The sequence below is a fragment of the Rhinoderma darwinii genome, chromosome 6 (genome assembly GCF_050947455.1).
Source record: "Rhinoderma darwinii isolate aRhiDar2 chromosome 6, aRhiDar2.hap1, whole genome shotgun sequence".
Lineage (NCBI taxonomy): Eukaryota > Metazoa > Chordata > Amphibia > Anura > Rhinodermatidae > Rhinoderma > Rhinoderma darwinii.
In genome coordinates, this window is record NC_134692.1 from 27628723 (window position 1) to 27772901 (window position 144179).

The 144179-nt window shown below is 37.7% G+C and overlaps 1 protein-coding gene across 1 annotated transcript; it reads right to left on the reverse strand.

Annotated features, from left to right (window-relative positions):
- Positions 1-901: 901 nt before the first annotated feature.
- Positions 902-119141, reverse strand: FIGN (fidgetin, microtubule severing factor). The gene is made up of 3 exons (XM_075829372.1): positions 118693-119141; positions 117890-118061; positions 902-5545 (listed from the first exon to the last, which is right to left on the reverse strand). The coding sequence occupies exons 2-3, from the start codon at positions 117912-117914 to the stop codon at positions 3318-3320; spliced, it is 2253 nt and encodes a 750-aa protein (XP_075685487.1). The 5' UTR covers positions 117915-118061; positions 118693-119141; the 3' UTR covers positions 902-3317.
- Positions 119142-144179: the final 25038 nt, after the last annotated feature.

Here is a 144179-nt window from a genome sequence, read left to right on the forward strand (position 1 = left end):
CTATACCTGTAAAATAAGTAGCAGTACCTGTGGAAGAAAACATAAGAACCACAATTGATTCATAGAAGGGTGCCAAAGTGAGAGTAATCTGGAACTTTAAGTTAAAGATGTTATCCAGGATGACTGTTTTTTTTTTTTTTTTTGCCATGACGATAAGTGTCCATTTTACTAAAAATGAAATATGTTTTGTAATAGATATTTATAAAAATGATGACCCCTTTATTACTTCTTACATCAATCCAACTGAGTGTGGCATCACGTAAGCATTGTGGCCGTAGCTTAGGTAGTTCATGGTTTGCCAACCTTCTCCCCGTATCTAGTAATGAGTGGAGCTCTGGTACAGTGGCCACATGACCTCATCATGTGGCCAGAGCAGAGCTCCGGTACAGTGGCCATGTGACATCATATACCAACTTCCGCAAACAGCATTAGATCTATTGGATGAAACTGCCAAAGCAATTACAAACTTTAATTTCAAGTAAAACGACCAATTTCAGACAACCCCTTTAAACATTATATACATTTCACCAAATACTTTACAGTACGACTATAGAAACTAAAATAATTTGAAGTCTAAAGTATGAAAAAATGTTTTAGTTCATCTCTATAAAGGCAGAACTAATATTTAAAAAAAAATAATAATGTATATATCAGTAGAAAAGAGACATTTTTATTTGGAAATGGAATCCAGAAGTTAATAGTAATAATAGGAGATTAAATTATATCTTTTAGTATTTAGAGTATTTTTTATTAAAATATAACACAATTACTTTAATAGTTACTTTGAACCACAAAGAAATCTTAAATTTTTTGTTCACAGCAAGATAACTTACTAATAATATACTTCCTGAAAGATGAAGATAGGATTTTTAAGTTTAAAGAAGAAAAGACATGCAATTACAATTTTTATTGTTGGCACCCATTTATTTTTGGAAAATAGGTTTGATTCTCAATGCGTATATTTGTCTTTGGAAGTGCAAATTCATTTTTTCCTCAATTTTAACATCAAATTTTCCTAAAAATTAATAAAACACAAAATTTGTTTCTGAGAAATAACAAAAACAAAAAAATGAAGAAGCAATATGTAATGGAATATCTTCTGTACGACGTTCAGTGCATTTATTTAATGTCTAAAATGTACATCAATTGCCAGTGCCTTTAAACAGCTTTTCAACTGTCTCCACTTAAAGTAAACAAAACAATACATTCAAAAAAGCCAAGCTGTCCTGTTCACGAGTTGACAGGCGTAAGACAGCTAGAATCTGTACACAACTTCTCAATCAAATATATCCCCCACAGCATCAATTAGTTGTCATTATATGATGTAAATAAAAAAAAACTAAAAAAAAAAAAAAACACAATGATTGATGGTACAAGTTAAAAAAAAAAAAAAGATAAATGTCACATATCTTAGTATTAGACAGCTGTTTAAAAAAAAAACCCATAGTAAACATACAGGAGGAAAAAGCCTTTAGGGGAAAAAAACAAAACAAAAGGACAGACTAGTGGCAACCATAAAATATTAATAACTCATGGAAAAAATTCACATATCGATCAACAATAACAGACATGTTAAATATTTGTAAAATTAAAAATTATGCAATAAAGCTTAATTTTCCAGTTTGGAAAAGAGTGTCAACAAAATAGTTTTTCAGAAATGGAAGGGCATGTGGTTTATTTAAAACCTTCTTGAGTTACCTCACATGTAGGTCGATAATGTTGTATCACAAAGATGTAGAAATGTATGTTTTCTGGACCAAAGCACAGCTACGAGAACCCCACAGTAAAAAAATGTTCAAAGAAAAAAAAACGTTATAAATACATATCACGTTTGCATGTATTTTGGTTGCAATGCTAATACTGACTGTATTCAGCCCATATATCAACTTGACTTTGGAAGGCTGAAACTTCTTCTGTGTACCAGTTATAAGCCCCAGTAATTAAAAATTACAAGGTTAAACTTTTTTGGACCCTTCAAAAAAAAAAAAAAAAGTTAAGCCTGGTCTGCAAAGTTGTGACCGCAAAGGTTTCTTGTAGCAAAAAAAAATCAAGAATGACTTTGCGACAGTCTTACGACTGGAAACCATTATGCTCACATCACAGTAGTCCCATGACTACACGAGCACAAGGTATTGGGTAGGCCAGGTCTAAATTTAAGATATCTGTAACGGTCATCTTGTCCCCTTTTTTGTTTTTACCCAACTATAACCATTTTGCAGGTCTTCTTGACCCATCTTTAAACTGCAAAACTGTACAACAACATATGATGTTGAAGCTAATGTATAGCCAGGAAATATAATGGCTACCTACAGTGTCAACGCTTACAAGTTAATACAAAGATTTTGTTTTAATAGAACAGTTGAAATTACTAAAATGTTTTTGCAGTTGGTCTGATGTTGGATTTATTTAGGCCATAAAATTTGTGTCTATGTAAATATATATATAAAGAATACTTGCACTTTCTGAACTTATTTAAAAAAAAAGCCTTTGATTTAATATCGTAAATGGTCATTCTGAATAATGTGTCATTTACATAGGGAGAAGTCAGTTACAAATTAATATGGCAAGACATTAGCCATTTTCTTTAGAATCAACCAAATACATTCAAAGTAATTTTCCATGCCACTTTTCAATTTTTGAGGTAAACATACATTTGTAATATAAAGCAACAATGACGCCAACCATCTCTCTCAGCAGTAAATAGTGCTTTCAACACATTCCTTTGAGGTACTGTACAAATCAACTTTCCTGAGGTTTTTTTGTTTGTATGTCATTTTTGCAGACAGAACATTAAAAGAAATAAACTACAGAAATGAAGTTCCAGATTAATTTTCTTATCCCTTCTGGAGTACAGACAGGATTGAGGAATACTGTTGCTTATAACATGGCAAGAAAATCTGTCTCTGTCTTTCAACTTATGTGTTCATCTATAGTCCATTAATGTTTGAAGTTAAAGCTCTTTATATTAGCACATGCCACCAATGTAATTGTGAGGCAAACAAAAAAAAAAGCACCACTTGAGGCACTTGACAGCAACTAAATCTCAAGAACAGCAGAATGGAATCAATACATGGGATTCATGTCCTTCCAATGTCAACCTATGTCCACCCTGCTTCTTTTTGAGTGTTGGTTTCTTTAAGCACGTGATTCAATTCAGAACATTGGCTGTTTGATGCACATTAAAGTCTACCATCACTCTAAGGATACAAGTTTATTGTGGCTGCCTTGGTACCTTTAACATTTAGGCCACTGCCAAAAGGGACTGTTACCCTTGGTCACCTAGATTTGTGTGCCAGCATTCATTGCAATGTTTATTATCACTGACTGCAACCAAACATTTTGTTCCATTCAATATATGTATCAAGTTCTTTCTGTGATATGCTAGGTTGAATCTTGCAGAACACATTTTCAAAGTCTTGGTATGTTACAGGTCTCAGTTGACTCGGCATAATGGCTGAGAGATCTGAGGGTGGAATGGCATGGAGAGGGCCAACCGCAGCTTCCTGACACAAGCGAGCCACATCCAGTCCAGAAAAACCTTCTGTGCGCTGGACTAGGAGTGCAACTTCTTTGTCATTGAGACAGTAATTGTGCTGTGAGAGCAATTGTATTATTATTTGATGTCTGGCTGTGCTGTCTGGAAGTGGGATAAGAAGTCTCTTCATGAAATATCTCCTTAGAGATTCATCTATTTCTTCCGGTTTGCTTGTGGCACAAATTACAACTATTTGGTCCTCAGCTGATGAAAGAACAGAATCTAACTGCATAAGAAACTCTGTTCTCATTCGGCTTATTGGATTGTGTTCTTCACCCACTTGGGAAGAAAGTAGCATGTCTATGTCACTTACAAAAATCACAGAGGGCTGTCTACACCTTGCCACAAGAAACGATGCATGGACAATTTTTTCTCCTTCATTTATCCACTTTGTAACAAGATTAGATCCAGAAATTTTAAAGAATGTGGCACCCAGCTGACTAGCTATACATCTGCCCAATAGTGTTTTGCCTGTTCCTCTAGGTCCAAATAAAAGTAGGCTACGGGGCAAAGCCGTAAGTCCACTGAATGCATCAGATCGAATCACAGGCCATAATACTTCTTCTTTTATAAATGCCTTTATCAAATCAAGACCAGCAATTTCATCCCAGTCAACTGGATGTCCCTGGTTGATAATCTCATTAGTTACAAGATCAATGAGGTGAGTATCAGTGTTCTTCAGTTGTTCGTCCATAGAGTGGTTGGATGAGGTAGATGTATGAAGTCCAGGGCCTTGCAGAGTATGTGGGAGAAGCGGTCTATGCTCTTCATTGTGTTCATTGATTGCAGATGAGTTGTATTTTCCAAAACCTTCACTTGATCTTGAATTCTTTCCAGTGCTATATGAAGGTGGAGTGAGCGCTCTTGTTGACTGATTGCTAAATTTTCTTTGATGGTCAGTAGGCACTAGCTGCTTTGTGGGCTTGAATGCCAAGGATGAAGATTCAGAACTTCGGTCATAGCCATTTCCTCTATTTGAGTTTGAAATAGTTGTGTCGGGCATTCTGTACATGGGGCTATGTGAGGTTCTTTGTTGCCCATAACTATAATTCCCATAACTAGATTCTAAATCCCCCTGTCCTGCCATATAGAAAGCTTTTCTTTTGAGGGAACTAGCTGAGCTTGGAGTTATTGGGGTCAAACCATGTGTTTGATAACTGTAGCCTGGAACAGTTGTTGGAGGAAGAGGAGTAGGAGCAGGGATACCAGAAGGAAGGTAAGCAGAAGGAGGAGGTGCACTTCCAGGGCTGTACCCTGACCCAACACTTGATTGTGGAGGATAACCAGCAGGTGGATAGTTGTAGCTTGAAAGATTGGAGGCCCCATTGTAGCCTGATACAAGACCTGGTGGGGGTGGGGGTGGCGGAGGAGGCTGTAGGAGTCCAGAGCTATGAAGTGGAGATGGATGAGGTGATGGCAGTGCAGATGCCGATTGACTACCGTAGCTTGAATGCAGGTAGGAGCCATTATATCCTGTTCCATATTCCTGAGACGGTAGCCCTGAATGTAGACTAGGAACTGAGTGACTTCCACATGTACTACTGGAATAACTTGTTTCTGTCAAGTTACTGCCCACCCCAGGAGAACTGCCTATGCTAGCAGAGACATCTGATGGAGGTATAGCGGCTCCTACTCCAGCTTTACTTGCCGCAATTACATCAGAAACACAGTTCATAGTATAGACGTTATCTGAATTCAAAGAACTTTGCCAAGGCTCACCATCATTTTTTCGAACGTTCACAAGGCCTGACTGAACTTCAGTGTAATTACTGAGAAGAGGTCTTTCCATAGATCCTTCCAAAATTCCAGAATATTTCTCAGCATACTTTTTAAGAAGATTTGATGCAGTTAAAGCGGATATATCATCATTGGCCCAGGCATACTGATACGTGCGTTGCAAATGACCACGATATGCTTCCACTTTGTGAGCCGGTGACCTTGTGGTTGACGATATATCGAAGTGCTGTTCTGGCCATTGAGCATGCTCTGGCGTCCACTGCATCTTCAAGCCTATATAAAAGAGAAAGAAAACAGTCAATACAATAAAAACTATATATAATATATATATGTTGTATTAATAATAAGCAGATATTCTTAACTCTTGCGCATTCTGATGGTTGATTTTGAAAAACACAAACATGCAAGTTTCCAGATTCACTCAAAATGCTGTGTGTGCAGCAGTGATGTCTGCACAATATCAGTTTCAGATTTCTTTTTTTTTTTTAACCAATCTAAAAATATGAGACACAGCTGACAGATCACATCTAGGATACCTCTCTTATTTGGTGCTGAACACCTAGTTAGCACAGTATAATGCACCCTGTGCTGAACAATATGACACAGACATTGCAGGTCATTCCATAATCCAACTCTCATCTAAAGTGGTCCACGACAGTTTCAAATCTGCTTCGTGGAGTGCAGCAAAGCAATCTCCCAGGCAGCGGTCCATCGCTTTCATCACACAAAGCCTACAACTCGGTATGAATTACAACTGCTTTTTTTCTGCTTCTGAGCCCTGTTGTTGAACCCCTAAAGAAAAAAACAAGCAACGCTTGTCTGCTGGTCTGTTTCTCCTGCAAGTCTCCAAGGCGCAAGGAATGAAACCTTCATTGACTAACCCTAAAAAATTTTTTTCAGTTTTACCCTCTAAATGCTGCAGCTGGGATCTATCATATAGACACTGCATTTGCTACAAGTCACATTTAAACAGATCTGTTTGTGAACACACTAAAAATACTTAGTACAAATATAGAACCTCCCATATCATATATTATAAATGTAATTATCTTATACAGTATTTCAGTCTGGGGTTAATTGAAGATCACTTTGGACAATGGATTTAAGTTACGAGGTAATCAAATGATTTCATGGGATCTTGTAGTCATTTGATTTTTTTTTTTTGCAGGGTTAGAAACATTAAATATGCTTCATTGTTTTACTAAAACAATGATGCAATTTTAAAATTCAAATGTAAAAAATGTCTGCAATCCTGTATTTTTTATACAGATATGTCAACTTCAAGCTTCATTTCTTACACAATTCCTGTCTAAATTATTTACAAATATACAGTAAATTTTCTTTAATTAGACATAACTGGGACCTCATAGGGGCTGATAAATGATCAGATATATTTTTTATTACCAGATAGTCACAAAAAAATTATATAAAACCTACTTTTAAAGTTTACAGAACTCTCCAGGGAGAAAGCCTAAAAATAAATCAGCACAAAACCTTGTACTCTAAGGGTATGTGCACACACACTAATTACGTCCGTAATTGACGGACGTATTTCGGCCGCAAGTACCGGACCGAAAACAGTGCAGGGAGCCGGGCTCCTAGCATCATACTTATGTACGATGCTAGGAGTCCCTGCCTCTCTGCAGGACAACTGTCCCGTACTGTAATCGTGTTTTCAGTACGGGACAGTAGTTCCACGGAGAGGCAGGGACTCCTAGCATCGTACATAAGTATGATGCTAGGAGCCCGGCTCCCTGCACTGAGTTCGGTCCACTACTTGCGGCCGAAATACGTCCGTCAATTACGGACGTAATTAGTGTGTGTGCACATACCCTAACTTGTTATTTTAATAAGGCCTCATGCACATGGCAGTATTAAGGCTCCTCGTTGTACAGAGCTGTAATGGGGCACCCATTGAGGTGCAAAGGGCCATACTGTACCTCTGTACGCCTCAGATTTCGGAGGCATACAGAGATTTATTTTTTTCTATTGGATTCTGTGCGAAGCTTAAAAGAAAAAAGTGCCCTGCTGGGGATACCCCTCTATGAGCCAAAGTAAGTCGTTGCTAGATAAGAGCGAGTCACGCTTTGGCGGACTTGCCTTGTCCATGCATTACATAGTCGGTCATTCATTTGAATAAAAGGCATGTAATACTGCATTTACAATATTGCACCGCCACTGGGAGAAAACGTATGGTAAGTCGAAGCTTCATGAGAAAACTCTACAATGGAGTCAGTCACCTAGAGGGACAGCACACAATGTGTATCAGAACAATATGGTAGGAAGAATACAGGCTAAGAGATCACCTAAGGTCAAAGTAACTTATGTAGTGGTATTAAAATATTTGTCTAGAAATGATCAATGTTGTAGCATATTATATGCACAGGATATGGCGATAATAACTGTATATAAATTCCTTGTTTCCTATCTCCAAGGAGAGTCCTTGGTGTTTAAGTTGTGTCCCTGGAAGCTTTTCTCCTTTTATTTTTCTTATTTTTTTTTAAACCAGCTCGAAACGGCCATGACTCCCGCTCTCTCCACTTGCTTATTTTTTTTACGGTCTACTCTAAAAGATAGCATAGTACCATTGCACTGTTTCTATGGGATTCATGCAAATATCAGTGCCTCAATATTAGCCTCAATGTTAGTTACTGGATAATAAAGAGAAAGCTGATTATTAAAGTAAAGACAAAGGACATTTTATTTCATTGTTATGTGGACATTCTGTATATACAAACCGTACATCCAAAAATGTACAACCTACCTAGAATAGATGAACCTATTGTAAAACACACAAAATACTCTATTGTCAATAGACCTCAATGGACCAAAATCAGATTAATAGCAATAAGTAGCATGTTGGATATACATTTCATACCCAAGAGGCCATAACTTATGGATCTTTTGGATTATACAAAAATAATGAATACATGAAAACTTCACTATACCAACTTCAGCTATTTAAAACACATCTGAAGGTTATTGGTGTGGACCTTGTATTTGGGAACCCTTTAATGCTTCATACTCGGTATACCCATTGGCATTGACTTTCGATTTTTGTAAATCTGAACTTATGTTCAGTAGGTGACAAGAAGTAGGGGACAGATAGAAGGAAGTATAGCTGCAGGATACGAAGTGTTTGTTTGTAGTCTGTTACCATCAAAATCTATAGGTCAGAAAATAAACTGTAGACAAATCAATAAGACACTTTTTTTAAATTAAAGTCTATTTGCAAGATTGGAGCAATTGAAAAAACTTTGTTGCTAAGGTAAACATCGCCTTAAAATGAGGATGTCACATTGCTTAATCCTCGAGCAACCAGCTATAATCTGTCAGGGAACTTGAACGCAAGTGTTCAATTCCCTTGCAGCACCACCGCAGGGGGAATAAAGCATTACACAATTCCCATTGAAATTAATAGAGACATTCCGTGTGGTCTTTCTGGGTCCTCCAGAGAGAGGGATGCTCTTTGTAGCCATTCTCTGCTATGGCTAATAAAGGAGGGTCCTAAATGGGGGACTTTTTCTCTAATCTTTGTTCTAAACCAGACATCCTCTTAAAATTCATTTCAAAGTTGACATGTAGTGAATCTGCATAAAACCCAACTAATTTACATTCACTTATCCGTATACTATTGTATGAAATGTATGCGTCTGAAGAGCAGACATGTTTGGGCCCCATACATAATATGTATACCCCTGGCGCACAGCTTGTGTAGGGTAAACATATTTATTGCTGATGTCAAACACTAGTAACAACCCCATTTTTGATGAATCCCTGAACACTATTACATATTTAGAGTAATTGATTGCCTGCTGTAGATTGATCTATATCTGATGGACTAAATGACAACCCAGGTTCCCTCAGCTCCTTCCATATGAAATCTGTTAAAATTTTCCCTATGATTTTTAGCACAGAATTTACAAAATGTTCAGAATTTTAGCTGTTTAATAGCAAACCCCTCTTCTCTTGACATAGAGCCCATTCAGATGATCTCTGGCAAGAACAACGTTTACTAACACAGTAGCAAGCCAATTCCCCGCTGACGGGATATGAAATATGAAAGTTAATTAGCAGGATGATACATTATTAATTGTGCTAATTTACAAGAATCCAGTAAAAGAGGATCGCACCAAACCTGGCACCGCAGTCATGTTTTAGGCGTTATTTACTATATTTATATTATTATACTCAATGTATTACCCCTTATCATTTATGTTATTATTTGGACATTGTGACAGACTTAATGGACTTTGTCAGTTGGATTTCTGCCTTTTTTTTTTTATATCAACCAGGAAAAAGTGTGCGATATGAAATTTCATTATTCACCTTAGCCATCTACATTACCAGTTTACTAACGCCTCATGCCCACGAGCGTGTGTGCCGTCTGAGTCACGTCAGTGATCCGAGAAAAGATAGGACATGTTCTATCTTTCCTCGGATCGGAGACTCGCACCATTTTTCACGGACCCGATTCATCCGCTAAAGTGAATGGGTCCGTGAAGACTATCGGGTGGCACTCGGATGCCGTAAAAAATGGCCCGAGTGGCACAACGGTCATGTGCAAGAGACCTTGGTCCACGGTTGAATGGTGGTGTCCCTCTGTTATCGAACATCCCAAGCTTTGGTGCTGTCACAGAGATTACTGTATACACTGTAGCATTATGTATGTTGCTACTTAGTATAAAAAATATTAGTCCTTTTCAGTAGTAGAGTCCTATCTAGTCTAACAAGTTATTCACTTGTTAGAACAACAGTTTCCGTGACAGGAAGTTGTAACCACAGTCGGATATTTTTAACTTCTAGAGCGGTCTTCTGGTCACCCAGTCAAAAAGCCAAATACAAGGACATGCCTCGTGTGTCTATTTTGTACGCAAGGGGAAGGCACTCCTATACGGAGATAGGGGCACCCATATTGTAGACCTAATGGACCCGGAAAAGCTAGAAATACCTATTCCTGATCTAATGTTTTACATTTATCTCTCGAGGACACATGAGAAATTTGAGTTACCAGCTAAGCACCTTGGGAGGAGGGAAGACCTAGGTGAACAATTAGGCACGATGTGGAAAGAAAATGACAAAACAGGTAAGTAAACAATAAGTACAAACATCAACAATCAACACCTCTGGTAACCAGGCTGATCATTAAGTTACAGTCTTTTCAAGAACAATATTAGGAAATCACATATAATTATTACAATCAATACAATATCAAAAATATGTGTGTAGACTGACTCTGAGTGGGTTTAATGGAAAATTGAGTCCTAATCTGTTAAAGTGGAGAACTGCATCCAATCATCCCAAATCTTCAAATAAATGTCGTATTGATGGTTTGCTGTCCACCTAGTCTTTTCAAATGAGTTAATAATATGAATTTCTCTCAACCATTCTGGAACATTTGCACCTTGGGATTTTTAAGCCCTTAATGACCGGGCCTGAAAAGTACTTAATGACCAGCTACATGATTCTGTTTTTGCCTCTCTGCATTTCAGCAGCCATAACGTTTTTATTTTTCATTGACGTGGCCATATGAGGCCTTGTTTTATGTGGAAGAAATAGGATGTATTTTTTTCGCAGTTTGGGGGTAGAAAAATAATATTTTTTACGGCATCTATACAGGAAAAAGCAATTCACGGCATCGTTTTTCTAGTTTATTTTTTATCCCGTTCACGTTTTACACTAAATAATCTGTTAAATTAGTTCTTCAGGTCATTACGGTGGTGTAGATACTGAATATGTATAGGTTTTTTTGTTTTTATGTAATGTAGGGACAATAAAATATATTTTATGCAAAATAATGACACATTTTTTGGGACATTTTTTTATTTATTTATTTTTGTTACTTTTATTAAATCCCATTAAGGGATAACTTTATTTATAACTTTTTTTACTTATAATGTATTAGCATACTCCTGTATGCGAATACATTATACTATGTCACTATGACACAGGCTGCTGTTATAGAGGCTCATAGTGTGCCCTAACAGCAGGCAAACAGCCCTGGGGTCCTTTCTAGGTCCCCAGGGCTGCCTGCAGAAGCATTACCTGGTCTTTGATCACGTCACCGGGTTTACCAAAGAGTGGAGCTTTGAGAGTAGAAGGCTATTAAATAGTCACATTATTTCTATTGTGTCTTAGACATTCATGAAGCCGCACTGTGGCAGCATTTTTGCGTCTGTATTATCGGCACAGGTCCCCGTCTCCTGCGATTCTAGTGGACTAAACTTAGATCATCATAGGGTTCTACCGCGGGGAGCCCAGGTCTTGTGGCCTTAATAAAGAGGATAAAATGCGTCCACATAGCCCTCTAAATGGAGCCTTATTGTGCCAACATACAAAAGAAGAAAACAATCCCATTACCTAATTCACATATCTATCTATCTATCTATCTATCTATCTATCTATCTATCTATCTATCTATCTATCTATCTATCTATCTATCTCATATCTATCTCATATCTATCTATCTCATATCTATCTCATATCTATCTATCTATCTCATATCTATCTCATATCTATCTATCTATCTATCTATCTATCTATCTATCTATCTATCTATCTATCTATCTATCTATCTATCTATCTATCTATCTATCTATCTATCTATCTATCTCATATCTATCTATCTATCTATCTATCTCATATCTATCTATCTATCTATCTCATATCTATCTCATATCTATCTATCTATCTCATATCTATCTATCTATCTATCTATCTATCTATCTATCTATCTATCTATCTATCTATCTATCTATCTATCTATCTATCTATCTATCTATCTATCTATCTATCTATCTATCTATCTATCTATCTCATATCTATCTATCTATCTATCTCATATCTATCTATCTATCTATCTCATATCTATCTATCTATCTATCTCATATCTATCTATCTATCTATCTATCTATCTATCTATCTATCTATCTATCTATCTATCTATCTATCTATCTATCTATCTATCTATCTATCTATCTATAAATCTATCAATAAATCTATCAATAAATCTATCTACAGTATCTCATATCTATCGATCTATCTCATATATACAGATGCAGACATCTTTATCAGGACTTTTAAACACATTAAATACACAGTGGCAGAAAACTTTACATTTACTTATTCAATGGCTTTTGTTGTGGGATATCACTCAGCACCTACTTATCAGTCAAAAGAAACTTGGCTACGTCTGTATCTATCTCATATCTATCTTTCTATCAACACACACACACAATCAATATGTATAATTATTTTTCTATGACAATATGACTGACTTAATTATAATGAACTCCTATTTAAGTAAACAATGGCTAGCATTTTATTTCACTCCATTATTCTCTCTGATTTGGTCGATCTCAAGCTTAAGACGTTAGGCTGGGAGAACTGAAAGGAACCACAGCATGACAGGAAAAAAAAATTTGATTTCCACAACGAAACTGCAACAATCAATTTGCACAGTATAACCGTTGGCCAGTCTCAGCCATCATGCATGCGGCTTCACTCTGCAATCTTTAAACAAGGCCCCACAGGGCCTCTGCTGTCAAGTCATATGTGCCAACATCACCAAGCTGCGCTCCACTCGAGGCTCAGGAGAAAAGCAAAAGCAAGTAATCCTGCTATAAGCAGATCCAGGAAATAAATAGCTAGTCAACAGATATGAGCAACATATAGTCAACTCTATTTTACTCCCCGCACAGGTAGTACTGCTTTTCTAATACAATTATTTATGGGAAATTAACGACACGTATCAATCTTCAGTTTCCAAAACGCAAATTTATAACACCCACAGCTCTGTAATTCTGGTTCCAATCATTGAGGCCACAGGATTAATAATTTTTAATTGCCCAATACCGCAATGTATATGTAATGAGTTATAAAAATCGTATCTTCGAGTGTAGTACAGTCAGAAAGAATAATTGAAACAGAGGCATAGCAAGACATTATTTCTCGATTATTTCTGACCCCTCACATAGGATTGTCCGCCTCCTGGCTTTGATGGCTTTTTAGTGGTGCCCCCTCCACCATCTGGCAATGGGGCACATGGGGATGAACTGAAATACCAGACACAGGCCCTGGACAAGAGAGTGTTGTTGTTTCTAGGGAAAAAAATCGAATACATTTCCCTCATCTTATGCGACCCCTTTAGGCCAGGTTCACATATGCGTTCAGTATTTTTGTTGCTCTGCTCTGTCAAAGAAGCAGAACAATGAATATACCGGAGTTCCGGATCCATTGCATGACAGAAACCAACGGCGCCATGAGTTTCGTCAGGTCTCAGTCATGGTTTCCGTCATTTTGCCGGACATAAGACCACAGCATGCTGCTCTATTTTGTCCGACAAAAACAGAATCTGCGATGGAGTCTCCTAATGGAACCTCCAACGCAGATGCAAACAGCCCCTTAAATCTACAGAAGGTAATAGTCTCAGGACTGATAAGCATAGGCTTTAGACATCCAGGGGAATTGTCAATAGTTATGACAATTAATAGGACCTGTAGTTTCATCAGAACTACAAAAGGGTTTAAACTAGGCCGGGTTCACACATAGCAGAAAAATCTGCAGCAGACTTTACTGAGAATCCGCAAATGATTCTGCAGCAAAATCCACATGCTAACTATGGATGGCGCTGCGGCTTTACTAGGGATAGATTGCATAACTAGTGCAGAGAAAAAAAAAAAAAAAAAAAGAGTATAGTTTATGCAATATGTTCCACTAATATACCATGGTCAAAACTCTGTTGATATGAAAAGACGTAAAAAGAATTTAGGTCTTGTTGCAAAGTAAGATTATTAATATGTATAAGAATAGTACATATAGTAGTAGGTATAATAGATTTATTATGTGCATGAAAACGCATTAACAGACACATAGCTTCTATTATATTTCATGTATTTTCTATAGGAGAATTCTAAAAAAATTGTCTATTTCAGAAAAACGTTCTTGGGCAGTAGCTATCAGCATTGTACTAAAATTACAGGATGCTGCCTATAAAAGAAGACGACTGCTATAGGCAATATATGCAAAAAAAAAGCCAAAAGCAGTATTTATCTTGTGCTGTGAATTACCAGATTTAGGATATGCTATTCACAAATGATTATCTATAAACACACAATAACACTGTACACTATATTTATAGGAACGGCAGCAACACATTATACATACTGCATTATCACCAAATTACTACAAGCTCCTTATCCGTTCCTATATAGGCTAAATACAAGCCACACATGTATACAAACACAAGGATTCACAGATATAGCGTCAGTTTTAGTATTCCATCAAGGAAAAGATCAATTTGAGTACATTTGAAAGAAGCTGTACTCAATTTTGACCCAATAGACTGAGCTAACAGGGGTCAAAAAACAAATTTATAGGTCTAATAACTGCGGGCCTTAGTCTTGAATGAACAAGGCATCCCTGCTCTTAAATGACTTTCTAAGCGTTTAACTTCACAAGTAAAAAAGGAGTACAAGACGGAATTTAAAGACAAGGATTTGGTGATCAGTTTTATTCTTTGTGCGGAAAAAAATTTATCTTAAAGCTTTATTGGCCGTAAATTGTGAAAATGGGTTATTTTGCAGAAGAATAGCCAATGCTATGGATGGTTAAAGACTACGTGATTAATGTACCAATAAAAGTATCTTACAATAAAAATAAAATAAAAAAATCAGTTGATAGGACAGGGTGACATAGAGCATTAATTCTGTGTCCTTCACTCCAAAGACCTCTGTATAATTTAGTCTCCATCTGATGTCTGTGGAAGAAACTACATAGAAAATTCATTTGTGTGGGCTGAATGTTGTATTCTCTCACAGAATGCTCTATATGAAGATAAACTACCTTCCTGCACCGCATGTGGAACTCCGTTAAAAAGAAGACCTTCCTAGTACAGTAGGGCAGATTTATTCTCCACTTCTACAGTGCTCAAGGATTAGAAAGCTTGTCTCCAGAAAATCCCCTGGATCTTGATGAATACCACGACACAGACATATTCTGATATGTAATACAGACACCATGAGCCTTAGGGGGGATTCACACGAACGTGTATTGGGTCCGTGCGGGCCGCGAGGTTTTCACGCGCCACGCACAGACCAATACAAGTCTATGGGGCAGTACAGACAGTCCGTGCTTTTTGCGCAGCGTTTGTCCGCTGCGCAAAAAGCGCGACATGCTCAATATCTCCGCGTATTTCGCGCATCACGCACCCATTGAAGTCAATGGGTGCGTGAAAACCACGCAGGTCGCACAGAAGCACTTCCGTGCGAACCGACTGAAACAGCGCACCAGCTGTCAAAAGGATGAATGTAAACAGAAAAGAACCACGTGCTTTTCTGTTTCCAAACATCCAAACGGAGTGTCTTTGAGATGAGCGAACCCGGACAACCGAACTTCACTGGGTTCGGCCGAACCCGGCAAAAAATTTTCCGGTACGCGACGTCAGGAGATAGTCACTGTCCAGGGTGCTGAAAGAGTTAAACTGTTTCAGCACCCTGGACAGTGACTTCCGATACCAATATACATGTACGTGTAAAAAAAAAAAGAAATTCTGACTTACCGATAACTCCCGGCTTCTTCCTCCAGTCTGAATCAGCGCTTAGGCTGGGTTCACACTACCTATTTTTAGACGTAAACGAGGCGTATTATGCCTCGTTTTACGTCTGAAAATAAGGCTACAATACGTCGGCAAACATCTGCCCATTCATTTGAATGGGTTTGCCGACGTACTGTGCAGACAACCTGTCATTTACGCGTCGTCGTTTGACAGCTGTCAAACGACGACTCGTAAAAATACAGCATCGTCAAAAGAAGTGCAGGACACTTCTTTCAGACGTAATTTGAGCCGTTCTTCATTGAACTCAATGAAGAGCAGCTCAAAATTTACGGCTGTCAGAGAAGCCTCGCAAAATGCGAGGAGGAGCAATTACGGCTGAAACGAGGCAGCTGTTTTCTCCTGAAAACAGTCTGTCATTTCAGACGTAAAAGCCAGCTAGCGTGTGAACATACCCATAGGGTATGTTCATATGGTTAACAAAATACGGCTGAAAATACGGAGCTGTTTTCCAGGGTAAACCGCTTCTGATTTTCGGCCATTTTTAAATCAAACTAGCGTTTTTCTATAGAGTCAATGAAAAACGGCTCCAAAAACAGCTCAAGAAGTGACAAGCACTTTTTTTTTACGGGGCATCTTTTTTGGCGCCGTTTTTTTAAATTGATGTGTAAAACACCACCCTGTCGGAACAGAACGCCGTATTTCCCATTGAAATCAATGGGAAGATGATTGTAGGCGTTCTGCTTCCGATTTTTCAGACGTCTTTCGGGACATTTCCGGCCCGAAAAATGGCTTAAAATAGCTAGTGTGAACATACCCTTAGTCTACAATGCTATGTAATGGTAAAGAAGGTGGTTTACAGTATATGGTTCATTATACCAGAAAATTGGAAAGGTCCATTAGGGTATACAGACCGGAATAGTGGGCATTAAAATACTAAATTCTCTGCATACTTGCATACATAGAAAAAAAGCATAGAAATATGAACCGCACTGATCTTGTACAATAGACATAAATTACACATTTTTAGCCTACATTACATTCTCTCCTGTGAAGAAGGTCTATAAAATATTGTTGAGATTGACTTGCCATGGACAACTGTGCACCACTCTAAGGGTATATTCACACTGGACAGATACGCTGCGTAAAAGTACACAGCGTACCCGACCTAGAACCAATGGGAAACTCTGGCCAAAAAAACGTACCAAATTCTGTTATCACCACTGCGGAAAACAAAGCTGAAAAAAAACAAAAAAAGCCAATACTTACCTTTAATGGTATTGTCAAAGTGACACGTCTTTCTGCGCAACCCGGCCTCCTGTGGTAAAGCTGCAGTCCACGTGACAATCACAGACTGTAGTGGACTATAGAAATCACACGGGATAAACCGTCATTCCAGGGGCCGGACTGCACGGAGAACAGCCGGGGAAATAAGGAGCCGTTGCTTTGACAATGCCAGGGGGTAAGTATAGGCTTTTTTTTAATTAAACTTAAAAAAGTGTTGTTGTTTTTTTTTAAATTTTCAATTTTTGCAGCGAAATCGCAGCTTTTCTGCCACAAAAAATCTCAACATTTGCTACTTGATGCAGCTTTTACGTGGCCATTGAATACAATGGTGAAACCCGCAACGAAAGTGCAACGACTCTGCAGCATAAATTGACAAACTGCGGATTAAAAAAAACGCACTGCAGGTCAATTTATGGACGTTTACTCACGGATTTTTTTCTGCCGCGTGTGAATGAGATTTGTTCAAACTTCATCCATTTTAATACTACTTTAATAGGCTGTGGATTTTCCGCAATGAAAACATTTATGTAAAATCCGCACAATCTGAACATACCCTGATAGTACTAAGAGTAAATATTTATTATGACAATATAAACAAATGTTTTAATTTCAAAATTATAGTGTCATTTTTTTTTTTTTCTAAATATATGAAATATTCTAAAATTGTTTTTGACATTTACAGCAATTACCACCAGGGGACATGCTCTCTAAATACTTTACTTAAATGAATTTTCCATGAGGGTAATTAGTGGTGGACAGCCCCGTGGTCCCCACCAATCTGCAGAACAAAGGGGCTGAGCTGTAAAGCCACATGTATGGATCCACCACTGTGCCAGGAGAATCACTGAAGGTGCCCTGACACCCCAATAAGCTCATTCTTTCGGCTGATTAGTAGAGTTCAACCCCCAGGACCCCCACAGATATCTATCTTAGGTATAGGCCATTAATTTGTATTCCTGGAAGTTCCCTTTAACGTAGCCTCGCCACATCATAGGTGAAATGCTTTCACCAAGCTTGTGTATGTGTGTGTTCTTCAAAAATTGTGGCACCCTATGTAGTATAAACCATTCTTAAACATTACATTTCATATGTCTAGATATTTTTAAATGTGGAATAGTTTTAGTTTTAATTTCTGGTTGCCCAAAGCTGCTGCATTTTCTGTTAGATTGACTTCTAGATATATATTGCACTGTTCAAAACTCTGAAACCTGGTGCTTCAACTTTACTGCCACTTCTAAATAACACTTAACATCGGAGATACTGCTCCCCATAAATGCGGACTGAAAGTTCTTACTAAGCAAAAAGAACCATGAAGAGCAACCATTTTGGCAGTTCTGCAATTTCCATACAACAATAAGCTTTAAAAATATACACAAGATCAAAATATTTGATAAAGGTTTACTATGCCATTTATGATGCTTAATAATTATAAATGCAAGAACCTTCTAGGCTGCTAGAGTTGAGGTGAGAAAGTGGTTTCAAAGGGAAGAATATACAAGATACGTTATACCCTTTATGTAGTAGTCCCTGCATTGATCAAGGGACAAACTTTACAAGTATGACAAGACAAATGAAACGACACTTCAACGGAGGGTTATGGGTAATATGTGGCTTGGTCTATGTGGAGCTAAAAATCGTGCTTAGTTTGAGAAAACATTCGAGTGCGAAACAAATACATAAGTGCAGCGCATGCATTAGTTTATGTTCGGAACCCACCTCAAACATTTAGCTGGATTGTAAAAGGGCTACACTTAAAAGGTGTTGTTGGATGAACCCCTGTCCATATGCCCTATTCGAGCATATGGATGTCATCCCCCGCAGAGGCCCACCGAGTAAGATAGATTCAGCTACGTATTACATGGTCTTCCAGCCACTTCAATGAGTGCCATGTAATACTATAATTTCCTTGCAGCGGCCGCAGTTTTCGGCTGGACAAGACTTCCCCAGGGGACTACCGGGGGTATATTTTTACACAAGGTGTTATCTTGAGGAATAAGTCCCTTTCAAGACCATATAGAATGCACAATAGTAATTTGGGATAGAGGACCAATGTAAAATAAAATACAGTACAATATAATCTACCTGTATTCAATGTGAGCTCACCCATAAATAAGATGTTAATGGAGTATTCCCATCTTAGGCAATTATGGAATATCCATACGACAGTCAATAGTCGCTATTCCCGATTAAATTTTATTGGGGAAATGCCAATGTTTGCGTGTGGCTCTCTCCTTTCAAGTCTATGGAAGTTTTTCATAGAGCCAAGCAAGCACACCACACTTATCCCGGCATTTATGGCATATACTGTGGATGTGTAATAAATGCTTAAGGTGGGAATCCCCCTTTAATTGAAAAGGCTTTAAGGATAATTGATAATGTCGATTATAGTCTCCGTAATAAAAATAAATCTTACCGAAGGAGGAGTAAGAACTCAAGACATTCTAAAAGTAAGAACCCTGCTTTACCTAATACAGCCAAACAACTTTTTACAAGTGCATCTACTTTTTGTAAAACACAAAAACATTTTTTCAAGCACAATACAACCCATCAACTAGGAAATTGACAGGAGCTTTTTAAAAGATGAACAAACTACTTTATTCCGGTGCAAACTAATTTTTATTAATTAACGGAGCACACTTCCCTATTGGTACAGACAAATATAAAAAAGAGGGTCCAGTCCACCTCTTACAATAAAAAAAAAACAACAGCGTAACTGCAGTATAGGGCCGGCTTCTTCCAGGCATATCATCTTCCAAGGCATGCCCTGGAAGAAGCCAAAATGGTAAAACCCAGGGTTGGGTGAGAGAATGGAGCGTTGCATGTTTTTATTCCGATATGCTCGTTGACATTTTATATCTTTGTGAGTACAATTAAAGCATTTTTATGAATACACTAACTGTACAGTGCTACTCTATGTCGAACAATCTTTTAAGGTAGTCAGTGCACATTGGGACCATAGTCAATGTTTTGGTTGATTGTGGACCTACAGAGCCCAGCTGAACCTTGTTGGGGTAGTGCTTGCAGTGATTATTGACTAACACATGGTGTGAAGAGGAGGAACATCTACTAGAGAAAAACTACTCTATGCCGGTCTCTCCTTCCAATATTTACTAGTAGCATTCCCTTACGATACAATAAAAGGTGCACTTCTTAAAACAGATTGACACTATATTGGAAAAATGATTTTTTTTTCCAAGTGCTGGAGCTACACCTTCCCTGCTAACAATTCGGCACACGTCCTATTTATCATGATGATTCTAAAGTCGAAGGCTGGGTTCACACGACCTATTTTCAGGCGTAAACGAGGCGTATTATGCCTCGTTTTACGCCTGAAAATAGGGCTACAATACGTTGGCAAACATCTGCCCATTCATTTGAATGGGTTTGCCGACGTACTGTGCAGATGACCTGTCATTTACGCGTCATCGTTTGACAGCTGTCAAACGACGACGCGTAAATTGACTGCCTCGGCAAAGAAGTGCAGGACACTTCCTTGCAACGTAATTTGAGCCGTTCTTCATTGAACTCAATGAAGAGCAGCTCAAGATTTACGAGCGTCACAGACGCCTCGTATATTACGAGGAGGAGCATTTACGTGTGAAACGAGGCAGCTGTTTTCTCTTGAAAACGGTCTGTCTTTTCACACGTAAATGCCTGATATCGTGTGCACATACCCTTACAGTTATGCTGGTGAAAAGCTAAAGCAGCAGGGGACATGGCCGGCACACTTTCCCTTCCATTATAGAAGGGGTGGGGACTGGAGTTATACATGAGCTAGCGGCCTTTTAATGTATAAACTCTTCTCAGTTACTTGGACTTACTATGCCTCCATACAAATGACTATAGAACATATTCTATATGGCCATCAAAATTGAGGCTAATAGATTATCAGTAGAATTACATTGAAAGCGTTTTTTTTCATATTTCTACGTTTTTTTTTCCTTTATTCTTGCCATCATTTTTCTTTCACATTTTCAGAAATTTGTGCATTTTTTTCTTATTGATTCTGATACTAAAAAAAAACAAGCCATCTACACACTGTGTAAAAAGAACATGTTTTTTTTTACTACTCTTGACTATACTCTCTGCAATGAAATGCCTATCATCCACATTGCTGCTACTCAGCACATATTGGTATGCATTCTTTTATCATGTCTTTTTTGTCACACTCATTTTATTACCCTACACTACTTTAGAAATTCTTTTATCTAGTTCAATGTCAAATGGTATTATCAGAAGGCATATGCTGAACATGGCACAAAACACTGACTCGTCAGTGGTGTCCGCGGAACTCACAAAAGCATTAAAATGTTAGTAAAGTAACCAATTGATGAAAAATGACAGCTTAATCACCATAAAGCATTTCACATTAGCCAATTTTTTTCCACTATGAGAAGCAATGCCTGAGAATAATTTAATGGAGGTTAGACATTTAATGTTACTAAATAGCCTACATTTTGCACCTAAATTGAGAGTAATATCTATTAAATAATAACTTACAAATTCTAAAGCGCAGGGATATGTCTCTAAGAAGCAAAAGTGTAACAAAAATGATAAATTATTTTACAGGTTGCTTTATTGTGAAAGAAGAATGTAAAAGAACAAGGAGATATCTAAATTATATAGTCCCACCGGTCCCTCTCGCAGCATCCAGTAATCCCACTGGTCCCTCTCCCCAGCATCCAGTAATGCCATACCACACTCCTGTTTCCTCCTGAAATTCATGGACTTTTCTACTTAAGCTGCCATTTATGCTTTCGATGACTTGAAAGGGCATGTATCACCTATATATATTATTTATTTATTTTACTTATTACAGCCAGACAGTGAAACATGTTTTTCTAATCTATTTTTATTTATTGATTATAGATTTTTTTAATTCTATTTTCTGTACATGATTATGAGGGCGCCATATTGCCTGACCTGCGGTTAACAGCATTGAGAGATATGCCTCACAGCAGCCACATGAACCATAGGAAACTGTGAACAGGAGCGGATCCATTGACTTCTATAAGAAAGTTTTTTCAGCATTCTCTGTGACCTGTGCAGAGGTCATTGTGCAGGACAGGGGAAGAGGGGAGCTGTGTCCATCACTTATTGTCAATGGTGGATCCTGTGTTATCTATAGTGAGGTGTTACCGGTCATTGTAATTCTGCCTGTGATGATAATGAGATGATGCTGAGAAGTGATCTCTACAGAACAGGAAGGGTCAGCCCATTATAAATGGTGGATCCTGTGTTATCTATATAGAGGTATAACCTGTCAGTGTAATCCTGCCTGTGATAATAATGAGGTGACTGCTGAGAAGTGATCTCTGCAGAACAGGAAGGGTCAGTCTATTGTGAGTCTCAGTGACCAGAGTGAGAACTGAGAGATTTCAGGATTTATTTTTTTATATAGATAATGACATTGAAATAGAAATAAAAATTCTTTAAAAAATATATATTTAACATAAAAATGTATTTAAATAACAGGTCATTTTCTAAAGACATTCTCTTTAAGGAGCAAACAACATGGCCTGGTAGTATCATTGACTGCCTGTCTCTAGATATGTGGCCAAGGATATTGTTCCAGTGTGACCAAACGGATACTTGGGTTCCTGACTAAAAAGGTGTAATAGTAGTTTTGGACAATCCCATCTGTTTATAACTTTATGTTCGGTCTATTTTCTGCCAGTCATGTCCATGCTTGTTTCCTGACCTGACTGAATGTAATAAACCCCAATCTAAGCTTCTTTCTCAACCTGAATGATTTCTGCCATTACTACTATTACATTTGGGTATGACTTTACCAATTATCAACTATTCCCAACTGGAAAATCCATACATCCTAAGGGCTAAGACCTCATTCACATTGTCCTTTAATAGTAACACAACCTGCTATGGGTCCATACTATAATCTACAGATGTGTCCACTCTTAACCTTTCTTGAATTGTGTTATGTAAGGCCTCATGCACCCAAACTTATTTTTGTCCTCCCGTAAATACGGGCGTAAATACGGGTCCTTGTTCACACGTATTCGACCCGTATTGCACCAGTATTTACGGACCCGTGCCCGTAAATACGGGACCGGTGTCACCAGTATTCCACCCGTATTTACGGGCACGTATTCGCTGCAAAATTGCACTGCTCTCATCGGCAGCCCTTCTCTCTATCAGTGCAGGATAGAGAGAAGGGACAGCCCTTTCCGCAGTAAAAGTAAAAGAAATTCATACTTACCCGGCCGTTGTCTTGGTGACGCGTCCCTCTCTTGACATCCAGGCTGACCTCCCTGGATGACGCGGCAGTCCATGTGACCGCTGCAGCCAGTGATTGACCTGTGATTGGCTGCAGCGGTCACATGGGATGAAACGTCACCCCGGGAGGCCGGACTGGAGGAAGAAGAAGAGTTCTGGGTAAGTTAACTTTTAATACTATTAACTCCAGCGGTAGTCACTGTCCCGGGTGCTGAGAGTTACTGCCGATCAATTAAGTCTTTCAGCACCCTGGACAGTGACTATCCCCTGACGTCACCTAGCAAAGCTCCCGTAATTACGGGTGCACACACGTAGCCACCCATAATTACGGGAGCCCCATAGACTTCTATGGGCCTGCCCGTGCTGTTATTACGGCCTGAAATAGGACTTGTTCTATATTTTTCAACGGCACGGGCACCTTCCCGTAAGCATACGGGGAGGTATCCGTGGCCAATAGAAGTCTATGGGCCCGTAATTACGGGCCATAATTACGGCTCGTAATTACAGGCGTTTATACGTTCGTGTGCATGAGGCCTTATACAGTTTGTCATGATAACAATTCAATACAATCTCGCAGCATCCAGTAAAAAAAAAAAAAAAAAGAAGTATACGCTAAACATATATGTTTCTTTATCATCGGAGTCCATGGACGACGGATGGCATCCATCAGAGGCATTTATCAAAGTCAACCAGTAAATAAATGTATACATTAAACGTATACTTATTTAATATAGGAGTCAATGGGGGAAGGATGTCTGAATGATGTCTCTTTCCTGTTTTTTTACATGTTTACTTAACATCTCAGGATATGATGGGTTAAGAGATAAGTTCAAGAAGGACACATCTGTATGTGAGCCTTTGATTTTATATGAAGGCACGCTGAGGTAGTGTCAAATGAATCCGTGAAATGACAAGCTCCAAGCATGGTCATGGAGGCATCATACGGTGGGGTGAAGAGGCTTCTTTTATTAATCTTCAGGGTCCATGCACACAACATTATGTTGCTCAGGCAACATACTACAACATATGGGGTGCCAATGCTTCTGTAATACAGGGTCTGTGCATGAGGCAATTTCCATGTGAACAGTAGGTATTCTAATTAAATATATAATAAAGCAATCAAGCTATATATTTATATTCTATTTGTAATCTAAAAGACAAAAAACAAACAAACAACATAAATTTATTTTACAAAACAAACAAAAAAACCCCACTATGTTTCAGCCTCTCTGTGCAATTTACTAGCGCATAAATTGGTGAAGGCAATTGTATGCTCATTATAACACGGAGGAAGAAGCACAAAGATAGCCTTTTCCTCCTTTAGTCTCTCGCTCAGCGCTAAAACACAAGGTGGCCAAATTCAGTCAAATCTAGGAGGGTTGTTTTTTTCTTGCTTGACAAGTCGTTGTAATTGAAATGAAGTCTAATCAGACTCATTACTGTTTTCAACAATTTGCACCACCGAAGATGCTTATTAGGTAACTGTGTTTAATAAACCACTCTCTAGAAAAATAACAGTAATGAGCCCTTAACAGTCAACCCACAGTGTGAATGTAATTTGAAAAGTGTTACTGGTGCTGAATTGATTTTCACATTTAGTAGTGTCATAATAAAGTCTTAGAAATTGGAAAAGAAGGGGCCATAAAGAGGTAAGTTGCACAAACAGACTGACTCAAAAGAGAAGGGCAGCTCTGAATTAGAGAAAGTAAACTACTGGTGCACAACATCGGTTTCCTTGAAAAGCTTATTTGCTTCATTCAAGGACAAAGGAGGCAAGTTTCTGCTCACCCTGTAAAATATATATGTATATTATTTATTTAAGTATTTTCACTACAGAAAAATATTTAGAGAAGTTCTTCATGCCTAAACAGGAGCTATAAACATGGCAGGTATCACTCATCTTGAAGTTTGTTAAGATGCTCTGTAATATTCGATATGCATATCCAGGTTTAATCTGAAATATCTTATTAGAAACCCTAAAGAGGTTGTCCAGGATTTTAGAAAAAAAAACAGCCCCTTTTTTTTTTTATAAACAGTGCCACACCTGTCCACAAATTGTAGGTGGTATTGCTCAGCCCCATTCACTTCAATGTAAAGGCGTTTTTCTAAATTAAGATTATATTTATATATTGTATATTTATATATTGCATATTTATATATTGTATATTTATATATTGCAAAACAGTAATCCATTTAATAAATAAAACGTTTGATAGACAAACGTATCAGCTAAATAAATAATTCAATATCTGTGAGTTAATACAAAAATTGAGCAGTAGGTAACTGTAGCCATGTGAGATGTTAGATTAGTGCACTTTTTTGAAAACAAAGAGTAGATCAAGAAAAGAACAATAAAACCCTAAAGCTTCTTGTATGACAGATATCCATAGAAGCATATATTAGTATAATTAAGCCAACATACACAACATACAGAGGTCCCTAGGATTATGCACATGTAGCGGAACTGAATTTTTTAGCTAAAAAATTGCAGTACCCATAGATAACGTGATACAAAATATGTAAAAAAAAAACAAAACAACAAAACCTTACCTTTGATGTATACAGAGTTTTGTCCATCTCTGAAGTACTGTATATTAGTATTTTGATTTTAAGCATTTTAAGACTTTTGTGTAAAGACAAATAGAAACCAAAAGATGACGAAAACAGCGCCACTCTTGTTTATGGATTGTGTCTGGTATTGCAGATTATTTGTGTGAATGGGGCTGAGCTAAAGTACCAGGCACTGAGTATTGACAAAAGGGGGGCTATTTAAAAAAAAAACATAAAAAAAAGACACACCCTTCTGTGTATATTCCCACACAACCATGTTAAATAACCAATAATATCAAATGATATCAAAAGTGAAATTTAACCCAGAGGCAATCATAGTATTAAGTAGGGCAGAATTCCAAGAGGCAAAAGGTGTTGAGACAGAAAGCCAATGAGATGAGTAGAGAAGACATCATACAAGTTTATAGGTTAAATGTAGACTGGATAGAGGATTTAAGAAGTAGGACAGGTCAAGGCTTGCTTTTTAAGCATAGGTGTGAACTGTGGAAGCCTCAAGTATCAGGGAGTAATGAAAGTAGAATTACAGATGTAGATTAACAGAAAGATCAGGTCAGGGGCTAAAGGTTTGAGTAGCTGGGAAGGGTTGGGGGTCAAGAGAGTAAAACTGAATGAAGTTCAGTTTTAACCACATGTATTGCAATTGAAAGTAGATGTTATGGTGAAGATGAGAGGAGTCGAGGTTAAGAATTTTGATTAAAAATTTGATTATAAAAAGAGATAACCTACCTGGCCTATAATGTCCTAAAGGCTATTTACACCTCTAAATCAAAATTGTAAAACAAAAATTGAATAAAATGTTTGAGGAAATTAAAAAAATGTAAAAAAAAAATGAATTCTAAAATTGAGTTATATAAAAAATTTGCCATCAAAGTCGATTCCGTCAGGACAGGCAGGATCCAGCTAATAACGATCACATCTAAGGTCATGAACTTAGATGTGATCGTTATTAGCTGGATCCTCTGTGCCAGAGACACATAGGACCAGCTTTCACCCGAGTGGCTAGTGCAGCAGTCCTGACAAAATCTGCTTTGACAGAAGGATACAGCTTCTATGTATACAGTACAGGATACATAAAAGCTGTATATTAAAAAGTAAAACATTTTTTTCGTAAAAGGGAATTTAAAAGTTGTTTTAAATCCCCACAAACATTGATTTATGAAAAAAAAAAAAAATTTAAAAAAGGTATTCATAGCCTTTAATAGTTAAACAGCGCAATGAGCAACAGACATATGTACAGGATTTTACATATTATTTTACTTAACCTAAAAAAAAGTCCCAGTAACTATTTTCTTTTCTTTTCTTTTATGGGCCCATTGTTTATTTTTACATACAATTTGTCTGGCTTTTAGGCCCAGTCCCATTAACTTTAATATGGCTGAGATGCAATACCAGGCACTGGCAAAGAACAAGAGTGGCACTGTTTCTGGAAGAAAGTAGACCCTTTTTTTTACTTTATACAATCCCTTTAAATTCAACCAGGACAACATCTGCATCTAAATGTGATTTCTCGCTCACTCTAAAAAGGTTTGGGACAAGGAAATCAGATTCTGAGCCCCACTGGGAACAGAGACAGATGTGAGCATCAGAGTATCTTTAGTGCACCATCCTAGAATATGTAAGTGATAAATAAGTAATGGGAAGTAAGGCTGTGTTCACACCTGCTTTGGAGGGTCCATTTGGATCCTCCATCACAGATTCTCTCACATTTAACAAAATGAATAGCGCAGCACTATTTTTTTTTCAGCAAAACAACGGAAACCATGACAGAATTCTACGGACCCCAATTATAAGTCAGTGCGTTCCATCAGGTGCCTTTGATGTTCGTTGAATTAGAATTATGATTTAGAATTAAAAGAACATTTTACAGATGTCTCTATGTAACATAGTCTCTTCTGATCATAGATTTCTTTTAAAGTGTAGCTAAACATTTGACAAACTTCTGACATGTCATAGTGACATGTCAGAAGTTTGGATTGGTGGGGGTCCGAGCACGGAGACCCCCACCAATCACTAGAACGAAGCAGCTGAAGCACTCGTGTGAGCGCTCAGCCGCTTCGTGTCTGTTCGGCTTTTTCCGGAAATAAATGCATCGATGTACGGACTCAATAGAAAGTCTATGAGCCCGTACTCCGATACATCGGCTTTCCGGAAAAATCCGAACAGAGACGAAGCAGCTGAGCGCTCACACGAGCATTTCAGCTGCTTTGTTCTAGCGATTGGTGGCGGTCTCAGTGCTCGGACCCCCACCAATCCAATCTTCTGACATGTCACTATGACATGTCAGAGGTTTGTCAAACGTTTAGCTACACTTTAAGGGAATTTATTATGAACTGTGTATGCCAATTTGTGATGAAATTGCCGTGCTTCTTTTTCCATTAATAATTTACAGTATTGGGAAAAATGGTCTGCTCTTTTTTCCAGTAACAGTAAAACTCTTGTCTATGGGATGTCTCTGGTTTTTGCTCCTCAGACCCATTCGCTTGAATGAACAGAAGCTGCAGTACCAGACACAGTCGATGGACAAGAGTGGTGCAGTTTCTGGAGAAAAAAAAATACTGGACTGTACCTTAATGTACTAATCTAATTTCTACAATAATACAACAAATGCCAACACGGTATTTGAGCATGGCTACTAAGTGACATGTTTTTCAATTCTTAAATCTACCATCTAAGTGGAGAAGATTGACTTTAATATCCTATTTTCTGCTTCCCGTCTTTCCTTCTTTTAAACCCGCACTTGCTCTCCCTTATTGCACTTTCTACAGCTCTAGTGAGTAAGGAAAAGATCAAAGATAAAGCAAGAAGGCCTACAGATTGCTCCAAGAACAGAAAAAGATGATACTCTGTAACACAGCCAGTATGCCTGTTATTGGCTTTATAAAAACTATGAAGAAGGAACCAGATCAGTGCTATTCGCTGCCTGCTGAAGTTGGCCTCATGAGGCCGTTTGCTCCCCGTGGAGAGAGAATAGCCTTCATACGCAAGAGGCCTCTATTAGCAGAATACAAAGCACAGCCTCCCATTATGGAGCGCCATTATCTCATTAAAGAGACAGCAGGGACAATGAAGACTTTTTTTCTCTCGTTTAAGACTATTGACATTTTTTATCCCCTGTGAGAATGTTTTTATATTGTATCTTTCTCATGTTAACCACCAAAAACAAAATTATAGCAATGGAGAGATAGCTGCAAGACATATTGAGATGGAAATAAAGAAATTAATTTTCAGATCCCTCAAGAAAACAATTAGTCTTTATTTTCTTTTTGGATTAGGAAATTAATAAATTATTTTTATTTAAGGAATATCCTATCTTCTAGGTTATTTACACTCATGGACATCAAATAAAATGTAGTTGAACAAATTGCTCCTCACGTCTACCCTTGCAAGTCTTGAATCATTGCCTGAAACTCTTAAGTTTATATTCTCAGCATTATTGGGTATTCATCGAAATTAGAAAAAAGGATCCCCCCCCCCCAGAAACAGCGCCACTGTTGTCCCGATGCTGTGTCTGGTATTGCAGCTCATTCCTATTCAAGTGGATGGGGCGAGGCTGCAGTACCAGACAGAACCTTTGGACAAGAGTGCCGCTATTTCTGGAGTAAAAGCAAACCTTTACTTCTAATTTTGAACAATCTCTTTAAAGGGCATTTCTATCTTCTAATTTTATGACTTAGGACTAGGGTATACCATACCATTATGATCTGTGGTAGACTGACCTCTGGGATCCCCACCAATTAAAATAATAAAAGGGACTGAGGTCCCTCTGGCTTGTCTCCTGCACAGCGGCAATCCCACCCACCCGCTGTGCGTCGGTACTGCAACACAATGAATGAGATTGTACCATAGCTCCCTGCACAGCCGGTGGCCTGAGCGTTGCTCTACAAGTTAAATCGGTGAAGGAGCCGCTGAGCTCAGTAGGGGGGGCCTGGCAGTTGAACCCCCTCATTACTTCCTATAGTGGTAAAACACTTCTAAGAGTAAAACAGATTTTGTTATATAAAATATCTCTCTCTCTAATATATATATATATCCAGTGTGAAAAGTAATTGCCACCTTAGCTACTATATCAACCAGTTAGCTAAATTAAATTGAAAATTGGGTTCAATTTCCCTAGCCACACCCAGGTAGGATGAATGGTGTGCAGTAGTTGGAGCCGAAAGCAGATGGCTCCGACCACTGCATAGCAGCCTTCAGCAGAACTGCAGCTCTGCTTCTATTCACTTCAATAGGAGCAGAGCTGCAGTACATTGACCGAAGCCATCTGCTTCCGGCTCCAACTACTGCACACCATTCAAAATATCCAGCGCCCAGAGGCAGCCGTAGCAGCTAATCTGTGCAGGGTCTGGGTGTCGGACCCCCACCGATCATATACTGATGACCTATCTGGTGGTTAGGTCATCAGTTGTCCTTTCGTAGACAACCCCTTTAAATAGAAGCGGACTGGCAATGTGAAGCCAGGTAGAAGACTCTGGGACTCCAATGAAAGCCATTATCCACAAACAGAGAAAACTTGGAACGGGGGTGAACATTCCCAGGAGCGGCTGGAGTACCAAAATTTAACCTAAAGCTCATCGACGACTCAAAGAGGTCACAACATAATTTAGACGAACATCTAAGGAACTGCAGTCCTCACTTGCCTCAGTTAAGGTCAATGTACTCAGTTCCACAATAAGAAAAACACTGGGCAAAAATGTCACACATATATACATATATTTGTATAGCCATTTCAAACTTTAAGAAAAATTATTTTAGAATTGTTGAGACTGATTTCCTCCATAAGATAAAATTGTAAAATTAGCTAAAAAAAATATATATATGAAAAAGGGAGAAGTTCTGTATAATGAAATGACATTTCCAGATGCCCATCATAATATATAGTTCTATTATGAAAAGATGATTATGAAAAAACTATCAATAAATATTCCATTTTGCTCTAGCGGACTGTAAATCAAATGAACTTTTACTGAGGTAGACAAAATATTAAAAGTACAACCGCATCCAGCTTTTAACATAAAATTACTCATCTGGATCAGGGAATTCTGAGATAAGAAATGTGAAACACAAACATCCACCTGTTTATTGAGATTTAGGTTTCTCAGAAATCAATCTTAAGGATACAATTGTGTTAATTTAAATCACATGGTTGATAGCAAATTGATAGTTTATACATGGAGAACTGCTGCATAGTTCTAAAATTGAGATTGTATATTTTATTGTCTTGTCACAAAAGCATATTTGGATTAGAGAAGAGAACTTCCTTCCTTGATCTATACTAAGAATATCAAGTTCTTTGGAAGCAGAACGTTCACCAGTGTCACAGATTACACACATTATTTGTAAGCAAGGTCTATCTGATCCATTATTTCTAGACAGGTTCAACCACATCCAATATTCAACAGCTTCTTCCCATGGTTAACTTTTTCTAGTATTCTCCAGTGAATCTCCACTCACTAGTAGTCAACATGTAGTCTCCCACCATTAAAAAATATATCCAACATCTGTACAGACACCACTTACTCACTCTAGTGTTATCCTGAGACCCTCTCCCGACTCTCATAATCTCCAGATATAGTCCTTCCTTTATAGTATTCTCCAGAGATCCACCACCCACTCTAGTATTCCTCAAAGATTATTCTTGGACATTAGATTTCTTCTAGCCTCTGCCCATTTTAATGTGCACCATGGTTTCTCCTTTCTCCTGAGATTCCACCCATGCTAGTATTCCTGTATTTCGACAAATATTTTCCTATTTGAATCCTCCATAGATCCTCCAACCCCTTTACTATTTTCTCCGCAGCGGCTCCACCCTCTCTAGTATTCTCCATAGTTCTTCTATTTACATGGGTATCCTCCCATTGACCCTACATCCAGTCTAGTATTGTCCCTAGAGCTTCCACCCACTGAAATAATCTCCAGAGATCTTTCACTTACATAAGTGCTTTCCAAACTAAATATTACCATTAAACATTTTGTAGCATGTGTATTTAAGTATGTAAGGTAATGCAAACTCCTACTGAAGATCACATTCTTCTTTCAGAAAAAAAGTCTATGCGATGTGGTAGTAACCTTAAAAGACTGACATAAGAAGTTGGTCACTTGGCAATTTGGCGGGAGGTATTCCTTAGAAATTGCAGACCTCTCTTTTTAATTATTAAAAAGAAAAAAGGACATTTTATGATGTTTTTAGGCACATATTTTTTGTAAAATATAAATATGTTTATTCACTGTTTAAATAACTTTATTTGCATAGTTAAAATAATTTTGATTATTAGCAATTAAACAAAATTTTACTAAAAGATTGAACTTTTTTTTTATTTGACTCTATTTTTATTATACAAAAATATTAGTGCTGCAATTTAAAAAATATATTTGACTTTCGACCATGCATGGTTGTAAGGAATATACTGATATTTAATAAGTAACTTACACTAAAGTAGGTTTGATTTGATGCCATTTTAAATTCAGCAAAACCAGATATGACATTTTCTTTAAAGGTCTACATGACTAAAAAAAAAATGTCCTAAATGGTTCACTTAAAAATGGCTGTTGAGCTTGACTGCCTTTCTAATATATGTAATGTTTTTAAGAGAAAGACAGTAATACTGGACATGTTTTTCTAATATAAATCTCTGGTGAGAACTGGGTATTTTCAAGATCAGTTACATAGCATACTCTAGGAATGATTAAAGTGTCTCTCACAGTACTTTCAATGATATACTATTTGAGAGAAGACTCTAGCGCTCTGTGTTAGAAGAATTCATGCTGTGATTAATAGGTTAGAATCTGTTCTGGGATGATGTTTTAGAATACACAGCACACTTATTATAGGGCGCTCTATAACTTTTTCTGTCAATCTCTTTCTAGCTTGAACAGAAAGACTCGTCCAGTGCATAATGCAGACCAAAAACACCAAGAACAACCTCTCAGGTGTCAGGTAAGTGTATTAACACAAAAATTCAAACACACTTATCTGTAGTGTATAACTAGAAACGTGCTTTCTGTGATTAGAAGTGCAAAGAACACGTTTCATAGATACTTTTAAGGGTAATCTCTCCAAAATTGAAAAATGAAGTTTTGGTGGAAAATTAGACCTTAAAACCTGCTCTAAAAGGTTGAATTTTGCAAATATGACTCTGTACCTAACCAAAGAGAGTTGATCTGTGTGAAAAAAAAATTGGCCCTGTTGAAAAAGGAGAGTATAGCAGAATTTGTCACCTCAGTATCAACTTTGTAGCAACCAGAATGGGGTACACCCTCAGCATGTTGCCACCATACTCCATCCTGGATTTTCGGAAACAGCTGTAATAGTACTGAAGCTCATAATGCCATTACCAGAATTGTCCCGTTGTTATGCTGCCAGTTTTGTCCCTGAAGAGCCAGTAAAAAAGGCTGGTGAAACATGTTGGAGCAGTGAAATTAATACAGGGACAATCTGCCAGAAACGTATAGAAGCTCTGTAAGAGCAAGCCAGCAGCCTCCAACATATAGAGAGGACTTCAATTCCAACACAAACAAGAGGACGTGTGATCAGGGTCCAGGATAGTGTGGGAATTGTGTAGATGTTAGTCGGTCCCTAGTCCACACAAAAAGGAAGTGACACTAGTGGATACAGTCCTGAGATTCTAACTCGGGTCAGAATTGTATTTGAAACACTTTCCCACCAGGAAATATTATTATTTTATATTATTTTTTGTATAATTTTAAATTAAATCCAATAAAGGTTACATTTTAGATTACAGGTCACGTCCTGCCACTATTGTATATAATGAAGCTCATAATGGCGGAAGAGTTTGCTGGCTTTCATATTTCGATATGCCATTGAAACATGCCAAAATAATTTTGGCGGAAGGCTGGAAACATGAAAGTTGTGATCGAAGTTCCTAATGCCTTGTATTCACATTGTCTGGACTCATTATTAACCACTTCATTACCAGAGGGTTTACCCCCCACCCCTTCATTACCGAGCCTATTTTGGCAGAATTTTTTAGTTTTTACATCGCCACATTCAGAGAGCCATAACTTTTTTATTTTTCCATCAATTAATTGTTTTTTGTGGGAGGAGTTATATTTTTTAACCTAACCATTTTCGGGTGGATATAAATTATTGATTACATTTTCTAACTTTTTTTTAAAATAAGGAATGGGGAAAAAAAGCAATTTTGGCATAGTTTATTTATTTTTTACGTTGTTCACCATGCGGTTTAAACAACAACTTTATTACATGGGTGGTTACGATTGCAGTGATACCATGTATATGTGTAATCTATTAGGCCATGTCTCTGATATCGTCTAATAGGCATATAGCTATGGCAGCCTGGGGGCCTTTGTTTAGCCCCCGGCTACTTTTTCAACCCATCGGCACCCCTCCCTCTGTCTAACTCCCTAGAAGCCACGGCCGCTATTGACCGAGGCATCTAAGGAGGTTAATAGAGTAGCAGTCCTCCAGGGTCAGTCCAGTGACCGTTGCTGTATAGTAACAGCGCAGTCACAGGGATCTGCAGACTGGCAGACAGTTAATGTGGCCACCATTTAAAAATGGTGGCTGTTAGTTTAGTGCCTACCACTGCACTGTATAAAGTCGTTCAGCGGTAGGCAAGTGGTTAAATGGCATTGGCGAGACCCCACTACCAGATCTCCACCAATAGTAATATAAAAAGGAGAGAACCCCCACCACAACGTTATATCTAACAGTTGCACTGCCCCACAATGTTGATCCAACAGAAAGCTATGAAAATGCTGCCATTTTTGTGGTATCGGCACATGTTTCTGATCCAGCAAGAATTTCAGGTGGGGCTGTTCACAATGAATGTTCCTGTGTACCCATAGTCTTAAAGATTCCAAAAGCCATACAAAATATAACAACATTTATAGATTGCTTTATAATATAGGTCTCTAGTGTGTGCCTCAAGCCTTAGTACACTCATCTTAAAACGGTGTCTCTGCAGCTGTTGCAGAACTAGAACTCTTTGCATGCCCTGGCAACCTGCGTCTGTCCGGACATGCTAGGGATTAGAGTTTTTCAAAAGCTGGTGAGCCACAGGTGGAGACCACTGCATTGGAGAAACTAAAAGCCACCCAAAAAAAATAATCTTGCACACCTGTTTCAGTAAAATACACAATGATATTTATAAATGGCCAAACAAAGCTAGGGTGCAACATTTCTAGTTTAGGGAGCTACCATTCACATTATCCAATCTATCAACAATTGATAAGTGTTGTAGAGTAGACCATGTGTTTATGTGAGAAAATTACAAACAAACATGTATATAGTTGAGGTCTTATGGACACTAACGTTTATTTGCGTCCGCAATTCATCCTTGGCTGAATTGCGGAACAATTCATTGCTATGGGCCCATACACATGATCGTGGTTTACACATACCGTGTGAGGGCTGCAATTATGGTATCAAAAACGGTCCGCAATTGGGGTCCAGTCCCACTGAAATAAATGCACATCTTTTATGTGCATGGTCCGTGAATGCGGACGGCCCGCGTGTGACACTCCTCGGGCCGTCCGTGCCGTAGTCACGGACGTTGCAACTGGCTACAGCCACGTGCATGAGGCCTTACTATGAAAACTATTCCATAAGCAAAATATTTTCTTCTAAAAAATTTAATTTCACACAATGTCACAGCTTGCAAATTATTCATACATTTGTATCATTTACTCCAAACAACTAGATGCTAAAAAGAACAGATCATTATTGCAATTATTGTCAACACTTTTTGTCAAAATGTAAGTGTATTGTATACAGAACGTTCTAAGTGTAAAGGGGCTTATTCATGAATCATTTTACTAAGAGACAAATGTTAGATTACGTATTACAGTAAACTAAGATTATAATAAAATGACCTGAACAAAAGATGTAGCATAAAATTTATATTTTTGTATGTCTAGTTAGAGGATCAGTTATGATAGGAGAAATTAACAAATGAATTATGCCCAATCATGACTGAGGGGAGCTACAGATCTGTTCAATGGCATATCATTCCTAGATTACATGCGTCTTGTAAGATGTGGGTCTGAAGCTCCAGCGTTCTAGTTTTCAGGCTGACTGAAGAAAGAGACCGACACATAAGACTGATGTAAGATCATTTTGAGAAATGTTCTCAAAAAGTCTGGAGGTCCAAATCTTTAGACCAAAGTTAAAATCTGCAGTGGGAGGAAAAGCTCCCAATTCAAACGGAGACAGAGTACATTAATAAATAAAACTGTGCTGCTTTTCCTCATAATCATTACAGTTACCCTCTCAGGAAATAGCTGAAGATCTAACCTTTGCCCAGAGTGGAGGCAGCCACCCTACGCCTAAAGTTATACTTACCTATCCTTGCCCAAACACAGATCCATGGGGTTTTCTTGCAGGTCACTTCTGATAATCGGCTGCATACTCAGATCCCGGGCAGTGGCTGTCATGATTTCCCCGGGTACCGGTACAAGAATTAACTTTCTGCGCATGCAGATCATACTGATAATCCGTTGCGAATTTCAATGCAAAACGCATTGCTCGATCATAGCTAGAGGAAAAATATTTCTCAACTGCCTTGTGGCCACTATGTGTACTTCACACACTTTCTCCCTATACTATAATACTTAAACTCTTTAGAGGAAATTAAGATTGGCGTTTCATTAACTGTCACACGTCTGAGTGGAATGCACCAAATTTATTAAGATACACACGCTTCTTAATAAATCTGGCACATCTGGGGCAGTCCAAAAGACAAATTTGCAATACAACTTGTGCCATGTTCAGTCTTTAAAAATCATACATAAGTTGGAAAATTGCTGACCCTGCCCCTTTCAGTTAACCCCACACACTTTTCTTGCCACTTCGCAAATATGGCAAGAGGAGAAAAATTTAGCAAATTTACGTGCAAATATGACGTGCACCAAAATTTGCAACTTTTTAATTCCAGTAGAGTGGCGTAAATCCAATAATAAATTCCGCCCTCTGTGTGCAGGTTCTAGCCTAATTTTACTGCACTGTGACTCCCCACAGACAATGACTCCTGACTCCACAGCCAATCATAAGCCTGTATTGAATGCTGGAATATTGCCAGGAATGTCACATAACATTAAGGATGTTCACTTTTCCATTATTATTCATAAATATTTATATCCGTCTTGTAAACAGGTACATTTCTACTGTTGCAAACACCAAGCAATTTATATATCTATCTCTTTTCATTGCAGTTGTAGGTAGATCAGTGAAAATTTTAAATATGACAGTATGTAAAGCAATTTTGCTTATTAAATGATGCAAATATAATGTTTTACTAGTCTACAAAAGTTTAAAAAAAATAATAAGTAGGGCATTTCATGAAGAGGATAATTGTCCTCCCTGTATCTTCTCCCTTGGATTGAATTTGTAAGCCATTCCTTTTCAGCTCTCCAGTCTTCTTCAAATATATTCCTACATAAAGCTTCAAACCTCACACTGGCAAGTTTGTATCTTTGCAATTTAAATTCAGTCACTGTATCTCTCTGACAAAGGATACCAAACAGAGGGGGGAAGGCCATTCAAGCTGTTGACTGCAGGCATTTAAGATTTAATGGCAGCCCATGTCTGCTGGTGACTTTTAAGAAGAGGATATTATAAGTGGTGAGACAGGCTAAATTGTAGGTTTAGTCATCTGAAACCTTGATACATGCCAAAATAAAGACTTATGTCCACATAAGCATGTTAAGTGGATTGTGCGGGAGAAATCCCCACATGGGATCAAATTATCTAATTGTTTTCAATAAAGATCATATGCATATAGTCTCCATGGCCTCATGGAATTGGAATATATTTTCTGTGCTTGGACTGACACATAGAAAGAAGTGTGGAAGGAAAAACAGACAGAGGTTTCGAGATCGAAGGCAACAAAATGCTTTACTATTAAAAAAACAAAATAAAGTAAAAAAGTTCCACATATTTGGTATCGCGCGTCCGTAACGACCCCGACTATAAATGTATTAAATTATTTAACCCGCACGGTGAACGCCGTAAAAAAGTTAATAAAAAACTATGGAAAAAATTGCTGTTTTCTGTGAATGCTGACTTAAAAAAAATGTGATAAAAGTCTTCCCGCAAAAAAAAAGCCCTCACACAACCGCATCGGTGAAAAAATAAAAACGTTACGGCTCTTCAAATATGGAGTCACAAAAACAAATAATTTTGAAAAAAAAGCGTTTTTACTGTGTAAAAGTAGTTAAGACATACAAAAACGATACAAATTTGTTATAGTTGCAATCGTAACAACCCGTTGAATAAAGTTATTGTGTTATTTATATCACATGGTAAACGGCGTAGATTTAAGACGCGAAAAAGAGTGGCGAAATTTCAGATTTTTTTCTATTCCCCCCCAAAAAAAAATTAATAAAAGTTAATCAATAAATAATATGTCCCCCAAAATGGTGCTATTAAAAAATACAACTTGTCCCGCAAAAAACAAGACCTTATACAGCTATGTCGACGCAAAAATAAAAAGGTTATAGCTCTTGGAATGCGACGATGGAAAAACTTAAAAAATGGCTTGGTCATTAAGGTTTAAAATAGGCTGGTCATTAAGGGGTTAAAATGCCATTTGCGCATTCTGCGATAACTAAACACTAAAGTTAAGAAAGCGGAAGAGAATGAAAGTCATATTTGGCAGGGGTAGAGAGAGGCCAGTGATTGCACCAACATCTAAAAAGTGCTTTGTGTTAATCAAATACTTTTCTACATTAACAGCACTGACAATGTTAAATGTTTAAAGGTATCACTTGCAAACAAATTAAATAAAAGAATTCACAGGAAGAAAAAAAACTATTTCATGTAAATTGATTTTTGTAAGCATCCAAAAATAATAGTATATTAAAGGGGTGGTCCATGATCTAGAAAATCAAGTTGAATATAAAAAACAAAGACTAGCGAGACAAAAAATAAATAAATAAAATACTGACATATACAGTGTTGCATTCCTGATCTGCACCATGTCTTCAGCCTGGGGCTGCTTGTAGGGATTCATAGAAAACAATGTTGGTGTCTGGTATTCATCGGGGACATCCATGCACTCCCATGGACATAAAGGCAGGCTGTAGATATCTCCGATCTATAGTATGAAGCAATCAGCAACATGAACAAAAGTTTTGTGATTGTGGTATTACAGTACAAGTAGTTTCAGAGCGGAGTTATTCATCTAGGCAGAATTCTTACCCACATTGATCTGCTTAGCATTGCTAAAGGGGTACTACCAACTGGATATCCCTCTTTCTGAAAGCAGCTGCAACTGATCACTGTGGAGGTGGCTGCTGTAGCCTGCTGAAGGAGGATACGGGTGGTCTCACATTTCTTGTATTACATAACACCCATTATAAAAAGGGTCTAACATGTAATAAAAGGCCGTGCCGAGTCTTCCACAACAGGAGTTTTTATTTCAGTGGCTCTCTGCTCAGTCTAATTGAGAGGGGTCCTAAAGGACATGAGTTCCCCAGTTACACCATACCCTTTAACACCAGGAACCCCACAGCAAATCAGCTATCATTCTTTTATCATAGTAAGCCAAAATACAACATTTTTAATAAATAATCTTCTGGTACAAGAGGCTTCACAGATACCTAGTATTATTATTTAAATTGCTTCCAAATGCTTTAAAGTTCAATTTGATCTAGCAGTTAAAGCCATAAATCCAAGCACAAGTCCTACTTTAGACATTTATGGCATATTTATGGCATATGGCATATCCATGGGATCCATAGAATAGGCCATAAATGTCAGATAAATGCACCTTATTTCAAAGATGGCCATCACATCCAAGGAAATTAATGTGCGTGTCTCTCTCCATTGATCCCATTGGGAGTTATGGAAATAGCAAAGGCTGCTTGCTCCGCTGTTTTTGTAACTTCCATAGGAATTCATAAAGAGAAAGTCATACATTCACTCTCCGCCTGGATGTGGCGGCCATAACCCCAGTTCTCCAGATAGGTACATCTATCAGACATTTATGGCACATCCCGTCAACATGGCTGTGGAGTCGGAGTCGTGAAGTCGGAGTGAGTTTTGGGTGGAGTCCGAGTTGGTAGAAATGAAGCAACTCTAACACCGGCTTAAAAATTTAAATATTATATATGATTAATATTGTATTTATTAACTGTATAGTGTGTTGCATATTTGCAGGAATTTCGAAAAGATTTTTGTTCCGAAATTGTATCCCAATAAACATATCTTATTATTCTATCTAAATAGCCTGATTATTTACATGATGTGATGAAAAGCCTGATGTTTTCATTTTACTACAGTAAATTTGGTATTATTAATTATTATACATGGACCTTTTAGGAGTTACTCCACAGCCCTGCCCGTTCATCTGCCATAAATGACGAAGGTGGGAATACCACTTTAATTAATTGGTAATTAATATTTGAATTTACAAATCTGATGTTTTCAACTGATCTTTTACAGATAAACGTCAAAATAATATTCAACCAACTCTTCAAAGATGGCTGGATCTTTGTATAATAGATGGCTAGATCTTTGTATAATAGATGGCTAGATCTTTGTATAATAGATGGCTAGATCTTTGCATAATAGATGGATAGATCTTTGTGAATAGTACAAGCTCTGACGATGGAACAGACAACTAGGATTGATATTGAAAGAAGTAATACAAAAATAAAGTCAAGGTTCTCAAAAGGCATTTTATATTTCATGTAATGCTTGTAAGCTAATAGAAAGTAAAAAGGACTTGCAATGGTTCTTGAAAGCCGAGCAATATTTATTATTGAATGTCTTGGAACATACCCAAAATCAACAGAATAACAACGCGCAGATGGAGTTGTTTAGAAGGCAAATAATTGGCTTGACACCAATTCAAGACTGATTAAAACCTGTTAATTTACCATTTTGCACCATATTGAATATAATCAGTTTACACTCCCATCTTTAAACACTAATATATGGCACCTAATAGAGTCTGTGCTGCTACTTCTGTATTTCCTAATTGTAAGCATTCCAAGATACGCCTGTTGGTTCATTTTATGACACTCTGGTAAATGGTTTATGCTTAACCCAGAGAGTTACAGCATGAATTTACACAGAAATATTTATTTAATATTTACCACCTGTGTCTCAGAGGGAAATATCATGTAGCAGAAATAAAAGGAATGTCAAAAAGTTCCTCCGTTTTACAACTCTCAGAGTAAAGGAAATATCACTTCAACTTGCTACATGTACCATGTTCTGACTAGTCATAAAGTGTAATAATCTGCTGAACAATTTTGTGTAACTACATAGCAGACATTTAAGAAAAACAAATGGTAACACCTGTAGGTGTTAGGGGAGTTAATGTGTCTCTCTCTCAGTCTAGTATTCTTCATCTCACTGAAAAAGTTAATAGTCTCCATCAATGGCTTTCGACCAATCATTGTGAACACATGAAGCTAGCTACAATATCATCACTGCTAGAATATAGGTTGGTGAGTGATAGATTGATCTTATCATTGTGTTTAGGTAGTATAGATTTACAATGAACAATATAAAAATTGTAATTTGCTCAAATGGTAAATAGACCAGTGTTCAAAGTAGATATAAGAACAGACCTTAAAAGTAAGGATGTCTACAAATTAGCCTTTTCCGGTTACACTCTGTAATGAGTAGCTCTGGTTTAAAAGGTATTTTCACAAAATATTAGGGAACAGTATAAAAAGCAATATCCTACTATATATAGTATATTAGCAGATTCCCTCCCTTTATTAGTAAAATCTATGGGCTTTCTATTGCTCTGGTACTTTATTTAAGGTGTCTCCAACCCAAGGGCGTTAATATGGTCAGACATTGATTTTGTGACGTAAGGCCTAGCTCTCAGCCATACCAAAGATGCTTGGAGAGGTTGAGGTAAGAATAGGCTCTCTGCAGGCCAGTCAAGTTATTCCACATTGAGCTCTTCACTATGGTAAAGGTTCAGAACTTTGAAATGGTAAAAAATCTGGTCAAGCTATTAGGAATTAAATGAACAATAAAAGTTTCTATAAGGGTTTTCATTGAGATTCTTAGAGAGGTTGAGGCATGGGCTCTCAGCAGACCAGTCAAGTTACGAGACCTTCACTATGGTCAAAGAACTTCGAAACGGTAAAGAATCTGGTCAAGCCATTAGGAATTAGTCGATCAATAAAAGTTTCTATAAGGGTGTTCATTGAGATGCTTGTAGAGGTTAAGGTATGGGCTCTGTGCCGGCAATGTTCTTTAGCACCAAACTTGGAAAACCACTTTATTATAGATCTTACTATGTTCACATGAACATGATCATACTTAGAACCTAACCTAAACTGTTGATGCTTCCACCAAGCTTTACAGTAGGCACAACACATTTAAAAGGTAACTAAACATTCAACAAACTTCTGACATGTCATAGTAACATGTCAGAAGTTTTGATTGGTGGGGGTCCGAGCACAGAGACTCAGCGGCTCAGCACTCACACGAGCACTTCTTATGCTTTGTTTCTGCGATTGGTGGGGGTCTCAGTGCTCGGACCCCACCAATCAAAACTTCTGACATGTCACTCTGAGATGTCAGAAGTTTGTTAAACGTTTAGTTATTCCTCAAGAAGGAAGCATTTTGCTGGAATCTTCCAAACTTAGATTGGACCATTAAACGGCAAGGAGGTAAAGCGTGTCATGTTTTACAATACTCCAGCAGATACTGGTCAGTGTATAGAATTAAGATAAGTTTGTGTTGGTGGTTTGTCCATGGAAATATATACCATGAAGCCACAATCCCACTAATTCCAATAAAAGTGAAGTCAACAAAACTTGGAGATAAGGAATTCACCGTAATGGAAACTATGGAAATAATTACATTTTTCGAATACAATGTAACATTTTCAGTCTATATACTCTTTTTGTTCTCAAAAGCATTACCAAATATTACATCTCCAATGGTCTTTGTCTGGTCTTATCCATTTTGGGATGCATCCAATACTAATAGTATTGTAATTCCAATAGATTTACCTCATCAATAATATAACCCACAAAAAAAAAGCAAAAAAAAAGGTTCTATGTAGCATTTGACAAATTCTAGTCACCAAAATGAACACAAAGCCTATAGATAGAATCAAACATAAACTAAAGTAATAAGGACCTAGCGCCGCATATTATAGCTAGATTCTTAAGTAGTAATTTTTTTGCCTGCTCACATCTAGACTAGCACAGCTACTATGGTTGCATCAATTAATTCTGATATGGAGGGATGCATCAGGCACAACTCTGAAATCTAGTAATACAGATCCTATCAAGGTGATTTCCAATCAACTGTGCAGTGAAGCAAGAATTATTAGAGTGAACCGAGGGAGACCCTTTCATTTCCTTTTATAGTATTCTTTAAATTGTGAATACGAATATAAAAATCAACATAAATGTCTGGTTAGTATAAGCAATTATACTGGGAAAAGTCATTTTCAAACTTAACAATAACTTATTTTGCTGTCAGAATGTCTAATGCATTGCAATCTCAACCCGACCCGAGGAACTGATATTAGGGAGTTTAACCCTTCTCGACAAAGCAGCAACCAGGACAAAATTGGTTCGGAATACATTCTGCAAGTAAAATAGACAAACTTACATCAAAGATGTGAGATAAAAGACAGAAACATCAGCTAGTGCTACTGGCAGACCCCCTGCACTAGGAGGTCCCTAGGGTGCTCATTGAGAACCAAGAACATAATGGGCTATCATGCCTTGCTGCTCCACTGCATGGAAAATGAGATTCCCAACCAAAAACAATTGATTATGGAGGCTCCTATGTGAGCATTCCTGTCAATGATTTCGCGGAGGAGGACAAGTTATTTGAGGTGGAGTTGGCAAAGCCAAATAATCTCTATGATTAAAGCTCAGAACTTTGAAGCGGTAAAGAACCTGGTCGAAGACGAAAAGTTAAGACAAAAAAAACAAAACACAGTAAAAGGGTTAACGACTTATTTAATCTAAAATGGAAACAATCCTCTGTAAATCCAAATTGCAGAGTTGTCCTCTTCAATCAAACATCAGATGTTTCTTATAAAAGTATCAAAATCCCAGCATCCATAAATTCTCTCACTGCATTTTATTCACATCCTTAAAAAGTTGTCTCATCATGACTACCTCTTTCGATTTTAAAGCAAGGCTGGCGATGAGCGAGTCCAATTTCCACGAGAATCTAAATATTTAGCATTTTGCTCTGCAAACATGACACAACGATGTATGTGTATGTAAGTATATATGTGTGCATGTGTATACAAGTATGTATCCAGCCTACACTACTGATTGCTCTATTTTATTATAGATATTTTTGCCAATTGAATTTGAAACGGTCTGTACCTACTAAGGGCATATTCATAAGTGGCAGATTTGTTGCAGAAATTTCTGCGACTGTCCAATTAATCTGAATGGATTTGCAGAAAACCATGCACTATGGAAACAACCCCATTCACATGTATGGAACATATTTTTCTACTGCAAATTCTGCCGCCTGTGAATTCATCTTAAAATATATAATTTCTCTGACACTTAGCTTCACACTTGTTGGAAACATAAATCGAATAATTACAAACTGTACTACCCAAACCTCTTCTTTCTTAAAGACATTAGATCAAAGTTGGCTGACCCATCCGATTTTGGTGGATCGGTTAATTATCTAATGCAAATAGGGGTATCCCAACTGTCCCCCCATGGCAAATATTTGGAAAAAGAAGAATAGGTCATGTTGGTTTCCCTGTTTTTCACTGAGATAAACAATCACACTTGGCTAGGAGTCTGAAGAGATAGCTTTAGTTTAGAAAAGAGCCATCTAATGTGTATGGCCAACGTCAGCACCCAAGAACAGATTTCCCATGCATAGCTGAGCTTTGCATCCATGATTCCAAGAAAAGCCACTACTGACTGTATCTAAACATATACATGGATTGCAGAACAAGCAACTGCAAATTCAAAAGGACAAGCTTGCTTGCTATAGGATATATTTTTGGGTAGTATTCAAAATCCATGCATTTTATTACAGAATTTATAATAATAAAATGGATAGACAATTTTGCTAACAATAATGTTATCTATAACAGTATAACCAGTTATACACAAAATCCCTGCTGGATAGGACCCATCAGAAATTTTTGACAAGTGGGTTTGTACATGAGCAGATTACCCATAATTATCTGAGTAAGTACATTTAAAATAGAGCAGAAAATGTGAAAGTCCTGTATCCCGATAGTCCCATACATCAGATGTGATCAGAATGTACGTATTTTGAATGCAAAGGGTCATCCATTTAGCAAGCACCAGAATTTCCTACTATTGAAAGTGTTAAAGAAAAAATATAGTTCAAAGGCTAGAGCATTAAATTAAAATGTTAACATTGTTTGTTATCAACTTACAAAGTTTGTGCTCATTTATAATGCAAACAAAGTGGTAAACGTGGATAATATTGTATATAGGGGGGAGATCTCCCTTCATCATTGTAAATGTTTTGTCTTCACATTCTAGATTCTAAGATTTTGTTTGACCGGAATTAACTGGGCAGGAATAGTTGTGCTATATTATGTGTCAAAATGTGAAAGTAACAAGAACAGACAATGAAGCAGGAGGGACAGAAGCTTTACACCTAAGAGAGTTAAAACCATTTTAAAAAATCCCATTAGCTGCAGTGAGGAAATTGATTTCCTAGATAATGAAAACTATTTTCCTCCTAGAAAAGGATTCCAAAGTCAAGGAAGAAAGCAGATGGAATGCTATAGATGGATTATGAGAGAGAAAAAGATTCAAGGATACTATCGTAATACCACCCAGGATAAATGATGATATATACAAGTAGACACTACAAACATAGATGTGTATATTACTGCTATAAGAAATAGCCAATTACCCAACCAATGCTTACCTATAGGGTTTTATCTAAACTAGAGTGCCTAAGTGAGAGAGCATATACTGGCCCTTGTTAGGATCAAACGGATCCAGTGTTGTAAGGTCGAAATTCTAGATTACATTTTAAAGCTTATTCATCGTATAGTAAAAAGTTTTTATATACCTTCTGCACAAGGTTGCCAACCGTCAGTAGATTTCTGAACAATCCGTAAAAATAGGGGACTTTTTTCAGTATCAGTAAAAATAAATTGATGCGTCCGTGATATTTTTTCAGTATGTACAGATTATTGGAATTGTAACGACCATGTTGCAGTTCACAGTAAATGCAGCTATTGTGTTCATATCACTGTTCTCATCTATAGACAGATATCGCTCATCTTTATTATGTGTTATGGTTTTCCAATTTGTCTGTAAATAATTTGGCTGTCCATGATTTTTGGAAAAAATGTCAAGAAAAAATAAAAAAAAAATCTGGTTACCCTGTATCAATTCTCCATGGTTTTCAAAAACTCTATTTGTAGACATTGAATAGGAACATTATTGTCTACTCTTAGAGGATGGAAATCTGTCCTGGTCATGTGATGGTCACACAGTTATACATTCATTACAGTACGGTTATCAGAGCTCTTCCTTGTAAGAAGCCGTTCACCTGTGAGTCCATCACATGACCAGCAAAGATTTTAATGTTCTGGAAGTAAACAATGAAGGTCCTTGTTAATGGACTACAGGCAGAAAATGTTGAAACACAATTATACAAAGAATAGGCTTTATTTGTTAATGGTGTTGTACCAGAATTGACAATTAACCCCTATCCACAGGATAGGTGAGGAGAAGGAGGAGCTTGAATGGAGCTGTAGTCGAGCATGTGCCTGCCGATTCATTCAATGTCTATGGGACTGATGGAAACAGCTGATCGCCGTACTTGGCTGTTTTCATCATTCCCATAGATTTTTAATTGAGCGGCAGCACGCAAGCTCAGCCACTGCTACATTTAAAGTTTCAGCACTGGGGCCCCCAGTGATTAGACAATTATCACCGATCCTGTGGATAGGTGATAATTGTTGATTCTGGGACAACCCCTTTAAATACGGAATACCCATTAAAAATTTAAGTACATATATAGAGACTTCCAACAAAAAAACGTTTGAAACCAATAAAAAAAACAAAACAGTATTATCTTCTTACAATATAGAATATTGAATAAAGCCCTGGGAAAGGAAGACACAAAGAAAGGGGCTTTGTTTTCCTGTTGGTTCTGCCTAGAGATGAGCGAACTTATGATAAGTTCGGTTCGGCTGGTTCGCCGAATTTCTTGAAAAAGTTTGATTCGGACTGAACTAATTCGGACCGAACCTGTAATTCAAGAAAGCCCATAAAAATCATGTATGGAGCTCCCGTAATGACGGGTGGCTACATGTGTGCACCCGGCATTACGGCAGCGTTGCTAGGCGACGTCAGTAAATAGTCACTGTCCAGGGTGCTGAAAGAGTTAACTGATCGGCAGTAACTCTTTCAGCACCCTGGACAGTGAATTCCGATCACAATATAGAGCAAACTGTAAAAAAAAAAAAGAAAAAGACGTTCGTACTTACCCAGAACTTCCTGCTTCTTCCTCCAGTCCTGTCTCCCGGCCGTTGCCTTTTTGACGCGTCCCTCTCGACATCCCTGGATGACGTTTCAGCCAATGTGACCGCAGCAGCCAATCACAGGCCAATCACATGCTGCAGCGGTCACATGGACTGTCGCGTCATCCAGGGATGTCGGGCTGGATGTCAAGAGAGGGACGCGTCACCGTTGCCTTGGTGACGCGTCCCTCTTTCGGCATCCAGCCCGACCTCCCTGGATGACGCGGCAGTCCATGTGACCGCTGCAGCCTGGGATTGGCCTGTGATTGGCTGCAGCATGTGATCGGCCTGTGATTGGCTGCAGCGGTCACTTGGACTGAATCGTCATCCCGGGAGGTCGGACTGGAGGAAGAAGCACGGAGTTATCGGTAAGTAGGAACTTTTTTTTACACGTTGATGTATGTTGTGATCGGAAGTGACTGTCCAGGGTGCTGAAACAGTTACTGCCGATCGCTTAACTCTTTCAGCACCCTGGACAGTGACTATCTCCTGATGTTGCGTACCGGAAAATTAGTGACTCATAAGCCGGGTTCGGTCAAAACGTGTTCGGCCGAACCCGGTGAAGTTCGGATTCGCTGCGAACCGAACTTTTCACGATGTTCGGACCGAAACCGGGTTCGGTTGTCCCAGTTCGCTCATCTCTAGTTCTGCCCCTAACTCTGGAAAGGGGACACGGGCCCTTGTTCTCTACAATATGTTATAATATCAATATGAAATAATGTATTTTATATCTTATTGGTACTGCACATGAAATCATCTCAACTAATGTTTGCTATAGTTTATGTGGCTGCTATAAAAGCATATTTCTGACTGTTAATAACAGAGTAGAGCAGCGGCTCATGCAAGATGGCCGCCCTCAATCATGTACAGAAAAAAAAGAATTGTAAAAATCTACAATCAGATAAAAACAGATTAGGAAAATAAGAAAAGGTTTCACCATCTGGTTTTAATAATTAAAAATATATGTTTTTAGGTGATACAATCCCTTTAAATGTGATAGAAACCCTATTATATGACATGCAAGTTCCACTACAAACACAAAATAAAACAAAAAATATTGCTGTTTTTTTTAAAGGGACAAGAGAAGTTTCCCTGAATCTAACTCACTAAACACTAGTATCCAAAAGGTTAGACACCTTATACTACCTATATGTCTCCACTATATGGTCCGTACACTAGCCTTTCTGTAAATTTGCTTGGTTTAAATGGCACAAGAAGGTCATGGAAGTTCTGCTGCATTCAGCTCGTCTGGCTGAAGATCAGTGTAGCAATGATATACTGTAGAAAATAACATACTGTTGACTTATTAATTCAGATAAAGAATTTATTGTCCTTAGAGTTGGATCTATGGCCATAAGCTGTGCTATGCCTGAGGCAGTTGCCTTTTCTGCAGGCTCCTTGTCCCAACCTTGACTGTATGATGTTATTCATTTTTGTCTTGCTGGGTTTTCGCCTTTAAACATGAACGTGCCCACTTCCATTCTGAAAAAAAGTTGGTAAGTATCTTCAGTCATTACTTTCAGAATCGACAACCCACAACAACATGTGTTCATCCCCTCCACATTCCCCAATGTAATTGCTTTCTTCACTAAACTTCTGCAATTTATGTCTTCGACTTCATGGCATATGATACTTGATGATTCACAAGAAAAGTCATGGCAGCTAGATGAAATTGTGATGGAAAACCATGTTTCAGGAAGCAGAGGTCACAGCTATATCCTCATGATCAAATTGGATCTTCTTGTTTATTCTTTAATAATTTAATGTCAGAATTAGAATGCTTCTCCTATAGAACTCAAACTAGAGATTCAAAAGTGATAAATTATTTTATATATGTCCATATATTATTAGCCTAAGAAAATATTGTTATGCCCCTATCCTTGATTCTTATCCAAATAAATCAAATTGTTTTAATTATAATACAATTAAGCAAATATTCTGTCATCTTAATGTAGCAAAGTGTATTTTTTATTTATTTTTCTAGAGAGGTTAACTCAGAAAATTTTAAATGGGTTGTCATAAAGGAGTAATGCAGCTAAATACCATTTGCAGGTGAACAAAACATCTGTGGGAATGCATACATTAATAAAGAGAACTTTAAAATTCCTGTAAATTTGGGATTTAAAAAAATAAATAAAAAAATATGTTGGCCATGTTTTAGAGATAGGGTACGTCTTATAAACTGCTAAAGAAATTTTTTTGGTAGTAGAAAATTGTTGCTCAGGCAAAACTAGTACATATATTTCAAAGAGAATTTAAAGCTATCATTTGTATCAAATTTTCAAACTTCATCAGTGATATACATAGAAAACTGGGGTCCCCATAGTTAAGATAAAACTAGACCTCCATTATGGTACTGGGTTTTTCCACCCAAGACAGGAGCATTTGGTGATTATTTCCCCTTCAAGACATTTTAATCACCCTTGACCAACTCCCCATCCCCTTATTTCATTGTAATGCAGTGCCTCTTTAGAGGGAAGTCCTGCATATGTTTGACAGCCATAAGCAAATGGGATGGGACCAACTTTGTATAGGTGTCCTCTCCGATGGCCCAATAGAAGTTGCATGGGCTATCTCTATGGTACGTATGTGCATACATCATGCAACGTTTTCAGGAATAAAAAATTAAAAACGTCAAAAATAAACTTTTTTTTTTTTAATAGTGTCAAACAAACACAATAAAATACTATTATTAACCCAATGTTTGTAGACTACATAATGGCTATTTACACCTGAAAAGCATAACTACTTGAATTCAGTGGGTTAAATTCATTAGGTTGTTATACTGGTCATAATTTTTCTAAGTATACTTAATCCTACAATAGGTGACATTACACGCATATACTTTTTACATTACAATGGGAGAAGTGATGCAGCTTTATGAAATCTCATACAGAAGAATTCAGTCTGGTACCCAGGCTTATGCATAGACCATTCTGCTAAATCATTTACAAGAAATAAATTACTTGCTCCAAGGAAAATACAGCTTTATTCCAAGTTGGTTGCAGATCACATAAGATCTTGTGCAAACATAACCCTATGGGAATATAGAACTGAAGTAACTGGAAATAGCCTACTTTACATTTCCATAGAAAAGCCCTAAAACTGTTTTAATAGGAAGCTCAAAATATATATGCAGGCGTGCTCCAATACTATATGCTTCCCATGTGTACTGGGTAAAATGTTACAGAATGATTAGATTACTTCTTATTTCAACTTGGAATAATTTACAGTTTTCTAGTAAACAAAAGTATCAATTTTCTGAGATGATGCATAAAAATTATCGATATGAATAAACGCTCAGTCTAATGTACTAATCAAGTAAAAATGGGGAAAATTTAACAATATATTTATCCTGATTTTCAGGAGTAAATACTTTGGAAAATATGGCAATCGGGCTGAAAACCATATTTACGAAGCTTCACTTTTTTCTTTACGTATGAAGCTGTGAGAAAAAAAGTAGCTGGTGCTTCAGAGTCGTGCTGAGTGCAACACTTTGATGGACACTTTCCCACAACTTTTCTAAGAAAGTGGCAGAAAACATTACCAGTTCTGACTTTGCATTGCTTTTGGTTTACGCCACATTCATCAGAGCAAGCATACACGCTGTTGATCCATTTCACGAATGCGACACTGGGTATAGTGTGCCTGTATTAATACGTGCCTCCCAACTAGTCTAATTGTTACTAAATTTGTGCCATTTTACTCAAATGCATTTTTAAGTGTATATATCCTTATATTCTCTTTTTTTTTTTAAATCTAAATACATCATGAATTTAACTTGTGCATAACTATGGACTTATCGTTATAGGGTTGGCATTACACTTTTAAAAAAAGAAAGATCTTGAAATCCCCTGCTTCCCTTTACACAGATATAGAGTTAAATCATACATTTGTGGCTGCTGGCAGCTGCCACTAGGGGGAGCCTACTGAAGACAGATGTATCCAGCTCCCATTAAACTCAATAATAATGCTGACTTCAGTAAGCTCCTCCTTTACCTTAGTAAAAATAAACGTTATTTTATATATATATATATATATATATATATATATATATATATATATATATATACATACATACATACATACATACATACACACACACACACACACACACACACACACACACACGCGCACACACACACACACACGCAAAATGCATAAATGGCTGTTGTATACATTATAATTGTATCCTGAAGCATCAGGAGGATTAGTGTAACGAAAAGTTTTGCTGCTTGTCATAGCAGAGGAGTACAAGGTGACATAATACTGGAAATGGGACACAGAATGTAGGTTTATAAACTTCTGATGGTCTGGTCTTATTGTATTGGTTTTAAAAGGTCCTTGCATATTCCCAGGTAGATGCTTCCTTTGTATTTGTATGTATATATGCAATGACTACTTCAGGGGTCTACAATATTATTCATAACTGTACTCTATACCCATGTATCCTTCAGCTCTGCAAGACCATTTAGTTTGATGCGCTTTCCTCTTGCAATAACAGTGATTTACTTAGACTTCCAGATTTCAGCATTTTTGACAGAGAAGCTTGCCCACAACTTTGATGGTGCTTGTGTTTAATTGTGACAAGCTCAGAGAGGATGCCTGAATGACAGACAAAGAGCCCCGTTAACAAGTAGAGTCACCAAAGTTCTGTTTCTCAATGTACGGATGATAAGCTTTGTTTAAAGATGTCAATCACCTAGACGCTGTAAAATTATTTAAATATGTATTTGCCATCTGCCAGATAAATCAGTCTGAAAAAATAACGTTTGTCAGCTTCTCCTGAAATGTTCTGTAGCTTTCTGTAACAGTGGAATCTGTCTACATGGAAAGTCAAAGACTGTTGGAACCTCCATATGACAGGAGGCTTCCAGATAAAAGGATGACAAGGAGCAAGAGCTGTTGTAATCACTGGTAAACGGAGACCTCAGGCGAAGCTAACCAGAAGCATAAAAATATAGAGAATATTAGAGCCAAACATGTCAACCATCTTCAATGAATAAAATGCAACATTATAGTGATAAAAAAACAAATTATCACAATGACCATTTACACTATTATTACTTTCTATGAGTCCCTACACTGCTCAGCTCATTTCTCCCAGAAGGGCCAATCCAAGCCAAAGTGGGAAAGTGCCCAGCTGACAAAAAGCAACAAAGTTCACCGAAAGGGTCTTCTTTTTTATATAAAAAAAATAACATTTCAAATTTACTGTATAGACAGTATATAAACGTAGACACCAACTCTATAGGGTTAATTTGGTGAAGGAGTTCAATAGTAGTTGATCAGTATAGACCATTGATTCCTAGCCCTTGACAAATGTTAAAGTCCAGGATCCTTCATTTAGGGAATTCTAGATCCTCAGATAGCAGTCAATGTCATGGATTTCAGGATAGCTGCCTTAGTTTACCTTTCACAGCTATGGACAGATATGCAGGACGCCATACGGGCCATGCTACCTCCATAGCACATCACTTGTATTTCGCCGCCTGAGGAAGTCATTGCAACAGGTGACAGAGACGTGTTGGGACGTGGGTGTCTTGAAGTATTTATCTTTGATTATGGTGTGTGTATATCAAAGTGTTAGGGTGTATTAGTCTTAGGGTCTGTGAAGGGACAATTTTGCAGGGTTGCCCCTTTTGGGCAGGTGCTAGAGAGAATGTGAAAGGGAGATATAGAGCGAGAATTTGTGTTTGCTACTATATACACCGCATATCTGCCCATAGCTATGAAAGTAAAACTGAGGCTGCGATCCTGGAATCCATGGCGTTGACTACTATCTGAGTATACAGAATTCCCTATATGAAGGATCTGAACTCATCCTGGACTGGAAAATTTGTCATGGTGTAGGACACAATGGGCTATACGGATTATTGGTGGCCTTCACCTAATTAGCCTTATGGAGTTGGTGTCTGAATTTGCACACTGTCTATACAGTATAATAATTTTAAATATATAAACATTTTAAAAGTTATGTTTTATTTGTAAAAAAAAAACGAATTTAATTTAAAAAAACACAACACTTCTGATCATAATACTTTAAATACATACAAAAAATATTGCAATTTACATTACAAAGAAAAATTATAAAATGTAACAATATAAGGAAAAGCTAAAAAAAACATAAAAAGGAAAAAAACACCCTAAAACTTGTATAAGAAATAGGTCAATTGCAAATGTTATATCAACCATATGTTCTTTTATTGCACTACAAAAAGCCAATAACACAAACAAGAGATGCAAGACAAGATCTAGGACACTTTCCAATATATAATTTAATGCATATTACCCGTGAATTTACTTGTTTTAGCCAAAGGCTTTATGTATGTTTCACTGGAAAGTAGATTTTTTGTTGAAAACTTGACATACACCAAACTTTGCAGATTCTAAAAGAAGTGAACGGGAAAGGACACATGCTATGTTATGTTATTTTCTAGCAGGAACAGCATTTTTTTTTTCGTTTAATCAAATTAGCACATAAAGACTGAAAACTGGTTTAATTAATGTAATGTATATATACCAGCTAAAGCATATAAAATTAGCTGAAATTAGCTGAAACCCAAAACATTGCTAAAATGTAAAAAATAAAAAATAGACTTTAATTCTGTATCCAATTAAAGATTATGATTAGGGTAGAAGGGCTGTACGTGAGGAATGGAAAATAAGTGTTTGGTGTGAGTGGTGTCCATATTAGTTTACCAGTGCACTTCACTTCTCCTATTTGTTAAAGGGAACCGGTCTTACTATGATTGACAGGCCTGAGTTTGGTGAAGGGAAACCGCCCAAGCACTTAACACTGGCCACGAGACCGTATTAAAACGGTTTTCTCTGCATTGAAGCGCTTTAGAGTAAAACATAGTGAATGGTGCCCCATCCAACTAACTCATGCTGCCCGTGGTTGGGGCAGCTTTGTCTTGTTGAATGGTTCCCTTTAAAGTTATTGTCTCATTTGGCACCTGATGACATCATATCGCTGTACCTTACCATACTTGTATAGATTTGTATATTTAAGTTTAATTCCCCCACAAAAACAACTTTACCAATCCTTTAATTTCTATCGGCTAGCTTAGGCATGCACCCTTCCAACTTAGCCCAGTATTGGAAGCCATTATCTATAACTGCTTCTCTCCTCATGAGTGGAGCCTCCCCTGCCCTCTCTCCTTTAGGCCCTATGGATTTTGGTCTGTGACCACAACAGTTAGGTCTGTATGGACGAGACCAGAAGTGATATATTTTAATTGACAGGCGCAGATAGAAGGAGAGAATTTGGAGCACATGAGGGCATCACACAGGAACAACACTATAATCATCTTACATGGCATATTACAGAAGTTAAAGGTTGTTTTTAGTAGAATTTAGGCTTTTGCAAAGCTAGAGTGGTCCTTATTGAATAACTAGGATCAAGAGGTTATATAGGGTGCAAATAAAAATTGTTTCTTTACAGCACTTGGACCATGGGTTTAAATCCCACCTAGGAAACATCTGCATAGGATTTATATACTGCCAGTGAGCTTCCTCCAGGTACTCCAGTAATCTTTCACACCTCAAAAATACTGATACTGTAGGTCAATAGGTGACCTATTAAAAACTGGCCTTAGTGTCTGGATGTGGGTGATTGAGATAAGAAAAGTATACTGTAAAGGTTCTTTAACCAAATACCGGGGAAGCGAGCGTTCAAAGAACGCTCCTTCACGATAATTGCTGTGTGCAAGCAGGGCAGCAATCAGCAGATGAACAGACAAACACTCGTTTATCAGCTGATCGTATAGTTTTAAATGTGCAAAATATTATCGTTGTCAACAGCTCATCTCCCTGTGTAAAGGGAGACATGCTGACGACATGATAGAAATTTGTGGGGACGAGCGATCGGAGTAACGAGCGCTCGACCCCATGGTATCTCCTTGTTAAAGGAGCAAACGAGCGCCGATCAATGAGCTGTCTCCTTGATCGGTGCTCGCTTATACAGCCCAGGTTGGGCCATGTAAAAGTACCTTAAATCCTACTAGGAACAGACTGATGTAAGGGCAGTCCCCATAAAGGAATAGAGAGTAGTTTGGTGCTAATAAATATACTTTTGAGTTCTCCAATAAAATACAGTCACATTGTAGTCAGTTAGCGTCAAAACAAATTACGAATTTACAATCATGAAAATACAAGTGTTAAAGTAGTTAATAGCCTGAGATTTTACCACAATATATCAATGCATAAAATTGCTATAGTCCAATCTTCCTGAAACACTTATCCTAAGATCACATCCAGTTAACGGTGATTGAGCTATGGCAACCATTAAGAATCAATAGATCTTTAGAGTTTACAACAACCAATCTGCAATTGATCTTTGTTTTTATGTAAAAAGCCATAAAAGACCTAGACACTTGCCATAAGCGTTTACAAATAGCACAATTAACACACTCCGAAACCTTGCAGTCAAAACAGGTCAATAGTTCTGAAGTACCGTACAGCGGAAACAATTGTGGTCGCCTTTTGCACTGCTGAGCTGCTAATAAGGTGTACTATATTCCTCGCTATGTGAAATGTTAACAATTATAGATGTGTTTACTGCATCTCCAATTATAAAAAAATATTGTCAACAGTCAATCCGAGCCTCTGTGGGGAAAAAGAACAGTGAAAATAATAATAGCCAGGACATTTACAGGCAGTAAACAATTATTCCAGAAAATGTCTGTATTATTAGGCCACTGCCCTAAGATTTATTGGTGTGAGAAATATTGTTAAGCCAAAAATACATTTGGAAATGATATATGACTTGAAACGGATTTACTGAAATTAATCTCTAAATTTGTTCCAGGAATAATTCCCAGTACTGTTTAAAGGAAAACCTTAACATAATTTCAGCTCCAATGTAGACCATTTATTGTTGCGCTAAAGTTTTCCTTCCCATATTGACTTAAATCAGCATAACATACAGTATTTTCAGTTGAGATAATTGGTTGTGACCTACAGTTGGACAACTACATGTTCCTTTTTGTTACACCACAAGAGACCACCAAGAAGAGGGAAAGTCTCTGTTGATTAAACGGAATAGCTTGCTTAAAAATAACCCATCGCACCCATCATAAAGCAAAACATGACCTTCTGTAGAGACTTTCATTTGGCACAGGGGCGTAAATATAGGAGTTGCCGTGGATGCAGTCACACCTTGTCACTGGAGTCTCAGAGGTCCCAAAGATCCCTTTGTGCCATTTGAGGAGACCAAAACTATAAAACACACGTCATAGTTGGGGGCCCTGTTACAAATTTTGCACTGGGGCTCAGGAGTTTCAAGATACCCTTTAGACGGAGCATTGTGCCTCAGCTATGCCAATGTGATACATTGGCGTTTTGTTACTGTTGAGCATGGTTTCCTTTACTCTGCCTATAGTACTGACTTTTCTATGCCCATCTCCCTTTTGATCTCGTAGAGTGGGCCACTTGCCATGTTTTTCTCCACCTCAGTAGGATCTCAGCAGGGGACACCTACTCTACCATCCCTCAGCCAAATGTCTTTCCCTTAATATCTCAATAACAGAAATGTCCACACTTCTACTTTGGTTGATATCACGTTACTTCCTAGTGGCCAACTACACGGATCATACTGCATTAGCATGCACTGTTTTACTTAAAGGCACACAAATCCCACTGAGCTCTATGGATAGAGACACATTCAAGTAACACTGTAATCACAAAGTGTTGAATAACAGTTTAGTTTGTCACCATCAGTTGCTGACAGACAATACAATATGTCCTTGATATAGTAGTTGACATGATGTCCTGCTTATCCCTTGTAAACCCTAAAAGACAAGAATAAAAAAAGTGCATACGATTCAAATCTACAATAAGGCACTGAACTTTTAGGTGCTGGCTTATGTGCACAGCTGTTCGTATCTCCAAACTCAATGGCCCACATTTATTAATAATGGCGCATTTTGCACCAGTGAAATTAGAGAGTGTAGTTGGCGAGAAATGCCTCCTAATGAATCTAGTGAATTTATATTGTCTGCCTGTTTGAAGTCGTTTTACGCTGCTATGAGCAGCCATATATTTGTGACACTAATTTGACCCTTTTTTACCTTATGCCTTTGGTAAAAGAGTCTGAAATAAAATTTACAGTTTGACCAAGCCAACTTTTCCAGCCCATTTTCTTTTTTAAAATGAGAAGACAAACTATCGAAAAAATGTTAGCAAATTTGCCACAATTTTAATTTAAACTTTTAACCTGTGCAGTTTCCGCCAAATTCAAGCAGTAACTGAAAAAATCTTCAGGTTACAAGTAAAGAATAAATCTTTTCGAATAAGTGGTTGCATCTAATTTTATCATGTTCCTTAGAACAATTTCTACATGTCTTTAAAGGAGTAGATTTGTTTTATAAAAAAGGATTCTTCTTATTGGATTCATCTTCTCCAAAAACCATCTTGGTTGATTCTATGGCCAGCACGCTACTTTAATTTCACTAAAACTGGTCTCCTTAATAACTACAGCGAGACGTTTACAACCCAAATATAAAGAAAGGACAAATCGGACCACACACTTAGACCTCATGCACACGACCATGCTTTTGCGGCCACAAAATATCAGCATTTTTGGAGATAAATTGCGGACCCATGCATTTTTATGGCCCCATGCACACAACTGTAGTTTTCCTGGATCCATGCTGGGGCCGCAAATCCAGACCGCAAAAACTCAGGACAAGTCAATTTATAGTACGGATTTGCGGGTTCACTAATACCGGTGAATTGTTGTGGATCAGCGAGTCCTGATGACGCACGGATGCACAACAAAGATTTTTTGCGGATCTGTGGTTTTGCGTACCGCAAAACCAATGCGGTCGTGTGCATTGGGACTTACAGCTGTACAGTATATAGGATATTAATTTACCACAAAAATGCATAAGTACTCAAAATTTAAACATGGTTAAAATTTCACAATCATGTAAAAAGATGAACAGCTGACCCTATAACTAAAGCTTTACATCACTACTCAGTTGCCAACAACATTATCTATGGAACAAGACAGATTCGAAATAAAAACATATTCTGGATTATTGGACTGACATAAGCAAGAAAGAAATATACAAAACAATTTACCTCCAAATCTTAGGTAAAAAAGCTATTCAGTGTGATTCCCTAATATACTCTCGCCAGCAGAATCGCTCCTGCTGGGAAAGACCCAATGGTTGCCTTTGGATCATGCCAACAAACTACAGACCAATATTTTACTATGGAAAGCAGCAAAGTACAGTAGTTTATCCTCTTCCTAAACAATGTAGTAAAATCATAGGATGGGGGGGGGGGGTTGTGAGTGTGAATTAACACATGTACTTTTATGGTCCTGTTATTGCATGGGCAACATCTGTGCCCACACAATCAACAGTGAGTAGGTGGCTGTGTGGCCCATGAGAGACTAATGAGTTGCTGCCCACAAGTCACTCAATTTTCCAGTGGTTAACTCGCCAGAGCTCCATTCAGGCAGATCATCTGTCTGGCAGGAGCGCTGCGTGACTAATTCCTCCTGCAAGAAGGATTCTTCAAGGAGGTCTACCCCTATATTTGAAGACATTCTTGGTATTCAGGCAAGTATGCTTTTAATTTGAAGCTCTTTCGTAGGTTATCACTACTTGAATTTTGCATTCTGCTCTTTTTAAATCTAGGAAGATTAGGTAGTCCATTGAACTATTCATAGTACTTGGTTCTGGGTTAAAGGGGAATTTCCAAGATCGCATTGATGGCGCTGTCTGTTTTATTGTAAAATAAATAACCATGCCAATTATATTATATTTTAAGAAATGTACTGTTTTTCAATATTCTCCCCCCTCAAAAAAACCATGGCAAGTTATTATATTCCTTCCATTGCTACTGGACATGTTCTTCAGTAGTTCTAAACTCGGTGGTCAAGCATATTGAATAGCTGGCTCTCCCTGTACAGTGAATACTCCACATGTGCGATAACCCTGTCCTCACTGGACAGGGTGAGCATGCGCAGAAAGGACTGTCGCTCTCTGCTGTGTCTGGCTATGCAATTGACGGCTGAAGCAAAGCATGCGCACAAGAAGATCCACTTGAACCACCAATGAAATTAATACAGGAAATGCCTATAATATACCCGATACTGTAGTCTGGCAGCCACGTGGTACAAACAACAGTACCACCCAAAAAAGATCAAAATATATAGATGGGAGGCTGAAAGTAAGTTTATTTGTACATGAGGTCGTTTTTAAAGTGCACTGTGCTTTTTGGAAAAACAATTTGATTGTGGGATAACCGCTTTAGTTGAATTGTAGTTCTTTATAGGCAACATCTTCTTTGTTAAACTTGGTCATGTAAAGAATAACAAACCTAAAACACTGGTCTGTTCACTCAAGATTGTTTCAATTTCAGCAAATTAAAGTCTAGCTGGACTGCATAATAGCCTGAACAATGATAAAAAATAAGTGCTTACACCTAACTTGGGATCTATTTAAAAAAAAAAAAAAAAAATTCAATACTACAAAGTAAAGAAAATTTACCCATATTACATTAATTTTCTTTTGTATTATTTGGTACAAAGACACTGTTATTACTACTAGATACATTGCAAAGGCTGCCATTAAAATAACAGATATGACTGTCAAATGAAATAAAAGACTAGCAGTGGCAGTATATACTTTACTATATAATGACAATTAAATAGCCATAATCTTACTGGCATAACACAAAAGGCTAGAAAAATTACAGACATCCAAGTACCTCATTATCATTTAGACATGTATCAATGTTTTATTCTACTTAGTCATGTATATCTGAAAGTCTAGTTTTAACAGAGGCATAGTGTAAGGCATACAAATTGGGTTTACATAGCTTTAGAGTATATTATGGATCATCAAGACCAGGAGTTAAATGCATTTTTTAGATCAAGAAAACATGTAAGTTAGTTTAGTCTCTGACAGCAGATTTCTTAGAAAGGTTCCTTAAGCAAAGATTATTTTGCAAGGGCAACTTCTACTGCGTGATCAGTGGCGGATTATCATTAGGGCGTTTCGGGCCGTCGCCCGGGGCCCAAGGCTCCTAGGGGGCCCATGACCGCCCGAACCCCCTCATGCCCAGTGGTGTCGCTAGCACCGGAGGGAGCCCCGGTGCCAGGACCGCACCTGTCAGGCGAGGGGAGCTTCGCTTCTACTTAGCAGCCGTGGTCTGTGCTGCTTTAGAAGCTCCCCCTCCAGCCCCCCTTCCCCGCTCTAAACATCTCTCCTCTGCTGCTAGCTGTCGGGACATGGGGGAGGGGAGACTGTCGGCGGGCTCTGTGTCGTGCTGTGAGCCGGAGAAGAGCTGCAGTGAAGACATAAAAGGTAAGTACATGTGTGTTTAATGTCCATATTCATGTGTGTTTAATGTCCATATTCATGTATGTTTAATGTCCATATTCATGTATGTTTAATGTCCATATTCATGTATGTTTAATGTCCATATTCATGTATGTTTAATGTCCATATTCATGTAGGTTTACTGTCCATATTCATGTGTGTTTAATGTCCATATTCATGTATGTTTAATGTGTATATTCATGTATGTTTAATGTGCATATTCATGTATGTTTAATGTCCATATTCATGTGTGTTTAATGTCCATATTCATGTGTATTTAATGTCCATATTCATGTATGTTTAATGTCCATATTCATGTGTGTTTAATGTCCATATTCATATGTGTTTAATGTCCATATTCATGTATGTTTAATGTCCATATTCATGTATGTTTAATGTCCATATTCATGTGTGTTTAATGTCCATATTCATGTGTGTTTAATGTCCATATTCATGTGTGTTTAATGTCCATATTCATGTATGTTTAATGTCCATATTCATGTGTGTTTAATGTCCATATTCATGTGTGTTTAATGTCCATATTCATGTGTGTTTAATGTCCATATTCATGTGTGTTTAATGTCCATATTCATGTGTGTTTAATGTCCATATTCATGTGTGTTTAATGTCCATATTCATGTGTTTACAAGGTGTACTTTGTGTATAATGTGCATACTCGTGTGTACTTTGTGTACTATGCATACTTTGTGTATAATGTGTGTACTTTGTGCATAATGTGCGTACTTTGTACTGTGCGTACTTTGTGCATAATGTGTGTACTGTGCGTACTTTGTGCGTACTTTGTGCATAATGTGCGTACTTTGTGCATAATGTGCGTACTTTGTGCATAATGTGGTACTTTGTGTACTGTGCGTACTTTGTGCATAATGTGCCTACTTTGTGCATAATGTGCGTACTTTGTGCATAATGTGCGTACTTTGTGTACTGTGTGTACTTTGTGCATAATGTGCCTACTTTGTGTACTTTGTGCATAATGTGCGTACTTTGTGCATAATGTGCGTACTTTGTGCATAATGTGGTACTTTGTGTACTGTGCGTACTTTGTGCATAATGTGCCTACTTTGTGTACTTTGTGCATAATGTGCGTACTTTGTGCATAATGTGCGTACTTTGTGCATAATGTGGTACTTTGTGTACTGTGCGTACTTTGTGCATAATGTGCCTACTTTGTGTACTTTGTGCATAATGTGCGTACTTTGTGCATAATGTGCGTACTTTGTGTACTGTGTGTACTTTGTGCATAATGTGCCTACTTTGTGTACTTTGTGCATAATGTGCGTACTTTGTGCATAATGTGCGTACTTTGTGCATAATGTGGTACTTTGTGTACTGTGCGTACTTTGTGCATAATGTGCCTACTTTGTGTACTTTGTGAATAATGTGCGTACTTTGTGCATAATGTGCGTACTTTGTGCATAATGTGCGTACTTTGTGTACTGTGTGTACTTTGTGCATAATGTGCCTACTTTGTGCATAATGTGCGTACTTTGTGCATAATGTGCGTACTTTGTGTACTGTGTGTACTTTGTGCATAATGTGCCTACTTTGTGTACTAGTGTTTAGGTAGTGTTAGCAATAGTTACGGCGCGGCAGGGTGGTGGTGGAGAAGAGGGGCCCAAGTTTGGGTAACAGCCCAGGGCCCATGGTCTTCTTAATCCGTAACTGTGCGTGATACGTAATCATTAGACCCCAAAAAATCCAGCCAAGCCAGGATTCCCTTTACAATTTCTCTTTATTCTCTCAGTGATCTATGATTACCTTTTCCCTATGTATGTCTCCCTCCTGAAGATTCTGTCTTTAACCCCCTGTTCAAGACCTCACCTTTGCAAACTCCATTAAAGTTGGAGATGGGCCCCTTTATCTGCTATGCCTACTGCCCGTGACGTTGTGCCCTTGTACTGCGGTTTCTACTACAGCACAATCTTCCCCATCAACAGTGAATCCAGGAAAACACATGGCAGGTTCGCAAACGAAAGACATGAGCAGGACAAAAGCCACAAAGCTATGATAGTCTAATGGGAGAAAAAAAATATTTGGCTAAAAGAATACGAGGGTCCCAATTCTTTAAAATGTAAGCTCGAAGAAGAAAAAAATATTAGTAAGCGATCAAAAGTAAAGTTCATTAATATCAGTAGTTTAGAGAAATTTTGCATCCTAGTAGTATAAAGATACATTTTAATTCTAAGAAATTCTAAGATCGATTTTCTAAACCTATGTAAGCAGTAGAGTAAGTTTGCAACAGTTCCGTGGCAGCACCTTCACAGGCATGATTTATAGACAGTGGTATCAAGTATGGCCATAGAACACCCAGTTACAGATAACATACTTGATCTCCTTACTATGAGAATATAGCCCGGTCAAGAAGGGAAACCCTACGTAGATGACCTTCAAAAGAAGGTCTGGAATGGTTTCTTCTAGGAAGGTCTCTCCTTGAATATAAATAAATAATCTACATGGATAAATGATTTCTAGGTGCTTCTATTTTCATGGAAGAAAAAAATAGGTTCCCTCTAGAATTAGCTTTTTTGAAAGCCCTATGTGGCTCTCTTAAGCCTTTCATGCAGGGACACAGACTTGAATGCTGTCAAGCACCATGTTCTTAAAAATCACTTGAATATGTTTTACACTATAAGTGATTTATTTGAATGCATAAAGTCCTCGACTTTTTACATTCTTAAGTACAGATGATGCATGGACAACCACAATCTAACTTCTTATGAAAATTGACAAATAGAAATTATCTTTGTATTGCGGCATTCTTCGTAATAAAAGATACAAAAATTCATAGCAAATTATTGTATTGACTTGTTTGCAACATGATCAGCTGATTAATCCAATTGTCAAGACACTGTAGATAGTCTGAAAAAATGATCAATGCTCAGTCATCATGGGATATTGGCATTTTAATAGTTAATAATGTACACAGTCTTAAATATATACAATAGAGCAATACAAAGAGCACAAGTATAAATGTGTTTATTTATCCCATTGTGTTTATTGGAAATAGTAAGACACTATATTATTAAAGGTCTTATGGAATCTATACAATGGAACATGCAGTCATTACAGATCTGCATTACGGAGCCCTAGACACTACGTGTACTGTTGTATGGTGCATCCCCGGCCACCGTACTTTCTTTCATAAGAATCCATAGGAAAACATTTTCATATGGAAATCAGAAGTACAGTATGGGATAATAGAAATTTCAGATCCGCCTAACAGAGATCCGTAAGATGTCCGTGTGCACAAGCCAATATGCAATGACATGAGAACCTAATTTTTCTCAATTAATCTAACTTTTTTTTGTACCTATATATATATATTTTTTATTTTTTTTTAGCAGTGAGGCTCACAAGGTTTTTCTATATGTATCCAATTGACAAAATAATGACACTTAGGATGATTAAACTTCATAAATTAAAAATATTTTATATTTAGGGTTTCACCAAACAATGAATCAATTCCTAATCTGTTCTCCATTAGAATGCAGATAAAATTATTTGACATATTTGTGATTTACATTTGGGGCATCAAGGTAAATAATGGCCAATCAGTTCACACATTGGAATGTATGAGCCGGCAAATTAACACATTGTCCGCATTAATTTGCTTGTCTCGAATTGTGAGCATCAATAATAAAATCTAACAAAGGAATAATACTATTTTAGCTCTGTTCACACTAATGTTATGCTATTTCCAGCAGCAGTTTCAGCAGGTTTCAATGACAAGAATATTGCCTACTGAAAAACCGACTGAAACCTTACAAATTTCATTTTAAAGGCTATGTACACCTTTGAGGGCATTTAAAAAAAAAAAAAAATTAAAAAAAGATTAGTTTGTGTGATTAGTGTAACTTTGTAAACAGTTTTTACAAAAAAATCCTTTTACTTTTGGAGATACAGCTGTTCTGTATTCTCTATACAGAGCAGCTGTATCGCTCATTTTACACTGAATCCGTCAGTCCCGCGGACCTGATGGGTTCAGTGAGAGCAGGGATCCACCTGTAATCTATTACATCTAAATTATGAACTTAGATGTGATAGTTTACAGGTGGATCCTGCGTGTCAGGGACACGCAGGACCCGCCGACTTTGGGCTTATCAGGTCTGCGGGACTGATGTACTCAGTGTAAAACAAGCGATACAGCTGTCCTGTATAGAGAATACGGAACAGCTATTTCTCCAAAAGTAAAAGGAATTTTTGATAAAAAAAACTATTTACAAAGTTACACTAATCACACTGACTAATCTTATTTTTTTAAAAATAAATAAAAATGCCCTCAAAAGTTGTACATAGCCTTTAAGTCAATTGGATCCTTTAGTATTCATTGCTTTCATGACTCCCTTATGAACAGAAACCATAACACTAGTGTGAACAGAGGCTTAGAATCACAATGATTAATATAAATTCTAAAACCTTGCTTGCAAGCCCCAGATTTTTGAAAAGCTTATCAATGTTTTTATAATTGTTCAGACTTAAATCCTGTAATTGCCATTCTCAAAAATAACTGTATACGTTTAATTTAATGCAATATTGTGGTTCTTAATTATGTGAACTCGTTTATTCTTGAAATATCTGTAGACTAAATAATACTTTTACGTCTTAAAAAATGTGATAAAGAAAATTAGGATCCTAAAGCCTCCTAAGAAGATGAGTATACTTAAATGATAATATGCAAATGACAGCAAATGCTCTTCATAATAAGTAGGCCAGGCCATCCTGATATTCTTTTTCTTATCATGCAGTGTTTCTTTTGGGATATGTCTGTTGCTATCTCTGATTTTCTCATTTGTAATTTGGACTTCACAAGTGGATTCGTTCATGATTGACATTGTAGGTTGTATTTAAGCTTAAAGTTATGAGCAATGTTTCATTGAAAAAAATAATAGGATTGTAGGTACTTTTCTTTGGATTATTAAGAAAAAAAAAACACATAAATTTGGCCGGTATTGTTGACGATGCATTTAATACGTTTGCAAAATAATCATTCATTCATATATTAAGCCAAATACACAGCATCATATTTATATTTCATCAATAGCTATCTGCTTTGGTACGTATGTTGTGCAGAATAACCAGGCAACAAAAAAAATGTGTGGCTTAGGTCATGGGGACCCCTAATATTGCTATCTAAAGACTGATATTTTGCCAATCCTCGACTACAGTGCTAAATCCAGGAACTGTAGTTGACGTGTAGGGTGGAAGTTATGGTTTGTTTACTTGCGTGTCCTCAATAGGCATCAGATATGCACAAAGGATCTATATGACTATACCATCTATATGGACAAGAGATAGGCAAAGAGGTCCCATCTATTCCGGAAGCATGACCCACGGAGACCGGAATTTTAATAAGAAGTATATCATGAGGTGGTAATCATTCATGTCTCTTCTGCTGCTTTATTGGTTTAACAATATTACTTACGACTATATTACTAGAATTTTAAATCTTGAAATTCAGTATCAAGTCATGTCTTATTTTGGGAATCGCTCAGCTACATACTGGGTAACTAGACCTATAATATTTCAACATGAAACCTATGAAATTAATAGATGTCTAGGAAAATGTTGCCAATCGTGTTCCACAGACATTGGTCTGTGCAGGTACTCATCCTTTCAAATTCAAGAAAAGGTAAGGGTGGACACGTCTGTACAAGCTGAGCAGTGGCTCAGAGGATAGCACTGTTGACTTGCAGCAATGTGGTCTTCAGCTTGAATCCGACCAAGAGAAGAATTTGCATAGAGTTTGTATGTTCTTCCCGTTTTTGTGCTGGTTTCCTTTTGAGTATACCCCCCTCACAATCCAAAAACATACTGATAGGTTAATTCTATGTGTGTGCTAGATATAGGGAATTTAGATTGTGAGCCCCATTGAAGTTAGTGAATGACAACAACCTCTGTATAGTGCTGCGGAATATGTTGGCACTATATAAGCATCAGGAATAATAAAAAAAAGCATATATCCATCATTTCATAGCTAGTAGTACCCAACTGTTTTGAAAAATGCTTCAGAGGGAAACTGGGTAGGCATGTAAAATACAGAGATTATTAAACCTTGGTCTCAATGATCAGGTAATTTAGATTAAACAGAAATAAGTATATATTTTGCTTGTACACAAGGCATGGGATGGCCTAATCTCTCAGAAACTCTAGATCCCTGGTTATTACTCTTCCTTAGGCTGCAATCACCATTTCACAAGCTTTTCAGCAGAGTCTATGTGCGATTTGAAAAATGTTACCCACTGGTGCACTAAAGTAAAAATAAATAAGCAGTGAACAAGAGAAATAGTTATTGTATATGATGGCGATCAGCAATGTCAGGAAGCCAGAAAAAGAATGATCTGAATAGTTGTTTTCCTGTTGAAATACCATAGGAAACAGTTTCCAGCTATTCATGTGCTTTATTTAACCACTTTTTCTTTCTTATAATAATCAATGTTAACCAGATACATTAAAAAAAAATATTAAAAAAATATGACATTCCGTTATAATTGCCAATGTCTTTCTTATACCCAAAATTAGTGGTCTACATAGAGGATCGGGGCCCACCCCATAGCAAAAATATGTTTTAATACAGTTTCAGGAACTGTTTGACACCAGCACACTCCTAACCCCTTAGGGAGGGAAGTCCTAGTGCCCCCATCCCATTTTCATGATTCAAGTCAAACCCACTTCTTTGTTTGCTAAACTTTGAAATACTTTCTAGAGACCTTATCCCTGTGCAGTTTCTAAAGTCACATTAAAATGGTGAGAAGGCCAACCTGAAATGGTCCCCCTACCTTCATGGGCCCTAAAGTGGCCGCATGGGCTACCACTGAGGTACATTTGCTCTTGCTAGAACGTACGTAAGCTAAGCAAATATATCATGTATCTCCTGATATACCTATTGTATAAAAGAAAATACAACATAAAATAACGGCTCTACTTGCCTTTCATGGTCAGCGTTACCAGAGTACTTAAGAATATTTCAGTTCATTTGAGGATTGCCGGAGAATCAATAGCTAGTCGTTTTACTCTAGTGGATTTATATTGGCAACATAAAATGCACTCCTGCAGTGGCAGACACAGTCCACAGACAATAGTGGTATTGTTTCGAGATAAACAGAACTTTTTTTTTCTAATCTCAGATAACCACTTAAGGTATATACTCTAGAATAATCTTCACATAAAAACAACTTGCTTTATTTGCAGCTGTCACTAATGTAAACCTTTCAGACTTGCACACTTTCTAGTTTGTTCAAATCAATACACATTGACATTTCAAAAAAGAAGTAAAAATAAAGTATGAAATAACTTGACTTGAAAACGATAACAAAACGGAAGACAAACGTTTGACATAAAACCAATGCTTTGCCGAAGCCTCCTAGGGCAATGTATGTGTCTTTAAGAAAATAGTGCAACCAATATTATATTTGTAGCAGAGTTTATTATATTGTTAAATATAACTCATTATGATACCATGTGGTTTGTGTTTTTTTGTTTTTTTTGCAGACTTCATGTCAACCTTATTAAGTTACGATTATTGACAAGAGGAAGAATACCCCTAGCCTTATGCTTTATAAGAACGTATAGATGTCATAGGGACGGACTATCAGCGGCTCTTACTGATGAACTCTGTGCAACCATGCATTACATAGCCAGCAATTTAGTTCAATGGACATCGGTGATGTCTCAGGGACAGTGAAGCAGAGTAGTGCAGTGTAGACTTCAGTGACATCATGCAGATTTGTGGAAGGAGTTGCGCTCCAGTGCAGGAGAAGTCTGGCAGCAGGCAGGGAAAATGAGATTTTTATTGAGTTTGTTTTAAGCTAAACTAGGATGCTGAGTCTAAGGAATCCTCCATTCTTCACTCTTAACCAAGCCAAGGAGATATGGACTTTGGTGGTAAGATTCTCGGGCCACAGTCCCAGGATAGTCCCCAAAAGATTGGCGGGCTGCAGATGGTGGGAATGAAACATCTCATTGGCAAACAGATCTGTGTCAGTAAGAGGCGATGAACGTCAGGTCCAGTAATCAGTATTAGTAGACAAGGTCAGGTTCAACCCAGGGGGTTCGCACATGGATAAGCAGTTCAAGATGAAAGCCAGGTCAAATACATGGAAATCACTCACCACCAGGTCTGATGATCAAACACTGGAGTGGTCCTCTTTGAAGGAGTGACGTCAAATGCCACAGCGGGTCACAATCCTGGGGCTGGAACTACACCGCCCACTGAGCACAGAGAACACTGCGGCATGGTGACCCATGGCTGACAGAATGGAGCGAAAGTAAAATAAATATTGATTGCAATGAGATCCTACACTTAATCCAATGCGTTGTTTTTATAAGCAAAACATTCTGTCATTGTTCGCATGAGACATTCCTTCACTTGTTCAACGCTAGCACGGGCGAGAACCTTTAGAAAATGTTGAATACAGGTAAGAAACACATCGGTTACAAGACACATTTGCTTACCTTGAAAGCTTTTTTTGTTAAACAGTCACAAATGATGTTATCCTTAAAATCTGAAATCAGACCCTCAATTCATCTTCAAGGTCCCGGTTCCTTTAACAGATGTACTTTAGAGAACTAGCAAGTGAATCCTAATTGTGTTTTATTTAGCTTCATGTTGTATCGAAGAGAAAAATCAATACCATTTGTACAGCAATGAGGAAAAATGCAATCTATAAAGTGTTCTTATTGAGTAATTAAACACCCTATTATTGTCAAGAGCAGTGAAACCATGAATTTGATGAAAAGCTTTATTCAGGAAAATACTGTGATGATTAATACCACCCTCCATATTAGATAAAAATGACGGTCTTTTGTGCCGGGTAGCCAGCAGCCACATAGGAATAAGAGAAGTAGATGCTAGTAGCACAATAACAGTATAACCTTGAACTGAACTTCCATCCTCAAGAAATTGAATGCTTTAGCGGGACTTTAAATCCTTCCACTTAGAGCTCATTTGTGTTTCATGTCACCTGCAGTTCCTGAAGAGAACTCATTATCTTAAAAAAAAAAAAAGTAAGGGAAAAGAGACAATCCTTTTATAATTTCTATTATAAATGTGAATTTTGTTTTAACAAAAAAGTGTTTATGTCTGGAAGGGATCACAGTAATAACACTCCGAGGCCGGCAAAAAAAAAATTCTGCTATTAATGCGCTTTCCTCATTTCCCTGGGAACATGAACAAAGAGAAGCTGCTACAAGACACAAAATGAATAACGGAACAAGAGCGATACTGTAGAAAATGGAGCGTTATACTCTCTCCTGTACCGTAATACTATTTTTATACTCCGTGTATTCACTGCCTGGTTATTGTTCTGGCTTTATAGGAATAGACAGGTAGCAGTCCGAAGCTGCTAACCAGCAACTCCGCTCTTCTTGTAGGGACTTTTACCCATGGTTTGGCAGTCACCATTTCCTGTAATCTTAGAGAATCCCATAGTTTTGGCCATCAATGCAGTTCTTTCAAATTTTGTAAATTTCCACTTACCACCATGTTGTCTTTGGCACAACATTCTGTGTGGTTTGCTTTCATAATAATATATTTACAGTGGTCCATGCACAGCTCTAAATCCCCTGCATTGACTTACGGTTAAAGTTCTTGCTGCCTGCACCTTCAATAGGGGGTGCTTATGAGTTTACTGCATACTGTTGTATTATTGAGTATAAAATATAACAGTATGCAGTAAGCTCCTAAGCTCCCTCTAGTGGTGGCTGCGCAGACAGAATTTTATCATTTAATTCTATGTCTATACAAGATTTTAATTTAAATGTTTTATTTTTAAATATTCACCATTTCTTTTAATGGTTCTTTACATTGGTATATATTTAAAAATCCTCTATTTTTATTATTATTAAACATTTTACATCCTTTAAGAATATCCTACTTTATTCTCAAGGCAACTTGAACATTTTTATTCCCTTAGCAGCTCAGAAACCTTGCTGACCATTATTTAAAGGCCTATACATGGAGTTTGTATTTAAGCTATTCTCTTATATATTCTGAAAAGTTTGTGAACCTACCCTTAAAACAGAAAGAGATTGTTTTTATTAAAATGCAAGTCCAACTCCTATATTGTGACTCATTCCAAATAGTGTAGTTCACATGTAGGCATTCAAGAGCAACTTTACTTGAAGACCCAAATGCGAACTAAGGGGTCATGGACATGGCTGCATTACGGATCTGTGTTGTACAGATCTATAATACGGCACCCATAGACTTCTATTACTATACCTATATACAGAGTTTTATGGTTACAGACTCAGTCGCACAGAGCGGCTACGGGTTCATAATATGGACCCTTAGGGAATTTGTATGCCACACTACAACGTGAATGCTGAGTGCATGGTCATGCAATGCAGATAATAAAGTAAAAGGTTATACTCACCTAAGGATTAACTGTTTGCCGACACAGGGCGATGATACTCGTCCTGAGCGGCGGGTGAAAGCCAATGTGCGTGCGTGATTAGGAGTGGAGCAATGGCTGTAATACACAGCCATAGCCCCGCTCTAACAGCGGAGAGAAGAGAAACCTCTTCTCTCCGCCATTAACCCATTGAATGCCGCGATCAAAGCTGATCAAGGCATTCAAAGTGAATAGGAGAAACGGGGACCGCCCTTTGATCGCGTCACATGAAATCCCTGTGATGCGATCGAGGCCCATAACATGTATGGCCAGACAGCATAGGATCCATTGAAGGACTCCAGGAAGGTCTGACCATATTCCTTGTTAGGGAATACAAAGGTATGCCCTAACAACTGCCTGTGTACAGTCAATACACAGGCTAATAATGTACTGGCATATAGATATGCCAGTACATTACATTTAAAAAATCAAAATGAAAAATCTCCCTATGGGAATAATAATAATAATAATAATAATAATAATAATAAGAAGAAGAAGAAGAAGAAGAAGAAGAAGAAGAAAAAAAACAGAAATACAAATTTTTTAAAATGAATAAACTTTTTAGTCCCAAAACATGGACTTAGACATATTTGGTATCGCCACGACAATAACAACCTGTACAACAAATTTATAACATTATTTATGATGATCGGTGTATGGTGTAAGAAAAATAAAAAAAATATGAAAACTCTAGTGGTACTGCTTTTTTTCTGCATTTTCGCCAAAATAAAAATTTATATAAATTAAACGATAATGTATTTGTACCAAAAACTGGTACCTACATAAAGCACAACATGTCCCGCAAAAAACAAAGTCTCATACAACGACATCGTACAAAAAATTAAAAACTTATGAGCGCCGGGGATGCAAAGAGGGAAATATAAAAAAAATTGTTCTGTCGCGCTCAGTGATGTACTATTCTGTTATGGTAACCATCCCGTTCTCGCTCCATGAAGGAATAGTACCTCACGGGAGGAACGGCCATTTTGGCCGTCTTCCTGACACATACAGGAGATGTGACAGCTGCTGTCTTGTACAGCGGTTGCCGCAGCTCCCATAGCGGGGACCGATCGCTGTTTCCCCACTGATTAACCCCTTAAAAGTCACGTACAATAGCGATTGCGGCTTTTTAGGGGTTAAACTACCATCGACGGCCCGCTACATGATAGCGGGCAGTGATGGTTGCTATGGCAACCGGACACCTAACAATGGCGTCCGGCTATGCCATCTACGGAAGCCTAGTGGGTCCTGACAAAGTCAGGACCCACTATGCTTGCTGTCGGTGAGTAGCTGACAGCTCTGATACACTGCACTGCGCATGTATTACAATTGCGATCAGGGCCTCCTGCCCTCAAGTCCCCTAGTGGGACAAAGTAATAAAGTAAAAAAAAAGTAAAGAAAAAGTTGTGTAAAAATAAGAAAATAAAAGTTTTAAAAGTAATAAAAGTAAAAATCCCCCTTTTTCCCTTATCAGTCGTTTATTATTATTAAGAATAAACAAAATAAACTGTACATAATTGGTATCGCCGCGTCCGTAACGGCCTGAACTACAAAATTATTTTGTTAACTATCCCGTGCGGTGAACGCCATAAAAGAAAATAATAATAAACCATACTACAATCACAATTGTTTAGTCACTTCACCTCCCAAAAAATGGAATAAAAAGAGATAAAAAAGTTGCATGTACCTAAAAATGGTCCTGATCGAAACTACAGTTCGTTACGCAAAAAAATAAGTCCTCGCACGGATTTATTGATGGAAGAATAAAAAAGTTGTGGCTCTTAGAATAAGGTAACACAAAAAGTAAATCATTTTTTACAAAAAGTATTTTATTGTGCAAACGCCATAAGACAAAAAAAAAACTACAAACATCTGGTATTGCCGTAATCGTATCGCCCCGCAGAATAAAGTGAATGTCATTTATAGCGCACGGTGCACGCTGTACAAAAAATAGAATAAAATAAACAAAGAAAATAAAATAAAAACTGATCAAAAAGCCGCATGCACCCCATGAAAACTACAATTAATTCCTCAAGGGGTCTAGTTTCCAAAATAGGGTCAGTTTTGGGGGGATTACACTGTTTTGGCACCACAAGACCTCTTCAAACCGGACATGGTGCCTAATAAAAAGGAGGCCTCAAAATCCACCAGGTGCTCCTTTGCTTCAGAGGCCGGTGCTTCAGTTCTTTACCGCAGTAGGGCCACATGTGGGATATTTCTCAAAACTGCAGAATCTGGGCAATAAGTATTGAGTTGCCTTTCTCTAGTAAAACTTTCTGTTTTACAGAAAAAAATGGAATAAAAAGGATTTTCTGACAAAAAAAAATAAAGATGTAAATTTCACCTCTACTTTGCTCTAAATTCCTGTGAAACACCTAAAGGGTTCATAAACTTTCTAAATGCTGAATACTTTGATGGGTCTAGTTTCTAAAATGGGGTATTTCATAGGTGTTTCTAATATATGGGCCCCTCAAAGCAACTTCAGAACTGAACTGGAACCTGAAAAAAATAAAAAATGAGGCAATACTTTGCTTCTTACATTATACTGATAATGAGCCGTGCCCACCGTGAGATGACCCCACTTTTGACCGTTTGTATGAACGTAGACCCCTATTAGACCGTTTCAGTGCATACACCCCCGAGAAGTGTATTTCTATTGATGAGTCCTTGGTACAATTTAAAGGGAGGCTTCAATTCCAAAATTATAAAATGTTCCCTCCTTTGGTTGCCACTCTTCTTGATTTCAACTAAGAAAGAAGAGTTGGTAGATGCATTTAAACTAAACTTGAATATTCTCCCAATTTGCAGAAAAATTAAGAACAGAATAATTTTTATAAATTATATAAATAAATGAATGAAAAGAAAATTAGAGTTCCAAAAGGTAGTAGAAAAAGATCTAAAGAGCTAGAAATACGGTAACTACCAGGGTAGTAGCCATATCAGTAGCTATGAGGCCCAAAAACTAGGAGGGCCTATTTTCACTCAAAACATAAGATGCAGTCAATTATAATATTGAAGGGGGTGGGGGAAATTAAATTAGATTGTGTCCCATTATAAGTTTTACTATAGAGGTCCATGGATACCCCTTCTGTGTATCCTGTCTCTGCGGAATACCTTTTGGCAATATTCCTGTGTTGTGACATCACTATATTAATTATGCGTGTATTATACCTGCATGTGACATCCTTATATTTTTTATCTATGCTGTAAGGTCACAGGCACATGGTGACCTTTTTTATGTGCATTATTCCTCTGCTATGATATTATGGTGCACATTATCCCTGTACTGTGAGATCACGGTGTGTAAAATTCCTGCTGTAACATCACTGATAAGATTATTATCCTTTAACATCACTGTAGTTACTCATCCGTGTATGGTGACATCACTGTTTGCATTATTCTTGCACTATGACATCACTGTTTGAGCTTTAAGACTCTGTCTCATTCTTTATAGTCCTTAAAGGGGTTTTCCAGTGAGAAAAAAAATTGATGGTCTATCCTGAAGATCAGTGGGGGTTCGATTATTTTCACCCCCGCTGATCAGAGGTTATGAAGGGGCCGTGGCGCTTGTATGAGCGCTGCCTCCTTTTAATTTTTCTCACTCCTCCGTACTTGTATGAAGGTTCACAGTATTATAGCCGTCTTCCATTTGAGTGAAACAGTACATAGAAGTAACAGGAATAAAGGGGAATCATCACTAATATGAGTGCCGTGGCCCCTTTAAAACAGCTGATCAGTGGGATGTTGAGAGTGGAACCAATCAGATATTGATGGTCACAGGCCATTAATTTTTTACTCCCTGGAAAACCACTTTAATGAAACCTGTAGGAATATAAAGATGATGTAAGCAACATACAGGTGGAATTCCGGTCACTATTGCCTTCTTTTGTTCTGTATAGCAACTGATAATACTTTAAAATTGTATTTGGCAAAATAAAAGAAATTATATTAGATAGAGATTATGGCTAAAGTCATACATTGCTTAATTTTTTTGTTTTGTTGTTGTTGTATGTAAATAGAGCTGTATCACTGTATACTGTACATAAAAAGTTATACAAATTATTGTTTCAGTTCCTTACCATTTGCACAATATATATTTGCTGCCAATAAATGAGAACACTGGGTGAGAATTACTTAGTAAATAAAATGTGCCAGAATTCTGGGACAATTTATGCCATAAATGTGACGTGTATGGTGTGCGCCAATTTATTATGTGTTTTCAAAACTGCCGAAATTGCAGAAAGTATCTAAAGCAAATCTAAAAATAGGTTTGTGGTTAAGTGGGGTCGTAAAATGCACTAGATCAACAGCGTGCTTTTGTTATTTTACGCAAAATATGGACGTAAAGTACACCAGCCAAAAGGTGGCATAGGGAAGAGAAAAATGTCTAACACGTCTAGCAAGATGCGCGAAATTTATCATACAGCATGTGCCATTGTGATCAATTTGACACAGTTTCTGCCTGTCTGGTCTACTTTTACCCGGTCTGCATTTAAGACAGTATTAGTTTATCTGCCCCACCATTGTTTAAATTGAGAGGGTGGAAAGAGTGTTTTTTTTTATAGGAAGTGCCTTTTAATAATCCTTATGGTAGACATTAGTGTATTTTAGTCACTAGAGAATCAAATCTCCAAGTCACTGGCTAGTTACAGGTTGACTGACGGATAGTCAGAATGACACCTATATACGATGTATGTGAAAATGCCCTTAGCTAGTTGTTATCCCCAGTAGTTCGCTTATGTCCAACAAGGATTTTTGCCATGAAAATCAGATGATTTATCAAATCCAGACACAAAAAAAAAAATAATACACAAGTTTACATTATACAAATCATTGGAAGGTTTTACTTTTACTGTTGAAATTCTTAAGAAAGTCTTTCCCTTTAAGAAAAATTGTTACGCTTTACAAAATCATCTTTCACGTCTACAAAGACTTCTTAATGCCCGAAAATACATCAGCAGCCAACAGAAATGTATAAGTAAATTAGTGTCCATTAAAACCTGGCATAAAGTAGAGGATTGCGTTGCTCCAACATACTGCTGACTGTGATGTTAAAGGAGACTCAATTACAGGGGTTTGTACAACTTTTAACTTATTTGGTAAATTAGGTACATACCATCTAGAACAATTGGGAAACAAGGGCTGTAATGTGATTGTTTGCTACGAATGACACAATTTATTTTATTTGCATTCGTTTTTATGAAATGTTCCACTTGTTCCAACTTGTCCAGTCCTCATGGTATAGTTTAATTGCTATTCTCTTGAAGACAATCCTGTTTATATGCTCTTCTAGGCCACATTGACATCATAGATGAGGGTCCCTCGTTCGTGACCACCCTCTGGTAGCCAAAGCACAGAGACGCTAAATAAGAGCAGGTCCCACTCTATTTTTTCTAGCATTGGGTTTGATAATATCCCCCTAAAATCTTTGATTGAAAAAGTCAAATATTTAAATATTGACTCCTTTGGTAAGACCTTTTATTTATCGTACTCTTTGCTGAAAGGTGCCACATACAAGATGTAAAAGAAAGAACGACTTCATAAAAAAAATTTATGTTTTTTAGACAAGCTCCTTTTGGCCCTATTCACACAGAGTTTTTTGCAGGAAGAAAAATAAAATTTTCAGGCAGATTTTGACCTGCTGGCAGAACATTTGCCATGTTTTTCGCCCATGGCCATTGAGCGTCGCGGGCAAAAACCACCGGGAAAAACACGATTTCTGCCTCCCATTGATGTCGATTGGTGGTCAGAGACGGAAACGCCCGAAGAAAGGGCATGTCATTTCTATTACCATGCGAGCGGTTTTTACTGCTCGTGGAAGAAAAAAAAAAAAGAAAAAACGCCTCCACCTCCTATTGAAATCAATGGAAGGCAATTTCGGACATTTTTTGGCGCTGTTTCCGACATGGTTTCCGCATCAAAAACAGTGCCGAAATACTCTGTGTGAACTAGCCCTTTTAAGCTATTGAAGATCAGTGATCAGCAGGGTTGGACTGGCCCGCCAGAGGATCCTCCTGTGGGCCCAGGCTCTGACGCAAAAATGTGCCCCAAAGGTCCAACAGAAGACAACACCATTTGGAGCGGACTATAGAGTAAACCACTTGCCAACTAAGGTCCATTTCTTACAGTTTGATTCACAAATTACTTATTAGACCTTGATGATATGTCCTATGTGTGTAATGATAATTACAATGATTAAGATGAAGTTAGAAGTAGACTTAGACATGTTCTTTAAAGAGGAGGTTGGCCCTTCAGAAGGATTTCCTATGGTGGGCCCAAGGAACCCCAGTACAACACTACAGACCCTCTCTATAAACGAAAGCCAACTCTTACCCCCCCCCCCCCCCCCCAATCCCATAATCACCTTCTGACAGGTGGAACCACAAGGTGAGACTCATGTGTCAGAGCCAGACACGAAAATATCGAAATGCAGTAAATCATACTACACAATATACATATATTAGCATATATTTTTACACTAATATGCATAATAAATTTCCTATTATTATTAGACTTCAAATATTAAACCAAAACATGAATCTACATTAGTCTCAAGGTAAATAGATTATTCATAGTTTATATTTTAGACCTCAAAAAACAAATAATCTAACTGGTACAGGTTTACAATTCCCCAAGCTTAAGACTACCTTTCCCAGAAGATAACATTGTGGAGCTATGAGAGGAAGTGCTTTTGTCTTTCAATATATTAGAAGGTGATGTAGAGACAAGTCTAAATAAACAGTAGCTGAAAGGCTGGAGCGATAAGGGCATATTTACCATTTTTCATTAAGACAGGTACAAATTGCATTTTGTCTGTTTGAGTTTAATGATAAATGCCCGACGCTGGGATAACTATAAGATGATACAGCAGCAACGAGAGGAAAAAAGAAAATAAAAGCAAACCGCCAATTTTATACTCCTATTTAATTTCTTACGTCTGGGGTGATAATTTTTACTAATTTCCCTGTAAAGAATTACTGACGGGAGATTTGAAATTAGAACCAATATAAACGAATAAGCAAGTTAAATATAGGAATAATGTCAGAGGGCAGAAAAATTAAAATAAAAAAATAAATAATATAAAAAACACATTTATGCATATATACACACACACAAATAAAAAACAAAAACGTGGAGATTGTCAAATTAGATCAATTATTCACGTTTTAATGCCAGCTTCTTAAAACCTGGATGATAGCAAATGGAGGATCTTAAGAAGAACAATGTGGATCATTTCTAGCCGTGGATGGGGGCTAGATGACCACCTGATACTTTTTGCTGAGGTGATAAAATGAAACGATTGCTTTGTTTTGCTTCAAGGGTTTTGCTATACCGTACGTTATTACAAAAAAAAAAAAATTGTCTTGAAAACGAAAAGGAACATTATCAAGGTTATAGTACAGCCGGAGTTAATTCCACATTTACACCACGGACAAAAGCAAAGTATATATTTGCTGTTACATACCGTACTGTCCTCGCTACCTCACTGTCACAGCAAACAAGCTGAATTTCTAACCAAGTGGTCAGCTCGGTCACATGAATTACTTCATCGGTCCATTAGCAGTGCGTTTTGATACAGAGAAACAGCGTACTGCGTCCAGTTTTTCAGTGCAACTACATGGCTACTCACATCGGTGTAGCTCGGAAATGCAAAGGCCCAACGAAATCTGGATCCCCTAAAAATCTACAGCCTTAGGATGACAGATAATATTATCACGTTTTACACTATTAGCATCCTCTAATCAGCCCTAATAAGTCCACTTTAAATGTGTATGTGCGGGGGATAAGGAAATTCGATTTTCACTAGAACTGGGGACAGGTACCCACATGGATAATTGTTTATATAGTGATGGAGAATATGTTGAGAAATACACAAATATATCATTGAATTATCTTGCTGCTCTTTTCTACACTTGTAGGTGCAAATAGGGGGAAAAAAACGGAATAAATAAATACATATAAATAAAAGACGTAAGGAATAAGATGAAATTGAACATATGTAAAGTATATATTATAAATACACACACACACACACACACACACACACACACACACACACACACACACATACACACACACACACACACACACACACACACATATATATTTATCTGCCAATAAACTGGCATCCTTTATATACAGATGTAACAATCCCTAACTTGACTCTGATAACTTATTACCTAAAGGGTTATTCCCGACTTAGACATTTATGGCATAGCCTCTCTCCGCTAATCCACACACACATACAGCAAAATACGGTATATTTAATCCAGTATCTGCTATTACAGAAATTCTTGTAATCCAGCCCTTATTTCCAGCACGGAGACAGAAATGGAAGACTGAGCAAAGAGTGAACGAGTCCTTTTACTAAAAGGCAAGGTGATAGTGGCATTTTGTATTAACTGGTTGCCAAGCTTCCAACTGTATATATATGGTGGGTGGTCCAGATCCTTAAAACCTGTGCCATAGTATAGTATATCATAGTATATCTATGGCGTGGGCACTAGCTGGCTGCCCAACCAATAAAGGTCGGGTGCCTAGCAGTCTCCGACTGATTTCCCCTGTAACTGGAGCCGCTGTGCAGCCCCAGTTATAGTGGAAAAACATGATGAAAAAATAAATAAAAAATACAGTTCTTTTCTGATCTTTGAGGGACAGGCCATGATAATAAAAAAGTAAAAGAAAAGAAAAAATAAATTAAAAAATACACATCAAATACCCACCCCCATAAAAACGTTCCCCGTGCCAATCCTTGTCATAACGATAGCCCTGACCCAATTACCCTACAACAGACATGTAATAGATCATAATTTATGAAAGACAATGACAATCCCAAATAAAAGGATCTATTTTAGGGTAACACTATATTATTACCAGAAAAAAAATATTATAAAAGTAAAAAAAGCATATTTTTTTACTATTATTTTCAAACTATATAAGCCGAAAAAACCTAAAATAACAAAAAGGATGTGTATAAAAATGATGAACTTGCAATGTTTACAAAAAAACGTTGCAAAAATCGCTTGTCCAACAAATAAAAAAGTTATAGTCATTTAACTAACGCGTGCTAAAATTGCTAAACGGTGGGTCCTGAAGGCTAAAAATAGATAGATAGATAGATAGATAGATAGATAGATAGATAGATAGATAGATAGATAGATAGATAGATAGATAGATAGATAGATAGATAGATAGATCAGAACTACTCATGGACGTCCGCTGAGACATATTCCATGCAGATATGGAGCAGCCAGGACTTTTCCTGCTTCGGTTAATCTTCATCCTTGTCCTATTTCTGTCAGCTGTCACACACTACACAACCTTTATTAACTCCTTAACACAGTCAAAAGTGGCTCGTAGTCTGATATTCTCTGGCTGTCCAAGCCAAACCGTCAAAACACCAAACAGCTAGTCAGAAGTGGCCGTATTATGTCCGGGCTTGGTCCTCGTTCTGTCCTTTAGCTTCATATCATCTGCATGTTCAGAGCTACGGTATATTATGTGTAGTAAGAATACCAGTAAAATAAAAAACATTCACATTTCCTCTGGTTGCAGAATCACAACGTTGCTAATCCCAGTGCTCCAAATGTGATACAACCGGGAAAATGTGGAGCCTGAAGGTCCAGAACAAGTTCTGGGTTTTGTCGTTAGGAATGACGGGGCATCTTTGGCTTCAGTTCACCTTTAAGATATACCAACTATGCAACCACTTGCCATTATCACCAGCAGTTTCCATGAAGGATATCTGTACAATCACAGCAAACAAACACAGTGACAGCCGGTGATAATCATTAAGCCATTATTGATCACCAACTGTAAATTAATAACCAAATAGAAACCTCGTCTGTGGATTCTGTTAACACAATTTTAGATATAGAACATTCCCAACTATTGCAAAAAGTTCAGCACATAGCACAGGTACATAGTGCTTCAAGCTGCAAAAAACATCATTGTTTTAACCAGTTTACCTCCATTAAATATATATCATTTCTATTCTTTTTTTAAAATCTTCTATCCATTCCATATCATGTTTAAAATCGATGATATTAAAAGGGACTGTCCAACCGTATGTAAAGTATCCTTAATTATATTATTATAAAAGTTATGCGACTATCTAAATATACTTTGTGATTCATTTCTTCACCATTCTCAAGATCACTGCTTGCAGTCACTGAATGGAAATATGCTTGTTTAATCCTTTCCCACGGCACCCATTTTTTTGGTTTTTAATTTTAGATTTTTCCTCCCCACCTTACAAAATCCTTAACTTTTTTATTTTTCCATCGATATCACCGTATGTGGGCTTTTTTTTTTGCGGGACGAGTTGTAGTTTTTCACAGCACAATTTACTGTACCATATATAATACTAGTAAACTACAGATCATCATTGGTTCGGTCATTCCCTTGTTCCGTTCTTCAGCTCCGTCAGAGGAGCAGAACACACCAATGCAGGTGTGAACCCAGCCTAAGGGTTAGCTACTATGTTTCTAGTCTATCCTCTGTAAGCCAAGCACAGCATGAGCACACATGTCTTATCATTTACTACAATAGATCAGTGTAAAGGACCTTTTACACCTGCCAATAATTGGCCGGTGAAGCGAGCGCCGATCAACATCATTGATCAGCGCTCGTTTGCTCTTGTCACATGGAGCTATGGATGGGGACGAGCGGTCGTTACTCCAATCGCTCGTCTCAATACATTATTATCATGTTGGCAGCGCGTCTCCCTGTTTACTCAGTGAGATGTGCTGCCGACAACAATAATATTTCACTTTAAAACTATACGATCAGCAGATGATCGAGCGTTTGCTCATTCATCTGCTGATTGTTCCACTGTTTACACAGGGCAATATCGGCAACGAGCGTTCTATGAACGCTCGTCTGCCCAATAATCGTCCTTTGTAAAACCCCCTTAAGTTTTTGGGTTGGGTTGTAAAACCCCCTTAAGTTTTTAGCCACTGGATGTAAACAAGAATGTTCAAAGACTTGTAGTATATTGAGGGCTATTCTAATTCTAAATGAAATCTTATGCTCTTTTTTTTGTGGTTACCATTAAAGCTATTAACTTAGGGGAACGCCACATTGACTTGTGCCACAGTCAGTCATTGATTGGCAAGGAATGCTTTGGCTCTGCTTAATTTCAACAACACATCACTGTGTCTGGTGCCGGGATCTCTGGTCATTAGAAAGAGATGAAACCTATTCTACTGGATAAAAACAAATAAATAAAAAAACTAACTTCTAAAGTTTAGTGGAAAACAGATATTGCATGTTGACAGTCACAATAGCTTCAATTTTCTACATTGTACTAGATCAACTTACACATATCTCATCAAAAACGAATAATTACACATTACCAAAACGGAGTAAGTTAATAGTGAGCATTATGAAAATAATGGTGCAAATAATAGAAGAATTGTCCATATACTGTAGAGTTTTTTTGGGGGGGTTTTTTTTTAAATGCCTTACAAAAACTATGGGCTACTTCATGGTCTTATACATCTTCCTCTCTGAGTTTGACTGGTTGCACATGCAATTAATTGGAAAGATGGAAATTGGACCAATTATGAAGCGGTACGAATCTGATGTGTAATCAGAATGTCATATTCATCTTTGAACACCAATAAATTGTACTGTATATATCTACATAAGACAGATAAATTAAGAGATTTACTGTTAATTCTCACCCCCAGTGCTTTTGAGATCACATCTCCCACTTGCTCAAGGTCTGTATAGAGCTTACTTGAGTGATTTGCATTTACACGTCAGGCACACTAGTAGAAAAAACATTCCCAGAATGAAATACATTTTAGAAGCCCAGATAAAAATAATGTTAGGGATGTATTTATTAACGGGTTTCAGTAGCAACCAGCAGAATTTTAACTGCAGCACTGAACTATAATATAAACCGTCACTTTGTATTCTATAAATTCAACTTAAAAATGAACATGAAATATAAATTAAAAAAAAATAAAATACAAAATAAAAAAAAAAGAATCCATCCAAAACTTGAAAGTTTTGAATTTGTTTGAACAAAAAAGACAATGTATATATTATTTAGGATTGTAAATAAGTAGATGCATCAAATGACTACAGCTAAGTAGACATTTAGTCAGCCAACTATATTCAAAAATATACAACTTTAGTAAAACACCTGTACTTTTTGCTTTTGTAAGGTCATCATAACAGACCCAAGTAATTGTATAATGTTCACAGTAAGATCTAAAAAAAATTAAATACAAAACTATGGAAATTAATGCACAAGCGAGTCTGTGTTATAGGTTCACACAGTAGATCAAAAGTGCATTGACCCTTTGTATCTCCAACTCATTATCTTGAATCTGAGTTCTGCTTGTAGGAATTGGGATTTGAATTTGCACACCAATGTGGTGCATTTCAAGATCTTGAGCACAGCAGACAGATGGGTCACAGTGAAGTGGAGGACGATTGCCCCTCGGGAGGAAGAGGCTGAATGAGTGACTGTCGCGCAGTTCAAGCAGTCGACATGCTGCTGACTCAGGAGTGGTCACTGACTGGCACCTCTGCTGCCATTGAGCCATCTCTTCTGGGAGAAGTTACAGCCCAGTCATGCTGACAGGTACATTCTGAGCAACTCAGAGTCCTTTTTGTCATGTTCATATGGCAACATCAATGAGCAATTAATAAATAGATCTATAAACTATCCACATAAATGGAGGAATAAATGAAACAGAAGGCAGGGAAATGCAAACATGGAAGGTTTATTGAGGTCGTACTAAAAATAACAACATTATTCCATAGAGGCAGGTCAACTATCTTTAGAAAGCGGATTATTCACATCAATAAAAGCCTATATACAATGCTTTATTGAATTATTATCAGAATCAAACAGCTTAATTGACATTGCCTTGCTCTGCCTGATAGAAATCACAGCTACCTTTACGGCTCCTCCAGATGCATGGCTGTCATACAAATCACAGGCTATAATGCACTATTAGCTATTTGGAAAATAAACGTCTGGGTGGATTTAGTTTACCCTATGCCAAAACAAGATTTCACATTTCTAGGAATGTGAAATCAACATGTACTGATGAGCCCTAGACTCATGCTAAAGGGGTTTTCTTACCAAGATGAGCCCTTCCCTAAGAAAAAGCTGGCTCCAGGAAACCCTGGCAATATCAGCTGAAGTTTTGCCCAGACATATATTTCCCCTACAGAGAAATGTAGCATTATATGAAAGCCATTCAAATCAATGGTGACCATGTCATACATGGCTGGGCAAGTCTGCCAGAGCAGAAGCTGCTCTTACTTAGTGACATTGAGGGGGGTCCTGAGTGAGAGGATCACCATACATATGCCCTGTTAGGGCAAATGAATGGTGGTTGTCTTCATGAAATATCCCCTTCAAAAATGAGTGGTGGTTTCCATGAATATCATAGATTGCTAAACTCTAAAAAGTACTGTACATCACTACAGCAGTAGTAGCCTGGTGAGTAATCTGCATACAAATCATCGGAATAGACCTTTAGAGCAACGTGAAACCCACGAGCCTTTGACTACTTTCTATGACCACTACAGTATCTTGCTTCCTCTCAAAACTCCTAATCATGAGAATCTCAGATATGGCAGCATAGCCTCAGTATAAATTCCCTTAGAACCCATACCCAGGAAATACTCCCTGCAGAAATAAGCACATGTTGGTCACATTCAACTAACAGACCTCCAGCTTATTATACAGACTAATACATAACCCAAAAATGTGGAAATCAAAAATAGTATCAACCCTCCTCCACACCACCATTACTAGTCCTAAAGTTCTCGGTAAAAACAACAGATGCCCCAATAACAGCATGTGCTTGCCAGAGTTACTCCCTCAAGCACCTTCTACAGATGCCCCAATAACAGCGTGTTCAAATGTATTCCAGCTACAGAAACGCTAATGCCCTGCCCCAACTCTCCAAAAAGCCCGGCTGGGAGCTTACCTAGTGGCCAGCATTTTGCATCTTCTGAACACTAAAAGCATTAGTATTACCACATTTTTTCTCATGCTAGAAACACTGCAAATTACTTTAATACAGCTATTAATAGCATTTTTGGACTTTTCGTATGACAATTATTGATGGTATAAAACCCTTTACAGCATTTTGGATACAGTTGGCAACCAAAGCGATTCAATACTTTACCGTGAAGAATGGTACACTTGGAGAATCTACTGGTATTTTAAGAATTTTTTTAGGAAATTGTAAAAATTTGCAATTCCCTAATATTCCTTCAAAAGAATAAATGTTTTGCTGCAAGTATAAGAAAACCAAAACTAAAGCAAGCAAGCCCCAGGGAAATAAAATTCTGTCTAGCCCATAAACAGGCTAAAGTCTGTAGGCTACACTCCAAAGCTAAACTATAGACCAGCATTTATCAACAGGCTAAATACTAGTGCAGATATTTGATTTCCACACAGCTGCTTTTCTGCAGCTCTGGGCCCAGATACCTTCAAAATAGATGAACCATCTAATTTATACTGTCTCCCTCACTCAGAGAATATGAAGTGATGTGACTAAAAGTAGACATTTGATGGTAAATATGAATTCAGGTTCATACAAATTTATACAACGAGGAAGAAATAGGGAATCCCCATATAAAGCAATCTAAGAGCAAAATGATTTTCATAGGGTCCACATTGCTCTTCTTGTCAAATACCATATACCTGATACCTGTGCAAAATCACAAAAATACATCAAAGTCTGTTATATGCAATTCCTGCCCCTGAATAGTGCACAAATATATATATAAATTGAACATAATGTATCTTCACCACCTGTTGGTTATGAATGTTACTATGTTACGTTTTATTAATGAAATGTATAGTATAAGCAGCGAGGAACTCCTTGTCCTTCTCTGTGAGCTCTTGCTTTTGTAAGCTGCTACCACATGTTTTGTTCACTATGCAAAACTGTTGTCTGTCTTCACTTTAGAAATTATTGAGTCCCAAGGAAATCGTTTAAAGTAGAATTGTCCGAGTGAACCAGTAATATTCAGGTTTGTAATTAAAATGTAATCTGTGTAATGAAGACATCAGGTTTTTAGGCAAATGTCTGCTTCCTTGCCACTTGGGGTATGGTAATTATTGGAGCAGATCTATGGATGCTCCTGGATTGCACACAAGTCCAGATTAAATGAATTACTGATAAACCTTGGCTTTTACACTAGGGAATTGTAGGCTCTAACCCTCTCCAAGCACAGACAGAGGATATTTAATCAGAGAAAGAAATGACAAATACAATAAAATAAATATTTCTTAATTTCAGCTCCTGGAACTATTCAAATAAGAGAAAAAAATATCCCATATATTAATGACTTGTCTAGTATACAGTGTAGAGTACAGTCTTTCAATGTCTCAAGAAGGCCAAAGTATTGAACGCAATCTCAGCTAGCCACATTTCTTTAAAAAAAAAACAAAAAAAACACCTACATATTTGGTGATATATATATATATATATATATATATATATATATATATATATATATATATATATATGTTCACACACATATACACAGATGTGTCCGCCCTTACCTTTGCTTGAATTTGATTAAAACGCTTTTTCATGAAACCATTTCAATACAATATCACAACATGCTAGCAATACACTTCACAGGCTGCAAGTCACATCACAACCACTGGGTGGCCACACATATAGACATATAGCATAAACATCTCGTGACAGAGTATCATGCAAAATCAAGCCGTCATCTCGTGCCACACATCTAAGGATATGTTGAGATAAGAGGGAAGGTAAAAGGACACATCTATACCTTGTGTAGAACCCTATAAACTACATAATATGCACAATGCTTACATATAAGGCACATGGGATAACCCTGCCTTATATGTGAAGCAACTTTGACAGGTTTAACCTATTGTCCACGTTTGCCATTTAGTCTGAGTAAATAAGGAGTGATATATATGGCCCTTTTCATCCATACTGTGGAGTGCGACAAGTGGTAAAATATACTGTCAGAACTCAACTTTCCCAAAGGGCCTAAAGGGGTTTCTCTACCAATAATATTTCTTACCTATCTATAGGATTGTTGATAAAAGTTAGATCGGTAGGAGTTTGAGCACTGGCACCCTCACTTATCTCTTTAACTGGAGAGCCTCGTCTCACCCAAGTTGGGTAAAGCAGGAGCAGAGAATGTGTGTTGACGTGTCATAAAACTCTATATGAGATTTGTGGGCAGCCAAAAGAGTGTGCTTTGCTATTTCGGTTTGTCTCAGAGTTGCATGGAGCAGCAGCACCCCCTACAACTCCGGATCACTCGAGATGCACTGTATATAACTCGGGAGAGATAAAGTAATATTGTTAAATGGCTTTCCCATTAAACTGAACAATTTAATATTTTGTATTAAACAAACCTTTGTTACACTGAGTCTCAGACCTAGTTGGGATGAGAACGGGTGGTCATCTGATACAAAATATATCTCTCAGTTCTGAAGCACCATCACCTCCCATGGAAATGAATGGAAATCTATAAAATTCAATTCTGCACTGTGGAATGCTTTACTTTCCCTGTAGTACCACAATTCCACAGCAATCCTCCAAGTAATGGCAGCTAATCACGTTGGGTGCCCAAAAGGGAACCCTGTAATCAATATGCTTAAGGGGCCCGTTACCTAAAAAGAGTTTATCCAAGCTAGATAACACTACTGCTCCTAATCCTATTTCTAATGATCAGGTTAACTGTATAAAATCTATGTTTGATTCTTTGCAAGTAAATCAATACACTTTATTACATATAAAGGATAACTTCCTGTTGACGCGTCTGTCTGTTTTTGTATACTATGTTATTTTTGATGGAAACTATATCACATGATGAGAACGCTGATACAGTACTTGATTTCCTGGTAACAGGGAGAACTGAAGACATCTACTGAAAGAATTATTTCTAGGTCTCAAAATCCACAATCTGACGGCTAGAAACAGCCCTCTTATTATTTTTACATGAATGCCAGACAAGCTTGTCTGCCTGGATAACCTGGCTCGTGGATACCCAAGTGACTATCTAAACTGTTCATGGAAGAGTGGGTTAAAAATTACATTGCTATATAGAAGTGAATGAATGCAAAAAATGGAGTACCGTATTGATTAGATGACTGCAGCATTCTCACTACTAGTGTTTGGGGGGGGGGGTTATAACTCATTATGTAAACAGCAATGACTTCAAGTGAGGATTTTCTGTGATAAAATAAAAATAAATATACATATATCTCCATATCCACTTACAAAATAACACACCTGGTCATGCCACATTTTGCCGTTTAAAAAAAAATAAAAATCTGTGAAGGAAGGATTGAATGACTGATACAAAGAAAATGGATCAATTGATGCAATTCAATTTGCAGTAAGTAAAAATAACATCAGTGGGAATAAAGCTTAAATTAACCTCCACAAATGTTTATTTTTAATATAAAAATATATTTTAAATCAAGTATGGATTTAAGATATATGAAACATAAATGTACCTTTAGGGACACAGACACTAATTTGTAGCATTGTACAATACCAGTAACGATATACCAAAAAAGTGCCCAATCCGGTAGCAAATTTATAAAAAAAGATAAAAAATACTAATTTACAATTTTGTGATATCAGTATACTCTTATAATGTGTATGTGATTACATGATGCTTTTTGACAATTATTTAGCCTCACATTTCCATTGAAAGGTAAATGATCCCTCAAATAAGGCAAAGGATTAATAAGGAAAACGGTTGTAATATGTATTTTTTAAATTTGCCTGTGCCAGATGCTGTCAGTCAGAACAAAAAACTGTCCAAGCAGACGATGTATGCGTCTGAATGTTGATCGCGTTGGAATAAAAGGGGGGAGGGGGAGAGTGTGTCAAGGATTCGCGGTCCTTCATCTTTGCAGTACAGCAAACACGTCTCTCAGTATAGCGCAGACAGCTGCTTCCACTTCCTAATGTGCCCTAACTTAGATCACTGAAAGAATTGTCAGCACTGAGAGAAACACAAAGATAACACAGTCAGCTGCCATGAAGGGGGGGGACACACAGCTCAGAAGAAATGGGATTTGTTCCATTTGCATGATGTGGTCTCCCTTGGGCCCCTTTCTTTCATATCCAGAGCACAAAAGACAACACTTAACATATTTGCTTAAAGATGACAACCTCATGTTGATTTGATTTGGATGTAACGGTGTCAGGATTACAGATATAGGAATACATTATATCTATAGCTGAGCTGACAAATGTATCTATCGGCGCAACGGTCGGCTTCATCTGCGTATGCAGCCATTTTACCCTCCCAAGGGTGCTGTCTAAGTAGTAACTTTAGGAGACTGAAGGTCTAATTTTATTACACCGCTTTTCAACCTACTAAACAATATTATTTCTAAAATAGATCATTTTTTATTGGAAGTCTCCCTGATGAAATATCCACTGGCCACTAGAGAATTTATGAACTGTATAGGTCTTCTGAACTTAATAGGCTTCACATTTTAAGATAACTTTATTTTCACACATGGCTAAAAAGCAGGAGGTATGATACAATTATTAAAGGTCAAATAAGATATATCTTTGTATTGGCTATTGAATAAAAAAAATAATAATTGGCCAATATATTTAGCAAAATGTTTTTGTTTTTTTAAGCTTACACATTTTTGCAACAGGAATTATATCTGTAACGGGGCATATCCTGTTGCTACTGTTTTCTTCGTTTCATTTCCTGTGACTCTCTATGGATGGAGAAAAGTCAAATAAATTGTTAAAGTCGTATGGTGAAGAAAAATAAAATTGCTATGGCATCGATTCAATTTTCAAAAAATAAATAAAAAAAACTACTTAAATATTATTTATTTCACACCCATAAAAAGATTCTATTGTTATAGCATTATTTGTGTGTGTGTGTGTGTGTGTGTGTGTGTGTGTGTGTGTGTGTATTTTCTTTTTTGTTCAGTTGAAGCATTGAGTTCATTTATTGTTTAGTATATAGCTCAGATAAGGCTGGATGAGATGTTCTCCCAGTGGACCTGTGATGATTGCAAAACCTACATTTATCAAGCTGTATTTTTTTGGGCGATTTATCTAAAAATTAGGTTTTAAGGTTAGTTTTTTTATTTTATATTTGTATTTTTACAAGAATTAGTCGTCTCACACTAAAGAAAATATAAAAGGAAAAAAAAAAGATGTAAAAAAAATAATAATTCTATAATTTTGTGATGAACAAACCCAAACGTGTTGCAAAAATACAGGCAGCTCAACTCTTCTAGCTTTAAGAAAAATAATGCTTTTAATATCAGAATTTATTGTGTGCTTACAGAAGCCAATTATGTCTTTATTCACAGGTTTTTTTTTGCGATTGTAGATGAAGTCATTCTTACATGACTATAAGTGGAAAAAGGAACCATTTATAGACAAGTGCACTTACACAGAAATTAAGCTGTAAATATCTGGGCAGGGCCATTACTGCAGCGCAGAAACATCTGGGGCTATAGTCCAAACCAAGCCCTACTCCCACAATGTCTTAGTAATTGCTTATATGATTTATAACTTGCTATTTCTATTAAAACCGGCTTTGGAACGAGCCACAGAAAAGGCTGTAATAAAATCTAATCTGTGCTTAAGAAAGCAGATTCATCATAAGTAGTAAATAAACAATAATATATATATATATATATATATATATATATATATATATATACACACACACACACACACACACACACACACACACATACTTCTATCAACCAATACTATATAATATAAATTACACAAGCATATAACAAAAACAATCACCTAAACATAGAAAATATTCACATAAATGGCATTTGCTTTTGTAGGATAAAGCTTGTCACCTTGTGTAATCTACTGGTTGTACCCCTGACATTGAGGGGAGTATAGCAAATGGAAGATATAATGCCAATTTACAGCAATATGGTAAAGAGATCATAAGATTACCGACTGCAAAATGACTATTTAATTACCCTTTAATGAGATACAGTTCGGCTGAGTTGTCGTCCTATCTCGAAATGTCACTCACTGAGCGGCACAATTCCTTTTGTCTAGTTATTTGATGAAAAAGTCGGTGGAGCAAAATGCTTTTAAATTTAATTTAGTCTAAAAAGCATGGTTTCCAATATAAAAACAAGAAAATAAAAACTTATACTCACTGTTTTTGTTTCCTACTGTGTGTTCAATTCAATATCCGCATTTCAAAAAACAAAAAACACTAAATAATGTACTAGAACATAATAATGGACTGGTCAAAATAATGAGAATGATAATGAACATCATGGCAGCAATAAGAATCAACGCAGTAAAGAGTAAAATGCAAGAACTACAACTGCATAATACACATTATTGTTTCACGTTCGGTTTTCCTAAAATTCTGTAACATTCAAAACACGTGCAAAAACATTCTCAGAGAAGGATTAATTTTAATATTATTATAAAGCAATGAACTCGAACAAAATACATTATGCACCATGGCAGTTAGCATAAGGCTGCCTTCAGGCCCAAAAACTAAATATACAGATCCTCTATATGTAACCTAGGGGTAGAGTGCCAAGAAGTAGAGTACCTTTTAGGAATTTTCATTAAAAAAAGGGCTTTTCCATACTGACCACTTCCAGAAGTAAACTTGTCTGGATGAGCCCCTCAGGAATTCAGTGTCAATTCAAATGGGTTATTAGATACCCTCTGAGGGTAGGTTTGGGTTTGACACTAAGCACTAACCTGCAAGAAGGAAAGGCCGAAGGATGGAAAAATCCCTCTAAAAATACTACTTAAAAGAACAGTTCATGCAAAAAACTGACGAATTGTGTTGTGCCTACTGCAGAGCTGAGGAGGCGGGGCATTACAAAAAGATTCAAAGATGCCCCTTCCCCTTAGGCCCTGCACTAGGCATAAAATAGTGAATCAGTTGTGCCAATAGTGTTCCTTAAATAGAAGCGCGAAATGGATACTAAAAAAGTAATTCTAAATATCTGAACCAACTAACTGATGGCTGAAGAACAGAATTGGCCAGCATTAATCTTTCACGGACCTGACTAATTTATTTCATAGATGGTTTACATTATATCCATAAATTAATATATAGGAGGTACGCTATATATTTTATATTTTATCAACCACTTATTTATCGGAACTAATCGTAGATTTTCTGTGCCTGCAACCAAAAATGCAGTAATGTTGTTCTACAGGGAAACCAGTGGTTCAGGATCTATTGTTAGTCTGGTAAATACAAAGATAACACGCTATAGCTTTATTTATGAAAATAACCTGTTCGATCTGTATAAACCACTTGTAAGTACAGGAAAATCCATCTCTTAGTGCCTTACTGTATCCACTGAGGAATTGCAATTTGGATGATTCTCAGATTTACTCAACCAGCTCCTTGCTACAGTATGTGGACAAATGACATTCAATTGCACCTGACTATCTGGGGAGACACACCTTACAGGAAACACCTTATTACTTATTGCCGGGCCAAGTATGAGAAGCAATAAGACTACTTAAACACGCAATACATAAAAGTTTTTAGAAGCATTAAAAGCTTTTTAGTTGGTAAAAACTTCAAGTGTCAGGCATGATTACAGACAATGATTGCAGAACAGAACAACTACTAACTATTCAGTATTGTTTGCTTTGGGTAACAAATTGCTTAATGAGCTTTTAGTTGCTCCCAAAATCTCTATGCGGTATTTAATAAACACATATTTAAACAAAAATGTCTACAAAGAACAGCCATGGGTGCAGCAGGCTCTCTGCATCCAGCATTTATACAATGTTAACACATCATTAAAGAAGTTTTATGAGATTAGGAAGAAAAAAAAAAAGGTCTACTTTTTGCATCATTTTTGTCCATGGGATGGGTCTGGTATCGAACGTTTAGCCACAGGTGAATGGGCCTGAACTGAAATACCAGAAACTGATGGGGAGTCGGGGACGAATGGCGGCGGTTAGGGTATGTGCACACGTAGTGACCAAAAACGTCTGAAAATACAGAGCTGTTTTGAAGGGAAAACAGCCCCTGATTTTCAGAAGTTTTTTGAGCAACTCACGTTTTTCGCTGCGTTTTTCTACGTCCTTTTTTGGAGCTGTTTTCATTGGAGTCTATGAGAAAACAGCTTCAAAAACGTCCAAAGAAGTGTCCTGCATATAATGTATTTAAGTGTCCTGCACTTCTTTTGACGAGGCTGTATTTTTACGCGTCGTCGTTTGACAGCTGTCAAACGACGGCGCGTAAATGACAGGTCGTCTGCACAGTACGTCGGCAAACCCATTCAAATGAATGGGCAGATGTTTGCCGACGTATTGTAGCCCTATTTTCAGACGTAAAACGAGGCATAATACGCCTCGTTTACGTCTGAAAATAGGTCGTGTGAACCCAGCCTTACTAAGAAACAAAAATGAGACTTTTTTTTTAAACTCCTACAACCCCTTCAAAGAGGTTGTCTCATCTCGACAACTTCTTTTTGAAAAGAAGTCGGTCCAACTCCAAGTTGTGGTTGGCCTGCTGTAAGGAAATCACATTACATGTCGGCCATTTAAACAAAAAATCTGTTTCTAGTGGATTTCCACTCTTATAAAGGTGGATCCTGAATAGGGGACCCCGTATGACGTCCATATATCCTAATAGGGCATATGGGAAAATGTTGTCTTCATGAATAAAGCCCTTTACGTGCATGAACAGCAGAAATTCTCCTGAGAACGGTGATTAGCTATTCTGTATAAAGTATTCCTGTTACTAGATAAGGTCGTACAGAAGAATGCATGAGATTCCGAATGAAGAAGCTCGTTCAGAAAGACCTAGACGTTTGAATAATACTTCTTTTCTAGAAGAGCTGGGGAGATCAGTTAGAGATTTAAGACAGTTTTCTTTAAGTTGTGATGATTTGAACCTGTCAACCCTAGACTGTGCGAATGTTACAAGCTGACATCAAAAGCCATCCCGCAATCCCTTCAGCATCTATCAAATTAAATGCAGATTACATGTGTTTCTAGTACTGCTGTCCAATTTAACATTATTAGCAGAACATGAATCTATTTTGCTAATATTTTTCTCTGCAATATAGACACAAATAGGCTGCTGTTGTCTGCAAGGTTACTCGAACAAACTATTATTCCGACACACAGCTTCCGCTCGAATTTCTCGTCAGTCATCAGCAAATACCTTAATTTATTCACAACGCTACAAATTAGAAGTACAAAAGTGTCAACCGGCCCAGCTGGTATTTCAGCAGTGGTAATATTAAACAAAGTGACATTTAGCAGAAGCGTGTACAGTCAGGGACGGTGGTGAACGTTAGGTTACCATCTACCCGTCCTATTGTCATCTCTCATTCGAGACCTCTCAGAGTCATTGTCAATTATTTTCTAGAACTGCTAAACCATGGAAGCAAATATTAAAGGTAACCTAACACCAAAAAGACTAATACAGTATCTAAAAAGAAGTGAAAATAAATCGACAACTTGCTCTTTTGATTACACACTGTTCATAGATCAGATCATAACTGGTTTTTACATAGGAAAGGCACAATGGACGTGGCTTTTTTAAAACAAGTTTCTCTTACTGAAAAAATAAAATTAGGGACATTTCAAAGGCTGGCTGCATGCAGGGGATCTGATAAAATAACATAATAAGTATTACTTACCTGGAAAATCCCCCGCCACTCCAGCGCCACTGCTCAGGGGCTGCCTGCCGTTTTCGGTTGCTGTCCAGCAGTGATGACGTTATGACTGCCCACATTTGACTGCCGCAGTCAATTACTGTCCTCATCAGGGATGGTAGTACAGCGAGCATGTGACTGTTGAGGACAGTGGTTGGTTGTAGTAGTCATGAGCAGGTAGTCGGAACGTCATTTCTGCTTGACAGCAACAGACACCTGCGGGGAGCATCGGAGCTGGGTATTTAACAGGTGAGTATAACTTATTTTATTATTTTATCACATACCTTGCTCGCAGCCAGTCGTTTTTTAAAATATCCCAGACAACCTCTTTAACACAAATTTAATTTAAAGATATAAAATTAGTCACGTGGAACATCTGTTAGAGACAGTGGAATTAGATTGTGTACCCTACAGGTTCATGGAGGGTTTTCCCATCAGAGACATTTATAGCATATACACGTCTTGAACTCCAACTATCTGGATGGGAGGCCCTTGACCCTCGAACTGCTAAGCAAGACCGACACAGAACAGTGTCTGAGGTGCTCTTCATTCAGCTGGATGTGGCCATTTCGTCTTGTGGTTGGGTTCCAGAAGTGGACCTTAGCCCCGTGTACCCCTGAGGACGCTACTAGGTAGCGAAACATGTCGGGGGGGGGGCTCTAATTGTTGGTTTTAATTCCTGCCTTAGCCGATTCTATTGCTCTAATTATCCGGGCATTGCTTGGAACTATATAGCATTGCTTCTTGACTGACCTGCTGGTGTCAGTCAGCATTTACTTTTGGCTGGTTGCACACAACGCTGGGCTCTGCCAGCTGTTTGCATTCACTTCACATCGGCTTCTGGCAGTGATAATTTTAAACTGTATATGTGGTCTGTTCCTTGCTATACGTAGCCTAATAAAAATGTAAAAGTGTTAATAAATTTATTTTCTATCAATATATTGGGTAGTCAGGAAAAAGGGTTCTGTTTGCCTGCAGGCATTCCTTCTTTTGACTATATATATTGTACCTGCTGACTACCCAGGGTCACAATCTGTTTTTCTGTCCAGAAGTGGACCCCGACCTATCAGACATCTATAGCATATCTTAAAATGATGGAAAAAATATTTTAAGTACATAAACTCATGTTTGACCATATAATCTTACAAATTAGACCATAGGGAGACTGACATCACTACTACGGTCATGCTTTGGCATCATGGAGGCCTACTTCAGTCTTGTATACACTTTAACATGTAACATGCTGGGCCACTCTTAACATACTTTGACTCTGAATGCCTTGAGGTTGTTTTAATGTGCACTTTCTAGTTCAAAAGATCCACAGGTTCATATAGTATGAATTGGCATTATCTGAAATTGACTACTTACCCCCTCTTGGAACGGCTGTGATTTTGTAAGGGCTAAGGCAAGAGTAGGGAAACTAAAAGAAAATCTTGCTTCTTCCAGCTTCTCTTCAGTTTGTGGCCTGTACTCTATAGTCATATTATAAACATCTTAAATGACAGTCTATAATCTATTGATGAGTCCCAGAGACAAAAGGGGAATTTGATTGTTTTAAGCATATAGGGAAGCCCAATTCTGTAATATATGAGCTTCAATACCTCCAAATAGGAAGTACAATTTTCTCCCATTATTTATAAAAACACCAACGTATACGACATTGTAACCGAATTAGAACTAACAAACAAAATGTGACTTCAACCAAATCTCAACGATGCTGCAGTTTTGCATCAAAGAAGTTAATCAATTTTTTTTAATTAAATTCCTTTTTAAAGAAATTATCATTAACACAATTTCTTATAAAAACAAGAACTTTATAAAATTGTATACTACGTTTTACAAAGAATTTAACAAATGTGCTTTTCTCCAAATAGGGCTTTAACCCCAGTGCTTGGGTGGCTTTTACCTTCAGAATCTTCCAAGACATTTTATTTTTTGTTACCTTTCAAATTAAAATAATTAAATGTGACAGCTAATTATATGAATCATCAGTAAATTGTAAAACAATTAGCAAGGTTTCCCTTACATACATAGAATTATAGTTTTACATTGCATTATGTAAATTATTCAAGTCAATAAATAGAAACCTAAAAATATTTTCTTTAAAAAATCTACAAAAATCATTACCTATGGTTATATTCTGCACTTCAAATTGATGACCACAGCATCTTACTGGCTTCACCCCCAAGCATTTTCTCACAATAGGAGATTCTTCTGCTCCTGAGGAATTCTGGCTTTCCAGAGGAAATGGAGCTGAGATAATTAAAACTTCCCTTTGTTTACTACAATCTGACAGAAAAAAATGCTTGTTTTCAGTTTGTTTGACATCTACGTTGTTCTAAAAACTAGCCTGTAAGAAAGAATTCCATTAGTGTAAAGGGACAATATACACAGTGTTTTTTTCTTTTTACACCTTCCTTAAATTTGGGTAAATATATAGATATAAAGCCAAATATGTAAATGTAATAACAAAATTACGAACTATCCAGTACCAACAATGGATTGCAGACCTCCACCTCCAAACACTGGTCTCCTTAATGAAAAATGTTACAGAAAACTATGATTTAGGCTGGTTTCGGATGAGCGCATTATGACCTCAAGTCCCAGCCTGACCTCGGGCCATATTATGCTCGTAGAACACCAGTTTTACTCTAAGACCATATTTAAAAGGCTCCCCATGTATGGATATATTAATATTTATTTAGTGCCAAGAACAGGATTGGATTCCATTATGGGAATTAACTTTCTAATTCCCAGAACGGGATATAATCCTATTTTTGATGCTAAATATATGGCTCCCCTGACAGAGACTTAATATACATGTCTGAATGAGTCCTAAAAGTATTCCTTCCTTTGAGAATCACACGAAAGTACCTATATCACACTATTGTATTAAGCTATGTAGCTCAAGGTGCGTGCTCACCTAGGTTCCCATCACCTAAGTAGCAATGTAGCACAAAACAGCAGCAAAACTCCAAATGGAAGGCAGTAAGTAGTACTTTATTTACCCATGAGATGCAACATTTCAATTCACACAGGAACCTCTCTGAAGCTTCTGTTTGTGTGAACTGGAACATTGTACATTTGCTATATCCCCCACTAGAAGACATGTCAGAAGACAATATTGATAGAACTCCATGAATTTTTAAAACTAAAAAGCTGTGTCACTTGGTATTACATCTGAATCCTTTGGCTTTGGTTAGAGATTTCCGTTATATAAGATAAAAACAGAGCGAGCATTCCCTTGGGAAATATTGTTGGGGTAAAACGGTTTCCCAATGATTAGTAATAAGGATTTACTAACCTGTTATAGTTGTGCTAACTGTAGGAACAACTCTATGATGAACATATATTAAAGGGTAACTGAACGTTAAACAAACTTCTGACATGTCATAGCGACATGTCAGAAGTTTTGATCGCTGGGAGTCTGAGCAATGAGACCCCCACCGATTGCTAAAACGAAGCGCTCGTGTGAGCAGCTTCGTTTCTGTCCACCTTTTCTTGGAAAGCCAATATAGTGGTGTAAGGGCACATAGACTCGGACCCCCACCGATCAAAACTTCTGACATGTCACTATGACATGTCAGAAGTTTGTTGAACGTTTAGTTACCCCTTAAAGGGGAATCCCATCAATGGAATAGCTGCTGTCAGGGACAAGATTTCCTTAAAGATCTACACAGTGATCAAGAGGTTGGTATGTAGAACAAAATCAGAGCAGATTACTCCTATGTCCCCAGGCTCTGCTCCTTGACTAGATTAATGGACACAAACATCCACAGGGATCTTCTTTTGGGGAGGACAACTTTTATTGAAACTTTCTGAAGCACACATGGTGATCTGCACATCACTAATCACCACTCTACCATCATACCATGAAAACGCAAGTGCAAGAACCACCACTGAGGTTATCTTTGCACATATCAAGTCTTCTTTGCGGATACCAACGCCGCTCCTTTCCAGAAAAGGATGCCGCTGAGTGGCGGGGGTGCCAACCCAACCCATTAGCACCTCCCATTAATACACACAGGTCGTCCAGGACCTGAGCAAGCGCGGATGAAAACTTGGTACAATACTCTCATCTGTGCTTGTGCACCAGGAAAGTAGCGCAGCCACAGTGTGTTTCAATGGTAGGTGCTGATGGACAGGGTCGTGTCACATGTCACTCTATCAGGACGGATTTGACAGTGTTGTCCGGAAAAATTACTTTCTAACAAGTTGGCAAGGTTTCACAACGTAATTAAAAAAGGCAAAACTTCTAAAAAGGAAATATATTCGTAAATTTCCTCTATCCACCCTTTTGAACAAATACACACCAAACACACACACACACACACACACACACACACACACACACACACACACACACACACACACACACACACACACATACACAGCTAATCCCTTGAAGTAATGTTTTCTATCTGGTTTCTTATAGGATCTATAGGTTTTAATTAAACTACTGGATATTTTAGGAAAGGTACATTTATGCTATTTCAATAAACATTTGGCCCCTCTATTTTTACTTCTCCAATCCTTTACATTTTGAGTCCAAAAAAAAATCACTATAAATGTTAATATCCCACGTTTTTTCTAAAAAGGAAAACATATGAAGTCTACAAGTGACATTAGAAGCTGAATCATCTTGTAATAATATTATAACATTTTACACTTCAGTTTAGACACCAACAACTCTATATTTTCAAAAATCTGACAAAATATACAAACACTTACACACTCGGTGAAATAAAAATAAATATTTCAGCCACAATAAACAGCTTTGAGCTACACTCTTCCACTTCTGATGAAGGCTAATTAGATCCTGATGTGAAAAGCTAAAACTAAAACCATTCTGTATCCAATTGTTAAAACTGCAACATTTCTTCCTATTTATCTGAAAATTTGACTTCATTGTGCCCTCTCATTTTTATTTCTTCTTTTTTTTCCCCGCTAAGCATTATTATGGGCAAAAGGTTCTTTCAAAATTGGTGAAAATCCCAGTAAAATAGAACAGTACAATTCTTTATTCCGTCCTTATGGGAAAAGAGACTTCTATTTCTTTAATGCATTCTAACACTCCCAGCCTAAGGCTGGTGCTGTATCCCAATCTTTTTCTCCAGAAACCAGTTCACCTACACTAGCACTGCTTATCGTTGTTTTCTGTTCAGCAGAAAAATTGCTTTTATAAGCCAGAGGTTTATAGAGGCATCAATCCTTTCTAAGTCAGCACTTACACTGCCTGTATCCAGACTTTGCTCTGTAAGCAAGCAATACAGAAATTATGTTAAACCTATCATCACAATTCACATACTTAGACTATTGTACATCCATCTGATAAGAATTATGTTAAAAACACTTTTTTTTTTTTAATGCTATGAGTGTATTTCAAGAGAACAACATTTTTATATGGAACACATTTTTGTTCCATTTTTATATTTGCAAAAATAGGTATGGAAGCTATTAAGGTGGTCTACTATAGACATCCGCTTATTATATGCCCAATATTGGACATATTTAGTTAATCTAGAGGAATTCATCAACTGGGTGCTATATTGGGGCACTGTATTCCAGAGAAGCTGGACTAGAGGATACGTTATAAAAAAAAAAACAAAACAGATACTATGAGCACCCACTAATTTTGATGAGTGCCCTGTAAGGACTTATTTGCTATGAAGAAGTGTCGTAGGGTAAACATGTGTTAACCTTACAATTCACACCCCAGCAACCACTGGATCCAGAGGTCACCAACTGCATAACTACCCTTTGACCAGCTTCTCACAAAATGAAATGCTAACCAGAGATGTTCCCTTACAGAGGTAAACCAATAGGCCCTCAACTTAGGGAAAGGTACAAAAAAAAAGTAGATTATATGAAAAATTCTTGGCACTTCATTTTTTTATTGAATATTGGAGTTTTAATATGGCACCCATCGAAAGAGCAAGAGCAAGACTGCATGCTGTAGCTTCACAGAAAAAAAACCCTTGGTTCTCAATATGGTATATATTTTTGTCTAATTTTTATACTCAATTATTGCTCATACTATTCCAAAAATACATACACTATCTATCATATTTATATATATATATATATATATATATATATATATATACATATACATATATATATACACATATATATATATATATATATATATATACACACACATATATACATACACATTGTTTCATTCTCTAGCGTTTAATTTTGATGCCCTCAATTGTGTACAGTTTTTAAAAAAAATTAGAAAATAGCATATTGAAAAAAAAATCTGAAAAAAAATTAGCATTTTTTCCCCCATCTGGCTTTAAATTTTTGAGATCATAGTGTGCAGAGATAGTCTTCCCACCAAAAACACTGCAACTATCTGAAACCGGACAGACCCCATTATAAGTCATTGGGATCGTCAAAATTAGTTGGGAACTATATGCAAATGAATCCAACATACTGGTTATGGAACTTTTGTTGGGAAAAACTCCAACAGGGGGTCAAAATACTTAATTTTGTGATTTGGAGTGATGTGGTCTAATTTCTAATGCTATAAGAATTGAAGCCATGATGGTAGCGTAAACAGAGTAGAACAAACAGATGGCAGATTCTACAAACTAATAGATTTTACTTTGGCTTTGTTAGTAAATAACTCAGCATGATCAATGGATCAACTAAAGCAGTGTTCAAATGTTAAAATAAGAGCAAAACTATTTGTAAAAGTAAAACATTTTAAAATATTTTTCATAGGCATTTATACTAAAATCGTCAGTCATATGTTATAAATTACAATATAAATTATTGTAATTAATTTTAAATATTGAAGATCTATTTTAAGTATATGCCAAAATCAAATATAAAAGGTTGCCAAACACAGATGACAGTTCTGTAGCAAGCAAACGTCTCACAAGGTTCTGTTGCTAAAGGCTTTGCTCTTAATGTGAGATGCTTAGGGCGATAATTTAGAAACCATTCTGAAAGGTCAGAGATGCCAAGGCCCCTCACAGTGTGATCGGTTTCACTTACATGTCATAATTGGGACACACACTTTAGCTTAGAACAGGATCTTTGGCCATTGTTTGCTATAAAGTTCTGTGGATGTCGGAATTTATTTACCTGAATACGCTTTAAAAAAAATTAATTAAAAAATCTTAAATCTAAGGATGAAGTGTCAGCACAAAATTAGTCCTAAACATGCCCTAATATATATATTTCTCTCTACCTTTAGAAGCTAAAGTTAGGGCCCGAGCATAGGTGCAGACAGGCCTTGCCCATCTTACTGTACTGAAAATAAAATTGCAGTCTCTGCTAGGTTCAGCAATATCCTTATGATACTACAAGAACAGACATGGTCTTTTTTTTTAAAGTAACATAAGCAGGTTTAGGTCTGACAATGTTCTCATGGTCCTGCAGCACACAAAAAAGGACATTTTCTTTATTGGGATCAGTTCCATTTTTTTTTAAAGAAAAAAACCATGAAAAGCGTTAAAAAAAATAATGGTCATCACGGACCCCTGGTAAAAAATACTGTGGCTCAAAAAGTGGAAGAGATATGCAAATTCTACCGAAAATTAAATTTTGGGTGTAGCGGTCATTGCAGGGTCATAAAGTGAAGTTCCTGGGCCCCAATGCAATATCTTTAACAAGAACCCCCAATGTACAATGTGTTATTTATAATACTGATGTCTTGTTATATGGCAGAGGGACCTTTGATCCCCCTTAGGCACAGGCAGGCTGCTACATCTGCACCCTCTATAGCCAAGCCCCTGTTTCATTGAAAGTGAGGATTTTCCCCCAAAAAAAGTCCCTAACACATCATTGAGATACATTCTGTCTAAAAAGTAAGTATATGTGTAGAACATCATGAATTTAATGTTTTGTTTTTGTCATCTTTGTAGCCATAAGCAATAAGAGATGTTGTACAAACAATTTAATAAAAACAGATATCACAACTTATATCAATTTTCACTCAGCCACATCTCTAGAGATAAACACCTCTTAGAAGGCAGGCAAAAATAGTGCACTAGAATTTTATCTGAGCTTTGTAAGCAAAAATTTGACTTTTCTTTTATTCAATGATATATCCATATAACGGCTTGTTTTGTGCACAATTTCTATAAAAGCACAAACCTCAATGGACAAAAGGAAAACTGAACCTTTTGTGCAAAGTTAAAAAAAACAATCTGCTGGTAACATTCAGGAATTTTTATATAAATGTTTTTGGAGGAGGAGTGACCATTTTTATGGACTTTGTCAGTCATCCCAATGAAGAACACTGTAGTCAGTACCTTCCAAACCGGTAACCGCTGCCTACAGATAACAGATTGCATTCAACGTAGACTTTAGGTTTAGTGATCTGTTAAAACATGGACTTCTAGAATGTGTAAATACAGTTACATTCTGTTTGCAACATAGTAGGGGATATTTATCAACAATAGTTCAAAGGGAAAGTGGAGGTGTTTCCCTTAATAACCAATCCAAATCCAGCTCTCATTTTTCAGAGGCCCATTGCAAAATAAAGCAGCAATCTAATTGGTTGCTATCTGCAACTAACTAGTTTTGATAAATCTCCCCCAATATCTTCCCCAAGCCTCCCTCTCAATATAATAATAGAATATAAGTCTCTCTTGTGCCAGCACATTTTTCGCTTTTGTATTGGGAGAGTATTGTATATCACATAGAACTTCCTGTGGAGCTACATGCACTCAAAAAGTGGTCATCCAGACAGGATGTCTAGTGATTACAAGGTAACCTGAAGTACTAGAGCCAAATACAGAATATACTATAATGACTGCAGGAAAAAAAATAAGAACAGACCCTGCAAAAGTTATGCAAACTTAAACTGTATATAATATTTTACTGCAATAAATGTAAAGGTTTTTTTTTATGGGAATACACATTGGTGGCCTATATTCAGGTGCTTAAGGGAGCCTCTTTAATTTTTATCCTATAAAAGCTTGGAGGGGCCGCAATGATTGCTGCCTCTTTTTGCTGAACGATGGGTTGTCTCATGGCCATCAATGAGTATTCCTCGAAAACCCTTATTTGTGCTGTAGTACTAACATATTAAAAAAATCAATTAACATCTGTACTAATATATAGAAAAGTATAGCGTGTGTAATATATATATGTGTATACACACACATATATATATATATATATATATATATATATACATACACATATACATATAGATACACACACACACACACACACACACACACACACACACACACACACACACACACACACACACACACACACACACTTTAAAAAGGTGCCTACAACTAGAAAGTCATACAGGCAATTGAGCCAGCGTACAATGCCAGGAAAAAATCACTCTGCAATATATATTCGGTCGATAGATTTAGCAGCATTTGCAACTTTTTCTGTATTCTACCAAGTGCTTGTTAAAGTAATAAGTGGACTCCTAAAGTTAATAAATTTTACTTATAAGCATAACTAATGTGGAATTTCTCTACAAGTATGCAGAAAAAGAAGACGCTACATTATATATATTAAACAAAGTGATTTCCTGCTGCTTTACTTCCTGAAATCACTTGCAGGCCATTTAATCATTAATCAACCATATTAACTTTACAAAGAAAAAGGGTTGCTGAAAAGAGCCAGGTGATATTGGAAAGAGTGCAGTGCACAGGCTCTGGTGACCGCTGTATAGTCAACCACAATGCATACGGATGACTGTTGTTGTCTGAAATGGAGTCCACTATCATATTAGATAAATGTAACAGACTTCTTGCATGTCAATGAGTGAAAATAGCACCATTTCTTCCCATCTTTCTACAGGTTTATAATCAGATATTTAAACTTTTCTTGGGAGGGTCTAGGTGCAAGGTAGAACTTTATCAGATGTGTTCTTCCTTATCTTTCCTCATATTTTTAACATATCCTCAAATGCGAGGTGCATCTGACCACCTTTGAAAAATAAAAAAAAATATGATGTTGCGATACTCTGTCACAAGATGTCTATGCTAAATATGTCTATGCGTGGCCACCTATGTGGATTGCAGCGTGACAAGGGTTTTAAAAGCGTGTCGCGATATTGTATTAAATTGGTTTAAATGGGAAATTGAAGTCCTTAACCAAATTCAAGCAAAGGTAAGGGTGGACACATCTATTTTCCAAACTAACTTCCATTTTTGGGATTGATCAGGGATTTATAAACCATCAATGTGGGATTGGTGGGACTCAAACCGCATTTATGGAAGTACAGTTTAGACTTTATAAATATTCTTCTGATGGTGTCAGAACCCCTCCGGTCAATCATAGATGACCGATTCTAATGATAGGCCATCAATGTGTTTTTCTTGAAAACCATTTCAAGTGGTTTTACCATAATGTACACTTGCTAAATTTACTCAACAGCGGCAACCAATTTTTGAATAAATAATTGAATGAATGAATGAATGAATATTCACTACTACTAGGAACCAGTGACATCATCAACAATAATTGGCATAGTTATGAAAGTAAATGTCTACATTATATTATATTTTGGTTAACCTTAAAATGTAAGTCTACATTAAAAGCGAAGTATAATATAGCCTGTTTATGGAGTCATATTTACATAGAGGGCACATAAAAGCTCATTTTACATATCGTATAAAGTATTGCATGCTATTTACAAATTTCTTCACAATACCCAGGATCAAATTGATGTTTAGATATTTTTCTCCTAGTTATAGTGACTAAATCTATAGTCTAATGGATATTCTCCAGACAATATTTCAACTATACATTTAATACAAATAAAAATCACATCCAGATTTGTCAAAATCTTCAAGGGTATTCCAGGTATTTCAAGTATAGTTTCCATACCTCCCATAGAGTTCAATGGAGCTGAAGTGTGAATGCTCAGCCTCCACTGCATAGAACTCCTGCTTACCACAGGAGGGAAGAACAGGGCAAGGGGGGTGCTTACTGTTATAATGATGCATTGTGGTCCTAGCGGTCAGACCCCCACCTGTCCAACATTACTTATCCAAAGAATAGGTGATAAAGGTCAATGGAATAGCGCAGCAGTAGTGGTGTGGCAGAACAGCACATTTGGCAATTGCTGTAAAATACATCGGAGGACAAAATTCCTAAAACATGGATGCGAGTTTGTACCCTTAAAGCTCACTTGATGTTACATAATGATAACAGCATATACAGACAGATCCTTGCCCCAATTCAACAGCATATCACACCAGTTCAAAATGTGGGCTCGTTGGTTAGCACTATTGCCTTGCAGCCCTGGTGTCCTGGGTTGATATCCAATATACAGACAGGGAATTTAGATTGTGAGCACCAATGGGACAGTAAGTAAGAACAACCTGTATTTATGATGGGACCACGTCCACCACCTTACAACACCCCCCTCAGCAGTGATTGACAGGCTGATGCACAGTAGCCCCGTCAGTACTGCAGAGAGGGACGGGGGGAGTAGACCCCTCATGAATACATCAGACTCTTAACTAAGAGTCGGCTCTTTTCTATTATCGCTCCTATTTTGGATTTAGAAGAGTACGGACCTCTACCTGTAATATCCTGCCCTTACATAGGGCAGCATATTCAGCTGACAGGTCCACTTTAAGAGCAGATTTCTAAATGTTGTTTGTTGGATACTGAATGTTATAGGTAGCCCACTTCCCCAATTTGATAGATAAATGGTATTAATGTAACTTGTTTATTTCAATATTATTTATATAAATATATAAATATGGGTAGTTGTTATATAGATAATTATTTTATCTAAGCTTCTAGAATACCAATCCCATATCTGTCATATTTAAAACTTTCCACATATTATTGCCTTTCCATAACGTAAAAGTGAAAAAGTTTCTGACATGACATAAAACATGTCAGAACCTGGTATCGGTGGGGTTTTGGCGACAAGACCTCCACTGATCGCTAGAACCAGGGTATGTAGTACTCTTCAGAGTGCTCTGCACTATAACTCCCATCGGTAACACTTTAGGGCCATGGACTATAGCCAATAAGAGCTCCACATCCCCATCATGCCAGTTCCCCAGATACAGTACATGATCTTGTGACATACAAGAATAGAGGATTTTATGCACAATGGTTACCTTTACTCTAAAAGGAGAATTCATTTCTACATACTTTAAATTGGTTCAGCCTAAAACGCTTCTACCTGTTGCATACAGCATGACTGATGTGACATTCTGAATTCATGCACATAAAATACTCTTCTTACTCAAAGTCTTGATATAATAGTGATCTTGACCATCTAGAAGTTAGGTAATCTAACTATGCGGCATGTTGTATTGTGTGCCAACATGATAAAAACTGCCTCGAAGACAGTATAAACAACTGTCATGGTGATCAACACATCACCATTTTCACAAGGGTCTTATGAGTGGTTGGGTAATGGGCCATATCAGTCCTACAATCAACCCCGATTAGAATCTCTAAGGAGACTTATTTATATTCATATCCTATCAAGGATGGCCAGCAAACCATCTGTCTTATTCTGTCAGGTGTCTCAAAAAGCCACATACATCTCAGTGTCAAGAGGGCTCCCGAAGCAAGTGTCACATAGCGTGTCCCTAGCTGTCTCTTAAACACACAGGCATCTTCACTTCATTTAAAATGTTAACTGCTAATGATTGTTCTTTCCACTTAATGTCTTTAAACAAATGACACTGCCAACATTAGTCAAACAACTTGCAGGATTTTTCTTTGATGACCAATATCTGCCCATGCACCAGATTACAAGCTGTGTTATCACCAGAGATAAGATTTAGATTGCACAAATACTTCAAAGCATATCAGTTGTCATGGGGATACTAAACATTCTAAAATTATAGGATGAATTCCTGCGTTAAGCAGCACAAGAATGGGATTATTTACTTTAATGTAATGAATGATCATTACAATACTTTATTATTTAAGAGATTGCCCATTCAATTGGCTCGGCGTCAGTTTTCTATTCCAGTCCCGATAAACACTTCAACAGCATAAAATGTAAGAAAAAATAAAGACAATAGTTTGAATTATGCTTAAAAATATCTCAAATAGCCAAATTGTTCATATCAACAACGTAGCCTCAAGCTGGAATTTTCCCACTGAGACATTTTGCTGTTAATTGCCTCATTGTAGCGAAAGATGATTCCACCAGAGGAAAAAAAAACCTCCTCTCAACTTGCCTTGTGGCATTTAAACCACCTGTTGATAGTTTTAGCTATGTCTGAGTAGGTATTTAAAAAGAAAAGCCTTAAGAATCAACACTTTTTGGTCAATTAGTAAGAAGAAAGCAATGAACGTAGAACAGTTTTTTCTTCATACTTAACATTCTTTTCTTGAACCAAAACTCAAACACATACTTTTTGACACACCACATCTCTTCACATGGTCTGTGGTCATCCAGTAGATGGAATATCACTTGAATTTGGGCCGGTATTCCCTCACTACTACCTTATTCTTGGTCACATTATTTTTCAAAAATATATACAAATCAAGAAAGTATATTTCTCAAGCCATTATCCGAGCCTTAGATCTAATCAGATGGTATAGAACATGTTTCTCTAGATAGAGAGAAGATAAACATTTTTTTTAATGAGGATTTGGTCTAAATCTCGAAAAAAGCCTTGTATTAAAACTAATTACCAAACATCCGCAAGCCTGAAAGTCAACGATCTTCTGGCTTTGAAGACAATTATCAAGCATATCACTAAAAATAGACTGTCAACAGACCTTATAGATTAGTGTATGAATGCCTTCACTGACCGCAAATACTGGTAACAGAACTTAATGTGACCTATCCACACAGTAGTCTAGATCTCAAGGCCTTCAAGATGAACTACATACAACACAGAGTTCTTAAAGACTTTGGATAACAAAGTGAAGTCCAAGCCAATGGCACAGAACCTTAAGTTATGGAAGTATCATAGAATTAATACGGTTGATGACCTGAAATCACATAATAACTATGTGAGAAGTTCCCGAATAAAACTCATCATAGTGTTTTCTTATCTAGACGTGGCAAATACTCCACCTTAAAAATAGCTATAAGTCTGAAATCCAATATATCCACATACAGTAGATGTAGAATAAGGCCCATCCACAGTTCCACAACCATTCCTCATTCACTCAGATGTATCAGGAAAAAAAATTGCGACTGTGTACAAAAAACATCCGATGGAATTACCATGAGAGATATGGTACAAGCATTCTGTTATGAAGGCTTTTTCCAACATTCCTACACACAGCAATAGAAGATTAAATATAGGCTCAATTCTTTCTGTTCACTGAAACAATCTTGTAAGCATCTGGGTTTTCGAAGGAATAAAAGAATCTAGTTACGTTTTCTTTCTCTCTTTTTTTTTTTATTCCTTTGAGCTCTTTTGATTTGACTGTTCATAGCTGAGCCATCCTTGAGTGATGTCAAAAATAGCTTTTGAAAATAAATGGTGAGCCTACAAGAGCATTCAGATATATTCTTGTTGGACTTTCCACTGCAGATTTCTGCTGCAACTTGAAACAGCTGCTTGATTTAAATGTATCTCAGGCATCACATTGTGATACCCATAGCCTGTTAAATCTGTGGAAATGGCAAATCTCCCTGGTGAAGTCTACAAATAAAGTCTTCTCAACCAACGGCGGGATACTTAACCCTTTTGGTACCAAAGCAGTGGTGCTACTCAAACGAACAGAAGGTTAATGTTTCTTGATGGGGAAGAATTATAGTCTCTCAAGATAACCCTACTTTAAAATAAATAGTTCAGGGTGATAAAAAAAATGCCTGAAAGGGCTTAAAATACAGATGTATCAGAGCTAAATTTATTATTTAACTATTTAGGGGCAACACTGTGCATTATGGAAATTGAACAAGCCATGATAACGCAGGAGTTGGTGTACCTATAGTACTGTGTGAAAGATAACATTTTAAGATATAGCAACGAGCCACACCAAATGACAATCTCCGCTCTACTACATCTACAATTACTTTATAGATTCATAGAATAACCAATAAATATATGAAACACAACAGAAAGTAAAATAAATAATAACACGTTCATTCCTATGAAGCCATGGCTGATGAAATAATAAGACCTTGCAAAAATTGACTTAACCCATTCATTGTTCATCTCTAACCAATAGCCAAAAAGTTGCAATATTTTTTTGCCAATTAAGCCAAAGTTAGGTAACAAGTGTATAGGTAATTGGCAATAACAGTTATCACACCATGATTATCAAAGTATTTGAAGGCCCTGGTACCCAACCATTGTTGAGGGCGCAGATACTATTTTGTATTTATGCAATCAATCTATAAAACAGAATAAAAAGCTATGATGCTATACCGGAGGGGAGTTTAATGCACTGACTCTGACGGATACAATATCACGATTTATTATCCATAGTTTTTTTTTAGGACTGCCGGTAAACCTAATACAATACCTTAACTAAAGGGGGTCATCACAATGCAGCACCAAAAAGTAAAATTAAAAATTCAGCTCTGCTTTTTTTTTTTTCAATTTTTTTGAATAGTCAATGTTCTACTCTATTATGGTTTTTGAAAATAATACCTTTAAAAAAAAAAACTAAAAAAAGGCTGATTATCTCAGAATATAAAAGTATACCAATGAATAGGATAGTAGCATTACCATTATCCACTTAAGCTACTACGTGACAGGATTTGGCAAGGGTCTCATATTAGCATATAGGTAATATTAGTAGCCCATATAGTATTACAGGTGGAACAAATTTTACCTGTGAACAAGACTGAGTGATAGTAAGGTTAATGCTAAACTATCTCATAATGGGAAACCCTTAGAAATGGTATACAAACATTACAACTTCATCTCTGCCTAAGTAATACTAATCCCCTTCAAAAGGCTTTATAGAACCTGAAACATTATCAATGAAAGGGAAGAAGATGAATGAACACAATACATTTCTAGCTCATGTTGTGGTTGGGTACCACAGTCAAAGCAAAATTTTAAAATTTTAAGCGGTCTAAGGAAATTAACACTTTTGCCAAACTTCATCACAGCGATTATTTACACAATTAGCAAAAACAGTCGAATTTGTAAACACTTCATCACGTTGACGCTGAGTAATGATGTACAGTACATCCTCGCCGAGATGCTGCCTCATCAACCAGACCAAAACACATTATGAAAATATAAATGTTTTTTGCAAAAAATAGATACTATTTTATTATACACACACACACATATTTTATATATCATACATATAAAATCTGATTTTATATATATATATATATATATATATACACACACACACACACACACACACACACACAAATAAAACAGTAAAAATTTGGCTCATGATACATAACGCAATGTAGAAGAAAACATTTCAAATGAAAAAATAAATAAATCGAAGATTATTAGAATTTTCCGCTTAACTTTAGGTGCAACAGGTGAATTAAATATCACCTGATGAATATACAGCCTAAAAATAATGTAATAAGCACCAAGAATCAAGGCCAAACGCTGAGAGACACGTAAAGCGCTGTTTAGAAACAAAAAAAACCTCAAGAATCATTGATATAGCGAACACAATTACGTGTCTATAGTGTTACCAGCACTTGTAATAGAGGAACAACATGTTCTAAATAAAAAGATCTAAGACTATACTCAGTGACTGACAGCAATATCTTAATCCGTGGGGGGGGGTGAAAGAAATGTTTACAAAACAAAAACATAAAAATAAGTGTAATAACAGAAAATTCACGCTGGAGCGATTACTCTATGTGACACTTCAATCATACGGGACATAGGAGAGTGTGAATATTTTATTAGGGAAATCATCTGTAGCTCGCCTGGATGGGGTTAAGTGAAGTCATTTAAGATCCTCTGCAAGTGACATAATTTAACCTCTTTCCTACAAACAGGTACCAGGCGAAACTATTTTCCTTATGAAATATTTACAGACCCAGTTTCATTGCAGACTCTGGGCTGAATAAGGAAGGGAGATGGCCTTTTATTTTTTTAATAACTTGTTAACCTATTAGTTGCCAGTGAAGAAAGGGTCTCAATTATTGTCTCTTAGTAAATCGATTAATTACGATCACATATATTAGATCTTAGTTTATATACTGATGCAGCAGAGCTGAATTTCTCTTTTAGCTTTACAGAATAGCATTGTGATAACGCTTTACATCACCTGCAGTCCTATGTAAAAGTAGTAATACGTAACGATCTGGCAATATGATGGACCAAATCATAAACTCAGCTCTGCTGCATCTTTATGCACTGTAGATGATGCTCATAATGTATGTAACAATGTAAAGTATAGGCACCCAGTTTCATTAGACACAGTAGACTGTCTGGAATAAGGAAGGGTGATGTCCCTTTTTTTTAAAAGAAAAAAGCTGGTTCATTTTTTGGTGCCAGTAAGGGAAGGGCAAATAGTGGACAAAATATTGTCTCGAAGCAAATTGCTTAATTGTTGTAATATCTATTACATTTTAGCTTATATACAAATGTAGCAGGGCTGATTTTATTATGCATGTTTCACGCTTTATGTTACTATCAGTCCTATGTAAAACTAGTAATAGGTTCTGATATTGCAACGTGTTGTGCTGATGACAAACTCAGCTCTGCTGCATCTTTATGTACCTGATGCCCATCACATATCACATATGTAACAAAGAATAAACACATTATTAAGCACTAATAGTCTACATTATATATCCCCCGCCCGAACTGGCCAAAGATCTCAGACCTCTCAGTGGTGGTGAAGGGGTTAAATCCCAGGACTGGAGTAAACATGCTGGCATGGAAGATTTCAACCATCCAAGTCCCATTATGTGACAAATCCCAAGCTTTAGAATGACTCATTCATAGAGAGGAGCAGTGTCAAAAAAAAATCCTCTTTTGTTCAGGCAAAACAAAAACAAAGAATTAACAGCAGTTTGTGTCTGGCTGTGAACTAAGTTAATATACGCTGCTGCTGGAGACGAGAATGCAGAGTTCCTGGCAACAGGCAGCATTTTCATGCTGAAGTAATTACAACACATTTTCGTATTAGCGTTTCCTAATTGCAGGAAATTAGACTCATGCCTTATTAAGACAAGAATTTCATATATAAAGAGGAAAAAAAAATACACAGGCCTGACATATTCTATAGCACCATAAAAAAAAGACTGCACAGAAGATTACATCGAAAATCACCTTATGTTTAAAGGGAAAGGAAATCCTGTGCTACAATAGATAGATATGAGATTAGATAGATAGATAGATAGATAGATAGATAGATAGATAGATAGATAGATAGATAGATAGATAGATAGATCGATCGATCGATCGATAGATGGATAGCATATTTCTCACACACATGAATATACAGATGTAACTCCGCATTAGAGTATGTTCACACACGGCATATATGTCAGCGACGGTCTCATTCATCTGTATGGGGCACATGCTACAGAAACAACGCCCTTCACACACATAGAACTAATTTTCAGTGACAAGTTTCAGCAACAAGTCGCGTGTGAATATACCCTTAAGAGAATGTAGTAGGTTTAATAAGCAGTCCTATGTAAAACTATAGAAACATTATTGTATGGTCATAATAATGACTTGTACCAAATGACAAACTAAAAACTGCCGGTTACACCTGTGACGATAAAAATGTGTAATTCATTTTTTTATTTTTTCAATGTCGCACGTGTCTTGTAGTAAAGTGACGTCTGCTGTTAAAATAGGTCATTGCCAAACATCACGATACAACTTTGAGGCTACATGATATATTACGCTAGCCTAAAGCATACGGTTTCTAGTCTTTACAGAGAAGCTACAATGTTACTGATACGTTTATATTTGGTTTATTTAGTTCTTTGGATTTAACAAATTCTGTAAAACGTTGATACAATATTGAAACATTACTGACATCTCAGTTACACTGTACTAGGTGCTATCCCTGGGCATAATGGAAGTCCCATAACATTATTGGTTACATTGGATAGAACTGTTATAGCACAAATATTATACCAATAAATAGGAGACCGAGGGCAGATTAGTCCCAATAGATATCTACACGCTACGTCTCCTGACTGGCAAGCAGCAGATAAACTGCATTGTTGTGCAATTTGCGAACACGTGGAGTTTCCATTAAAGTCAGCAGAGGTTCATGAGGGATGTCACACAATCTGGTCACTTCACCCACATGTCCCTGGCCTGTAATGCAGCATTCTTAAGCAGCAAGGGGAGGGTTAACAATGGTCCCTGTCCACGCACACAAACGTATATATATATACATATAAATATATATAAATATAAAGGTCCGTTTAATTGCATTGCTGTTGTGACACCTTCCGCACCATCTTTTATCTATGTTTAATAAACGCAACGTGAAAAGAACATCTTCTAATTGCTCAGTTAATCTCAGTGTTACATATTTTGCAGAGAATTGCGCTACTGTATTCTGTAAAGTCCTCCCCACCCCCCTTTGTGGGAAATAATTTTCTCTACACAATGATTCATTATTTTATGGACTATAGAAATTCTCATTCTGCAGATCCATTTTCTAGTGTTTTGCTATCAGTGACTCAGGGAAAAGAATCTACAGATGTATCAATTATTTAAGTTGTGTTAATCAGAAGCATACTGGACTCTAATGCCTCTCAAGGGTTTCTGAGCAAGAGAGACGTTTTATCCTAAAAATCAATATATCATGATATAATCCAAGGACTCAATCAATACCCTTGACAATATGTATAGATTAACCCTCTTGTTGCCTCTTAAAACATAAAACTGCACCACTGGCAACGCAGTGCTCATAGAAGTCCCATTGGGAAGGTTCTGTAAAGTTTGCTGTTAACCCCTGTATTGCTGGACAACAGAAGCTCACTTTCTACGCGGATCATTTTGGCGTCCTAGACGTCGGCGACAAATCCTTGCCACCTTTTCCGCTTTATTTATTTTTAAGGACTTTATTTTTCTACAGCTGCGTTGATTGGCTGATTAATTGTTGATTAGGAATGCGGCAAGATCAATCATTTTCTCCAGCTTTGCATGAATACTTGCCACTAATTGAATCTGACAGTCCAGATTTTTCCTTCCACTAAATTTAAAATACAAACACATGCAGGTCTCTCGCAAGGTCTCTGGTCAAAATGAGTTCAACAGTCACAACAGTTCCAAATAGGAAAAAATGAAAATTCTCAGCTCCCAAACTAAAAGAGAACAAACGATACTTGCAGTTAACGGGGTTGGACTGGAGAAAATTACTGACACCTAAGTAAAGAAAGGCTAATTTAAACAAGAAGTACTAGGATGCAAAGTCGTGATTGAATTTTATCCACAATTTTACCATCTACCATTTGGCTTGGAAGGGCACGAAGAATTCCACTAAACATTATACTCCTGACACCAAATTGTTGCCAATGGGAAACAAAACTCCTCTTGCTTCTAAGCAATTAGGAATAATTATATGTCCAATTAAGAGGTTTTAATGTGTGTGCATGTGGGGGGGGGGGGGCTGGTATTGTAATGGTATACGGGAAATAATACTAGACTTCTACTGAAGTTTTTGTAAGCCAATACTAGCAACCTTAATAGTATTTAGCAATAAACCACATCATAAAACAAAGCAATAAAATATTTGCACAACATGCAATATAATATATATTAATATAATATACAATTACAATATTATAACAAAATATAATTGGATTCGCTAATTGCATTCTCCAAGCAACGAATGACTACAATTGGAGGGGCAAGCCAAAAATACAAACACGATTTTCAGTAATTGTATATAAAAAATATATTTAAAAAAATACATAAATGTAGCTTTCTCAACCTATTGAAAGTAACAAGAGTCTAATGATAAGGTGTAAGTAGTATTTACAGAAGACAAACAGTGCAGAATGCGGTTGTAAATTGTGTCACTGCTTGTCATTTGATAAATGACTCCTAAATCACCTATTTCACAGCAAGCATTGAATACTCAAGGTAATAAAATAGGTTTAAGTCATAACTTTCTAGAAGGGGTGTATAAAATATTGAAAGTAACAAGAGTCTAATGATAAGTATAAAATATAACTATAATTCTCAAGTTCCCTTTTTACTATCTTCTTAAGGACAAAATAAAAAACTAAAAAAAACCTAAAAAAAAAAACAAAGACTCAAAGTCTTAAGCTAAAGCCTGATATAAATCACCAAACAAGATACATGACAGCAATGTAAACAAACATGTAAAATGCACACACAGGCACGCCACCATGTGCTTTATTATATACATAAAGCTGTACTAAACAGAACATTCTTTTACAAAAAAGAACTTGGCTTCGTAAGTGGGGGCCATGTGATTTTATTTTTGTTGAGTATTTTTTTATTTTTTAAAACAGCTCTGAGTTCTTATTTTTGTTTTCTCAACTTGTTTTATAAATTTGGGGATTAAAAAACATCAAAGCAGTGTCCACATAGAAGCCAAGTTTTAGAGGATCAGTGTGACAAGTCGCAGCATGATAGATGTTGTTCTTGATAAACGACTTGTTCAAAAGACACACTGTAGCTTTCATTTCCTGACCAAAACACACTTTTAATTTGCAACAGCAGAGAAGGCAGGAGTGCGAGTCAGTCCCTAATTCCCAGCTTTTCAGGCCAAAACAAAATACCACAACTGCACTGCATTCAATAGACAATATTTACCCCTGGGAAACCTCCCCTCCCACACACAAATCCAATACATATTAGAAATTGTATTTTGTAACTGTGATGGTTATTCGTTCATATGGTCACCCTCACCTCTTACTTTCATCATATAGCAATGTGAATACATGATTCTTTATTTTTTGCCTTTTCTTAATAAGAAAAATAAATCACCTTTTTTTTGCACTATTTTAATTATTTTTTTAAAAATATGAAAAAAGAAACATTAACTATATATTAATTTTAGTGACTAAAATAATGCCTAGCGTGCAGACCTCTGCCCCATGTACAATGTACTATTGCTTATTTCAAATTTATAAATGTAATATCCTTCTCATCACCAACTGAAGTCCAATCTGCTCAGAATATATATTACAGCTTTAAGATCACACAGGGAAATCTCCCATCTGGCAATCAAATTCGCTTCAACAGCTCCGGGAAAAAAGGTTCTGCTCTCTACAAAACATTTCCCGGTGCAGATTATTTGCATGCAAAATAAACAGTCTACTTATTGATCTTTTAATGTCAACAAGTACCACAAATTAAAAAAAAAAGGTAATCCAATAGATTTCATTAAACGTGTGTGTATTCACGTCCCCATATGAGTTAACAAAATAGATAGACATACAGATTTATCTTTACTGATATTTATTTATATGCACTTTTTAATACTACAAATCCTTAGAATGGCCTCCGCAGCTTCTATGATAATCTCTTAATATCTAGGAATGTATCCTTCAAATTTTATGAGCCTTTTATGGTACTTTTTTTTTCAACACACTCTAAAAATATTAAAACCTCAAAAATCTCCTTAAATCCTTCCTACCGCATCTCCGCTGACCTTTAGTATAGTAAGGTGGGGATAAGGAATGAGAGAGAGAAAAGGTTAAAAAAAAGGCAGAAGCTATTTTGCTCAAACAATTAAAAAGTTAAAAAAAACAAAAAACAAAAAATCACATCAAAAAGAATCAACACACACAAAATAACCTTTTGCAACCGGATCAGTAAGCAAATCGATTACCAGCTATATTTAGTTCTAAACAGGATTTTGCCAATTATATTGAAATGGTTATAATGAAAGAAAAAAACAGATGAAACAAGAAAAATTATTTAAAAAAATGAATAAGAATAATAACAAAATACTAGAATATATGCCATAGCTCTGTTATTAGAGAAAAAAATAATAATACTGACTCTTCCACCACCAGTTCAAGTTATGACCCTAGAACCATGAAACTTGCATATTATGATGAGATCATGGACAATAGTTGAGTGTCAAAAATAATAATAATACAAAAGGCAAAATAAGAATTAAGAGAAGTTTTGAGAATCCCTGAGTATTTGCATGCATGAAGTGCAAACAGTTCAACTTCCCCCCACCCCCAAATGCTATTAAGCTGTCATTATTATATTACACACATGTGAAGTAAATTCCAAAACTGACATACCATATACACTGCTGCTGCTGATCATGTCTTTAGTGCCAGCACAAGATGCGGAATGGGATTTTTTCACAAGCAGGAATTCCAAAGGTTGATTTTCATTAAAGCCACTTTTCCTCTCAGCTATCAAATGTCACTGCCTTGAAACGTGGGCCCTTTCGTCAGGTATTCATTTAACCTACATGCATATAATTAAGGGCGGAAAAACAACATCAACACAAGAGGTCTCACATCACAAAGAACAGGGAGAAGTGCAACAAAAAGCAAAGGAGATACAAAACTGAGTTACAGTCACTCATTCAAACCAACAGGAATAACGTGACTTTATCAAATTAAGAATCTACACCCCTTGACCCTAGATAACAATATGCCCACCATGCTGCTTACCTCCCCCCATCATTGATGATTTTCTATTAACAATGCCCATAACTGTTGCAGTCCTAAACTTTCTTTGCAATAACCCAAAACCCAGTTCTGACCCACTCAAGAACTTTACTTGTACTCTAGTCTTGCCACACCCAACTTTCTTAAACCATATTTACAATTAAATAGCCATTGCAATAAAACATTTAAAAAAATAGCCCCATATCCAGGAATGACTCAGTGCTGCACCCAGGAAGGAGCCAGTAGATACAAATACAGAACAGATACCTTGTTTCGAAATAGACATTTCCTAATTCATGTCAATATGTACAAACTCCTATTATTATAAAAGATCTACAATGTAAATAAACTGCAAAGCCCAGACTGAAGAACAAAACACTGACTGCAGCAGCCCCACAACAAGGAGATAAGGAGCCACCACTTACCTGCATGTGTAACACTGGCAGCAGATGGGTTACTGAAGCATTGATCTGCTGTATTAGCTGATGAATGGGAAATCTCTTCAAGTGAAAGCAGCAGTTCATGATTTGGATCAGCAGCAGAGAGTTCTGCACATGCTGCAACAGAGGACACTCACTCTGCTATAGCAATAGGGATGTTATTTGCAGTCTCCAAAGGAAACAATCAATGCAGATTTAAAAGGGGAGGAAAAAATAGAAAAAGCTTCAAGTTTTAATTTGTGTTTCTAGCATAAACCCCTCACCACCAGGGTTGCAATCTTGTTTTCCTTGTATGTGGGGGTTGGACTGGTGGAAGCATCAGACTGGCTTCTGATGGATGTGCAGTGGTCACTCCCCTTGTCCCTGCCCCTCTCTCTCTCTCTCTCTCCAGCTTGAGGTTTGCATGGTCTGCTAGCACTTCCTCCTCTGTGCAGGGCTCACTGACCAAATGCTTAGACAACAATCCTCCATGTATTTAGCTCAGGCATTGCATTGTGCAAGGACTGGAGGGTATGAAGCTTTCTCATTGTGATCATCAGCAGCAGGGATACAGGAGGCAGCAAGCCTGCACCATGCAGTAGGGGGTGTTTGCAGAAGGGCTGATGGATGGCTGTGCACTCACACACTGGGATTTTCAACCAGAGGCTTTGCATGGGGCACTTGCCAGTGATTTACTGCAGTACATGTGTGAGGCAGGGGCAGGTTTGCTGCTCTTTTGTCTGGGGGAGAGTGCGACAAATGATGCTGGATGCGACACATATTACTAAACTTAACACTTGTGCTGTTTTTGTAGGGCAGGACTGGGATGGAACTGCAGAGATAGGAAAACGCTGCTGCTGCAGAAGCTCTTTGCGGCAGGTGGTAAATAAGTGCAACATTTATTTTAAGGTAGATTTGTAAAGGAGTTCTGCAGCACCGAATATATAGAAAGGCAAAGGTATATATACATAGAGAGATTCCTTTAATTTCCCTCGCTTAGTTATTTCACTAATGTGTATGATTTGTGGCTTTTACTAAATTACATTAACACTTCTGAGATCATGTGCGTGTGTATGTATGTATGTATGTATATATATATATATATATATATATATATATACACAAAAACTCAAGTCTAGAATTATCAGGACCTGAGTAAATAATTTAAGACGACTGCCCAAAATAAAATTCTAACAAAATTTGCTACAATCACTATGAATTTTTAAGGAAACCCCAACATTGTTTTTCAACATTTACATTTCTGCAATTTTTGTAAGATTATTTTGCAGAAGAAGATGCTAAACTGTCAGAATTTGTAGATTATCAGTTATCATATACAAATTCAATTTATTTATGTATTGATAATGTTTTATAGAAGTCTTCCCACAGCAAGGCAATCATTAAAGGGATTTTCCAATCAAACGAAGTGGTGACGTATTGCTAGGATATACCTTCACTATACAATTGGTTGGGTCCAACTAGTTGAACTCCACGATAACTAAAATGAAGGGGCAGCAGGTAACGCGCAGTGACCCCTTCTTTTCTTTTGTTTATTTTTTTTATACTACCACTCCCGACCTGTGGATGTGCTGCAGTTCTCTGCACACTATGTATAATGGTTGTAAATCTATATTCTCACCTATCGGGGGCAGCATTCTCTGTGCGGTCTCCTCTCAATTGAACTCTAAGGCGACTGCAGTGGCCATGCTTTGGTGAATGGCGGTCACTGGCATGTTCATTGTTATAAATTCCCATTTCAAGTGAATAGAGCTGAGCTGCAGTACTAGGCACAGCTGTATAAAGGGATGTGACGTTGTGTCGAGGTGATATTATAAATTGCTGAACAGGGTGATGTACAGGCTTTTGATGAAATGTATCATATAATATTACATATCAGCAAGCGCTTGCACAGGCGTAAATAATCTGAATTCTAATCTGGCCATAGGGCTAAATATATAGAGAAATGTGTGAATGGCCTGGGGTTGTTGGAGCAATAGATGGACAACTTTAGGCTATTGCTCAAGTAAAACCCTTCACTTTTAGTAACAATAATCTTGACAACACAAAATGTTTAGGTGCTTACCTTAACCAACTACTTTCATAGGATAGACAGGTTAGACTGGAACAGGGTGTCCTAAAAGGGTTTTTCCTATCAGAGACATTAATTTCATAAACGTCAAATAAATGCGGGTCTCATCCCTGGGACCCGCACCTATCCCTAGAACGAGGCCCCCTAATCCCCGTTCTACTGCTCTGTGTTATGGCTGAAGCGTGTGATTTCCGACCATGAATCACGGAAATAAAGTAGCTTGATGAGATACGCTGTTTCCGTAAGTCCCATAGAACTGAATGGCAGTCACTCAAACGGAAGAGCTCGCATGCTACGCTGCTTCCGTAACTGCTATTCACTACTATGGGAGTTACGGAAACAGCATAGCTTACTGTTTCCGTAATTCATGGTCGGGAATCACACTCTTCAGCCACAACACAGAGCAGTAGAGCGGGATGTATCTATCTGACATTTATGACATATCCTGTGGATATTCCAAGACAAATAGTAGGACAACAGCACACGTCTCCAGATCTTCAAAGTCGTTTTATTGTCAAAACATCCATGACAAATAGGCAACGTTTCGACCCATAGTGAGTGTAGGGTCTTCGTCAAGCCTGAGGCTTAAATCTGCACTGTGCTACTATATATGGCGTATGTGTTGGCGGCACAAGTGAGTTTTACAGCATCTGTCTCTTCTGTTTCCACATACACAGCATTCAATGATTGTTGTGTAGAGAATAGAGGCAATGGCATTAGTCCTCTAGTAGTTGTCACGTGACTGATCTAAGTACACCTAGTACAGCATTAACAGCGGCAATCGTCACTGTAATGAAGCTGACTTTGTCTGTTACCCCTGTTACAGCGTAAAAGTACACTGTTAGAATATATATATATATATATATTTGATGTTGGAAGACAAAAAAAAGTAAAGAAAAAATTCTTATTAACATAAAATGGAATATATTTTCACCAAAACGTATCCTAGCCACACCCAAAATTAGTTGTCATATAGCAGCGTGACTTAATAGGAAAGGGAGACCAATGTTTAGATTTTATTTTAGAGCTTTTTTACATGGAAGTATTCTGTATCAGTATTTTTAAGTCAAAACTAGGAGTAAAACCTACACAGAAAAAATAGTATAATGGAAAGATTTGTACCTCTTCTGTATTTTGGACCCACTCCTGGCTTGGCTTACAAATGCTGACACAAAATACAGTATTGCCATTTGAAAGATGCTTTATAATAACATTTTACTACAAAAAATGTAAAGTGTACCTAACTATTGAGTGGAACCGAACTGCTATCCTGTCTGCCATACTTTGCACACGGAGATGAGAATATCATGCTACCCAGTCTCTTTGTGGCACACCCTTAGAACAGAAGCATCATGGAGGACATCAAACAGCAGTAAGGAGCAGTGTAGCTAAGAATTCAGCACTTGGGTGACATAGAAGTTCGTGCCCCCTCCCTCTTTATAGACTCTTATGGGCAGCATGTCTGTGTCTTTCTCTGCTCCTGCTACCCCTCCCCTCTCCATAGACTTCTATGGGCTGCAGCATCTGTGGCTCTGTCTGTTCATTGTCCGAGGCTTCAGTTTCCAATACTTGAGTCAGCACTTTAGAATGTAATGTGATCAGACAGTGCTGTACTGGAGACAGGAGCCTGAGAGACCGAGAAGGGCACACTTTCTCTTACGGCACAGTTATAGGAAGCCCGCAGCATGGACCATAACCCGTCTGTTCTGCTATTTAGAAGCGGAATCCACTAAACAAGTTACATAGAAAAACGATTTTTCTATATAATTGGAGGTACAATATAAGAGTCAAAGATATCCTAGTATAACCTAGTTTTTAACATTGTATCACACTTACTGTGTGAAGGCAGTGCCAATATAAAAGTAATTAGGAAAATATTACATTAATATGTAATAACATCTGTATTTAATAGTTGCTGTTAATTACTCTAATGGTGTCCCTGCTCAATTAGTAAGGCCTCATGCACACAGCCGTATTATGGCTCCATTTTATATAAAGTTATAATAGGACACCCACTGAGGTACACGAAGACTCTATTGTCCCTCGTATGTAAGGATATATTCACCCCTAGAAGCAATGCTTTTATCTTCATAGATACATTACCCGATGGAGCCTGTATGGCTCTACACTGGACATGTGATTGGTGCCTAACTAAAATAAGCTCCCAAAACCTTAAAGTAAGCAAGGTAGTGGTTTCATTGCAGTGATCACAAAGAATTATATGCCTTACCTTTACAATACTTATAGCACTCTCAAGGTAGTTCCAGTCCAGTATAGTGCCCCCCCCAATAGTGACAGTGCCACTTGAAGTAATTACAGTTCCCCCAACTGCACTTACAGTTCTGCATATTGCCCCCATATTAGTTAGTGTTTCTCTAGTGCCCCCCCCCCCCCAATAGCAACAGTGGCCAGTAGTGCAGTGCTCTATAATGTTCTCTCAGCAGCTTGTGGTTACTACGTCTATACGAGTACACAAGAGACCGCTCGGCTTTTGATATCTATAGGAGAGTGTTGTGGGCATGCTCTGACATGCAGAGGTCTCTGTGTAGGGAGGGGGAGCTGAGCTGTGCCCATTAATTATAGTCAATAATGTGATCCTGTCTTATTTAAATCCAGCTATATAATAGTTTGCCTGTTTTTTAGTTTTTGCTTGTGTGAGTGTTTTACGGGGTAAAAAAGTCAATATTAAAAACTGACTGCAGGAACCGACTCAGTATCCCCCGTATTTATTTATGTCTGTTGCTTATATAGCGCCAACATATTCTGCAGCGCTGTACAGAGGTCCTTACTTACTATCTCCTTTGGGGCTTAACTGATGTCACATCGCGGTGATGCTATCGTGCAGCACATTTGCTACCCACTTGTTCCCAAAATTTGTATCAGATCCTACAGAGAAGAGGGAACAATTTGTTGGATCTGTTTGTTTTTGCCAAACAAAAAGCATGGATGACACGAGTCAATCTTAAGACGAGTCCGTGTAGATACATTTCTCTTCTTGCTTCAAAGAAAAACCAATGAAAGGAGATTTTGTTACTTTGGTATTATTTTCTACTAAACTTTGTCAATAATTTTCCGGTTTTGCTCTTGATGAAAGGAATACAATACCTGGCTGTGTTATTACTAATTAGCCGGCAGAGGTAAGAATGTTCCTGTCTGTGCTTCTCTCTGTTTGAATCGGCTTCTGTCTGAACTGAGTAAATTATATTACTTGGTAACAACTGTCTGTTGTGCTTTTATGTGGCAGAAACTGTAACCAGGTTCCTAAAAAAAGACACAAAAAAGGATCTCTCCAGGCAGGGGTTCAGGTCAATGTATCTTTTAAACAAGACGCATCAAATATTTAAATGAAGATACATTCTTGTACAGAAAAGGCACAACTCCAGCTTTTATTTAAATCATAGAAGGTTTAATAATATTGTCGGCTTAAACTTCTATCAAAAAAGCTCAAGAATGGCGCTTTCATTTCGGTGTCACCACCTCCAGCTGTTTAGTTCATAAAACAACACAATTGCAAAATTAGGAAAATATATGAAAAATTCTGCAAATAAAAAAAGTGGCTTCAAATGAGGCAGTCCGATATTTTATAAATATATATATACAGTATATCTTTTTTATTTATTATAGCAGACAAAATGAGAGAATGACATTGAAAGAGAAATCAAATGAAGCATGCTATATAGGATCGTAGGCATACAGAGAACAAGCTCCATACATTCTGAGTGGTATTACAACTCCATAAAACTCCAAGGTTGTATGGAGCCATATTATGGCCATGTGCATGTGTTTGCTTCAAATGAATTAGCCACATCCCAAAGGCACTGTATTGTATCAAGATCTGGTGACTGTATAAGCTATTGAAGTACAGCAAAATTGGCATGTTTGTGTAACCAACTTTTTTTACATAGCTCTTCATATTGCTAGAAGCAGCCATTAAAAGTTGAGTAGGCTGATGCACATGTAATCAACATTGGTCAGGTATGCAGGTAAATTTAAAGGAGTTTTACCAATAGACTAAATGGAGAGTTGACCAAGTTTGCTCGGTTGTTACTGTAACTCGCTTAAACTACTATGGAGAGAGAAGCGCACAAGCACGGCCGCCTTTCCATATGGTCTACTGTATGGGTGATTACCTTGGATTGCAAAAGTCAGGGAACTCCTATTGTCCAAATAGGTAGATCCAAGGGCATGGTCCTCTCCTCATATATGAGATACACCTGAAGATCCACTATACGGACAAAGGTATCGGGACATACCTCTTAATCATTGAATTCAGGTGTTTCATTCAGTCCTATTACCACAGGTGTATAAAATCCAGCACTAGCCATGCAGTCGCCTTTACAAACATTTGTGAAAGAATGGGTCGTTCTAAAGAGCTCACTGAATTCCTGCGTAAGATGCCACTATTGTAAGACATCAGTTCATGAAATGTTTTCCCTCCTAAATATTCCATGATCAATGGTGAGTCGTATTATTGCAAAGTATAACCATTTAGAAACCACAAACTCAGCCACAAAGTGTGAGACCAGTAAACTTACAGAGCAGGATCGTCGAGTGCTGAGGCTCATAGTGCATAAAAGTCACCAACGCTCTGCTGACTCAATAACTTCAGAGTTCTTAACCTCCTTTGGCATTAACAACTGCACAAAACTGTCCACCGGGAGCTTTATGGCATGGGTTTCTATGACCGAGCAGCTGCGTGCAAGTATTACATCAGCAAGCACAATGCCAAGCGTCGGATGGAGAGGTGTAAAGCCGCCGCCACTGGACTCTGGAGCACATGTTCTGTGGAGTGATGAATCAAGCTCCAAAATCTGGCGGTCTGATGGATGAGTCTGGGTTTGGCGAATGCCAGGAGAACATTACCGGCCTGACTGCATTGTACCAACTGTAAAGTTTGGTAGCGGCGGGATAATGCTATGGGGTTGTTTTTGGGGTCGACCTTGGCTCCTAGATCCAGTCAAGGAAAATCTTAATGCTTCAGACACCAAGACATTTTGGACAATTGTATTTTTCCAACTTTGTGGGAACAGTTTGGGGAAGACCCTTTTCTGTTCCAACATAACTTCCCCAGTGCAGAAAGCAAAGTCCATAAAGACATGGTTGGGTGAGTTTGGTGTGGAGGAACTTGACTGGCCGCACAGAGCCCTGAACTTAACCCCATCCAACACCTTTGGTATAAACTAGGACAGAGATTGCAAGCCAGGTCCTCTCTCCCAACGTGTCAGACCTCACAAATGTTCTTCTGGATAAATGGGCAAAAATTCCCACAGACACACTCCAAAATCTTGTACAAAGCTGTGGTAGCTATTTTAGCTGCATTGGTATGCCAATGTTCTGCACCAAAAAGAAAAATGTCACTAAATAGTGTAAAAAACACTAAATCCAGCCTTTCTCCAGAATGACAAAATTAAAAAAAAAAAACATTTCTTTTTATATTTCCTTATTGACTTCAAACTAACATCTGACCACAGCATTTTTTTTTGCTGCAAAAAAAATGCCACAAAAAGGTTTTTATTTCCTAAAAACTCTGCGTGTGAAGCCATCCTTAGCTTTATATTATAATATTAACAGACGCTACATAGAATAACTTATGGGTTGGGTAGGTGATCTACTCATAAAAAGGAACCGACAATGTACTGTATCTACTAAAAGGCAATGCTCCATGAAAGTAAGGATAATCCCTAAAGTATAGAAGAATGTGTATTAATCGTGCCGTAATTAAGCTTTTACTCCGGCTGTATAATTACAGTTACATATTTAAGCCTGCCTAACAGGTATAGTTTAATTAATAGGGAGCTCAGTTTTGCTTGATATCAGCATCTGTTGTACTTTGTTCCGTTTGATTTGATATAAAGCGATAATGTTCTTGCAATGTATCTAAAACATATCACAGAAATCATATAATAAAATTGATGTTTTACAGAAATCATTCACTTTAAAGTAATTGCAAATACCATTTAGGAAACCTTTCATGTTTCCAATGTAGTAAATCACTAATAGTCTTATTCACATTATCTAAGAGACGCACAGTGTAAGTGGTTATAAATTAATACAAAATGGTTAATTACTACCCAAAATGACATTTCCAATATATATTGCTAGGGTCCTGCAATGTAATTGACTTTACTTTAGTCTTGCGAACGTAAGCTGACCGTAGACGCTTTAAGTGTTGTAAATGTACTGTCAACTGAAAATCACATCTTAATCTACTACTTGTACAGTTGGCTTAAAGCGGCAGGTAATCAAACAGCAGAAAGATGAAAAATGAGCGCAGGTGAAGTGTTGTATTTATTTGGTCCATAAGGGTAAAATGTAGATGTAGCAGTGTTGAGGTTTCCACTGTATCATGTGTAATCACTTGTCTTCCACAGGACTTTAGGTTAACGTGTTGAGTTATCTTAACTGTGAATTAACAATACACATAAGAAAGAGTTTAATTACATCACAGCTCTGCTACATCTGTACCAACAAAGTTGATGTCTTATGTCCTTTGGCCTTTATCATCAATCATGTCATAAGTCTCATTCTTGGAGGTCCAGCAGCTGGGAACCACCAGTCCCAAATATAAGTCCCATGACCAGTTTTTAGTGAAGTGAACGCACATAAACAGTCATTCCCCAATTAAATTAAGGGGAGTTATGGAAACCAACTAATACCAATTTCTTAAACCAAATCAGTAACTAGCTTAAAGAGTAAAAAGTTGTGGGTGCCTAGGATGCGAGTCCTTGGGTAATATAGTTTCCTATGCTCTGATTGGTTGTTACACATGGTTAGTGGAGGGATGATGGACCCGGTGTTATAATGGATGGTATGCTGGTCAATTCATGTAGTCTCTGGGTCAGGATTCTGTGCAGACTAGTTATGTTCTCCCACGCGTAACTCACGTAAACATTTATAATGGACCTCATCTTTGTGCATAGAGGTATTGTCATGCTGAATCAAAAAAGTTTTTTTTCCAATTTTGGATGTACACAATTCTACAGAATGTCAGTGTATGTTGTAGCACTAAAAATGTTCTTGTTACCAGACATTGTAAATTACAACTCTTTAGAGACAAAATTTAGAAACCTTGTGTAGACAAAAATGTCTTGTCTCTAGACTAAACTGGGAGATGTCATATCTGCAAGCAGCAGCCTTGTTCTTAGAAGACCATGCAGTCCTGATTCTACTCCAGCGCAGATAATCGAATCTTGAGGTAACCAATCGTGACAGGGAGAATAATTGGAGTCTTAGAGTCGGGTTTTCTACAGAGTAGCCACAAAGAACAATGTCAGTAGGTGAACACCAGAGTCGGGTACGAGCAGGGATTGCAAATGGAGTGATGAAGAGTAATAGACGTGGTATCACAGGGCAGAACAAGGAGAAGGCCAGTAAGTGGAGCCAAGGTCAGATTGGGTGAAGTCAGAATGACTCTGAGAACAAGGACCAGCACGAAGAATCAAACACTAGCTAAAAGGGGAAATGTACAATTGTGGGTGGCTAGGGTGGGAGTCCATGGGGAACAAAGTTTCTAATGTACTGAATGGTTGTTACACATGGTTAGTGGAGCAATTAAAGACCCCATGTCATAATGGCTGGCTCTTTTTTGGTGGTGTTGTTTCAGAGGTAGTTTAGAAATCAGTAGAGTACAAATTATTTTTACATAGTACGCCTTTTAGAACTTGGCTTTCTCATTCTCTGAGGGTGGTCTACTTATTAACTAAGCCAATGTCACTCAAAGGCTTCATGCACTTGAAGATGTAGAGCCATAGGCACTTCGTGTGCCGCTGTTTGGACGTTGTTCGATAGAGCATGCTACTGTGCAATATTTTTTCCCTTAAGGCATACAGGGGTACAGCATGGCCTCGTGGAAGTCCCTGGACACTGTATTAGGATTTTCAGAGTTTATGCATCAACAAAAAAGGTGCGTGAATCCTTAGACATTTCCACTCCACAGTTACAGCTCTTGTAGTTGACCTGTGTTCAATTTAAATTCATTGAGCTCTTCACTTGATGTTTGTCTATAAAAATTGTGTTTCTATATGCTTAATTATATGTACCTCTCAGACTGTGTTCACATCACGTTTAGTGGTTAAGTTTGGGCTGTTTTAAAAACTAAGCACCACCAAGAGCTACACTTCAATATTATGATGTAGCAAGGATCACCACACAAGTATTCATTAACTGCAACCTCCCACTTAAACTATTAACAGGTTCTTGAAGCAGAAAAGTTGGATTTTCCATTTTGTGAAACTTGATTTACATTTTCGTATACAAGAAAATTTTATATTAAGAAGATTTTTCGCGATAAAGTTACAGTTATGCCTCCTCATGCACGTGGCAGTGTCTAGTCTAGTTCATGACGCCTGTATGGATGGAAATGGCGCTTCTCGGGGGAGCATACTTCTGTAATACAGCCGCCGATGCATCATGCCACAAACGCTGTTTTACGCTGTATAAGGTGTGGCCCCATAGACTACACTTCTATAGCTGCTATAATACAGCTATGTGCATGTCACCTAACCACAGACCAGTTCTATTTCTGACTCCATTGCTATGTGCTTGCTAAGTGAAAATATAATATAAAATATAGCAAATTAATAGATATACCAAAATTTATAATAAAGATTAAAAAATAAGAAAAAATAAATACAGGTAAGTTAACTTCAAAGGGATTGTACAGTATTCGAAAAACATGGCTGCTTTCTTCCAGAAACAGCGCCAAACCCGTCTATTGCTTGTGTCTTGCATTACAGCTTTATCAAAGTGAATTAAGTTGATCTGCAATACTACATCCAACCTGTAGATAGGTGTAGCACTGTTTTTTAAAAAGACGTTTTTGGGCAGAAATTATGAAACAAGATATGGATATACAACCATGTCAATGTAACTAAGTGACGGCTGCATGATTTGAAATGAGTGATTATATCCTTAAAGAGGACCTGGCCGCTCTCGTGACACGTCTGTTTTAGTAAATCTCCATGAAATAACAATTCTAAAGCATCTTTTCTTAGAACTCTGCATTTTGCCATTCTGGAAATGTATTAATAACTTGAGGACTGGGTGTTAACATTCTTCTTGTCAAATTGGCGTGTCCCTACAACTCTTGACACTGTATGATCAGTGCTGATGCGCTAATAACAAAGGGAATGGTAACACCCAGTTTTAAATCTATTCATACATTCCCAAGAGGAATAACAGAGGAACAGCACAACACATAGTTCTCTGGAAAGGTGCTCCAAATGTTCTTTTTTTGCGGGGGGGGGGGGGAGTGTTTTCTACATGTCAGGAGAGCTGACAGTTACTCCTCATAAATTATGCTGTATAGTCATGAGATAATTGATACAATAACCTTCTTTATCATGTGCACTGATCTTTAGGCCACTGAATGCTTCTACCATCGTAAACACTAGACATTTTAAGTCTAGTTACTATGGCTACGTCCAAGAACATGAGTATATACACCTGCACTGTAATTGTTTCTTTTATTTATATTTTTACAATTACAAAAATCTGCATGCTTCCATAATTTCTTATATGTAATGTAGTACATTAATATTTTACTATCTATCTATCTATCTATCTATCTATCTATCTATCTATCTATCTATCTATCTATCTATCTATCTATCTATCTATCTATCTATCTATCTATCTATCTATCTATCTATCTATCTAATGTGTATGTGTATATATATATATATTTTTATTTATTTGTTTTAATGTTCAAGGTTTTAGATGGCATAAAACTTCTGTGTGATGTGCATGACCAGGAATTTCAACACAGGGATTTATTTGCAATTGTTTTCAAACTGTGTTCTAACCAAAGGTTACTTGGATGGGCAAAGGTTGCTTTACAGACGGAGACAATGACGGCTTTAAGCAATAATTCTGTAGCAGAGAATTGATCTTCTAAAAAGGCCCCATTGCTTTTATGGCGAAATTAGCACAATACTTGCAATTATATTGGACTGATTACTGAAATGCTTCCTTTAATAATATGATGGATATAGTGTAGGTATACTAGAGCATTGTGTATTTAATAACAATTTGAGTCTGATAGCTAGAATGAATAAATAGTTCAAATATTCCACTCCAGGGCTTAATTATATTGTTAAAAAATAAATTAATAAATACAAATTCTAGCTAATAATAAATCAATGTAAAAATTAAAAATAAAAATTATCTAGAGTAATCATTCAATAAATAAAAAATACAAATGAAATAATAATAATCAATCCAATAAATAAAAGTTAAATAAAAAATTATTATAAGACCAGAAATAAATACAAATGAAATAAAAATAAGAATAGATCAACCAAAAAGTTAAAATGTTAAAAAATAAACAAATTTAGATCAATAAAAAAATATAACTAAAATAGAAACTAACAGACCAATAAAAAAAAACTGAAGATTAAAAAAAGTTTTTAAAAATGCCCATTTAATATTTAGAACATTTATTATTTTAGACAGATCAAGTCTATGGATAGCTTCATGGATAAGGGAAAAAAAAGTTGATGGTATTTTCTATAGTGTGCCATCACCATACTTAGCATTATGCAAATACATAATACAATATGAGGACAGCCTTGAAAATGATTGATTCACAAGCAACGTAACAATTCAGGCATTTAAAAAAAATTGCTTGTTTGTAAGAATCAACCGATCATTGTTAAATCCTTTCTGCATCCCGCTCAGTAAACATGGTCTGACAATCCGAGTTCATTAATAAAAATAAAAAAAACTCCTTGTAAGTCTGACCTTCGCTGATTATGACAGGAAGTATGAAAATAACATTGGAAAATTATCTAAAAATTCATTTTGTTCCCCCATTATAACACAGCCTATATGGATAAGAAATCTAAAATACAGCTATAAGAACGTTCATGTTTGTACTTGGTGTTTTTTGTAGCTGTATTATAAAAAAAAAATCTCTACCAGTGGAATACACTGTTATTATTTAGTATTGAAGGACTGCACTGTTTTATATCTAACAATTGATTCTTCCAATGTCATTTCAGTATAGAAAGTTCTCATAAAAAATGTAAGGAAACCAACAATGTGAATTTCAATAGGCTGTATTCAATTATACATTGTCTGTGGCCATAAAATGCATGGTATATCTGGAAATAATGTTCCTACAGATGTATCAAACTCTAAGAATGTTCAAGTGCATAGAAGAATCAGCTTAAAGAGACTCTGTCACCACATTATAAGTGTCCTATCTCCTACATAAGGAGATGGGGGCTATAATGTAGGTGACAGCAGTGTTTTTTATTTAGAAAAACAATCCATTTATACCACTTTATGAGCGATTTTTTAGCTTTATGCTAATTAGTTTCGTAATGCCCAAGTGGGCGTGTTTTTACTTTAGACCAAGTGGGTGTTGTACAGAGGAGTGTATGACGCTGACCAATCAGTGACCAATCAGCGTCATGCACTTCTCTCCATTCATTTACACAGCACTAGCGATATAGCTATATCGCTATGTGCAGCCACATACACAAAGACTAACGTTACTGCAGTGTCCTGATCATAAATATACATTACCTCCAGCCAGGACGGGATGTGTATTCAGAATCCTGACACTTCTGAATCTTTTCTGTAAGATTTCCAGCAAGGCAAGCGTAATCTCGCGAGATTACGATGTAACCTGTCATTTCAAACGAGATTCCGTTTGCCCTGCTGGAAATCTGTTCCATATAAACGAACCTTAAGTCCAGAAACAACCCATTGACTTCAGTGGGAGAGTGTTGTGGGCATACTCTGTTACATGTCACTGTGCATGGAAGAGGAGCGGAACTGTGTCCATCATATATTGTCAGCAGTGTAAACCTATATTATCTACCTCCAGCTTTATAATAGACCTGTAACCTTTCATTGTATTCCTGCCTTCTGATGATAATGAGATGACTGCTGACCATGCCCCTGTGTACACAGAACAAGTTGTAAAGTGATAGTCTATTGCAGGGGTCTCTAACTCGGCCAGGTAAATGGGCCACACATAGAAAAAAATTGAAGTTGATGGGTCGCATTACTTTCAAATTTGATACAATACAAAATTATTGTTAATCGATGAGTTATTTACACCACTATAACAATACTACATTACTATAATAATAATAATAGCGCTAGGTTTAAAGTTACCGGAAACTTGCGAGTTTACTCCACGTGCTTATTTTAACAATTCAGTTTTCCAGTTTAAGTCTCGCTAAATGCAGTCTGGCTACTCTTTTGGCAGCGTTTGGCAGACACAAGAATGTCAATATTGGGCAGCCCCTTTTTAGATACTGCCACAGTGCCCTCTGTAGATGTTGCCACACAACCCCTTTGTAGATATTGCCCCACACACCCCTTTGTAGATAATGAGACACACACACACACACACACCCCCTACAGATAGTACCACATCCCCCCTATAGGAGTGGAATCCCCAGTCAGACCATTGCCGACACATTAGGATTCCTCTGCTGTGGATAGTGCCCCACACACACCACCCTATTGACAGCGCTATACACCCCCTCCATGTAGGTAGCTCTATTGGGACTCCCTTCTCAACTGGAATCCCTGGCCAGAGCATTGCCGACGCTCTGGCCAGGAATTCCTCTGCTGGAGGAATCCTGTCATCACTGTCCATATATTGACAGTGACGTCAGGGGCTACCTCTAAGAGCGGAATCTCTGGCCAGAATCTCCAGCATTGCTCTGGCTGGGGTTTCTGGTCCTGGAGGGAGCCCCAATGGAGCTATCTACATGGATGGGTGTGTAGCGCTGTCAAAAGTGGTGTGTGTGAGGCGCTATCTACTGGGGGGTTGCACTACAGGGGACTGTTGGGCTACTGCTCACTTACCACCATTAAGCCGGCAGTGCGAGAAAAAGACTGAAGTCATGAATGAGCTCCGGAGCGTTCCTCCTTCTGTCTGCTCTCTCCTCTCCCTGAGGGCCACAGATGACAGCCTCAGGGGCCACGTGTTTGAGAACCCTGGTCTATTGTAAAGTCTCAGTGGCTAGTGTTAAAATTGAAATATTTAAGGATTTTTTCATTATAATAATATTATTATTATTATTATTATTATTATTATATTATTTTGTATTATATTGTACATAAAACCCTTATTTAAATGATAGGTAATTTTCTAAAAATAAGTTCCTGTTAATAAAATTATTAACTTCTTACTAAATAATATAAGCAAACAAAACTTATTATAAAAGACTCTTACATATCTGAATAAAATAAACTTGACAATAATTGCTGCTGTTTTAAGTATATTCTATGTAAAACACAGCCCACAATTATTTGGCAAATGACTTTAAGCACCTTGTACAATTTTGTGCAATTTACTGGAGGGTTTTGTACCTATACACTAAGTAACAGATACTGATCGTAATACAAGTTGTGACGTTGCTCGATTTCGACAGCAATATGTTGAAAACACAAGGCCATTTGGGAATTTCCTAGTGTATACTATAGTTGTATGATATACTGTAACTCTTTGAAATTATACCGTAGGTGTTCAATGAATGCCTAAAGCAATGTATTGGGGACATTGAGATCAAGAAATTGGGAAAATCCCAGAGCCAGGAAACACTGCTAGAGATCTGCTTGAAACAAAGAATCTGAGGTGGTTATGTGAGGGGAGCAAAGACAAAGGTCAGTCTCCGAATGAGAAGGGCATATTTGAAAAGAAAATGTACATATATAGCATGGCTGAGTCTGCTGACACAGCGGAGCTGATATTGTCAATAGCACAACTCATTGTGAAGTGTTATCTCTGCTTTTCCAATGGACTGCAAGTTGAACATCTGTCTGCCTGTCTGTCTGACGGGTTTAGATGCTTGTTGTCTTACTTGCACCAATTGCTGCTACCCAATTACGCTACTCCTATCCATCACTCTTCGTTGAGTCACTATCATTAACAGTCACGTTAACACAATCCGTACTTGTTGCTAACCACACTCATATATATATACACACAATAAAATCACCCCCCAAAAAAATCAAATAACATATAACAATGGATCAACAGAAGCTTAGGGGGTGATGGAGGGAGTTGATGTTTTTTTTAACATGCGTTTCTTTATTTAGTGTCCATTTGTAAATGTGTTTTTCCTGGTGTTTTTTTAAGTTCTATAGAGAAGCCAAAAACACCAAAAGCCAAAATGTTATGGGGGAGATTAAATAATACTGGCGTTACATACGTTAGTATTAATAAACATTTAGCTGGAGTATGATGCGACACATTTATTAAGAGTCCAGTTTAGGGCTTATGCACATCACGTTTTCTGGTGTATACCTCTGATGGAATGCTGCAATCTATTTCATTGTATAGGCAGCTCTTTGTCCCTGTGGATGTCCTTGACGTCACTGTCCATATATGGACAGTGATGTCAAAAGCTTTACAATGTAGGAGTACCCGGCCAGACCATCGGCAGCGTTCTGGCTGGAGACTCCAGCCATGGGAAAACTCCTGATGTCACTCTTCATATATGTAGCTCAATCAGGGCGAAAGTCTGCTGGCAGGGTGCTTCAAATGCTCTGTTTGGGGACTGGGAAGCTCCTGACATCATTGTCTATTTATAGACCGTGATGTTGGGAGTGTCCCGCCATATATGTTTAACGTGTGGCATCTGTAACCCTTTTAGGTTCCCATGTTAAAAAATATATACTGTGTGGTATACTTCTTTAGAGGGATCCCTTAATGATGGGATAGTGTGGTCTAATACACTATTCCATTAATAAATAAAAAAAATGGTGTACTGACGAAGTCCAAAAGAACACTCTTTTGCCTCTGTTGGGCTAATGGAACCCTTTGTGCACAGGCTCTTAATAAATGTGTTGCATCTTTCGTCTGGCTGCATGCCACAATTGTGGCGTAACAATTGTGGTCGCAGGGAGTGTGAATGCGGCCAGGCCCCATATCTCTTCGCCCCATCCCCCCATTGGAAATAAAATAACAAAATGTACTTACCTCCCGGACCTCTTCAGGCTCTCACAGCAGACCGCAGTGTATACAAGATCCTGACACTGAGCAGCGTCAGGGCCTTATATGCCACGCAGCCTTTAATTTCCTCAATGCTGCGCCACATACAACAGTACCCTGTATGCGCTGTGGCCTGCTGTGAGAGGGGGGAGAAGCTTTGAGTTGAGTGTATTTCTTTTTTATTGTCTGATCGGAGGGGGAGGTTATGGAGTTTGGCACTGCCCTCTACCTAGTTACCTACACAGTGTGAAATCGATACCAGCTGGGGTGGCTTTTCATTATAATTATCGAAAGTTGCTGGCATAAATTATAGTAAATTTGTCAGGCTGCGTATGGCCCCGCCCACTTCTTCTCAAAAGTGCCATGAGCAGCATAAACTGCCCCAAAGTCTTTTGGGCCTTTTGCAACTTTTCTACACCAGAAAACTGACTTAGAAATGTTAATATATCCCCCCCTGTGTATGTAGGCTGTCTCATTTATTAACAAAAATATTAAATAACATCTGTGCGCAGTATTATTGGAAAAAAATACTAAATAATTGTTGTGCTGCATGCCACAATTTATTTTATCTCACAAAATCTGTGAGTAAAAAAAACTCTTGTGTGCCTCCATGTAACATCAGAGGTACATGGAGGCAGGGGCGTAGCTAGGGGAGGGCAAGCGGGGCATGTGCCCCGGGCGCAGTTCAGAGGGGGGCGCCAGCGCCCCCTCCTCCTGCACTATAATTGTACCTGTGTTGCAAGGACACCGGTACAATTAGAAGCAATGAATGACCGGGTACGTTCCGTGCCCGGCCATTCAGCGCCTTTCCACGAATGAATCGACTGGTACCTTTTGTACTAGTGACGCTTCCGTCTATGAAAGGCGCTGACTGACTGGCAGGGAAAGTCATCCTGCCCAGCCAATCAGCGCCTTTCATAGACGCTGTGTTCAACCCCCAGGAGACCTGCGCAGAAGAGAGCAGGTCTCCATGGCTGCCGGATGGCGTGGGAGTGGGAATAAGGTGAGTTTGAAAATTGTTTATTTTTTATTTTAAATTGTAATAGAAGTGTGGCTGTATCTGCGGGGGGGACTTTGTCTACGCGGGGGACTTTATCTACGGGGGGTGTCTTTCTACAGGGGGACTATATCTACAGGGCTGGGCTATATACAGGGGGACTATATCTACAGGGCTGGGCTATATACAGGGGGACTATATTTATAGGGCTGGGCTATATACAGGGGGACTATATCTACAGGGCTGGGCTATATACAGGTGGACTTTATCTACGGGGGTTGTCTATCTACAGGGGGACTATATCTACAGGGCTGGGCTATATACAGGGGGACTATATCTACAGGGCTGGGCTATATACAGGGGGACTATATCTGCTGGGCTATATACAGGGGGACTATATCTACAGGGCTGGGCTATATACAGGGGGACTATATCTACAGGGCTGGGATATATACAGGGGGACTTTATCTACGGGGGGACTATATCTACAGGGGGACTATATCTACAGGGCTGGGCTATATACAGGGGGACTATATCTACAGGGCTGGGCTATATACAGGGGGACTTTATCTATGGGGGGTGTCTATCTACAGGGGGACTATATCTACAGGGCTGGGCTATATACAGGGGGACTATATCTACAGGGCTGGGCTATATACAGGGGGACTATATCTGCTGGGCTATATACAGGGGGACTATATCTACAGGGCTGGGCTATATACAGGGGGACTATATCTACAGGGCTGGGCTATATACAGGGGGACTATATCTGCTGGGCTATATACAGGGGGACTATATCTACAGGGGTGCTATATACAGGGGGACTATATCTACAGGGCTGGGCTATATACAGGGGGACTATATCTGCTGGGCTATATACAGGGGGACTATATCTACAGGGGGACTATATCTACAGGGGGACTATATCTACAGGGCTGGGCTATATATAGGGGGACTATATCTACAGGGGGGCTATATACTGGAGTGGGCTGTCTATAGAGCACCATATAGAGGGGTGAGCTATATAGTATATAGCCCCCTGTAGATATAGCCCACCCCTGTATATGGTGCTCCATAGATAGCCCACCCCAGTATATAGCCCCCCCTGTAGATATAGTCGCCCTGTATATAGCCCAGCCCTGTAGATATAGCCCCCTGTAGATATATTCCCCCTGTATATAACCCACCCCTGTATATAGCCCACCCCTGTATATAGCCCACCCCTGTAGATATAGCCCCCCTGTGTATAGCCCCCCTCTGTAGATATAGCCCCCCTGTGTATAGCCCACCCCTGTATATATAGCCCCCCTGTGTATATCCCAGCCCTGTAGATATAGCCCAGCCCTGTAGATATGGTCCCCCTGTAGATATGGTCCCCCTGTAGATATGGTCCCCCTGTAGATATGGTCCCCCTGTAGATAGCCCACCCCTGTATATAGTCCCCCTGTAGATATAGTCCCCCTGTAGATATAGCCCACCCCTGTATATAGTCCCCCTGTAGATATAGCCCACCCCTGTATATAGTATCCCACAAATAGCTCCCCCCTATAGTGCTCCACAGAAAGCCCACCCCTGTATATAGCCCCCTTGTACATATAGTCCACCCCTGTATATAGTGCTCCACAGATAGCCCACCCTTGTATATAGTATATACAGGGGTGGGCTATCTGTGGAGCACTATATACAGAGGTGGACTATATGTACAAGGGGGGGCTATATACAGGGGTGGGCTATCTGTGAAACACTATATACAGGGGTGGACTATATGTGGAGCACTATATACAGGGGTGGGCTATATCTACAGGGGGGCTACATACATGGTTGGGCTATCTGTAGAGCTCTATATACAGGGGTGGGCTATATCTACAGGGGGCTATATACAGGGGTGGGCTATCTGTAGAGCACTATAGGGGGAGTTATTTGTGGGATACTATATACAGGGGTGGTCTATATGGGGGCACTATCTACAGGGGCTCTATGGCAGGCACTATCTACAGGGGGCACAGTGTGTGTGTGTGGGACACGGTGTATGGTGCTATTATAATTAGAGGTGCAGTGTTTGGCGCTATTATATTTAGGGGCGTAGTGTGTGGTATAATGATAACTTTATCTTTGTTTATAGGTGTAGAAATGTTGGTAAAGTGAGAAGCTGAAGACATCTGAGCGGTAAACTGCAGAAATGGGCTGTGACCGGGAGAATTCATCATAGAGGTCTGGACCGGATGGAGAAAAAGAACTAGAATCTGAGACGTCACCAGTGAGTCACTTAATGTAAATGTTTATTCTGCCTCTAATCAGTAATGTAGTCACTGTATGATCTGCAGCAAGATGATGGGTGGTGTGATTATGATAGTATTTATTTTTGTGAAACGGCATCTCCCAGCATATCCTTACTATTGTTCGGTCCATGCTGGGAGCTGTAAGGGTATGTTCACACGGCCAAATTTCAGACGTATACGAGGCGTATTATGCCTCGTTTTACGTCTGAAAATACGGCTCCAATACGTCGGCAAACATCTGCCCATTCATTTGAATGGGTTTGCCGACGTACTGTGCAGACGACCTGTTATTTACGCGTCGTCGTTTGACAGCTGTCAAACGACGACTCGTAAAAATACAGCCTCGTCAAAAGAAGTGCAGGACACTTCTTTCAGACGTTTTTGGAGCTGTTTTCTCATAGACTCCAATGCAAACAGCTCCAAAAACGGACGTAAAAAACGCCGCGAAAACGGCGCGAAAAACGCCGCGAAAAATGCGAGTTGGTAAAAAAACGTCTGAAAAGCAGGGTCTATTTTCCCTTGAAAACAGCTCTGGATTTTCAGACGTTTTGGTTGACTACGTGTGAACATACCCTAATTTTACGCCGTACAATCCTATACAGCAGGGGTTGCACTAAATTGAGCTGTATTTGTGCTGGGGCTGTATATATGTAGTGAGCTTGGTTCTGGTGTTGTGTATAGAACCATATTGCTTGTGAAATGTACAAATAATTTTATGCTCGCGTTACATAAAAAGAAATGACACGTCGATTGGTAGAGAAAACAAACACGGCGAGGGGGAAGGAGATGTTGGGAAAGAAGTTGGGGGGGGGGCGCCAAACTGAATCTTTGCCCCGGGTGCTGGAGAACCTAGCTACGCCTCTGCATGGAGGGGCAATATGAGCCCTTAAATTTCTATGGCTTCCATATTCAGAAATTGTGTGACATGAATTCCTAAATATGGCTACTAGAAATTGCACATTTTAATTTATGTAAAAAAAATGCAAAAAGTTGTGCAGGCAGTGAATACATTTTGCCACATTTTTTTGACTCCTCCTAGCCATACCCTTCTTTTTTTAGACGTTTTTCAAAACTATCAAGGAAGGTGCAAAAAGTGTCTAAAACACATAACAAAGAGCACAACATGTACTTTACTTTTTTGGTGCAATTTGCTTAGTAAGTCTCCCTTACTAATTGTTTCAAATACAATCTAATTTCTAAATTCAAAAAATTGACAATATAAGAACAAGTGATAATATAATCATTTTAAAAAGCAATGCAATCGCAATTAGTTTCTGAAATTTATATTAATATTACATAATAAAGAGATGAGGGGGAAACTTGAAATGAGTAAATCAATATGGCTAGGAAAACACAAAGTACATTCATCATGCAGTCAAAAAACACTGCAAAGGCTTCTAAATAAAAAAAAATAACAAAAAGTAAAGAAGCCAATCGTCTAGATATCAGATAGTTAACCTGTTGAAAATGAAATCTCGTCTCCAGGTATTCTCCATGGTTTATACAGCTAATAAAGAAAGTGCAAACAGCCACTGTTTGCTTCTGGTCACTTCTGGAGAAATTTCAGCTTCTCATCTGGGACTATAATCTCAACCTTAATAGAGTACAAAAAATAAATAAAAAATAATATTCTGTAGAAGGAGCTGAACACAGGCGAGCAGTTTTCCATTGTGATGTCCCTTTGTATCTGTGCTACTGGATTTTTGTATTTTTTCTAACAGAGTCATAACTATTAGTTAAACCAGATGGAAGAATGTCAAGTCTCCATATTTTGGCCACATTCCAAGCCGGTCATTATCTACTGACTAGAAATCCCATTACTTAAAAAGTTCACTCTTTACATCCCTGCCCTGTCTGGTCAGCAACAATGTAATATGAATCTCTGATTCCAGAAATATTGTGGGATTATTTGCCTAGATTTTGTATCCTCTGGAGACGCCCTTTTCACTTGTGCTATTTTTTTTAACTAAAAAACAGGTATGTCTGATTTTTAGGTTACTATTTGATAATGAAGAGTTCTATTTGATATATTTGATAGTATATTTGAATTTTTCAGCAGTCTGGTTGTGTAGTCTGGAGCGCCTCCTATAACAATAGTCAGGGCAGCACCGTTCATGAGGCAAGATGAGCATCTCGCCTCAGGCGGCGACCTGCTGCCTCCCTGAGGGGGCAGTGGCGCCACTGAAACCAGCCGCCACCACCCCCTTCTGCACTAATTGTACCTGCATCTATAGAACGCAGGTACATTTACATGCATAAGTGCTGAATGACCAGGCAAGTCATCCTGCCGGGACCATTCAGTGCCTTACAATGACGCTGATTGGCAGGGCAGGGTGACTTGCCCCACCAATCAGCACCTTTTGACGACGCGCGCCGCTTCAGTTGTTGAAAGGCGCTGATTGGCAGGGCAAGTCATTCTGCCCTGTCAATCAGCGCCTTTCAATGATGCAAGCGGCGCAATGACGTTGTGTCGCTTGCATCGTTCAGCCCAAGCAGACATGCTTAGAAGAGAGCAGGTCTGCATTGACACAGGACAGAGCGGGAACGGGATCAAGTTGAGTATGTAAAGTTGTTTTTTTTCTTTAAAAAGTGTGTGTCACATTATCTACAGGGGTGGAGAGGAGGGCTATATGTTGTGCACAATCTATAGAGGGGGCTATATGTAGGAAATGATCTACAGTGGGCGGCTATATGTAGGGAACTATATACAGGGAGGTTATGTGAGGCACTATATACAGGGGGGCTATATGTGGGGCATATACAGGAGGGCTATTTGTAAGGCACTATATACAGGGGCGCTATATGTAAGGCACTATATACAGGGGGGCTATATGCAAGGCACTAATTTCAGGGGGGCTATATGTGGGGCACTATCTACAGGGGGATCTATGTAGGGCACTATCTACAGTGGGATCTATGTAGGACACTATCTATGGTGGGCACTGTCTACAGGGGTATCTATGGGGGGCACTATCTACAGGGGGCTCTTTGGGAACACTATCTACAGGGAGCACTGTGTGTGTGGGACACAGTGTATGGTGCTATTATAATTCGATGTGCAGTGTATGGCACTATTATATTTATATTTTGGGCGTAGTGTGTGGCATCATGAGAATTTTATCTTCGTTTATAGGTGCAGAAATGTTTGAAAAGTGAGAAGCTGAAGACATCTGAGCGGCAAACTGCAGAAATGCGTCGTGGCTGGGAGAAGTCGTCATAGAGGTCTGGACCAGATGGAGAAGAAAAGAGAAAAAGAACAACTAGAATCTGAGACAGTCATCGGTGAGTCACTTAATATAAATGTTTATTCTGCCTCTAATCAGTAATGTAGTCACTGTATGATCTTCAGATAGATGATGGGTGGTATGATTTTTATTTGTGAAACAGCAACTCCTAGCATATCCTTACCATTGTTCGGACCATGCTGGAATCCATAGTTTTACGCCGTACAAACCTATATGGCAGGGGTTGCACTAAATTGAGCTATTTTTGTGTTGGTGTTGTATTTATGTACTGAGCTTTGTTCTGGTACTGTAGATATGTGCTGAGCTTGTTTCTGATGCTGTATATATGTACTGAGCTTGGTTCTGGTGTTGTGTATATATATATATATATATATATATATATATATATATATATATATATATATATTGTAATGACGGGGTAGGGAGACAGACAGGTGAGCCCTAATCTACCCGCCACTCAGTCCCTGCCTACTTGCACGGCCCGTCCTAGGAGACGGCGTACAACTGGGCGACGGTCCCTACGCTCAATATGTGCACGACAGACAAACAGACAAGGGTACACAGGAGCTAAGGGAAATGGGGCAGTTGCCCATGGCAACACCTTGAGCAACAGGCGTAGTGAACGAGCCGAGTCAAACCAGGAGTGTACGCGGTACCAAACGCAGAGCAGGAGCGTAGTCAGTAAAGCCAGGGTCAAAATGAAGCAAGGTCAATAATAATAGCAGGAGCAGCAGAGCCAGGAAACAGGACAGAATCACAGGCAAAGACAAGCAGGAAATTAAGGTATAAATAGACAGAGGGCGGGAGCTAGAATTGTCCGGCCAGGCTGTGATAGGTTCTCCCACTCCTGAGCCTACCAGCCTGAGTGCTAGCAGATCGAGTCACTCTATCAGACCTAGGAGCAGGTGCAGACTGATTAACCATGGGCGTCGACACAGAAGCTGTGTCTGGCAGATCCTTTACATATATATACTGAGCTTGGTTCTGGTGCTGTATTTATGTACTGAGCTTTGTTCTGGTGTTGTATATATGTACTGAGCTTTTTTCTGGTGCTGTATTTATGTACTGAGCTTGGTTTTGGTGTTGTATTTATGTTCTGAGCTTGGTTCTGGTGTTCTATATATGTAATGAGCTTTGTTCTGGTGCTGTATATATGTACTGAGCTTGGTTCTAGTGTTGTATATATGTACTAAGATTGGTACTGGTGCTGTATATATGTATTGAGGTTGGTTCTGGAGCCGTATATGTCAGAGCTTGTTCTGGAGCTGTAATTATATAGAATATATTTATAATAACAAAATTGCAGGGCAGATAGAATTGTTTTCAATTCATTGCATATTTAATGGAAACCTGTCTGGTAGGTTTAACCCCTTGAACCTCCACCATGCGGTAATACATGACCTGACAATATTTTCAAACATCCCCTGTATGTTTTTTTCAGATGCAGCAAAATCTATAAAATCAACTCTTAAAATGATGCAGGCTATATGCTAATTACTCATTAAAGGGTCATGCAGTGGTGCCGCTATCATGAAGTGTCACATAGTCCTGCCTCCAAACCCAACTTTCCATGTTTGATTTACGTCCCCCCGGCTGTTATACATCACTACCAGTCTCCTTCAACTTTCTCGGATGTGCCATTGCCTTGTACTACTTGGGCATGCACCGTGCAGCTAGGTGTATTCTGCCCGGATGCACCGTGCATGCCAGTACAAGTGAACAGCGCATCCGCAAAAGTTGGTGGAGGCTGCTAGTTATGTAGAACAGCCAGGGGGATGTCAATCAAAATCTGGGGGGGCACCATTTAAATTTTCACCGCAGAAAAGCTAGAATCGGCCCTGACAATAGTCTAGTTCTGGAGCACCCCTATAATAGCAGTCTGGCTGTGTAGTCCGGAACTCCTTTATAACAGCAGTGTAGCTAT

Coding starts and splice junctions, on each gene's coding strand:
- FIGN (XM_075829372.1), bottom strand. CDS start 117,914: ATGATCAGCAGCAGCAGTGTATATG. Junction 5,546..117,889: donor CAGCAGCAGCAGTGTATATG/GTATGTCAGTTT, acceptor TCTTTTATATAG/GCTTGAAGATGCAGTGGACG.